Source organism: Tiliqua scincoides, chromosome 3 (genome assembly GCF_035046505.1).
Source record: "Tiliqua scincoides isolate rTilSci1 chromosome 3, rTilSci1.hap2, whole genome shotgun sequence".
NCBI lineage: Eukaryota > Metazoa > Chordata > Lepidosauria > Squamata > Scincidae > Tiliqua > Tiliqua scincoides.
Genome location: NC_089823.1, coordinates 165389501 through 165511396, shown reverse-complemented (window position 1 = coordinate 165511396; position 121896 = coordinate 165389501). Strand labels below are relative to the sequence as shown.

At 42.4% G+C, this 121896-nt stretch overlaps 1 protein-coding gene and 1 pseudogene across 1 annotated transcript; both read right to left on the bottom strand.

The window, feature by feature from the left end:
• Positions 1-644: 644 nt before the first annotated feature.
• CFAP46 (cilia and flagella associated protein 46) lies at positions 645-114598 on the bottom strand. The gene is made up of 60 exons (XM_066621430.1): positions 114550-114598; positions 112249-112373; positions 112026-112157; positions 109602-109666; positions 109258-109422; positions 105732-105855; positions 102841-102935; positions 101679-101780; positions 99754-99853; positions 98755-98853; positions 96311-96501; positions 95345-95573; positions 93279-93399; positions 85940-86063; positions 85707-85837; positions 84292-84443; positions 81911-82044; positions 78018-78230; positions 75143-75362; positions 73326-73475; positions 71228-71335; positions 70514-70695; positions 62641-62772; positions 57639-57807; positions 56991-57075; positions 56762-56900; positions 55254-55437; positions 53976-54135; positions 53599-53759; positions 49736-49858; positions 48891-48959; positions 47516-47680; positions 46255-46403; positions 40406-40504; positions 38978-39107; positions 37498-37644; positions 36159-36359; positions 35841-35947; positions 35108-35290; positions 33170-33305; positions 31462-31650; positions 29672-29860; positions 28532-28666; positions 25101-25280; positions 22332-22502; positions 21974-22071; positions 21044-21177; positions 18237-18418; positions 17495-17607; positions 15862-16043; positions 13670-13834; positions 12957-13030; positions 10913-10973; positions 9276-9305; positions 8261-8360; positions 6215-6327; positions 5141-5222; positions 4467-4603; positions 2255-2338; positions 645-784 (listed from the first exon to the last, which is right to left on the bottom strand). Exons 1-60 carry the CDS (start codon positions 114596-114598, stop codon positions 645-647), a joined length of 8109 nt encoding a protein of 2702 aa, XP_066477527.1.
• On the bottom strand, positions 11386-11502 carry LOC136646149 (5S ribosomal RNA; annotated as a pseudogene).
• Positions 114599-121896: the final 7298 nt, after the last annotated feature.

Here is a 121896-nt window from a genome sequence, read left to right as displayed (position 1 = left end):
TTCAAGACATTGAAAGGAAGCAGGTCTAGCACAAAACTGTTTTTGTCCCGAGACAAAAGGTCCCGAGACGGGTCTTTTCCCCATCCTGCTACCTAAGATCTTTAACTGGAGATACTGAACTTCAAAGTTGAGGCTTTATGCACCCAAAATAAGAATCCTTCCACTGAGCCACAGAATCACCCAGTTGATACAACAGTGCCACAATAATGTGGAAAAGGAAACACAATGTGAATTGTAGACACCTGCTTGCACGATTCTTCTCCTTGAAAATTTTGTGGGAGAAGACCATGGAAATTGAGCCTATGATATAACATGTACAAAGCAATGATGTAATAAATAACTATTCAAATACACCAAAGTTTGTTATTGGGCTACACTTGCAGCCTGAGTTTGTAAGCATGAGAAAGAAGGGGGGAGGGGGAAACCATAAACCTAAATTCTTCATTGAAAACCCCAGAGCAAATCCAAGTAATTAAAATGTTTAATAACAAAACAATTGTGATATTTAGCTTACTGCCAATGTTTCATATTCAAAAGATCCACCGAGTGCTGCTTAAATTCTAACTGTTAACAAAACAAAACAAAAAAAACCAAACCATTATTTTTTCCACATACACATTTTAGACAAAACAATCGGTGGTGAATTATGCAAACATCATGTTGGGCAGCCCATACAAAACAGTATTAACAGCTGATGCGTGAACTGAAGGATGGGTGAGCCTTATGGGGCTTTCTTTCTGGTCTTCTTTCTTGTCTTCAGGAGACTCCATATGATCACAGTCCACTAGAAATGCAGTTCAGGACAAAGGGTCAAAATCTTGTCTAAATAACCGAGGGTACGATTCAGGCGTTTTGAAGTCACAGTGCTTCCAACGGAAGAGATTTACAGCCCAATCCTACCCCCTTCTCTGCCACTGGAACTAGTGTTCCAATGTGTGCTTTTCGGCTGCTGTAAATGGCCTTACAGAAGCACATAGAGCTGTGCACTTCTGTCCTGCTGCTGGAGAGGCTGCAGAGATGCCGCGCAGGGCAGCAGGGTCTGGAGAGGCTGTCGTTGCCAGTAAGTGGTGGGGGCTGGTGTTGGAGTGGGAAGGGGAGAGGAATGGGGGGCAAGTTTGAACTCCAGTTTCTAATGCTGATTTAGTTATGGTTTGTAAGCCACAGTTAAAGCCCTGGGTTTCACCAAGATGTGGAGGTGGGATTTAAATATATCGTAAAAAAAAAAAATGCATGAAGTGGCCCTCATCTAGTTAAACCCTATTGCTAATACTCAATTCAGGATGGAGTTGTCAGTTCACACTTTCATGTGGCTGACTCAACACAATGCTGATATTCAGTAGAACAGTTGCACTTAACCCTGGAACTCTTCTGCAGAGAAGAAAATACTATGCAAATATACGTTCCTTAAAATATATTTGTGGAAAAAGCGTCTCCCCCTGCCCTGATATTTTTTTACAGCATCTGATATGTTTCGGTTGTGTTTTTTTAAAATCATTTTGTTGTGAAGCGTGACTTCATGTTTGCAATATAGGATTAGCAAATTCAGTAAGGGAAAAGAAGTTTCATATTTAGCAGACGCACAGCGATTCAGGCACCTTTGCTACAGAATATGATTATATTTTAATAAAACAAGAAATGGTGAGATGAAAATGATGTAAGATTTTGATCTGCTAATATTTAAGAGATGCAATCCTAACGTCCTCTTTGGCTGGTGCAGTGGCTGCTGTGCTGGCCCAGAGTGTCACATAAGGCACATCTGTGATGATCTGAGGGTCAGCAGCGCTGGCAGGGAGGCCTGTGCTGCCCCACTGGTGCTGCGTCATGACCCCAGGGCCACCAGTGCAAAAAGGCAAGGTTCCAAGCAGAGCAGGGGTATGGGGAGGGTGGCAGGGACGGGGTGCATCTGGGCAGGGGAGGGTAGAATGGGTAGTGGATTGGGCCCAGGAGGGGGGGTGCAATTGGCAGAGGCCTCTTCGGCTGTATCCTAACCCCCTTCCAGCTGTCCTGGCATTACATTAGGTTTCCTGGATTTGCATTAGCTAAATAGCTGACATGGCTCCAAGAAGCCCTATAGGGCAGGCTGGGAATCGACATGGGGCAAAAGGAAATATATCCTCTTATTCCGAGGAGACCCCCAGCTGCCTCCTAACCTGCACTGGATACAGCACAGGCCATGTGGCCTGGCTGTGTCAGTACAGGTTAGGATTAGGCTGTAAATCTGTTTCTGTGCTTCATGAAATGGCATTAATTTTACCTTTAAGTGAGTCTTCCACTGCAGTCTTACTCCTTTGAAGAATACGAATGGCTTGCCCAGTTGTTTTGCCTACTTTTAACAAATCTAAAAAGAAAAAAATGGTGGTTTTATAAAAATAACCACAGAACAAAACACAGGAACATAGCTCAATCTTATTCATTATCAACAGTCTTAGGGGCATGTCAAAGTCCCCATAGCACTGGCTCTTAAGCTCCTACAAAGCATGACGGTTTGTTTTTGAGGAGATAGTGGAAACATCCTTAAGCTTCTTAAATGGTCTAGAACTGTGGTTTTCTAGGAACCATGGTTTATCTAGGATCCCTCGGTGAAGAGATATTGATAGCACGGCCTTGGAGAGGAGGGTAAAGACGGTAATTTGTACCTGGGCCCAGGCTCAGAAAGGGGGCCCAGGAGCCAAAGGAGGGGGCCCAGAAATTTCCTGGGATCTTCCATTTTCCAATCTCACCCACACGGTGGCAACTACAGTCACAAGCCATACACACCAGGCCCAGGAATGCGTACATTCCTTAACAAAGTCACATCTAGGAGGAAATGTACTCTCTTTGGCTTATGAATTCACTTTCATTCTAGGAATTCACAGGACACTTTCCATTCTAGTGTGAGCCTAAATATGATGATGCTAATCTCCTACAATGATTTTCTACATTTGGAAGATTTTAGAGAGACTTAGGAATGTGTTTGGTTTTCTGTACTACTGTATCTAGCTGCCAATGCCGAGCAGGCACACAGACTTGAACTCTGCATTGGAAAGATTGGTAGACCTGGGCTCCAAAGACTATTCTGGCTGTTGCCACTTTTCTCCTGTCTGTTTTGCCCCCATTCTGCCCATCCCCAATGCCACCCTCCACTTTGTTTCACCCCCTCCCTCTTTGGGAAGGGGCCCAAAAGAAACTTTGTACAGCCTGATAAAATTCCTCTCAGAGGCCCAGAGGTTTCCTCATCACTACCAATCATTTCCTAAAATGCATGGTTGCAGGGGAGTACTGGGTGTGCTCTAGACGACACATTCTCAGTTAGTGTGGAATGATGATGAAGCCTGACAAGTCTGGCCAGTGCCCTTCTATCACCGTGCAACAAGAAGATCTCTGAGATCTCTGAGCTCATGAGATCTGAAGGGCTCCAAGATGGGGCCGCCCAGCAGAAGATGGGCGGCCCCAGGGGAGGATAAAAAGGGGTTGGGGAGAGTCAGGTGGGGAGGGTGAATTGGGAGAGACATGGGGAAAAGCAGAGAAGAGAGTAAGAAACCCAGATGCGGGGGCACAGAAGTTAGAACAAGGAGAACCCACAAAGAGAATGAGGGGGGAAGCAGTCTTGGGCGCTGGTGATGGGAGGGTTCACTGATGCAAGCTTTATCAAAGCAGGGAGCCAGGTAGAGGAAGATCCCAGCAGAGGAGGATCACCTGAGATTCAGTGAGAAGGAGGACAACCCGGAGGAAGGAACAGGACAGAGAGAGTAGGAGGAAGGGCAAAGAAAATTAGCCTCCCTGAGTGACATAAGGAAATTGATTCCTGCTGGTAGAGGGATGTGGTGCTGTGATATAACATCACAGTGGTAGGGAAAAGGAGGGGGGGCACAATTGCCAGAATTGTATTGGGATTGACAGAAAGCAGTATAAAAAGCATACAGATTGTGGAATCTCGATTGAATAGTAAGTAAAACTGCTGTTAAACAGCAACCAAGTCTTTCCGTCTCTATTGGGCTGTTAAGGGGAAATAGGCCCCTCAGAATGTCTCAGACAAACTCTTTCAATGCTACTTTCTCCCCCTTGGGATGAGGACACAGGTACTGTGGATGCAACTCCTTCATAAAGTGGGAGGGTAGTGTAACACACTTTCCAGAATCTTCTGCAGCATGCAGGGCTCCAAGATGCAGAGGAAACTATAGCTGTAGGACCTTTTTGAGTTTACAAGCTTTATTTTCTCACACCTAAAAGCAGACCAAGGGCCTAATCCTATCCAACCTGTTCAGCACTGATGCAGCTGTGCCAGTGGGGTGCTCGTTGCATCCTGTGGTGAGGGGGCAGTCACAGAAGCCTCTTCAAGGTAAGAGAACAAATGTTCCCTTACCTCAGGGCTGCATCAGAGCTGAAAAGTTGGATAGATCTGGGCCCTACTACTATTCAGAAGAAAGCATTAAGTATTAAGTACTAGCTGAAGATGTTTTATGCAAAGATTGCTATTAAGTACATACTCTCACAGAAGCTTTCCAGTCTTGCTGTATTCTCTTCTGGGTGAGAGTACCATTGGTTGACTATGATGCAATGCACTCCAATAAGACTTAAAATGATGGCTGTCTCTGTGGGCATTTCCAGAGACAGGCGTAAAGAGCTAAGGAAGGAAATAAGAAACTAATAAATGAAAATCCTAAGTACAAGCATTTGTGAATGTTCTGAAAAAAAAGTTGCAAGAGAAAGTGTTGCAATAAAATGAACTGTTTTCCTTTTCTGTTCCTCATCAGTAAGTCTTTCATCAAAGCAAAATGATTTCAAGCTGTGAAATCACATAGCATACTATGGTTGCCTGTTGGTTATCCCTTACTTTGTTCCATTCCCTTACTTTGGGGTAAGCCTCTGCTGCCCCAATGGGTCTCCTCAGATCTGTGCCATCCATTTTACTGGCAAAGAACCAAAGAGAGTAAAGGAGAGCGAACGTGGTTAGAATACTGGTACAAATTGTTGCTGCCAGACTCCACCCCTCTCTCCCTTCTTCCACCTCCTATATGCCCCCTCCCCCCTAGACACGCTCCCGTTCCTGACCCTTCTGCCCCATTCCACCGCCTGCCCCTTATACCAGCTTACCTGTGTAAATGCCTTTAAAATTATTAGCTTGACAATGTGTTAGAAATGAATAAAAGTCTAATTTTACCTTTTATGTAAATCAAGATTTGCCACACGCACATGACTTAATTTTGAATGCACAAGTTCTGAAAGTATCATCAGCTGACAGTCTGAGGAAAAACACAAACCCGGAAACAATAATGTTATTTCAGTAGAATTTAGAGGAAAGTGGGCATCAATTGCATTCACTAAGTAAAAAAATTCTCTACAAATTCCTTTTCTTGCATTCTCTCTACTGATTATGGAATTAAATAAGAACATGACTTATGTTCTTCTCATTTTTTGTCTTATGACCTATGTTTAACCTATCTACTGCTATCTTTGTTTTACAGAAACAACCAGTAAATGTTTTAAAAACTCTGCAGCATGGGATTAAGTGAAATTAACAATTCTTCATGGGAGTTGTACATTCTCCCACTGTGAACTTTCTTCTGAGTTCACCTCCATGTGGTTAGATTTATGTATTCCTGAAGAAAGGTGAGAAACCTATTCCCTTGAAAGACATGTCACTCCAAGATGTCTTGACATTCCAAAGAAAAACTCACTACCATTTTTCATTAAACATGCCGCAAGGAATGATGGAACTACAGTGGTTACGACATGTTTTACATAATGGCCCATTTTCGTACAACCTGCACAAGACGCAAATTGCTGTAGCATGGCTCCTGCCTGCTCCAAAAAGTTAACATCAAAAGCTTTAGCCCACAGGGGAGGAATCAATGTTGTAACCACAACCCACATCAGAGGTTTTAACAAGGGGCAGAGCTGGCATGGGGATAAATTCGTATTTAGATTCCTCTCACCTTGTCTGGAGCTTCTGATATTATCTTTGCAGTGCAGGACTTTTAAAGACTTAAAATAAGCCACGCTGTATCAGCCTCAATGTCATGAAGGTAACTTGGGAAGGGGCCACAAATCTGTTCACCTGATGCCTCATTCAAATGGCAGGAAAAGGTGATCATCGCATGGCTTTTCTGCTTTTAGTGGCAATTATAGAAATTTACTCTTGTTTTTATGATAAGACAATCAGGCATTTCAATAAAAATATGCAGAATTTTGTAAAATTCCTCAGGGAGAAAAAAGGCACTTTCGGTTTAATCACCTGAAATGTTCAGAGCAACCAGTCTGTCAAGGATTATGTGAGTGAGGAATCGTTCCAGTCCAAAAAACAGAAAGACACTGCAATTATTCAGTAAGTGTTCCCATTCAGTTTGGCTGAAGAAAAAAACAACACCCCAAAACTTTATTTCGATAGTACATCAAATTTATAGCGATACTGTGGAGCAAAACACAATATCAGAAGCAGTGGCATAGCTAGGTCATTTGACACCCGGGGGCCATAAATTTTTGTCACACTATACGAATTATTTAATTGATTGATTGATTTTTATACCACATTTTTATACCACCCTTCCTCTAAGCAGCTCAGGGTGGTGTACATGGTTCCTCCCTTTATTTTGTCCTCCCAACAACAACTGTGAGGTAGGCGAGACTGAGAGATAGTAATAGTCATGACATGAAATGAACAATAATAAAGGCCAGAAAATAAATGCAGCGAATATTTCCCCACAAACAATGGATGAAATTCTGCATCAAATGGTATATAACATGATGGTATTATTCCTAAAAGACAGGATTTCCACTCTATTTTGGTCACTAGGGTGTCACCCCCCCCCCCATATGTCTCATTGGCCTGTTTTGAATTAAGGCAGTAGTTCTCAAACTTTTAACACTGGGACCCACTTTTTAGAATGACAATCTGTCCGGGACCCCTGGAAGTGATGTCATGGCTGGAAGTGACATCATCAAGCAAAATAAAATAATCATAAATAATTAAATTATAGAAAACAAATAATTAAATAAGGGGACGCCAGCCCTGTTTCACCAAGTGAATCTTCTCTGTAGCCTGCCTGCAATAACACCCCCTCCACAAAAATATCCCCAGTGCCCAGTGCCCTCTCCAGTGCCTAGTTCAGTGTAAATTCTTATATTTCAAGCATAGCACTATCAGGACCCACCTGGCTTTACAAGTCCTAAAAACAAATAAGAATTCACCTTATCAGCTCAAGCCTCTGTTTTATTCTTCGGGGGCAGGGGGTGCTGCCTTCTGGAGCATTTGTTGAGCTCCACTTCTATTAGATTGGGACCATGCAGCTAGCCTTGACAAGCAGCCAAGGCACGTTTGTTTACTCATGAGTAAACATGACTGCGTGGCTTACTTTTGCTTTCCATAGGGCTCAATACATTCATCTACTTGGAGGGAGGGACCTCCTTCTTGGGTGTTTTTGGGGGGTTGCTTTCATTGTACAGGAACCATTCTTGTGTCTTTGGATTCCTCTTGGCCTGCCCTTTCCGATGGACTAAGGCAAGTTCACCTACTCACGAGTAAATGTGTGATACGGCTCAGTTTCACTTTCCATAGGGCTCCATGCATTTTTTTGTTTCTGGTTTTTTGCCAATAACTTTTGATGAAAAGGTGATATTTCAGTCTAGTTTTGTTCATTACATTCTGCTGAAAATTCTGCATCCAACGGTATATAGCATGATGGGGTTATTCATAACCTCCGCGATGTTAGCAATGTTGGGTCATTTGTGGTGTCACTCCCCCCAAGGCTGGTATCTGGGGCAGACCACCCCCACCCCTCGCTAGCTACGCCACTGATCAGAAGGTGATACAACAATGCACAATCTATAATATAAAGTATCAAATAGTATATTCAATATATTCAAAGTTTTGCTACTTTGAGCATTACCTGCTCAGGTATAAGAAATGTTACACTGAAAGAAATACAATAGTTTTGTTACTAATTGTTAACCTGAATTTTAGATATACATTCATATATTCATATATATATGAACAGGAAATAATAATTATATTATTTACAGCTTGGTATACCATTACTTTGCATCAGCATTATGGGAATGTCTGTACATGTGTTTTCAAAATTCTGGAACCTGCTTTCCACTGTTTTAGGCTTTGTTTTCTTGAGTTTCATTTAAGTAGTTTTATTACAATAAAGAACCTGAAATATTGGTATAACCTTTGGTGGGATCACATCCTTTGTTTTCACTACTCATTAGTAATATATCAACAAATATATAGGACATTTGTTTAGAACGATCCTAAATTGTGCTCAAACATTCATACCTTGGAAAGTGCGTGCTGCCAATAATTCCATCCCAACGAAGTGCAAATGCTTCGTATTTGTCTAGGATTGCCTTGAATTTTTGTGCAGGACCCTCTGATTCTGAATTAACAAATTAGATATGTCAGGTATTGTTGTGTCTCATTTTCTAGCACTGATGCAAAATTAATGGCCCAATCCTATTGAGGGGATGAGCCAACATAACATGCATTCCGCCAGCATGCACTGTTGCAAAAGCGCTGTAAAGTGCTTTGCAACAGCGCAAGACCCAGGCGCACCAGCGGCGAGACCAGAGCCTTTCTGCTGGCTTTGGCAGTAGTCGTTGGGAGGTCCACTGAAGTAAGGAGGTGCAGTACAAGGGTGGAGGGAGGGAAGAGAGGGGCTAGAATGGGGCAGGGAGGGCAGAATGGGGCAGTGAGAGGATCAGGTGTGGGCAGATTGAGCCCAGAAGGGGGGCAGGATTGGCAGTACCAGTGCATGCCATATCCAGACCACCTTCCGGGGCCAATCTGCTTGCATGTATCAACTCAAACTTGCACCATTGATATCACTGGTGTAGGTCAAAGTTGACCCGTTGTGACTCCAGGCCTACAGCAGCAAAAAATTCCATGCAGAATGCAACACTGCCCTTGCCGGCACAACTCCATCACCACAGGGGGATTGAGGTAGGATTGGGCTGTAATAGCATAATTTATAATAGTTGTCACTTTCAGAAGGTAGCAGGTTAGCTCTAGCTTGCTTTTGTGAGGATCATAACGATTAAGGACAATATTCTCATTTCCTAATGGTACACTTGAAAAGAGAAGATGCATGTTAAAAAGTGACTAATTTTTTTGAGTATATAAAATACCATGAATTCAGCACCTTAGACTTGCAGCCATTTTTAGCCTACAAGTTAGCGACAATCTTTGAAAATGGTTTTAACAAGGTAGCGCAAAAAAAAGTTCTAGTTGATTTCTCATAATCAACTAGTTTAATAACAAACATATGATAGGCTGTAGATTTTATTAACATTACCTGTCATTTCATTATATGGATCCACAACATCTGAGATACACAGTTAAGAACATATTAATGAGCATGCTAATCTGAAAAGTGCTGGAGAGTTAAACACCCCACCCAGCAGCTGCCTAGAAACCATACCATAATTCTGCACTGAACCTCACAGTGGTTTTGATTGTAGTGAACATTAATAGGACTAGAGGTTAGCTTTCATGATCTAATCCCAATGCATCAGCTTTCTACATCTCCTTTCACCAGCACTGTCTCTGCTCCTGGTTACCAGCTTCCGCTTGCTTTTCAGGGTCTGAGTACTGTCTTGCCTTTCAATCAAAGGCACATGTCATAGCTTACCTCCTTCTCATGTAACAAAAGAGTTGCTCCTTCCCATCCTGCCAGTCTAAATATCAGTATCATCCAAACTTCCTTTTTAAAGGCCACTCTCTTCATGCTACACTCCTGACCTCTTGGACTACAAGTGCTGGTAACTTGCAGTTCAAGCGTTCTCCACAGAACTGCTAATCCAAATTGAATGGAAGAGACAGTACTGTTGTTGCATTCAGTTGCAGACATTGGTGGGCAAGACTCAGGGTCAAAACAGAAGTAACATTAAATCCATGTTTGCTTCCTACTTACTTTCTTCTTCTTCTATAACCTCAGTAGCACTGCATTCAGTATCAGGTTCCTTGTTGACTCGCCAATAATGGGTTGACTACCAGTTAAATTAACATTTAACTGAAATGTACTGAAATGCATACAGAGAAACTCGGGAATGCCAGAGCCTTCCCACATGTGCTGGCCAATGTTGGGAGGCTCACTGAAGCAGGTAAGCCCAATGCAGAGAGGTGAATGGGATGGGGCTAGGTGGGAAAGGGGTGAAATGGGGAGAAGATAGGGCAGGAGATGGATTGAGCCTGGGGGGGCAGGTTCAGTGGCGGTGGTGCATGACAAATTCAAACCCCCTTCCCAGGTCTGATCCATCTGCACAGAACAACTGGACTTATACCAGTGATATCTCTGGTGCAGGTCTGAGTTGTCCTCTTGTGGTTGCTGGGGCTTAACCCAGAGCAAGGGAACAAATTTCCTGTTACCCCGTGGAAACCTTGAGCAGCCAAAAATGCCCCACAGCATGCAGCAGAAGCCACACCAGTGCTGCTGCATTGCTGCATGGGTATTTAGGTAGAACTGGGCTGTAAGTAATTAAGGTGAAATGTAGTAGTGACACCCCTCTCAACTGGACAAAGAGGAACTTTTTCAAGTGGTGCTCTTCATATATGCAGTGGGAGAGAGCAACTGAACAGCACAGTGTCTTTTCCAGTGACTTTTTGCTGGTGCATCTTTATGGATTCTGAGCCCTTGAACCATTCCTTGATTTACTTAGCTATATAAATTTCTTTGTGGATTTTCTCTGTTGCAAAGCAATATACCCATATTCAAAATAATGATGCACACATATTACAAAAATATCTATGAATATCCTAAGTGCACCAACATCTGGTCGTCAGCAGCAGCCCCACCACCAGTGGCGCTGCAGGACACACTGGGGACTCTTGGGACCCTTATAAGGCCCCTGGACCCAACTTTTTTGGCCACTCTGATGTAAACGATAAGACACATACATTCTGTTTGGTGAACAGTATTTTTTGAAAGGATACATTTAACATTATTTATATCAATTGCGATGCAGTTGGGTGGCAGGACACGATTAAGAGAAACCTGTTGTAAAATAAGAAATATTTTTGATTTTGCCTCAAAAACATAATATAGCTTAACTCTAAACTTATTTATTCAGAATTAAAACCTTGCAAGTTTTCAAGTCTTGCTGGGAAATAGGTTTAGGATTGTAATTGCCATTAGCAATAGTTGCCATTAGCAATGCATAACACTGTTTTTGTCAAAATAAGAGTAAAAATGCTGCTTTAGGTAATTCCTCAGGTAGATCCAGTAGTTACAAAATGTTAGTCATAGTGAGGACACAGTCCTAACCCCTTAAGTCAGTACTTTCCAGCACTGGCATAGCAGTGCCAATGGAACATGTGCTGCATCCTGCAGCTGGGTGTCACTCACGGAGGCCTCCTCAAAGTAAGGGAATGGTTGGCAACCTTCAGTCTCGAAAGACTATGGTATAAGCCTACAGCACCTGGTATTCCCAAGCGGTCTCCCATCCAAGTACTAATCAGGCCTGACCCTGCTTAGCTTCCGAGATCAGACGAGATCAGGCATGTGCAGGGTAACAGTTGCTAAGTCCTTTACCCCAGAGCTGCATTTCCCTTATGTCAATGCTGGAAAGCACTGAAATAAGGGGTTAGAACTGCGCCTTTAGTGTAATGTGTTGGGCCCTGGGGAATTTGTTCAAATGACTGTCTACCACTTGCCTATTTAGTTCATGTTCATGGGTAATTCAGTGGGTTGTCACATCTGACTGATGGTAGACACTACTGTGACTGAATTCAAAAACAAAAATTACTGGGTTCTGTGCCCTCTTGGGAGGGAAGGTTTTCCCCATGTATTCCGTTCTCTGCCTCGTTTTCTCAGCCTGGGATGATGACAATCTGCCAATTCCTCTCTTCTCCATTCAGTCACTTATAGCCAAATCCTGAATAGGAATGGGCCACCGCATGGAGGGCTTTATGACAGCAGAACAGAACATGGGCACTGGAAGCCATTTTAGTTCTAAAGTGGCTTCCAGTGGCCATTTAGAGCATATGCTGCAACTGGCAGCAGGGTGGGAGTTTTGTCGCCAAGCCAAGAAAAGTGAGTCTGATGGTGGTGAGGATGGAATGGGGCAGGGAGGGAAAGAAATGAGGGCATCCCTGAGCAGGATGGGGAGGGAGGCGAACAGATCAGGGGGCAGGATCACTGGGATCAGTATGCGCCTATGTCCTAGTCCCTTCCCTCTGCCTTTCCACTGCTGTTACATGCCTTGAACTTATATCTGTGAAATAGCAGGCATAGATCTGAGGATTCTCATGGCAGTGGTGGAGGGTTTTCCTCAGGGGACCTCCTCAATTGCTCCCTGCAGGTGCAGGTGCTATGTTGATGGCTATATTGGTGGGGGGGGGGGAGGGATTTAGGTAGGACTGGGTTGCTACCTGCTAAATCAGAAAAATGGAGAAAGAAAGTGGTGCACTAACAGGGGCTTAGTCCCTTGTAATTAAGATTGCAGCCACTGTAACTACACTCACTTTCACAGAGGTAGGTGAAAGAGTAGGATGCTGGAGACCTGGTAGGAAGGGAGTAGGAGGTGGCACATAACTCCCTCAATAGCTCAGACCCTGCTGTTGTCCCTTGAGGGACTTCCCAGTGAGCATTGAACCCCCTGGATTTCTGCCACTCCAGACCGTTGTCTATATTGCTTTATTGGGTTGGGTCAGTCCTACTAATAAATTAGTTTATTTTCTGAAAACTTTTCAAGGAACATGCAACTTAGGTTGTTTTTTCCTGGTATGCATCAGCAATACATAACCAATAGTGAGGTGAATCTTAATCATAAAGTGTTATAGCTATCATTTAGTTTTGAATGTATAATATGGAGAATAAAGGGGCAAGCAAAGCACTATGCAATTGTTTTTCTTCAATATGTATATTAGAACAAAACTAAAGCTATTATAAAGGTACAAAGTTCCGGGATCCTGACAAAGGACACTTATGTGCAGGTCAGAACTTTAGTGGTAATAAAAACTATATATATATACTCACTGGTTTCACACCCTTTTTGTCACCTTTTGATTTGGATTCCTTTGTACCTTTTGCATCCTTCTTTCCTTCATTTTCTGTAAACATTAAAAATATGATCAACCTAAAATTAGATTTGCTAAACTAGGATGTTTTTCCACCAACCAGTGAGATGTGTTTTATGTCTTGGACACTTAACTCTGTACACTCTTCCCCTGCTATCTGTATGTTTGCTATATGGATTTTCATGTGTATTAAGACCATCCCTTTTAAATCTGCATCAAGAGTTTCATTCTACGGTCTGGGAAGCGGCTATGTGAGTTGTATGTCTGATGGGTAGCGCATTCCCATGATTCAAGGCATGTGCATTACATGCACCTTTTACACTGTATCTGTTTTTGTGCTTTTTTTATACAAAGCATTGTGAATAATGGGTCCTATGGCAGAACAGAAAAAGATGAAAAGACTCATGGGAAAAGTGGAAAACTGGTGAAACTTTAGTTGCAAACTATGAGTTGCTCATAGTTTTCAACTAAAGCTTGAGGTGCTAAACACAATTATGCAGTGCTAGAAATTCTGAAACATTTTCATTGTCATCTTTAACACTTCGTTGCTGCTGTATAATATTATTATTGGTATACATTCTGCTTATACATTTTGCAACTATATTGTTTTGTCTGTAGTATTGTAAAACATTGCCTGAAATTCTTTAATTATGTTTTCACATATAGCTATACCTGGTTCTTCTTTATGTAATCGGTTGTAGAATAGCTGAAGAGAAAAATCTCTGGACACAGACGTTATTGCTTCTTCTTGAAAAATATTCAGAGCTTCCAAAGGTAACTCCATGAGAAATTTGTCTGCCAATAGTATCACACATTCTCCCATATCCTCAGTACCAGCTGAATATAGGAAAAACAAGGCAGATCAGTAATTCACATGAAAAACTCTAAATACCCTATTGTATGGATTGAAAGCACTGGTGGAAAGTGTTGTTCCACCAGCACTGGCTGCTGAAAAGCAGCCATAAAGCACTTTCTGTCTGCGAGCTGAGTAGTATGCTACTGTAGTGCTGACAGGAAGGCCAGAGCCTTTCCACACATGTGGCCAGACTGGAAAAGACCCACTGAGGCAGGTAAGATGGTGGAGGCAGGACAGAGTGGAACAGAGCAGGGAGGGGTGAAACTGGGCAGGGAAGGGGGCATAATAGGATGGGGTGTCTGCAAGATAGGGTGAATCCAGTGGTGACAGAGCACCAGATACTATCCCCTCTGGCAGCAGCCTCCTGCCCTTCTTGGACTTGTGCTAGTGAAATGGCTAGCCCAGGTCTGAGGAGACCCACTGTGGAGTGAGAGGCTTATGCAAGGGTAAGGGAATTTGAATCCCTTTCCCTGCTGAAGCCTTCATATCTGCCCCCTTGCTGGATGCCCACTTTTGGGGGGAGGGGGAGGATAGGACTGGGCTGTAACAACAATTACTACTCAAGGGGAGCATTTTTCCTTCTGTTCAAATAAACTGAGCCTCTACTCTCTCTCATTCTAAATAAAACGAAGAGGTAAATGGACTTTCATGTCTTCAAATCTCATTGGGAAGCCTCTGATGATCAACTGAAACATATAAGCTAAAAACTCAGTTTGGAAGGAGATGACAATATGAAGGATTAAGCATGAGTCAATATCTGTGGTGAAGAGGAATCGTTCATCCTAATACAGAAGTCTCTATGTGTGTCTAGCATGGTGCTGGTTTGGCTTAGTCAGTTTGTCTAGCCATGCCATCATGAACTCTGTAACCTGTGCATCCACTGGGAAGGACTAACCTAGGATGTATATTGACATCGTCTCTGCGGCTGATACTGTGAGCCTGACAGAACAATTGTCCAGGAATCACTGGCACCCCACCTGATTTTGTTCATTGGTCAGGTCAAACCACCTCACCATGGCTGAGGGAAGGTGCAGGGGCTGGGTTAAGACCTCCCATTGTTGGAGTAGCCTATAAAAAATAGGATAATCCTGATAGCTTTAAACCCTATAAAAGGAGGTGGCTAGATTGATAGGTGGTGCGTTTTATTCCACCATTTGTGGAGTTAACTGTACATTACTGTCTGCTGTAATAAGATCCAGGAAGTGAATGCCTGTTCAAACAAATCCCTTCAGATCCAAGAAGAAAATAAGGAAAGTACAACTTTGGCTGCAATCCTATACATGCCTACCTGGGAGTCCCATTGACTATAATGGAATAGACATGCATAGGATTGTGCTGTAAGTGATCCTAGCTAAGAACATATCTGGGTAGCTTGTGTTAGGATTTACATTAATTTTTGCCTGTGTGCAAATACCTGGTTTTGCCAAATTGAAGCCTGTTTATAACCTTGAACCTTGTAGGAAGCCTACATCATGGCTTCCTCATGAGGAAGCTGCTTGAACCATTCACTAATGAGGCTATACTATCTCTCCAAAACTAGACATGATAGGGCAAAACGCATGCCATTTTTTGAATCAGCACCCCAAATTCATATCAAACCACCATAAAGTTTGGGAAAAACTTTTCTGACCCTCAGTTTTGTAGGCTTGTGTAATTTGTGGGTTCAGACAAATTGCAAATGATGGTTTGCTGCAAACAAAGAAAGGAAGCTTAGAATTTCCTTCCATCACATGCCAGGGTAGGGAAAAGGGTAGGAAAGAGTGTGCAAGCCTAATGCTAATCATGTTCATAATGGCAAAATACAGTTTGCTATGATATCTGAATGCAACTGCTGACTGTGTGGGTGTTATCAACCATAGAAAGTACATAGCTGTAGAAAATTCTGATATCTTATACAAACCTGAACATACAGAAATTTATCTGAAACTTTGTTGTGAATTATTTAGTAAGTAGGCAATTGTATTAGATAATGTGACACTATAAATACATTTTGACAGTTAAGGCATACCTTGAGTTGTAACATTTTTGTCCTTAATTTTAGTTTTTGATTTCCCTGTCTCAGCTACTTTGGTTTTGCCTGAGTCACCTGCTTTAGCTTTAGCTTTTGGTGAGCTACCTTTTTTGGTTTTTCCTGAGTCACCTGATTTGGTTTTTCCTGAATCAACTGGAGAAACTTCTGGACTTGGAGGCCTGAGGAGATGAAAAGCAGATTTTAAAATAATTTCACTGAATTTCAAATAAGTTTCAAATAAATTATTTCACTTTCAGAAGAACATTAATGGCAATCGCTACCTGCAGCCTGATTGATGCTGGTAGGAACCAGATATCCCATCTAGCTTTACCATGCACAGGGAAACCTCCATCTTAATAATTAATTTAGGATTTGCCAAAACCTTCATTTGCTTACAGCACAATCCTATACATGCTGACTCAGAAGTAAGACTCATTGAGTTGAACAGAACTTACTCTCATGTAAGTGTGTGTAGGATTGCAGCGTTATTTGATAACAATGCTGTATCTTACTGCACTATACCAGTGTTTCCCAAACTACGGGTCATGAGCCCAGTGTAGTGGGGTCATGACTCCATGTGCAGTGGGCCAGATGCGATGCTCCCTGTAGAGAGGCAATGCCTTATTGGGAGGCCTCAGAGGCGGCTTCTGGGTCATGCCAGGCCCACAACACACACTGTTGTCCTCCACAGGCCCCAGAATGCCCTCAGGAGCAGCTGGAAGCATCTTCCTGTTTGTAGATGCAACTTCTGGTATGACCAAGGGAAATTTCCAAGGGAAATTCTGGAGCCCATCAAGGCCAATAGAGTGTGTCACATACCTGGTGTGACACAGAAACAGCCTTAGGGGCCTCCTAATAATGCATTGCGACACTACAGGGAGCACTGAGTCAAGCCCAGTGCACATGGACAGATTGCGGAGGACAAAGTGGGTCATGGTGCTGAAAAGTTTGGGAACTGCTGTACTATACCACTTACTCTTTGCTCTTATGCAGCTAATTTATGGATGGGAATCATAAGGTCTTCTTATAAGGACACATAACATCTTCATTCTCCTTCATTCCAAGCATTCATATATTCATTTTGAGCACTCATGTTAAAAACATAACCAAAGGTTAACTCACAGATCAAAATCTAGTTGAGTAGTGAACTGAAGGTGGGGAAGCATTTATATGATAACTTTTCCACAGGCTACAATCTACACCAGCTGTCTCCAAGCGTGCTCCTAGGAGCACTGGGTCTCCATGAGCATACCATAAGTGGTTACCATCTCCCCCTTGCCCAGTTTGCTCATCCATCCATCCCGCCTTCCCTGTTCATGGCTCTCATTCCCTTCCTGTTCTGGCTCTTCATCAATATTTGGCATTGGGCTTGTTGCTGCCCCACTCCGTGCATGCACCAGCATTCTGGAGTCCCCAAGATTCCATGAGTCTCCAGGGCTTCCCAAGACTCCTTTTAAGAGTGTAAAGGGCTCCAGAGGCTGAAAAATGTGAGAGCCCCTGGTCTACACACCAATCTAGAAGACCAAGATTAGCTTTGAACGTTGTTCTTACTAAGGCAAAGACATAATGATTTATACATATAAAATCTTATTTTAAAGTGATTTGGGAAGATAAGATAAAAAAAAATAACCTGAGCTCAGAGAAATCAAACTGTGACAATACAGGTCTCAGGTATTCTTCCATAGCTTTCAGTATAGCCTGGAATTCTGTTGAAAGATATTGCTCAACTTCATCTTCCATATTCTAGCATATAAAATAAAAAATGAAAAGGTAAGTTAAAAGGCCAAGGATCGATAGAGATCTATAGTCATAAAATATAAACAGAATAACAATGCAAATCAGCAGAATAACAATCTCAAGAAGAAATCACTTTTAACCACTGAATATATGTTTCATTATTTTTTATGCATCACTTAGGGTGCAATCCTAACCAACTTTCCAGCAACTAGAGAAGGACAATGAAGCTCTGAGGTAAGGGAACAAATATTCCCTTACCTTGAGAAGGCTTCTGTGACTGCCCCTCAACTGCAGGATGCAGCACATGCCCCATTGACACAGCTATGCCAGTGCTGGAAAGCACTGACATAAGGGTTTAGGATTGCTCCCTTATTTGGTAACAAGTTCTTTAAAGGACATATTGGCACCATAACTGTAATTGCAATACTTGAATCCTTCTGCAGATGTTAATGAAAAGATTCTGGACAACAGCATACTTTGCATTCATAGTTGTCACAATTTATCCCAAGAGGAAAAAAAAATGTTGACTGAATATCACTTGTCAAAACCAACCAACCAACCAACAAGAATAAAAAGCAGTTCATCTACTTTTCTTCTACGTACAATTAAAAGAAAACTTCTGCTAGTTTTCTTACCGTGTTTAATTTGATGGATGACAGTAGCAAGTTTGGAGACTCATTTTTCTCTTCCGGGTTTTTTTTGAGTGATGCTAGATCCTGAAGATGCTCAGCCTTCTCCTCTTTGTAAAGCTTTATCTTCTCCAATAAATTCATGAATATACCAAAATCCACAGGGGATCGCATAATTTTAGCCTGCACTGATAATTAAAAACACGAGTCTATTAAATACTGCAATTTTTAAAAAGACATATTTGGTTGGATCCAAAAGATAGCATCCTGATTTCAGCAACTTTCTCTGTGAAAGGAAATTTCCTCTGTGCAAGTGGAATGCTTCTTCTGTTTCAAAGGAAACTCCCAATGGAAGAAGTAGAAGTCAGGGTGACATCCAAAGGTAATGACCAAGAGCCATATCCTATCCAACTTTCCAACCCTGGTGTAGCCATCCCAATGGGATGTGCACGGCATCCTGCAGTGGGAGGCTAGTTATGGAGGCCTCCACAAGGTCAGGGAATGTTTGTCCCCTTGCCTCAGGGTTGCATTGCCACTGCACCGGCACTGGAAAGTTGGATAAGATTGGGCCCCAAGGCTCTTTGAAATTAACAATGCAATCCTATCACGCACTGGAACAGGCAGGCCAGGAGGCCTGCGCTGTATCCAGCACAAGATAGGGCCCCAAAGTGGCTCAGCCAGAGTTAAGGGGAAACTCTTTGCCTTACCCCCGGGTAAGCCACTGCAGCTCCAATGGGGCTTCTCAGACTTGAGCCACCTACTAAGGGGGACCTGTGCCGGCCCAAGGGCACCTCAGGACTGCACCCTAATATAACTTAAGTTAGGGCCAAATCCTACCCAGTGCTCAGGGTGTCACAAACAGGCCATTAAACACATTTGTGGCACCCGGGGAGCATCAGTGCTGGGCCAGTGCCAGTCACTGCTGGGCCTCAGTACTAGGAAGAGGATGAAGTCATGCTGCTGGTGGTAAGCAGCACAACGGGGTGGAGCAGCTTTTTGGAATTAGTGGAGGTGTTTCAGGATGGGGGGAGGGCGGGCTGGGGGAGAGACTGGCAGAAGCCTGATTTTAGAAATGGGCTATGTCAGAAGGCCAGATGCAAGGGAGGGCACCAGGATGAGGTCTCTTGTTATCTGGTGTGCTCCCTGGGGCATTTGGTGTGCCGCTGTGAGATACAGGAAGCTGGACTAGATAGGCCTACGGCCTGATCCAGTGGGGCTGTTCTTATGTTCTTATGTTAAGCCTACTCTGCCACATTCTGTCCCCCGCATCAGGCTGCAAAGGCCAACATGGGCCTTATCAAGTCTGTGCTAACCAAACAACTGGTGTAGATTCAAGTAGCCCCAATGCAGGGCCTGGGGCTGAGGAGAGTTCTGGCAGCCTCCCCAGCCCTGATGAATGCAGTGATAGCCATTTTGGCACCACTGTACCTGGTGGTGCCGTGGAGCTTAGGAATGGGCTATTATTACAAACTTGCTTCATTGATTTCAGTGGTGCTTAGTCATGAGTGACTTTCTTGGGAAGCAAACCATGACATCTTCAGTTTTCATACCTTTTTCTGTGTAAAATGTAAGCGTAAAAAGGATCTACACACAAAAGACATTAAGGGCGCAATCCTAACCAAATTTCTAGCACTGGCATAACTGTGCCAGTGGGGCATGTGCTGAATCCTGCAGTTGGGAGGCATTCACGGAGGCCTTGTTTGTTCCTTTACCTTGGAGTTGCATTGCCTTTACCTCAGTGCTGGAAAATTGGTTAGGATTAAGTCCTAAATTATAGTAATGATTTTGGAAATTGAGTGCTAAGTTATGATATTTGTGTACTAAGACCAGCGATTTTCAAGCTTTTCCAGTTTTTTCATGTCACGACACATGGACAAAGCACTAAAATTGTCAAGGCACTTCATCTGTTTTTTGACAACTGACAAGGCACACCATGCTGCTGGTGGGAGGCACACATCCCCCAATGGCCCTCCTAATACACATCATAAGTTTTTGAGCAGTGGGGCTAGGGTGATGCAGTCCCAATGCTCTATCTACTTAAGTTTGCACTGGGCAATCAAAATGATTAATTTCATCAGTAGGGTTGCATTTGTAATAAAGACTGGGCTGGAACTAAAAATACAGGTGCTTTCTGCAGAAACTTTTGGCATGAAAAGCGCTCCCAGTTTCAACGTTGCTCTTGTTCTGACTTGACCTTCTAATGTCGTCACATAGCTAGTGAACTATGTGTAGAGGTGGGTGAAAATTGTTTTTTTCTTGTGGATATCAGTGTTTTCCAAAGTTAGAAGTGCAGAAAGTGGCATTAGGTGTTTTTATTCCAAGGGCACATTTTTATAAATTACAATCACTTTAAAAATGTACTAGGAGGGTGATACAGGTATTACAGTGTCAGCAGTTACAACCAGGTACACGTAGAGGTGTTAGAGAATGGTTTTATTTATTTATTTATGCATGCATGCATACATGCTGATTTTGAGTTTTTGGTTTGTTTGTTTTTTACAAAAGAGAAGTTCAGAAAGTTGTGTTATGTGTTTTTATTTTATTATCACCAAAAAACCTACCTCTAACTATGTGGTGTTTTGATTTCACCACCCTCATGACAAGGTCCCTAACTGTCTGGGAGTGTTATTCCCAGCAAGAAGAATAACGGCATTGAAGCACTCTTCATCAGACAGCAAAGAGCCTATATAAAAGTTGGAGGGGGAGTCAGATAGATGTTTTGGGCCAGACAAAAACAATAGTTCCGTGCCAAAAATTTCAATGCGTGAACTATGAACAACACAGTTACATTTGCATTGCTTAATATTACTTACATGTAGGTTGAACAGGTTTTCCTTTCTGCTGCCCACCCTTTTCCTTCTGCTGCCCACCCTTTTCCTTTTGTTCCTTTTGCTCTTTGGGGTTGGTCAATTTTACTTTCTCCAGTAATGCACCATACAGGAGAGATCTATGGAAGAAAACAAACAAAAGATCTATCCTATTCATTTAGTTTGAACTTGCAGGCCTTTTTCTATAGTACATTTCTTCTTAAATAATTATTGCCTTCTAATCAGCTGATAGACTTGTGGCCCAATACTATCCCTGGCCTACATGCCACGATACAGTGGTGCTGAAACAGCTGCCAGTACATCCTGGGTGGCCAGGGAAGCAGCTGGAAGTCCCTTCAGAGTAAGGAAATGTCAGTTCCCTTACCCTGTTTAGAGCCCTGCTGGCCCTAATGGGTCTACTCAGAGGAGGCCTGTGTCAGGTTTCAGGGCTAAGAAAGGGGAATAAGATCTGGCGGCAGTCTCTGCCACCATCCTTGCCCTCTGTCCTGCCCTCCTTCGCCATGTTTTGCCCCATCCCTGCCTTCTTGCCCTTCCCCCACCCAGAAAGGCTTTGTTGCCAAGCTACAGTTTACTTACTGCCCGGCACTCCTCTTTATCATCCCAATGCCATGGAGGACCAGTATCGTCTAGTGTTGGCTTCCTCACTAGCACCTTCCCCCTCTTGGTCACCACAGTGTACTTTATGGCATGTTTGCCATGGCTATTGCCTGGGCAAGCACGCGAATGAGCAAGGATGAAGCTGAGCGAGGATTAAGTTGCCCCATGCATCACTGAAAATAATGCAAAAACCGAAGTAACCCAACACCCCTAAATTACTAATTTTATATGGTTCATAAAGATATGTACATTATATCTGATCCATGCCAAAGATCTGTCAAACATACATGGTAAAATGTAGAGACACGATATTCATACCTGTCTTCCGAATGTTGGAGAATGATTACATGAAAATTTGGTGGCAATTCATTCATGATATTAAAGTGTTGTGTAGAAATGTAGAGGTTTCCCCAGGCCTATACAAAAAAAAATTATAATAGAGAATTACTTTTCAGAATATTTTAAAATGTATTTTCTATGGTTTTTTTAGCACAAAGTGCAACAGCAGCATTGCTAGAGATATAACAATCTTATTTGTAAAAATACATTTCAGTGGACAATGCATATTCATTTATTTCAAAAGATTTCTAGACCACTTTTCTACAACCCAAAGCAGTGTACAGCAGAACATAAACATACAACAGATAAAAACATCAGAATAAAATATTTCAATTACCTTTGAGATAGCAGCTAATCTCTGCTCCACATTTTTGAGAAGACAACTGGTGGCATCTCCTTTTTGTTCTAGATGGTGCTTCAGGTGCAACATTGCTGCCAGTTGCGAACTGCTGGTGTTTTGTGTTGCTGCTAACAGGATGTTTTTCATCATCATTGATGCTGCACAGCTCTGTAACATTTTAATATGAGACAACTTTGGTAAATGTTTTAAAGCAGAATATTACTCAAAATTCAATCAACAAAAACAAAGTGAAGTAGCACATAGACTGCTGTCATACAGAGGTCAAGGTAACAATCAGATTAAAAAACAAAATATTCTTTAAGAAGTAGGAAAAAAAGCCATTTGTGGCAGTAAGAAGAGAGCATTTTCCATGCCCAGTTAAATACATATCTTGCGAGCTAATGGATCTTCTCTTGTGGTGAAGCCCCACCAGTGATTGGCTGCTGAGATATTTTAACATTGATGGGAACAAGGGGTGGACATGAAAAAGGGTCACTGGTTACAATTGTCTCAGTTGCTCTGGTCATGGGAAGGGAATGGTACAAATAAGTGGCTAGGAAAGACTGTGGAAGAGTCAAGCACTTGAGAAGGCAGCAGGCTAAGGTGACAATCATATCAAATAAAATAAATAGTCCAAGCATATTGTGAGTGGTTCCCAAACTCCTTCCAGGGAGTTGCAAACCATGTAAGTAGTTGCAGGGGCAGAGGGAATGGCAGCAACACAATCCCCAGGATTGCGCCGCTGACAGGGATGGGGGTTCCACTTACCTTAGCTAGCGCCTGTCCCTGGGAGGTGCAGGAAGCCCTGCGGACACCCCTGCAGGGCTCCCCAAGCCTCTGGTAAACTGAAAATCATGATTGGAAACAACTTCCAGTTTCATGATAGAAAAATGGAAGTGGGTTCCGATCATGATTTTCAGCTACTAGAGGCTTGTTGAACCCTGTGGAGGTGTCCCTGGGGCTCGCCGCACCCCTTCCAGAAGCCAGCGCTAGCTAAGTGGAACCCCATCCCCCGTCCCCAGCAGCATCCTGGGGATACTGTCACTGCCATTCCCTCCACCCCTTAAAGGGGCAGACACAGCTGCTTCCCAGGCTAGTGGGTCACGACCCACCAGTTTGGGAATCACTGCTGTAAGAGCTTATTTCAGTTATATAAAGGCCAGGCATTTGGGTACTTCAATTATTGTAATTTATGTTGGAAGAGTTAATCAGTAGAGTGTAGAATTTCCAAAGAGGACTTTTAGGATGACTGGAACAAAACCCTTTTCTCTGAAAAGTTTAAAAGTCAGAGAAACAAAGTTTTGTGTATTAAATCTGAATCTGACCAATATGTAAGAAGCACTGAAAATAATGTGAGAATGCTCCACAGAAATCATAAAATTTCTCAGTCAATAGTAACCATTAATCTCATACACACAAAACACACAAAAACAATGTGTCTACAAGTTGTTATGAAGGCATGATGCATAAGTCACACCGGCAATTTCCCAATCACTGTGAGGAAATCTGTGTCTACACAGATTTGCCCCTCACTCCCTGGTTGATTAGTTAGCTACTTATCCTATTTTCCTCTAAGACAGCATTTTTTTTGTGTGTTCCTCAGAGCCAGGGGAGGGGTAGGGGGTCCACAAGACTATTGTTAGGAGTGGAAAAGACTCCAGAGACTTTTTGAAGTTTGAAAACTGCTGCTCTAAGAAGTTTAGTATGACATACATCGCACTCTGGACTGGATCCTCACAACAACCCTGTGAGGTATCTTAGGCTCAGAGAGAGACTGACTAGTTCAAGCCACCAAGTGGATTTCATGGCTAAGCACTTGGTCTCACCAACCCCAATGCGTTACTACACATTGTTCAGTGCAAATGACAGCACTGCTGGTGATGGTGTAATATTACTAATAATAATATTAGCCATGGTTAACTTTTAAACTAGGGATTGAAACAGAGCAAGAAGCAGTTTACAAATCCTGGTTAAAGTTAATCATAGTTAATAACAACAACAACAATAATAAACTGGGTATTTATATGCCGCCTTTCTGGTCATCGGATTACTCCTCTGACTTTATTCAAGGTGGTTTACATAGGAAGGCTGTTTCTAAATCCCTTGAGGGGATTTTTACAATCATAGAAAGGTTCTGTCTTGCAAGAACTAGAAAACATTTCAGATGGATCTTTCTGGTCTGGTATCACTTCTGTACTCCAGTTGCCTCCCAAGCAGGTTGACAAGCAGCTCACTTCTTCACTCACACCAAAGAGCAGGTGGAATAACTCAGCTCGGCTTGTCAGCTGCTTCAAGGCCTTGCCATTCATGGAGCTGCCGGTGGCCTCGAACTGGCGACCTTCCAATGTTATCTTCGGGCTAACGGAGGCTCTACCCTCTAGACCAGACCTCCTGCCCTATGAACTGTTACTATGAACGACAGTTAGGGTGAATGTAGACAAAAAACTAATCATTGTTAATGCTAACCAGGAAAGAAGTGGGATTTGCGTCAATGAGGATTGAAGGAGCAAATGAACACATGACATTCTCCCAATCATCTAACCATCGTCAGAAGCTTGCTAGCATGGATGATCTAGGCCTTAATGAAGCTTCTTACACATTTACATGTATTACATATTTAGATGCATTAATTCCTAAAATAACAATGGTGATAATAAATAAATGGGAGGGTTTGACCCCAAAGAAAAATGTTGGTTATACATTTTACCTAGAATTAATTCCTAGATTATTATTCTATAGAATTAGTCAAAGCAGGTGTTGTCTTACCTGATGAAGGGCCAAGAACTGGCTTGCTGAAACTGGATCAGTTCGTCCAAAGAACTCCACCATTTCCAAACTAGCAGAAGCGAGGACATCAACCATGTTATTATTAAGTGCAAAGTTAATGCACTGCAGCAAAACCTCGTTTGACTGATATAGGTATTTCTGGGCCCAAGTCTGTCTCCTCTGTATAATAAAAATTACAATCTTTTGTATTCAGTATTGCTTACCAGTGATTCTCAAACTTTTTAGAGCAGTGGTTCCCAAACTGTGAGTTGGGATCCACCAGTGGGTCACTACCCAATTTTTGGTGGGTTGCAAAGCTGATAGCTGACAAGAAAAATGTATTGAGCCCTATGAAAACTGAAATGGGAGCAGCAAATGTGCATTTACTCACAAGTAAGGAAACATGCCTCTGTTCACTTTGCAGGCTGAGGGGAAAACAACATTACCAGAATGGTTCTGATCCTATGAACGCAGCCTCCAACAAACAAGAAGGAAGCCCCTCCCCCAGATGAGAAGGAAAATATATTGAACTTTAGAAAAAGTAAAACTGAGCCACATGTACATTTACATGAGAATCAGTGACTGTGCCTCAGCTCTTATCAAAGGTCAAGTGAAGGGGAATGCAAGACCACCAGAATGGTTCCAATCTGATGAATGTGAAACTCAACAAATGCTCCAGAAGGAGCCACCTCCACCATAGTAAAAAGGATAAAAACAGAGGCTCAAGCAGCTGGTAAAGTAAAACCTAGGTGGGTCCTGATAGAATGCCATTTTTAAAAGTTTGGGAACCACTGCCCAATTTATAAATGTAAGGGGGTGTGATTGGATTGCAGTGCTCCCCCCAGTAGCAGTTTGTTTAACCCTTGATGCACATAGCCTAATCTGCCCTGTCGCAACCCAACAAAAATTGGTCATGACCCACTTGTGGGTCCTGGACACACAGTTTGAGAACCACTGGCTTAAACTACATAATGACACCACCAACATAACATTGAGTATCACTGCCATGGAAGACAGTAATAAGTTAACATTTTTAATGATAAAATTTAATACTTCTTTTTCTATCTCTAACAGCAACTCATTTTTGGAGCCAAATTCATCACACAGATCGAAGCGGGAGTACAGAGCCAGTTTACATTCTCAGGGAGGCTTTATCTGAGTCACCGCTATAGGAATGCCTCCTGATTGGAAGGAGGAAATCTCAGAGAACTGTTTCATGTAGAGATGCAAAGGGCAGCTTCCTTTGAGTGTGGGTAATTCTGTTAAGTCCTCACATTAGGAACACATAAACATGCAAAGCTGCATTATAGTGAGACTATTGGTCCATTTAATCTGCAGCCCGATCCTAACCAATCCTCCCATGATGCAGCAATTTCAAAATAGCTTCCACTGCATCTAGTGTGGAAGGAGAGGCTGTTGGAGATCTCCCTAAGAGAAGGGGACATTGTTCCCCTTCTCCTAGTGTAAGCCTTCCTGCTCCGGCAGGTATTGGTCTCTGACCGGTGCTGGCAGGCCATTGTAGGCTTGTCTGCAGGTGCCACAATCCTCCATGCTGCTGCAACATGCCTTACAGCACATTTGCGACTGTGCACACCAATCCTGCTGGCAGTAGACAACTTAGGACTGGGCCATCAGTATCATCTACATAAATGGGTAGCAACTCTCCAAGGTTTCAAAAGGAGTCTTTCCCTGACAGACCCTGAAATGCCAGGGACGGTATCTGGGAACTTCTGGATGCAAAGTACATGCTCTACTACTGATCTATGGCTCTTCCTACTCTGGACATTATTGAATGATATTATAATATATGATACAGAGGCATGGTAGAATATTACCCCCAGCAAGAGTAGTGAAACAGAACAATGAATTAGGCACAGAATAGTTAGTAACCACCTCTATAGTTACTTTGGGGGGGGGGGTCACAGAAATCTTTTACTATTTTCTTAACAAATGTGCTTCAGTGCCCAGTTACTACTCTCTGTGAACTGGCCCTATGGTTGATTTAGAATTTGATTGTCAAATAGTTTCTTATGCAGCAGCTGTGCTGAAAAGGAGCACACTATATCCAGTGGGGCGATCAGGAGGCTTTGGAGGGGAAAGGAGATTTAAATCTTACACCTCTGCTCTAAAGGTCTCCAGGACCAGTGCCAGCTCTGTAGCTGGTGAAGTCCGAGGAGGAAAAAGAGGTGGGGAGGCTTCCGATGGAGGGAATAGGATCCAGTATGTGCCATCAGTGCCAGATTCATCCCCTCCTGCACCCTCCCTGCCACCATTCCTCCCCACTTCCGCCCAGTTTTGTCCTCTCCTTGTCCCTACTGGCTTTAGCTGCTCTGGTGGCTGTGGCGGGGTCCAGCAATGGATGAGGAGTGCTGCCTTTTCTTGTGAGAGGGCTCCCAAAATGGCCATCAACAGGGCCTTCCGCACACTGTTGCCAGCCATTTTGTGACAGAGGAACTGTACTCTGGCCGGCAGCCCAGTCTGACATAGGATTGGACCACCCATTAATTTTTTGGTGGTAATATTATTTAGACACAGAAAACTCTGAAGCAGAACATTTTGTAAATGCAAAAAGAAACCAATGAACAGCAAAGAATGTGGAGACTGCAAAAACGGTCTTTGAACCTTGCATTCCATTTTTTCAACCAAGTATTTCTTTTTTTTACCTTCAAAAGAAAAAGAAAAGTAAAATAGTAAAGATATGTGCACCCCAAAGTTTTAGCTTTTTCACAACTTTTCTTTCACAGCCTATTTAAGTTCTGCACTATTTCCTTGCTTTTATTAACATTCTCACGTTTCATTAAATATAGGTTGAGTTAGTCGCATGGGTTCTGTTCCTAGAACTGGAATGAATGGCAAAAATCACACTACAGCAAATCAATTTAAAAAACAAAGTCCTATTGCTCAGGTGATTTAAAAACAGCCTTGCTGACCTTTGTGGTGTTAAGATAGAGTCATTAAGAGAACAATCAGCCTCTCCCCAGGCACTTAGAAAGGATCTTTCTTTAACATGTTCAGGAGGAAGGGAGAGGGTAGCTTGGAGAGAATGACTGATGGCTTGTCAGCTGGCTGCCCTATCTCTAACTATTGTAAAGGACTGTTTTCCTTTAATTTAAAGGGCCCTTCTCATTATGTTAAGATAAAAATCTCTACAATGGTAAGAAAAGCATTTTAAAGGGGTACATTTTTCCCCTTCTCCAGGGATCAGCAGATTCCTTCTCATTTGTAGTGGCCATTTGTGTTGAGTCAAATTTGTATAAAATTTCCATGTATAACAAGGTTGGACCTGTAGTTAGCAGACAAAATATACAACAGATTGTGGAACATTGTTCCTCAACACTCATCATCATTGTCCAAATTTACAATAGTAACCTGCTAAGTCTTATCTTAAAAATCACATTTTTAAAAAAGAAAAAGTTTTTATATAAACATACCTTTAATTCACTTGCTTTCCTCTTGAACTCATTAAGCTGTTTTTTAGTAAGTGGTAAACTGTTGGTTGGTACTTTGATTTCCTCACTTTTTTCTTCTGCTTCTGGTGAAGGGGATTTCTCAGTGCAAGGTTTAGCCTGTCAATTTCCAAAATAAAATAAGAATTTGTACAGTCAAAATGTAATTCATTGTTTAAAAACATATATCCTGACCCAAGTTTGCATGCAAGGCTGATTACACATACATATAAGGTGTGTGACCTTATAAAGCCTAGGGCGGATATCATGGGTCAGTCTGAATGGATGGTTTAGGACTGCCTGACCACCTATGTGTCCCTTGAGCTGGTTGGGGGAGATTGGATATCCAACCAGCTGATGCATGCCAATCTTAGCAGAAGGGATGGCCAGGATCTATTATTCTGGGAAAGGCATGATTATATGCAATGCATAAAATGACTTGGAGGCCAGCGGTTGACCTCCAATTCATTTGATGGGGCAAATGTCCCAGGCGCAGAGCCTCGTGCAGCTTTAGGACCCCGTGGAAGCCTCTCTGAGACTCCCAGCAAGGTTGGAAACTGTGCTTCCAGTTTACAGGAAGCACAGTTTAAAGCTTTGGGGAACGTTCCTTCAGGAGGCTTCCCCGATGCATCTTGGAGTCATGTGATGCACCATATGCTCCAGGTAAGTGGGGGCGATTTGTACGCAGGGGGGGGGCAGCATCCTGTAGGGGCACCAGCGCGGGCCTTTGCCCTGGGGTGCGGGGCTGGGGAGGTCTGCCACTGTTGGAGGCTTCTGCCATGTTGCATTTCTGCAACGGAATCTCAGGGAAGCATCTCAGGACAATGGCTACTGTGATGGGAAAGCAACAGGGTTTTTCACCATGCAATGGAAGACCAAGGTGGAGAGGGTAACATAGTCAAGGCAAGAGAGGACAAGGGCATGAACAAGTGTTTTTGGTAAGGATGCAGAGAGGAAGGGCCACCGGTCTGCAATATTGAAAAGAGAAAAGAGGCATGATCACACAGAATCACAAAACACCAAACAAAATCCCACTCAAACACTTGGAAATAAAAAGCAGAAAAAAGCCATTTATCCCTCTCTTCCTTCAGAGGGTTCATTACATCTAGTAAATGTATTCCATACCACTGCACTTTCACTCCAAAGTATTTCTGAAGGAAAGGGACTCATTTGATCAGCAAGTAAAAGCAAACATCTTCCAGTGAGATAGAGATACTTGGCTCTGATATCAGGACAACCTGTATAAAGACTCTGTAGACTTGTTAGCTGGGCCTGGGCATTATGACCGATAGTATGGCCAAGAGTTATCCATGCCTGGTAGAATTCAGAAAACAGAAAATCAAATCAGTGCTTTAAAATGTACTGTAAAATATATTATACACCTGTGCTAATATACACACATCTGTATGCTTTAGAAATTAGGTATTAAGGCTGCAATCCTAATCACACTTTCCTGAGAGTAAGCCCTATTGAACAAAATAGGACTTACTTCTGAGCAGACCTGGTTAGGATTCTGCCCTTAGACTTCAAAGTCCCCTAAGTCCCCAAAGCTTGCATATAGGTCTGAATGTGTCAACTTTAACAGGCTTGGTTAAGTAAAAATGGGGAGAGACTATGTATTTCTCCAATTACACTAAATTCTGATGAGATTATGATCAGAGTAAAAATATGGGAAAGAAAAAAAAACTGAATCAGGACAATGGTGGACTTCAAACAAACCACTCTAGGAAACCACTGTTTAACTGTTCAACCTCGTTATCAATGCACTGCAAATGTTAAAAATTGAGAGTACAGGCTTATTTGTGTGGGTCCTGTTCCGGAACCCTCTGTGAATTCCTGAATCCATGGACACAGGGGATGCACCCGCCCTTTGGAGTCTTCCCCAGCCTTCATAATGCCCTTAAAGGCATAAAAACATCACTTCTGGTTTTGCTAGAAGCTGGAAATGATTTTTTAAAACCTTGTAATTGTCATTCTGAGGCTCACAGAGGCCACAGGCAGATGCGTGTGGTGACTGCAGGGTTCAGAAGAGCCTCCAGAGGGGTCATGGGAGGCCCCATGGATCCATGGATAAGTGAAACTGCAGATAAGAAATTCGTGGATACAGGGGTCCCCTGTACAATCCATCATTATGTGGGAAGCTATCAACAAAGGGCAAAATGATTCCCCATTCTTTCTTTCTCCCCAGTTTGCCCCTGTACTGGCCATTACAGAATGGGAGATCCCATGAACCCATAGTTTACAATTAAAACAAATAAGTCTCTTGCATAAACTCAGCAAAAGATGAACCATATTCAAGTGCACAGTTACATTTTTGGACTAAGTGCAATTTCCTCTGAGAAAGAGATATTCAAAACACACTGAGGGCACAGTCCTAACCCCTTATGTCAGTGCTTTCCACCACTGGCATAGTGGTGCCAATGGGACATGTGCTGCATCCTGCAGTTGGGTGTCACTCACGGAGGCCTCCTCAAAGTAAGGGAATGTTTGTTCCCTTACCTCAGAGCTGCATTGCCCTTATGTCAGGGCTGGAAAACACTGACATAAGGGGGTTAGGATTGCACCCTGAGCTACTAATATACATGATCAGCTTTTTCATAATAGTTACTATCTTGACTCCAACTTCTACAACAGACAAGAAAGGTTTGCCAAAGGTTTGCCATTTGCTAAAACAAGTAAACCACAGGACCACACTTACAGTCCAGTACTATCCTTCTCTTCCACTGGTGCAGTGGCATTGAAAAGGCATGCACTGTATCCAGTTGGGGGGGCAGAGCAGGAAACTTTGGAGGGGAATTCCCCTTCAAAAGCCTTCTGCCCCACAATGGGAGGAGGCATGGAGGCTGATGCCTGAGGGGATAGGATCTGCCCCACCAAGCAGGGCAGTTCAATAGGATTGGCTGTTAAACACATACCTGCTCTACAGAAGCAGCATCAGGTGTAAACCGTACAAATGCCTCAATAATTTGTTCAATATTGTCTGCTCCTGCTTCTTTTGCTTTTTTCTCCGCATTGACAAGAATAAAAATATCCAAAATAATTTCTATGAGAGTCAACTTCATGCTAGCAAGTTTTCTCATCAATGGAATGTTAATATTTCTAGTCTGAAATTTTAAAAAAAGATAGTTATGCTATATTCAGTTTTCCACAATCACAGTTGATCTCAAGCAATTAGAAGAGTGTGGCTATTAGGCACTTACAGAAAGAATGCATAGCATTTAGACTGGTTGAATAGCACTGATGTGTAAATGCAAATGGTGAAGGACATGAGGACTAGAAACAGGGGACTACAGCAGGGGTGACCATAAGGTTTACAGGCCAGGTGCACCCCCTCTCCCCCCCCCCAGGAACTTTTTATCCAGCCCCTGTGATAAGTGGGCTCTTTCAGCAGCTCTGCTTCTGCCAAGGCCCTAAGAGGGAATAGGGGAAGGAGCAGACCAAGAGGGAAGAAAGAGGAAAACACTGCTGAAGAGCTGGGAGAGTCCAATTATTCAGCAGCGATGCTTCTAAATCATCATTTCACAGAGCACCTCTCAGCTGCTGAGTGATACTGTGGTAGAAGTGGCACTTCTCTGAAAGGGCGACCCACGTGATAATTAGTTCTCCCATATCTTGAAAATATGATCAAGATTTGCACATTTTCTCTTCTTTCATTTACAGTTAGTGAGTTCTTGGGTGAGAACAAAGTGCTTATTTCTGGCCATCATCTGCTTAATGACATCACTTCCTGGTTAATGATAATAATAATAATATAATAATATACAGTATTTATATACCGCCTTTATTGGTCTTTATTCAAGACTTTATTCAAGGCGGTTTACATAGGCAGGCTTATTAAATCCACGCAGGGATTTTTACAAATTGAAAGAAGGTTCTCTCTTTCAAGAACCACCACATTCAAGGTGTTACACTCCGATCTGGTTTAACATTCTGGCCTCCATCCTCCCACGCTCCGAGCAGATGGAACAGCTCAGCTGCAGCTTGCCAGCTGCTTCAAGGTCGCACGGTGCCGGTGGCCTCGAACTGGCGACCTTGTGGATGTTAATCTTCAGGCAAATGGAGGCTCTACCCTCTAGACCAGACCTCCTGCCCTGCTAATGATGTCATTTCCGGCCCTCAGGACTGTCATGAATGCCAATTGGTCCACTATAGTAAACCAATTTGACATCCCTGGACTAAAGAATAGAAAAGCCCACACTCTGCTGCCTTTTCAATTGCTGCCTTGCTTGCTCTTGGCCTTGACAAGAGGGATCAGCTACCCTCATGCACTGTGGAATACTCATCTGCTAGAAATAATATTTACGTTGGAATGGGGATGGGGAGAACTCATATGGTGTGCCAGGAAGATGTCTATTTTTACAGAAATACTTATAACATGTGAAGGTACCTTGACAGTTATAAAGAACTGTTCACAAACTCACATGTAACTGATGAATGTTCAGAATGACTAATAGTAGTGGATGATGACAGTGACCATTCTGTGATAGTCCACATTCAGTGGTCTACCTCTATATTTTCATTCATTCACCGAATTTGTGAGGGATTTTCAGCATACCCCTTTGATTGCTAACAATCTCCATATTTGGGACATTCACTGTAACATAAGTGTCACTTGAAACTTACCTCGCTAACTGGAAGTAAGCTATTAATGTGTCGAAAAACCTCTTCCATTTGTGATACTGCTTCTTGAGCTAATCTGTATGCATCTAAGTAATGAGTCTGCGTGTCTACAGCATGTGTTGTATGTTTACCTAGTATTCTGTAAGAAAAGTAACATAAGACTTCACACAAAAAATGGTAGTACTTGATGATGTGATGGATCAGAAGAAAATAAACAAATGGGAAAAAAGTAAAAAACATTTTTTTTTATCTCCGCATACATATGAGTCTCATCAGACCAGTGGTTCTCACTCAATTAGCACCGGGGCCCACTTTTTAGAATGAGAATCTCTCATGACCCACTGGAAGTGATGTCATCACCAGAAGTGACCAAAGATCAAAACAGAGGCTTCAGCTGAGAAGGTGAACATTTTTGAGACTTGCAAAGCCAGGTGGATCCTGACAGTGATCTGGTTTAAACAGAAGTTCTTAAAGTGAACTGGGCACTGGGTAGGGCTGAAAACCTTACTGATTTTGGAGCTAGAGGTGTTATTGCAGGCAGGCTACAGAGGAAATTCACTTGGTGGACCAGGGCTGGCTTCTGCTTATTTACAGTAATTGTTTTACTTTAATTATTTATACTTATTTATTTTAATTTGCCTGATGATGCCACTTCCACCACGACATCACTTATGGTGGGTCTTGGACAGATTGTCATTCTAAAAAGTGGGTCCCAGTGCTAAAAGTTTGATAACTGCTGCAATAAGGTGTTAGTAAGTTGACACCCTGGGAGAGGGGTGACACTACTAGTGACCTAAATCACTAAAATCAGTTTGGAGGAATAATACCATCATGTTATATATCAATCAATGCGTAATTTCATGCAGAATGTGTTCTATCAAAAGGTACAGCCAGAAAAACAGTGGGGGCGGAGTGATGGTACATCACCATGCCCACCATCTGGGGCCCCGCCCACTGCATGGGGGGGTGTCGCGCTGGCATCCCGCACCGGGTGACACGAACCCTAGTGACACCACTGGTTATATACCATGGTAACATCAAGTTTAATATACTAAAATAAAATATTGAAATGAATGGGGACCCACCTGAAATTGGCTCACGACCCACCTAGTGGGTCCTGACCCACAGTTTGAAAAACACTGCCAGACATATGCCAGTCATTTTGGTACAGTATGTCTGAGGAGGTAAAAGGGACAAGGAGGTTTTGGAAAGAGGGGATAATATCTGGTGTGTGTGACTGCCACTGTATCCATCCTCCCTCCCCTGCCCCTGGTTCCTCTCCCATGCTCTGTCCCTCCTCCTCCATGCCCATTTTCTGTGCCACTTCATACATCATTATCAGCTGATTTATGGTAGTAGGACACTGTCCCGGCTCAGGAGGGGGTGGACCAGCAGAGCTCTGCTCTGCTGTATCCTATCCTGCATGACGGGCTGAAAAGTACAATTTGGAATCACTCAGGTCTGCGCCAGTAAATAGCCAGCGCAGACTTGAGAAGCCCCATTGTGGGGCTTGGGGCCTCCCATGAAGAGACCTCCAGTGGCCTCAGCAGTGTCGCTGGATGCAGCAATAGCCATTTTGGCGCCGTTGCACATGGCGGAGCCACCGGCTTCAGGACTGGGCTGCCCGACTCTTAACCACTATTTCTTAAACCATTTCTGCCCAATGTTGCATATACGCAACAGGGACCAAATGTGTACAAATGTGAGCCAGGCAAAAATGAGTTAAACAACATCCTCTCCTTCTGCAATGCAAAAGGATTCTGAAGTTGAAACTGAATGCAGTTGCAAAAGTAGTTTGCGATGTGACATGGGTTTTGCTGAAAAGCGGAAAAGTTTAAAATCCCACTGTTTAACCAAAAGGCCACAGAGGGATCTAAAAAGCAGTCCTTTGGATTCAGGTCTTTACTTATAATACAGGCTCTAGAAATACTGTGAGCTTACCTGTGAATATTTGCACGTGCCATCACAGCCTCAGCACTGCAGTCTTTATATTGGTAGCAAAGGAAGTCCTTCTCTATGTGAATTAATTTATCATACGCCTCTCGAAGCATTTCTGATAACTCAGTAAAATGGTGATAGGTACTGATGAACTCCTTGGCAAAGCGTATCTGTATATATGCTTTCCTGGACAGAAGAGAATACTGATAGCACTAGAGAAACTTCTCAAAAATATATCAAATGCCTGGTTAAGTATGGTGTTTTACTGCATTATTTTCTTCACTTGTTTTAGATTTTCTCTGAAGAATGTGCAATTAATTTAAAAATCCAGAAATTCTTACCAATTGTGATTTTATATTTGACTACAAAACTTTAGCTTTGCATTAATGTGTATGCCTGCAATGTGTATAACTGTGGTGGCTCTCTTATATTAAGCAGGGCAAGAGTAATTGTCCCTAATCTTTTCAGGTATAGCATCCCTGCAAGGAGCTGTTGGTATCTTCCTTGTGACTATTTCCTGACTGAGCCAATTTGGGACAGGGAGCCATTGTTTAATTCTTTTTGCTATGTAAACGGCTTTGAGAACTTTTCTGTTGAGAGTCCCTAAAGAAAATAAATAAATGAATGAATGAATAATGAAACAGGGGAAAGCACAATGCTGCAGTTTATAGAATCAATTATTTAATAAAAATAGATTCTAAAAGTTACAATCATGTTTTATTATGCAGTTTATTACCTGGCTTCAAGACTTGCAATTATAACACGCAGCTCAGATTCTCTGTTAGGCTTTTCCATCATTAATTGTCTCAAGACATTTACTGTTTTTTGAAGAAATTGGCAAGACTGTAGCTATGAAAAAACAGAATTGTTAAAAATATTGCCGCCTGGATATTTATGCTATTTCACAACAGAAATCTGTTATTAGATAGGAAAAGTTTACAAAGATAGCGTCAATGAAAAAAATATCATTACAGATATATTCACTGCATAATCGATACTGACATTATCTTTCTTAAAGATTTCAATGAGGTAAATATCCAGATTACTTTCTTACCATTTTATCCTCTTCTTCCTTGTCTCGCCCCAAAATTGCATCAGTGAGACACAAAGTGCTGCAGTGCCAGAAATGCTCACTTCCTCCTATCAGTTGTGCCTTCTCAATCAGTACCTTAGACTGCCTGTGATTTTTCTCCAAATTAGCTAGCACAGCTAGAAGATAAAGGCATTGTGATACAGCACATGGGTCATTCATTTCCTAAAAGAAAAGAAGAAAAAAAGAAGACATTTTCAAATAAAACAAAAAGATAGCTTTTATATTCTACCATGTTTTAAATTAGTTGAGAATTTAACAGCCCAAGCCTAATCGGCCCTGAAGCAGGCAGGCCGGCAACAGGCAGGGTAGGGGCCAGTTGCAGCTCAGCCTGGGGCAATTCCTTCCCCTTAGCCCAGGTAACAGCAGCAGCAGCCCCAAAAGGGCTACTCAGAGCTGTGCCACCTCAAGAGATGGCACAGATTTGAGTAGCCTGGAGCTGCCCTGGGCTACGTGGGACCAGGAATAGGATCCGGCATAAGGATCCGGCAGGAACTGCCCACCCACAGACCCGTCCACTGCCCACTGTCTCCCTGCCTGGAAATGCCTCCTTTCCGACCCCCCACTGACCCCCACACCAACCCAACTCAGCCAGCAAGGGCTTACCTCTTGTGCTGGCGCGTGGGACTTGCATTGGCCTCTGGAGGCCAGTGCACATCCGTGTGCCAGCTTCCCTGCATGAATAGTGGTATGAAAGTGGTACTTGATGGCACTTTCACGACACCATTAAGCCGGTGCAAAGGATTTGCGCTGGGGGCTGGATTGCACCCTGAGTCTTTTAGTGCCTTTATGTTTTGGAGAATGTAATTTGGAGCTAAAACAAATTGGGGAAAATTTTCACACAAACTCAACTCTTTGCAAACATGCAAAATTTGCATTAACCTAATACAAACCATGGATGCTGATGGACTGAGGAATTTTAGAGAACTACTGAATTTGGCAAGAGCTGTTTCTGTGAGCTAAGCACCCACTTAATTAGAGTGCAATACAATAAACTTTAATAAGACTGAAGGTTTCAACTTTTAACAAAATCTCTTTCAGTGATGGCTTTCAGAAGAAAATTCAATACAATGTTCAAAATAGAAAAGCTTGTAGGTGGGGGGGTGTTCTTTTATTTATGTCAGTACCTAATAGACAGTGTTGTGCCCCTTGTGGAATAGTGTGGCACAGTTTTTGCTCACGTGAGTTAGATGTGAATGTAGGTGGCATGCATAATGGGCTTCCAGGAGTCTCCTGCAGCTGATGGACAATCAAAAAGGGGCTGAATCATGTTATATGGCTAGAAAAGTTCTAATCACATTACCTGCATTGCTTGGTGTGCTTCTGCAAGTAGAAGCCTTGCTGGTTGATACAAACACAGTTGGATTAGGACTTCAGCTTTGTTCATCCACAGGTATGGGAAAGAAATGCCACTTAGTCCTTTACCAGACATGGCATTTACTTCCAGAATCTGTAAAGTAATTCATCTTAGAAATTACTCATCTTAAAAAAAAATGCACTACAATTTGGTAAAGTGTAATTATAATGTTAATGCAGTATATAAAAGCTCTTTCAAACTCTATAACATAGGACAGGGGTGCCCAAACCCTGGCCTGCAGGCCACTTGCGGCCCTCAGGGACTCCCAATCCGGCCCGCGGGGAGCCCCCAGTTTCCAATGAATCTGTGGCCCTCCAGAGACTTGCTGGAGCCTGTGCTGGCCCAAAACTGCTCTTAGCATGAGGATGACTGTTCAACCTCTTGCATGAGCTGTGGGGACAAGGGCTGCCTCCACTTGGTCCTATGCCGGCCCTCCCTCCCTCCCTTCCTTCTTTGCTTCCTTCCTTCTCTGTTGTATAGACAGCATTCAAGGCTGTTTACATGGGCAGGCTAGTCTAAATCGTCATTTTTCAATGGGGTTTTTACAAATCTGTAAATCACAGAACTGTGGTTATCTTCTCTGGCTGTGTGCCATTGAGCTTCAGTAGGCAATCATAAATCAAGCCTGGACAGGTCATCAAGGTTGTTCTCTGTTTTTTGCCGGTTGGCCTTCTCACACACTCCCATTCTTCTTTCACTGCATGGCTAATTAGCTCAATGGCAACTCTGTCCTGCCATGAGTACTGCAGCTAGTCACAGACTGGCATTCTGTCTCCCATCTAAAAAACCACAGATTCTCCTGCTTAGCTCTTCTGGCAGTACCAGCAGCTGAACCATCAGTTCACACCTCCTGGCTCCTTTCTTTCCCTCCAATTTGCCTATTTTTTCTCCCTTCTACCTTCTGTCTCTTCCTCATCTGAGTTCTGTCTCCACCCCTGTTCTGCCCTGTCATTTTCATCCTGCATCCCTACTCACTCTCCCTTTTTTGAGCCACTCAGTCCATCCCAAGCTGCAGGTCTTGTCAGCTGATAGGTGGGTTTGAAGACATCATCGCCAAATGTCTCCACAGAAGTTCCACGTAATCTTCACACTAGCTGGGATTACCCAGACCTGCAGCAGCAGGCGAGCTGCTAAGGGCCACAGCTAGTTTGCAGTAGCATAGCTAGAGGCGGGACACTAGAAGGAGACACCTCTATTTTGCTGTAGCTGCCTGGAATGCTCTAGCTCTAGCTGCCTGGATCAGAGGGGAGGGCACAGCATATTCAGGCACCTGCAAATCTTAGCATTGTGACCCCACCAGCTACACTACTGCTAGTTTGCTGCATGCCTTTCACTTAATTGAATGTTGTCCCTATAAACTTCAGAGAAAAGCAGCAACATTGTTTGAAATGCCTTGTCACTATTAGGCAAAATAAATGTATGTTACCTTATCTTTTGCAGTTAAAACTTTTTTACTTTGATCCATAACTCCTGACTTTGAAGAATCAAGTAATGTATTTTCCTTCTGGTTATCCTGTATGGCATTATCATTTTTAAATGTAATCTCTTGCCTAAACCTGAATCGAATAAAGGAGAGGAAAAAAAATTAACATATTGTTATTAAAGTAATGGGTAAGCATATTCAAAAGGTAGAAGCTAGTTACTTTGCCAGTGTCTTTTGAGCTCGATTATTGGCCCTGTCCTAAGGGGGCACTATGCTGGCAGAACACGCAAGGTATGCTTTCTGGCTGTCACAAACACGACTCAGCCAGAGAGCACAGCCCAATGGCTGCCAGAAACAACATGCAGCCAGCTCCGCGCAGTGAAGGACCACCAGCTGTATATAGGGTCAGAGGGAAGTGGAGGAGGCAGGGGGCAAGGTGGATTAGACCCGGAAATGGGGGGGTCAGTGGCCTGATCGTTCTTGGGTCAATGTGGACTTGTGGCAGTGATATCGAGTTGACCAACTGTGCCCCCACAGTGTCTTACTCCAGGGCAAGGGAACAAATGTTCCCTTCCCCCAAAGAGGCCAAATCCCTATTCTTTAATAAATCCTTTATCCTTTAATGCAGTGGTTCTCACACACTGAGCACCAGGACCCACTTGTTAGAATGAGAATCCCATTTTGAAAACCACTGCCCTATAGGAATAATTAGGCCAGGGTAACGTGACACAGTAGTAGTGCCTACAATCCCACTGAAATCTAGTGGGCCCGCCTCTACCCTGACTATGATGGTCCTCTCAAAGAAAACAATTGTTACTCTTATTACAGAATTATTCAGGTTATTGTTCAGATTCAGCTTGGTGTGCTACCAATTGGGTGGGGACCTATGTAAACAATTGGGCCCTTTATTCATGGGTGCCATTTCCCATACTTCTTTTTTCCTGAAGCTGCTAAATCATGATTGATAGGTCTTGTTCTAATTCATTTTTTTAAGTAAACTGCACCAGAATAAAGATGCTAAAATTTGGTGACTCAGCAGTTCAGGAGGGGAAACAGCAGGCTGGTTTGCTGCATAGCCATAGCTCAATGGTACTGCACATGGTTCACATACAGAAAGCCTTGCTTTCAGTCCCACGTATCTGCAGACAGAGCTGGGAAATGTCCCTGACTGAGATCCTGGAGAGCCACGTAGATGACACTGAACTGAATGGATCAGTAGTTTTATTCCGTATAAGGAAGTTGCATATTATTCAGTCCCTCCCTTGCCCCCCTTCCCTGCTTGACAGCCAATTGGTGGAAATTAAATCTTTTTGCAAGAGCTCAATGCTCTCTGCTGTTTTGTGCATGGTGCTTTGGATTCTGATGTACCATCATTAGCTAAATATGTAAAGCCACATATAGAATAACATACTTTGCTACAAAATAGCATACCTTCCCTGCTCCATTTCATTAATGAATACTTCACCCACTGCTTTCTCATGATAAGATGCTGCTTGACACAATTTTAAATCTAAACATATACAGGAGAGTCTGTGAAAAATAAAAGATATAGTAACAATCTGTACTATTTAAAAAAATACAAATGCTTATTCACAGGAAAAGTTTCCAGATTCCCAAAGCAAGATTGGACCTAGCCATTTGTAAACGAGATTGGTTCCATGCAGTGCACATTCTGGAAATGTATCATGAGATATGTCTGGAATAAAAGGCAACTCATGTTTAGAAGTGAAACTGACAGCCCCTGGAAACACCTCTAAATTCAACAAGAATGGAAATTGCACAATTATGGAAAGAGAAATGGGAAATTATGGAAGCCTGCTTTCAAAGGAGTGACAAGATTGTAAGTACAGGGGGGCAGATCCCATATTCACGGTTTCACTTAACCGTGGATGCAGGAGGGCTCCCTTGCACTCCCTGCACCCTCTAGAGCAGGGGTGTCCAAACATTTTGGCAAGAGGGCCACATCATCTCTCTGACACTGTGTTGGGAGCCGAGAAAAAAAAATTAATTTACATTTCAAATCTGAATAAATTTACATAAATAAAGTTATTATTTATGGACATAAACTTATATAAACTTATAAACTTGTAAGATGGAACTTATATGAATGAATGAAGGTCTTGCAGTAGCTCAAGGCCTATAAAAGGCCTTGCACAAAGCAAGACCAGCCTTTCCTTCGCTGCCACTGCTGCATCACAGACGTGAAACAGCAAGTAGTGGAGGAAGCCCTAGTCCCACAGCTCAGGTGAGAGGTCAAACAGTGGTCCTCATGCTGAGAGCAGTTGCGTCAGGCCAGCACGGGGTCCAGCAAGTCTCTGGAGGGCCAGAGGCTCACTGGAGACTGGGGGCTCCCCATGGGCCAGATTGGGAGCCCCCAAGGCCGCAAGTGGCCCCAAGGCTGCAAATGGCCCCCAGGCCAGGATGTGGGCACCTGTGCTCCAGAGGCAAGCACTCCCTTTGCCTCCAGAGGGTCTTCTAAGCCCTGCAGAAATAATGCATGTCTACCTGTGGCCTTTGCGGGTCTCTGCAGGCTTTTTTTGCCCATTTAGGTCAAAAAAGGTCACTTTTAGTTTTTGCAGAAATGAAATGACATTTTTATGCTTTTAAAAGCCCCCCCCCCCCCCGTGGGGCTTCCCCAACCTTCCTAAAGCCTTTTAAAGGCATAAAAATGTCACTTCCAGTTTTACCAAAAAACTGGAAGTGTCTTTTTTTGGCCTAAACTGCCAATCTGAGCCCCAGAGGCCATGGGCAGAAGTGCACAGCCTCTGTGGGGTTCAGAAGATCCAATGGAGGCAAGGGACATCTCTGGTATCAGCAGGGGGTTCCAGAATGGAACCCCACAGACACCGGAAAACACTTTTATACATGAAATTGCTTTGTTTTGTTTCTTGCTGTTAAAATGATTACACATACAAATGATTGACAGCCCAATCCTATCCACACTTTCCTGGGAGTAAATCCCATTGACTCTAATGGGACTTACTTCTGTGTAGACATGCATAGGATTGGGCTGTGAGGTACTTACCAGGGGCAACAGTTCAGGAGAACATAGGGAACACTTGTTAGTTTCAGACCACATACAATTATTCCTCAGGAACACCAGTTCACTGATTCTATGCAATGAGTGACACTTTTTTTACAAACAATCAAAATGGATCTATATATGAGCTGTTTATACCAAAGGCACAAATTCTTTATATTAAAAAGTGAATGAAAATGGAACAGATAACTGTCCTGTGATGACTGGTGAGATTCATATATACGCCGGTTTGCACAAGACAAGCACTTCCCCTTATGCATGTGGGAGAGGCAAAATTCCTTCCAATAGCAGCCATTTGTACATTATGAGTACCCTCTTCATAACGTAAAAATTGAATTACAGTGAGGCCAAAGCAGACTTGGCCACCTTATCTTCAGATAAGGCTACCTCAGCTACTGCTTTTAGAAGGGTTTGGTAGAGCCACAATTTGGCTAAAATTATTATTATTATTAACAGTATTAACAGTATTAACTGTTGTGGTGTGTGTGTAATGCAGCATTTTTGGATTACATTAAGGGTTCCCTACATCTCCTGCTATCATCTCCCCCTTAGAATTCTCCTATCATTTCCCCCTTTTAAAAGCTCCTGCGTGTGAGTGGAGCAGCTGTCAATCTAGGCCAGGGGTGTTCAAACATTTTGGCAAGAGGGCTACATCATCTCTCTGACACTGTGTTGGGGGCCGGGGAAAAAAGAATTCACATTTTAAATTTGAATAAATTTACATAAATGAATATATTAGAGATGGAATATATGAATGAATCTTGCAGTAGCTCAAGGTCTATAAAAGGCCTTGCACAAAGAAAGGCCAGCCTTTCCTTTGCTGCCACTGCTGCATCACACATGTGAAACAGCAAGTAGTGGAGGGAGCCCTTGTCCCACAGCTCAGGTGAAAGGCTGAACAGTCATCCTCACACTGAGAGCAGTTGCATCGGGCCAGCACAGGCTCCATCAAGTTTCCAGAGGGCCAGAGGCTCACTGGAGACTGGGGGCTCCCCACAGGTCGGATTGGAAGCCCCCGAAGGCCGCAAGTGGCCCCTGGCCTGGGGTCTGGGCACCCCTGATGTAGGCCATGGTTACTCTGCTGTGGTAACTGGTATGGGGGTTTGTTTTTTTTTAAATATACTGTAATCACAAACAAATAATCCAAATGGCTCATGTTAAAATAGATAGCTTCTTGCAATTTCACCTCAAAAATATCCAAGAGTGAGGATCTGGAAAATTATACCCCTTCCCCCTTCTGAAATGGCATTTTTGTGTTTAGAGAATTTAGAGAAACTAGGTGTCCAGCCATACTAGCTCATTATTTTGCATTGAGGTCGCACCTGAAAGAGTCTATAGTTTTGAAGCGGCACCGCTCAAATATGAATCACTGGAAGGCGCTTTAAAATGCAATTCTCTCAAAAAATTCCAAGCAGTTCTGGGGAGTGGTCTCAGGTTTTTTTTGTAAACCTACGGGACCTATGGGGTTTTTTTTTGTAAACCTACGGGACCTTCACAGATCTCTGCATCTTTGTGGGAGTCCTATTTTAAATCAATTTTTTTTATGAGAATATTCAAGAACCAACCATTGATTATGCCTCCTTAGCGGACATTCAAGATTGGCCCCCGGTAACAGCCTCAGATATTAAAAAGCTTATTAGCGGCCTCAGTGCAGGAAAGGCTGCCGGGCCAGACAGTCTACCTTCTGACCTGTTTAAGTTGGATCCAGATTAGTGGGTTCCTCTTCTAGCAGATCTGTTCATTCTGGTGGACAGGTCAGGAATTATGCCTGCCTCCTGGACAAAATTATTTTGGTTCCACTACACAAAAAAAGGTGACAAAAGATTCCAAGAAAATTTTCAACCAATAAGCCTTTTGTCAGTGGTAGCCAAGTTGTACTCCAAACACTTGCTTGACAAGCTTTCAGGTTAGTTATTAGATAATAATGTTATAGGCTCTGAGAGGCTGGGTTTTGAGCAGGGAAGTCAACCTTGAATAACTGTCTGATTCTATTTCATCTTGCAACAAAGTATGCCTCACAGTGAAATTTATACCTATACACAGCTTTTTTGGATCTCAAGGGTGCATTTGATCCAGTGGATTGGGGGATTTTGTGGGGCAAGCTGACTAAAATGGGTCTTGATAGAAGACTGATTTTTTTGATACAGAGACTTCATTCTGGCACCTCTGGTCATACCAAGTTGTCCTCGCGTGGTGATCTGTCTGGGGAGGTTCTCCTGAACAAGGGAGTAAAGCTGGGTTGTGTGCTTGCCCCCACCCTGTTTAATTTGTATGTCAATGACTTCGCTACCCACTTGCACAAAGTTGACACTCACTGCCCTAAACTTGGCTCCATAAAATCCTGTACTGCTCTATGCAGACGATATGGTTCTGCTCTCCTGAACCAGAATCGGTTTATGGCGCCTGGTTCAATCTAGTTTTATCTATTTTGAACAGAATAAGCTCTCTTTAAACTATGAAAAGTCCAAAATCATGGTATTTGGTAGATCATGGAAACCCCAACTTTGAACTTTTAATGGCAAAGTGATCAGGCAAGTCAAGGAATTATTTGGGCATCCTGTTGTATTATAGACTTTCTTGGAGCCCACACAGGCAGGCGAGGATTCAGGCTGCAAAACTGTCTACACAGGCCATTGTACGCTTTTTCTATGCATGGGGCAATTCCTATATCCTTTCTGCCCTGCAAATCTTTAATGCCAAGGTTAAAGCCCAAATTTTGTATGGAATACCTATTTGGATGTCTGCATTTGGTGCCAGAATTGCGAGGATCCAGTCATCGTTTTTATATAAAATATTTGCTGTACCATGCTGTGTTCCATACGCAGCATTATGTTTGGAAGTGGGCCAGTACAAACTAGAAACCATGGCCTGGGTCCATTTCTGCAAATTCTGGTTAAGGGTTTGCTATGCGTCTGAGCAGGACATTCTGCTCAGAGGCTTATTAACTGACCCAACATTCTCCCCAGGCCTGTCATTGTTTCTCAAAAAGGTTCAGGCCATAGGTCTCTCAGCAGATCTGTTAGGAGCCCTCTCTCCAGAGCTAACATTTAAAACATTGAAAACCTGATTGGAGGATATAGAGTGGCAAGAGCTGTTTGCAGCTGCATCCACCACCTGTTCACCCCTCCGGTTTTCGCTTTTTCCAATCCTGGACAAACGGCCGGCTTACTTATACTTCCTACTTAACTCACAGGAACGGAGAGCCTTCTCCCTGGCGCACTGCAATGTTATGCCATCTAATTTTACATGGGGGAGATACAAAGGCCTGAGTGTGCAAGCAAGGGTGTGTAGTTGCAACTCTCTGGACACTGAATCTCTTCCACATATGATCCTAACTTGCAAATGGTTTGACAATCTGCGTTCGCAGTTGCTCAAGCCACTTTTGTCCTCCATGCATGGATCGGAGGACTTTGTGCTACATCACTTGCTATTAGGAAAGGATGAAGAATGTACAAGCCAGGTGGCAAAATTTCTTTAATCTTGAGGAGGTGCAGTACAAGTGAGTAAAGGCGATGTATTGGTTTGATTTATGGGGCTGTTTTAGGTATGATCTAAGTGTACTGTTTTATGTGTTTATGTTGATTTTTATGCCAGTAAAAGGTTTCTGAATCTGAATGTGTTTTACCACTGGATATAATGCTGAAAGCTGGGGTAAAGTGACAGAAGAAAACAGAGGACAACAAATTACATTAACCTAACCCTAAAGATAAACATTTTAAAATCCTATTAATTTCAATGGAAACACATGCTTAACTATGTCCAGTTACAATTAACCAAGTTTACTTAATGGGGGCTACATCACTACCCCATAATCAAAACTATAGGCTATTTTCCACTGTGTTTATGTGTTAAAAAAAAGTGTTACGAGGGAAGTTTGTACATATCTGTTCACAGCAATGCACATCCTTGTTTTGCTATTGGAAATTTACTTATAATGCTTTTCACATATAATTTTAGGCATGGGAGGAACTTGGGGGAATACTATACTGACATTAAATAACAACATGTGGAAGCAGCTTTAACACAAAATACAAAACATGAAGCAGGATGAGGCTGCAATTCTATCCTCACTTTCCTGGGAGTAAGTCCCACTGAACACAACAGGATTTATGTCTGAGTAGACCTACTTAAGGTTGGGCCCTGGGAGTATGCACGGCAACCAACATCAGAGGTACATTTATCTTTGAACAATATAGGAAATTGAAATGTCTCACAATGACTGCGACTATCAAATACAAACCGAAGATGGTAGAGATCTGACAGGCTTTTGCTTTCAACAACATCGAGCGCAATGACTTCAGCCAGCTGAAGAGCCGGAAGAGTTAAATGAGTACATAACATTTTCTGCAGCTCTTTAACTAACAGGTCGAGGTAGTATAAGGTGCGTGTCTAAAAAATTTTGAGAGAGAGAAGGCTGTGAACTTCAATGCTGCTTTCTCAATTTCAGTTTCAACATTGTAAGAAATGATGCTGAAAAATATCTCCAATGGTATATTAAGCTGTCATCAAGGATTTATTACGTAAATTTGTTACGTGGATATAATGCACGTAATATGTAGTTTGTAGTCAAAACCTCCTATTTTGAGCAACAACAAACCAGTCCTATCCTGCCTCCCCCTTGCTGATGCAACTGAACCAAAAAGGCATGTGTTATAGTAATCCAGCAAGGGGTGGAGCAGGAGGCTTTGGAGGGGAAAAGAGGTATTAGATCTGTGCCAGCAATTTTGCTGGCACAAGTCCAAGGAGAGGAATGGGATGGGGAGGCCACTGACCAAAGGGACAGAATCCAGCGCACACCATCATTGCCAGATCCACCCCTTCACACCGTCCCTGTTCCCCTCTCCCCAGTTCTGATCCCTTACTGCCCCATTCCATCTTCCCTTCCCCCTCTCTGCCTCTCCCCTCTCTTACCTGCAGTGGCAGGTCTTTCTGCATTTGCTGATGTAGGTGGGAAGGCTCCGTTCTGCCTTCCCCTCCCCCATTCCTGCCTCCTTCGCTATCTTACCTGCCTTGGCAGGTCCTTCTGGGTCTGTTGATTCAGGTGGGAAGGCTCCGGGCGTCTGCCAGCACTTGGGTAGCACACAGTGCACTTTATGGCTGCATTTCAGCAGCCACAACCAGTGGAATGTGTGTTCCACTGGTGGCTTAGCCCAACAGGATTGGGCTGTTAATAAAGCACCTTCACTGCAAACTGCAAACTGCACTTTGGGCTCCACTTTGCAAGGGATAAAAAGGGAAATAAACTATTCAGCATAGATCTGAAAACCACTACTGACCTGAAAACCAGAAAGACAAAGCAATTTTCATCATTTACATTTTTAAAAAATGGCTTTATCAGTCAAATACAGTCCAAGACGTCTGCCATATCAAATCTGTTCTTTCCCACTCCAACAAGCTCCTCAAACACATACAAAAATATTGTATGTGCTCAATACAATACATACAAGGCTCAACAAAATATTGTCTCTCCTTAAACACAATATTTTGGAAATATTACTCACAGGTGCTAAAATGTTGTCTTTGTTCAAACCACAATTGCTTGGGTCCTGTTTAAAGGCATCTCTAATTTCATCCGGACAGTCATAGCTAGCCCATTCCTCCACATTCGCTGGTAAGGCATCAATTGGGCCTTTCCTCTTAGGCTTCTCTTTAATAAAAGATTGCATCTGCAAATAAGATTTTCTGTAAGGAATTTATTTTTCATAAACTTCCAGTACATTAAACCTGTGGTTTTCAAACTCCCAGGGAGTTTGAAAGCCGCAGTAAGTTCTTGCAGGGGTGGGTGGGTGGAGGCAGTGGGGGTGGGGGGGAAAGCTCAGGGGGGGCTGCAGGGGCTTGGGTGCACTTTCCCGAGCTTCCTGCAGCCTCCCAGGGGTGTGGGGAGCCCTGCGCGGCTGTCCACAGGACTGCCCAATGGTTCACAAGTGAAAGTGGAGTGACTGCACTCCGCTTCCGCAAAACCGGATGGAGAGTACGATCGCTCCACTTTCACTTTTGAAGCTGTGGGGAGTCCAGCAGAAGGTCGCGCAGAGCTCACCTGCACCCCCGGGAGGTTGGGGTGCAGGAGGAGGCTTGGGTAAGTGCACCCAAGCCCCAGCAGCCCCCCCCAGCAGCCTCCTCCCTGTCTCCTGGCTGCCCCCGTCCCTTAAGGGGAAACAGGCCAGAGCCCACAGGCTGGGGCATCGCGACACCCCAGTCTGAAAACCCAAGATGCCACTCTGGAATTCCAAGGTGCCACTCTCCATGCACAAGGTACCATGCACATGGAAGGATGGCTACCTTACACTAGAGCACTGTATGCGAAAGGTGAAGTTAGTCTGCCATCATTAGAAGTTTGATTCGTGGTGACACTTGAGGGAGGTTTTTCTGTGGTGGTGCTCAGTATGTGGAAGTCTCTGCCTCAGGAAATCAGATTGGCTTTCTCATTACCATTCTTCCATAGGTGATTAAGTAGTAATAGTAGTATGTAGCATTTGTATAGCTCTTTTGAGTCTGCAGAGGGCTTCGTTGTATTGTCTTAATGTTAATCTACCTTTTTGGCATCACTCTGATCACTCTGAACATCACTCGTGGTTGTTTCTTTTTGTGTTTGAATTGGGTGCTATTTTTCAACGCTTTTGTAGTTTCATTTTTGTTTCTAATGGACATTTTATTTATTGTTAGCCTGAGTGTTTTCATTTTTGAAGAGGAAAGGTGGGATATAATTTTTAGAATAAACAAATATTCTTCCACTTGCACAGGTTGCAGTGTGTTCATGCAAACAAAACCAACCCATTGTGGAACAGTGTGAGTAGCTATTTTCCTCCCACACACCATTTTTCCTTCCACTGAGACCCTTCTTTGTATCCAACTCATCATATTATAAATAAACTGTACCTGTTTGACAGTTTTTGAGGATTTATCTTTGGAAGATCTATCTTTTGAGGTAGGACTTGTTGGTGAAGCCTGAGCAGCAGCAGTATTCAGAAAAAAAGGAACAGGAAAAAGAGTTAGAAAACTTCTATATTGTTATTGTATACTAAAATAAGATAAAATACCTATTTTCAAATAAATATGTGTAAGATTGCAGCCTTGTACTGTTCCCATCACGTTTTTAGAGGGAGAAAATACTTTATAAATCCTTGCCATAAGAGCAGGCTCTTCTTCACTTTCCCCCCCCCCTCCTTTATTTGATAGAAATGCCATTCAGTTGAAAAAGGAGGAAGAAAAAGAAAAAGGAGGGAGGAGCCAAGCTGACTGATTGGCTTCTGCTCCTCAGCTCACATGCATGGCATGGAGGATAACATCCCCAACTGTTACTCATGTCACCAATGAAGAGAGGTGCAGGGGGCTGATTATCTGTTAAGCAGTTTGAAGGGCAAAGTGAGAGAAGGAATGGACTGAATTTGGTGCCTTCATCTCCTTTTCCAGTCTCACAGGTAATCAACAGTGTCAGGACTGACAGGGCAAGTCTTTTTGTCAGCGCATGCTAGTTTGCACAAACCATGGCAATGAATTCACAGCAGCCTTTTGCATTGCCTATATTTTGCATTGTCTTTCTATGTACACACTTCTCACTGGACTGGGATGCATGTGAGCTTAAAGAGAAGCATTACAGGAATTCACAGAACTCATCCAAGATAGCCTAAATAATTTCCATAATTTATTACTGAAGAACTATCCACTTGTAATGCATTTCTTTGAAGAAAAAGTAAGCTTTTTCGCATAGAGGAGTGCCTTACTTGTTTTGTATCTTTTTTCCCCTGTTTAGGTGAGGTTTTCCCATGCTTGCTGGGAGTAGCTTGCAGAGTTGGTGAGATTTTTGCCAATGCCTTTAAAACAGATCCTGCTGATGACAGTGAAACCTGGACAAAAATAATTACATTTTTAAAGAAAAAAATCTTCAACAATAATAAAATCCTTTAACAGTTGAATACAGAAAATGTAATACAGGTTAAGAAAAGTGCCCTAGGACATTTGAGATTTGTAGTTACCTTCATTATTTTTATAAGGTGCAAACTTATAATTAAATACAAGTTAATGCAATTGCCAGCTTGTACCACTTCAAACAATTTCAGCTGCATCTTGCGTTAACTAAAGTCCATCATTCTTGCATTTGTGAAAGTGCCTTTGGTCCTATTCCTATCCTTCTCCTTCCCTGCTGATGCAACTGCACAAAGGAGGCTTATGCTGTATCGGCTGGGGGGGGGGGAGGAGGAATGATGCAATGGGAGAGGGAAGTAAGATAACATTTTACTTACCCTACTCCACTGTACTATGGTCTCCTATGGATCTACTCAGACCTGTGCCTTTGGCTGGCACCTGTGCAAGTGACCTGACGAGGCATTGTAAGGCCATGCAGAAGGTACAGAATATTGGCAGTACCATTGCTGCTGATTTTCCATCCCCTGCTCACCCTTTACATGCCCCCAGAGCCATCAATCCTCACCCAGTTCTGCCCATCCCCTGTACTGTTCTGCCCAATCCATGCCCCTGCCACCAACCTACCTTTGCAAGTGGACACAGCCTCTGGAACCACTGTGGTTTGCGGAAGTGGTTCTAAAATGGTTGCCCACAGCATGCTATGTACACATCTGGAGATTAGTTTGCAACATTGGAAGAGCTTTCCGCTGTCACTAACCCCTTCATCTGACAGCCCAGTCTGGTTCAGATTCGACTGTGAGTTATAATCTGTCTTATTTTTGTGATGAAATCTAAGACTTTGTTCAAAAATCTTGAGATGAGGTGTAGCAATCATCTCATACTAGTCAATCTTATCTTCAGGGAACCTTTCGTTCTGAGCAAGAACTACCAACAATTTGACACAATAATTTACCTCATTTCTTTCATTCTTTTATATTGGACAAGATTTGCAGAAACCTTTGTGAAAAAACTGGAATGTAGGAATATGATGGACTCTAACAATGTATTCCATATGTCTGAAGGGCACTGACACATTAGGGAGAAGATGGTCTAATGATGACTAAAAATACGTACTCAATAACCATCTGTATTTTTCCCTCATTTTCTCCATAGAGTGCCAGATATATGAATGGCACTAGATTAAGTATCAGCATAATGTGCATTCTTGTCCTATGGCAACAACTTTAAAAAAATACCCAAAGGTTCAAATGTACCATTAGATCATTGGAGTTTAGATTTTGATTTCCAAATTGTTGGCAATGATAGCAATGCCATTTGCACAAGCTGCAACATATTTCCCTGGTTCTTGGTATAGCCTGGTCATATTGGCTACTATCATAATATGAGGAAGTTAGAAGCCATTTTTGGAACAACACATTAAGACCATGTAGATGAAATATCACATTTACAGTAAATGCTGTTCCAAAAGAAGGATTACTGAACTTGCAATACTGCAAAAGTTGATTGAGCCAAGAAATTTAATTTTGCCTCTTCTGTGATTCTACCCAATTACAAGCCAAAAAAGTAAAGCGTTAAATTGCAATTTAGAAAGCAATTTACAAATTTTAGACCCAAAATTAATATACAGCTTTGTGAAGTGGCAAGTCTATGAGGCTGGGATCTTATAAGTATCATTGAAAAGATTTGCCATGAAATTAATACAACTGACATCATTGTTAACAGCTTTTAGGATACAGGCAAAATTAGCACTTCTGAAAATTATCACCCCTTCCGCATCCCCTGCTGGCGTATTTGCAGCTAGAGGTTCAGTTATATGTGCCAGGAAGGCTCCAGCCTTTGTGCTGGTACTCCAGTAGTCTGCTAATTGTGCACTGCTGGAGAGCACTTTAGGGCTGCTTTTCACCACTGGAGGAAAAACTAGTTCCGCCAGCACAAAAAGCACATAGGATTGCGCTGAAATCTGAGTATTTCTGCAAGCCAGTCATACCTTTCTGCCCAAATTATTTATTTATTTGTTTGTTTATTTATTGGATTTATATTCTGCCTTTCTCCCCGAAGGGCATCCAAGGCGGCTAAGAATCAAGATTAAAATACAAATCAAAATAAAATACAAATAAACATTAAAAAAGAACAATTAAAAACAATTAAAGCAAGATAAAATGCAGTCAGCAGATAAAAATACATAGTAAAAGACATAATTTATAAAAGCAGCCCTTATAGGGCCTCAAAGGCTTTCCTACATAAAGAAGTCTTCAGGCCCCGCCAGAATGTCAATAACGAGGAAGCTGTTCTCAACTCAAAGGAGAGGGAATTCCACAGTGCAGGCGCCACCACCAAAAAGGCCCTGTTTCTGACTGCCATCCCTTTCACCACTCTCAATGACGACACAACCAACAGGGACCCTTCTAATGACCTCAGTGAACAGATCGGACTATAAGAAAGAAGGCGGTCTCTCAAATAGGCTGGTCCCAAGCCGTGAAAATTAGTAGCACTGTGAAGCTCTAAGTAGATGTGTTTGAAAACATTTATTTTACTCAGAAGTGAGCACAATGTGTTTAATAAGACTTGCAACCCAATCCTGAGTTGCACAGCGCCCCAAATGGCTGATGCGGCATCCTAACCATACCAGGCAGCTGCCATTGGCTCCCGATTTCTCCCCGGGGGGACATTTATCCCCTTTCCCCGGGTAAGGTAAAAAGCCCTGCAAATGGGGCTACTCAACTCTGTGCTGGTTATTTAGCCAGCACAGAGTAAAGCAGCCCCATGTTGGGCTGGGAGGCCAGACGTGGGATTATGGATTCAGCAGAGCAGAACTGGTCCCACACTGCTCCCTACTCCTGCCCCGCCTACTCCCTGCCCTCCCCCACCTTCTCCCTGCCCTCCGCCACCCTGCCCTGGAATGCCTCCCCCAATGCCCCACTCTCCATGGCCTAGTGCTCACCCGGAGCGCCAGGCAGCGTTAGGCTGGCCTCTGATTGGCACTGGCCTAGCAAGGGCTTGTGCTAGACCAGCTCCACACTCGGCTGGTACTAACTGTCGTGGGTGTGCCTTATGGCATGTTTGCGACAATGTGCAACGGCGGTGGGCCAGTGTGAGGCCATCAGGATCAGGCTCTTGGGCTGAAATCCTATCTTACTCACTGGAAACAAACACCTCTATCAATAAGTATGGAGCTTGTTTGTATGGAAGTACAGAGGTTGAAATGGTAGAAAAGAAACGGTTTAGACAATGTACAGCCTTTTGGAGCAAAATCTATATTAAGAATATAAGAACATAAGAAGAGTCCTGCTGGAACAGGGAGCTCACAAGACATTGAATATATTGGAGTACACTAAGGCAATGTTTCTCAAACTGTGTGTCGGGACCCACTAGGTGGTTAACAGCCAATTTTAGGTGGGTATTCATTCAAAATATTCATTTCAATATTTTGTTTTTAATATATTTAACTTATTGCTACCGTGGTAAGTGACTTCATTTGGGGAAATGTTACAGATCTGTACTTTTAATAGGCTACTATGTACATGCTTTTAACAATGACAGTCAATAGGGCTTATTCGCAGGTAAGTTTGGGTAGTATTGGAGCCAAGGATTGTTAAAAATTTTCCTCTTTGATTATGTCACTTCTGGTGGGTCCTGACAGATTCTCATTCTAAACAGTGGATCCCGGTGCTGAAAGTTTGAGAACCACTGCACTAAGGAATTACTACATGTATTTTCTCACCTGCCAAATGCGAATCACAAAAGCATATGCCATCAGACAGTGTTGCTGATGAGAAGGTGAACCATGGCCAGAAATGACAGCCATCAGAGTATGAGCTCTGACCAAGCCTTCTAATTGCTTTATACTTCTAAAATCTTCAATAGTAATTTGGTGGCTTGAATCTATGGTCAGAAACAACAACAGATGGTATTGCTATTTGTTTCCACTTAAAAGTAACATCAATGCCACAGCATACCAATAGTCTGACAAAGCAGATTTTAAATAATGTCTATTATTCAAATGACAATAAAAAAATAGTTCACAGGACAACTCAAACTGAAGTCTAATACTGAAAATTACTTACTTAAAAGCATACTTGCAAGTACTTAAACACATACCATTCTCATCATGGTTTTTCCTGATAGGTGTCAGATGTATTAAAATATATATTGCCCAGTCCAGGTGTTTAATAGCATCCCTAAGAGGAAACTGATTGCAATACAGCCATTCTGCAAATTCTAATATATTATCGACTTTCTTTAATTCAGATTCTTTTCTCTATAGAAAGACAGGAAATGCATCATTAGGCACATTGTTCTTGAAAAACATTTCAAATTCCTTTTCAGAGCGCCAATAAAGTTCAAATGCAGAGCAAGCAATACACTAATCTTAGGCAGGCAATCTATATCTCCATTATCTTGCAAACTTCAATTATATTTTATCTGTCATAATTACTGAAAAAGATGGAAAAAACATAGAAATTAACACAATGGAAGTTACAGTATAATCTATATATAGATTATACACTATAGTATAGTACAGGGGTGCCCAAACCCCGGCCCTGGGGCCACTTGTGGCCCTCAAGGCCTCTCAATGTAGCCCTCAGGGAGCCCACAGTCTCCAATGAGACTCTGGCCCTCCGGGGATTTGTTGGAGCCCACACTGGACCGATGCAACTGCTCTCAGCGTGAGTGCGACTGTTTGACCTCTCATGTGAGCTGTGAGATGAGGGCTTCCTCCACTATTTCTTATTTAACATCTGTGATGCAGTAGCAGCAGCAAAGGAAAGGCCAGCCTTGCTTTGTGCAAGGCCTTTTATAGGCCTTGAGCTATTGCAAAACCTTCATTCATTCATATAAGTTCATCTTTAATATATTCATTTATGTAAACTTAAGTAAATTTATTCACATTTTAAATGTAAATTAATTCTTTTTTCCCCCGGCCCCCCACACAGTGTCAGAGAGATGATGTGGCCCTCTTTGGAAACTATGGACACCCCTGGTATAGTATAAACAGAAATAATCAAGGCAAGAGTGATGATACCATCAACCTCTGGGCAAAATGCCTTGATTGAGCCAGGCACTAATACATACATTAAGTCTGATTTTTAAAGTCTAACCTGTCTTTCAGATATTTTAAATGGTCAGAGCTTACTGAAAGGAATACTAATAAAAAAAACAAATGTAAAAATGTTAAATATCACAATCCAAAATTGGAAATGTGAGTAGTGAAATGAACTCCCAACTTCAGATGTTGTTCTTAACTCCTAAAATCAGATACTCTAAAGGTGTCTTCAAGTTGGTTTTTTGAAACCTGAAACATAAAAATCACTAGTAACTTCAGAAACTATTTTCAGAAGACTAATCTTATATTTAAAAGTGAAGGTAGATTCAGACCTGTAAAACCTCAATTGCGTTTTGGTAACAGGACAACTTCCCCACAAGATCTGTGGACACAAAAGCCAGACGATGCCACATGCTTGACAAGTAGTCTTCACTTTCATCTTTGAATTTTTGAATTTCCATTATATAGTTTCGTCCAAGTCTCGCTTTCACCATTACCAAATGTTTAAAAATTGGACTGGAAAAAATAATTTTATAAAGTCTACCTTTATCAGTGACAATATAAATTAAAACAAAGTGATTTCTTACAGTTTCTCTTATTACTATGGAAGTCACAAGTCAGGTTCTATAAGCACATCTATCTATGGGTTGCACATACCCATCATGGCTTGTAACCTATGATGGACGTTTCCTTCAGAAATCTGTCCAAACCCTTTTTAAAGGTATCTAGACCAAATGCATCACCACATCCTGTGGCAAGGAGTTCCACAGACTAACTAACATGCTGGGTAAAGAAATATTTTCTTTTGTCTGTCCTAACTCTCCCAATGCTCAACTTAAGTGGATGTCCCCTGGTTCTGGTGTTGGGTGACAGGGAAAAGAGTATCTCTCTATCCACTCTATCCATTCCCTGCATAATTTTGTATGTCTCAGTCATGTCCCCCCTCAGTCAACTTTTTTCTAGACAGAAGAGTCCCAGTCATTGTAGCCTTTCCTTGTAAGGGAGGTGCCCCAGCCCAGTAATCATTTTGGTCACTCTTTTCTGCACCTTTTCTATTTCCACTATATCCTTTTTGAGATGTGGTGACCAAAACTGGCTGCAATACTCTAGGTGTGGCCTTACCATTGAAATATACGTACAATGGCATTATAATATTAGCCATTTTATTCTCAACACCTTTTCTAATGATCCCAAGCATAGAGTTGGCCTTCTTCACCGCCACCGCATATTGGGTTGACACCATCATTGAGCAGTGCACCAGCACCACAAGATTCCTCTCCTGATCTGTCACAGGCAGCTCAGAACCCATTAGCCTATATGTGAAGTTTTGATTTTTGCCCCAATGTGCATTACTTTACACTTATTTACATTGAAACGCATCTGCCATTTTGCTGCTTTGGAGAGATCCTTCTGGAGCTCCTCACAATCCCTTCTGGTCATCTTTCAGAAAAGTTTGGTGTCATCTGCAAACTTGGCCACCTTGCTGCTTAACCCAGTCTCCAGGTCATTTATGAACAGGTTGAAAGTCCCACTGATCCTTGTGGCACACCACTTTTCACCTCTCTCCATTGTGAAAATTGTCCATGACACCCACTCTCTGTTTCCTGGTCCTCAACCAATTCCTAATCCATGAGAGGACATGCTCTTTAATTCCCTGACTGAGGAGTTTTCTCAGCAGCTTTTGGTAAGGAACCATGTCAAACGCCTTCTGAAAATCCAGATATATAATATCCACAGGTTCTCCCGCATCCACATGTCTGTTGACCTTTTTAAAGAATTCTAAAAGGTTCATAGCATTCTGTATTTGAAAATCTTTATAAAACATTCCCAAACAACTTACAGTCTATGCTTAGTTCGAGGGAGCAACTGAATTGCTTCATCTAACACTTTGAGTCCTGTCTCCCAATCATTTTTATCAGCATACACTTGGAACAATAATACATACAGGAATGTCCTTAAGGTCAAGTCCTCATCAGCACCTTTAAAATACATGAAAATAATATTTAATAATACAGAATTGATGCAGTCTACTCACAAACAATCCTTCTTACACAAAGACAGGAACTTACCTGGATAAAAGTTACCATCTGATGAAGTGCTACTTTGAAATTCAGCTGTAGGCCACTGATGCAAATATATCATATGCTCAGAGTCCTAAATAATGAGGAGTGAGAAGTGGAGAAGGCATGTATGAACAATAAGAAAAAACTCAGACAAAGTGAAGCTCTTTGAAGGTAGTGAAAAGACTATAAGGTTGAGATAAAAACAGAGGTGTCACTACGGATTGTGTGTGAGAGCTCATTGCTCTGTACCAGACCATACAGAATAAATTACAATATTATATGCACAGTCTAAATGCAGTGGCATCACTAGGGGTTGCGTAACCTCCATGAACTTTATTTATTTTAATATATAACAGTACAAGTCACCCAACAAATCAGTAACCAGCAAAAACCATTGGCCAACTTGATGGCACTCACACAACTAAAGAAGAGTTCTAGTATTAGCTCTGATACATTGGAATGGCAGCTATACTAACACTGACATATACTATACTGACTTATACTAATACCTTATTGGTTTCCTGCTGTGTCATAACAACACCTCATTGGCTCTCAGAAATAATCAGTCTAATTCAGTGATTACCAATACCAGCTAACTAGCCAACATTTCTAATTGCTGTAGAAGTGCTAGCTGTAAGGTGTTGTATTCATTACCTGTTTATTTTTGGCTTCTGCTGCTTTAATGAGGCTCTTAAGAATGATTTCAGTTGGCTTTTTAAGCTGCTGTCTGTCTGCTGAAGAACCAATGAAAGATAAGCATGCATTCCAGAAGTGTCTAGCTGCTATCATAGCAAGGGCAATATTCCCTGCTTCTCCTGCATACCTTGGAAGGAAAAACACAACAAAACCATGTATTTGCTGTATTAAGTAAACAACACTTACAGACCAATACTATCAACACACACACACACACACACACACACACACACACACACACACACACACACCCATGTAGCTGCACCACTGGTGTGTGCTTACAACAAACAAACAAAAATTGCTCTTCTATAACATAAACTTTTAGACTGGATGAGAACTTAAGGGCTCAATCCTATCCAACTTTCCAGTGCTGATTCAGCTATGCCAACGGGGTGTATGTTGTGACCTGTGGTGGTGGGGCAGTCACAGAAGCCTCCTCAGGGAAAAATAATGCAGCCTTCCCAGCCCTCGGACAGCCTCTAAAAGGCACTTCCAGTTTTTGCTGAAAAGTGGTCTCCAGAAGGCCTTCCATGTATGGTGGCATGGGGCGAGTCAAAAATGTATGTGCTCCTGGGTGCCAGATTCCCTAGCTACACCACTGACCTTGGGGTTCCTTTGGTGCTGGAAAGTTGAATTGGGCCCTTAGTCTCTCACAACCCAATCCTATAAAATCTCTCTGCCAATGTAGCTATGACATCAGAGCATATGTTGCTTCCTGTAAAGGGGGGGGTCCTAGAGGTCTTCTCCAGGTAAGGGAACATAAGGAAATGCAGATCAATGCAGGGACCATGCTGCCTCCTGCCTGTTCTCCATGCTGATTTACCAGCTCCAGGGCTCTTTTGCAGTCTGCTGGTGTTGGCCACTCATTGCTTTGTGGTAGTAACCTGGCTGAACTGAATGATGCACCTTTTGTCACCACCATAAAGCACGCTGCACCGCCCAAGCACTAGTTCCAGCAGCACAGTATGCTTACAGGATTGGGCAGTTAATCTGAATATAATGTAGCCCACTCACAGCCCAATCCTGGGCTCGGTGCCACGGTGTCGTGCCGCTGTGCACTGTTGCAAATGTGTCATAAGGCACGGTTGCGAGCTCACCACTGGGCTGCAATTTTGCATACCAAACAATTTTGATATGTAGTTAAGCATATTCATGTACAAAATTTTGCTGATCAAATCCGTATTGCCAATCTCTTTAACGTTAAATATATGATAAACGTTGAAGTATGTGATTTGTTACTCCAATAAATAATTGCCAGTACTTATTAAAACAATTACGTTTGTTTTCCTTTCTTGAGTTCTGAAAAGTTTTGGTCAACTATAATTGAATATAGGTGTGCCTACTTATCAGCGTGGCTTCTGTTCCGGAACCCCCCTGTGGATAGCCAAAACCATGGATACAGGCAAACAACTGTCCCTGTAGTCTCAACCCTCTGGAGGCAAGAGCTTCCCCAGGCCTCCCAATGCCTTATAAGGCATTTAGAACGTTTTCTGTTGAAACTGGAAGTTGCATTTTTTCACCTTCAGAGCTCAGTTCGAGCCTGGCAGAGGCTACAGATCGACAACCGCTGAGCTCAGAAGCCCCTCCAGAGGCAAGCGGAGCAATGCTCTCCTTGTCTCTGGGGGGGACACATATGGGGGGCCCTGTGGACCAGATTCATAGAGAACTGAATTAGCGGATACAGGATTCATGAATATGGGGGTCCCCCTGTATTAATGACATTTTTCCTTCCAGTCCTAGTTGTGAGTATGTCACTTTCCCTTCAGTACTCAGCTTAATGAATTCTACTTGCTATTTCCATGCAAGAAAACAGCTCTCAACATGTATTATTTACAGGGTTCACATAATAGTAGTATGAAAGTGTCCAAAGATGTATTCATTCCAGTTATCCTTTTGCTCTACTAAAACTAGTTCAATATATCTTAGAGAAAGAAAAATCTACTATAAGTGATAATACGTTCCTATTTTGTCTTCTACATCTCCAGCACAGAGGATCACAGGTGTCCACAATTTCATATAGATTCTGAGGCATTACATACCATCTGGCCATCATTTTATAGCAGTTTTCCCTTATGTTAGTACAATATGAAACATTAATGCAATATTTCCAGACGTTTTCCCAAATGTCAGAACTTAGTGGTTGACCTAGATCTGGAACCCAATTTAAATGTCAAAAAAATACTTTTTAAAATTCTCTGTTTTGCAGTAATTCTCTGTTTTGCAGTAATATTCAGAAAAATATGCAGAAAAAATTCTCTGTTTTGCAGTAATATTCTAAGAACCCAATTCTATGCTTTACAGCAGTCAGCACTAGCAAAAGAGGTGCTGTAACAACAACTGGCCTGGATAGGATTGGGCCATAACAGTACTTTATAGATTTTTTGTATATTAATGCTACAATCCTAAACACATTTACTAAGGTGTCGGCCCCCTAGAATGTGCATTATTTACTTCGGAGTAAAAATGCATAGAATTGCATTGTAAATGCTTCTTATTGCCTAATGTTACAATTGTTATAAATACAGTCAACTCTCTAAAATGTAAATATTTGTCTTGTAACTTTCTTACAGAAATTTTTATATAAAGACATCCACACTAATATGTATTTGTAGCATGACTAACTTCATATGTATTTGGCTCTTATGTACTAGATCTATGGATATATGGCTGAATATACTAGATATGTATATCTATAAAGATTGTTTTCTTTCATTACCTAATGTTCCTTTAAACTCCATTAGGACTGAAATTCAAATCACAGACTACTGCTAATCTTTAACCTTTAACTGGGCTCAACCTACCTTTATATTTATCTCTTATTATTAACTAACTTTCCAAGAGAGAGTTGGTGTTATCCTAGTTTGAATCTTGTTCTCTAATGTATCCATAGTAGAGCCAGCAAACTGACATAATGCTTCTTACATAATAATTCAATTTTTCTGAATTTCTTATATATTCTGGGAACTGCTGGGTAGCGTTTGCATAGTTTTAAAGATTAATAATTGATATTGACAGTCCTTCTTTCTATTTTTAATCCTGGTTTACTTTCTTAATTGCTGCTGCTTTCGTTTCTTTAAAAAAGAAATTTCATAACCAGCTTCCACAAATTTTTAATGAGAATGTTCTAAATATGCTGGAAAAGTCTGAAAATGGACATTTGTTTGTTGTTGGACCATTATTTTCACAACTTCATTACAATGGCAACAACAATAAAATAATTTACAGCATAATCCTATGCATGGTTAGTCAAACGTAAACCCCAATGTGTTCAGTGGGCGTACTCCCAGAAGCCCATGTACAGGATTGTAATCTAAAATCATAGTGTTTGATTGAACCTTCAAGATCATCGAGACTAACCTCCTGCCAATACAGGCTTACACAGTCCAGTGTTTCCTTCAGTAGCTACATTTTAAAATAATTTCTTATGGATTTTTTTATAGAATTTGTTGTTAAAATATGACCGTATAATATACAGGTTCCGTTTGGCCATGGTACACAGTGGTACCATGGGCCCAGGGCAGCTCACTTAAGCAGTGATTAGGCTACTCCCTGAATGGTTTGCTGTGGATCCATGACAGCCGCTGGAGTACCATCACCTGTTGCTTTCTCCTCCCCAGGTCCCTGCTGCCCTTTCCAAAGGCCGGGAAGGCAAGGACGAGAATAATGAAATGGGGAGTGATGCCAGCCTAGGTGGCAAGTCACTATACCTTTTTTGTCTAGACAGATTCACAATTAATAAGATTCACAAAGTACATCCAAGCTATGAATGGTTTGGGGAGGGTAGACACTTGGCTCAGTCCTAACAGCCACAGCACCCAGAGGAACAGTGGTTCCAAAATGGCAACCTCTGTATCTTGCAGGCACCAGGAAGAGGTCTCCTTGGGGGACCCTCCTGTGTAAGGGAGCATGCCCCACAATGGGGTATTTCAAGTCTGTGGCAGCTATTTTGCCAGCAAAGACTTGAGAACCTCCGTGTTGGCTTTTCAGCCTGATTCAGATGATAGGATCTGGTAGAGGAGGCTTCTGTCAGTCTCACCCTCTCCTGGGCCAGTTGCTGCCCCCGCCCCGGAATGGTGCCAGTGCTCCTTACTCTAAAGGTAGCATGCTTTATGGCACATTTATGACACCTAGCGCCGGAGCCCGAGCTCACTGGTTCTTCGAATGGTAGCCATTTGGTAGACAAAAATCACTGTAAGACTAGGTTGCCTGCTCAGACACTTCTCGAGATGTGACACAGATATTTATTTTGATTGAATTTACTATTTGTTTTATGGTTTTAATTTGATTGTGAGCCTCCTTGGTTCCTTATTGTAAGGTGAGACAGAAATGCTTTAAATTTCAATGTCTTACACAAAAGACTAATGGAAGGCAAATATTTTTCATGAGCCAAGAAAAAACACTCATGTCAATTAAGAATTCATGAAACATTTTAAAGATAATTTTTTGCATCGCCACCTACATAATTTCATTAAACTCTTTCAAATATTTTCATTTTCAAATGAATGTTATTGTATTTATAGACAACATGAATATTTTAAACCAGTGTTTCTCAATGTTTGCTCTCCACCATACCACTTCACATGGTCCACCTATTCAAAGTACCACCAGAAGTAACTGAGAATGACACCATTGCCAGTTACTTCTGGGTTGGGACGCTAGATGCGATGCGACAAACCAGCAAGAGGTTCAGGGTGGACAGGAGGGCATTTTAGAGCATGAATGAGCATGTTTTGGAGCTGTTCGTTGTATTGTATTCCTGGTGTCCAGGGGTCCTGTGAGTACCACCTCAAGTACCACTGGTGGTACCGATACCACTGTTTGAGAAATACTGTTCTAAAAGTAAAAAAACTGTAGGCTTGTATCACTGCCTTTCAGTACAAAAGGTGTTGCATATTTCTGGGATTTATACATTTGCTATTTGAAGAGACTATCAAAATTATTTACTAAGCTCCGAACTTACCATGCACCTTTAACAAAGGAATTTGATGCTACTAAACGTAAGTGTTTTTTTCCAGCCAAGTTTTCCATAATACTCTTCCCTTGTGCACAAGAAGCGATGCTTAGCATTTCGTATCTCAACATGCAATCACTTCTGCAATAAATCATAAAGCCATTTACAGTTTTAGTAACATAGACAAAAAAATAGGTTTTTATGCTATTCAGCCAGGGCACAGTATTTGCATAGTTTGTAGTATATATATTGTGTAGGGGAGTTTCTACTAGTGATGTTAACTGAAATAAGATCTCAAATAAATTAAATACGTTTGAATTTATTGGTACAGTTTGAACACTTAAAATTTTCTGAACCAATGACATACCTTGCTGTTATTCAGAAAATCTAAAAAAAAAACAGCAAAACCAGAACCATTCTAAGAGCTGAATATTATTCTGTGTGCCAATTTGTCACTGTACCTATAGTTTTATCTGCCTGTTTCTCAGTACGAAGATAAAGCACTGCAATTTCAAGGTGTAGATTAGGAGCCTGAGTTACACACACACACCCACACCATTTTATAGCAGACAATACCTGGACGCTAAAGTAGGCTAAACTGTTCGTGTTTACTTATCAGCATTTGCAATCACAGGGAAAAGCCCTCCCCATGGACAGCACTGGACTGTGCAGACAAATATTGTCCACAGGGACAGGGAAATGGGGTTAGGGAGCACAATGGTGTTAGGATATGCTGCTCACCATATGTTCCCATTGCACATAGAGAGAATATATGAAGACTCCTGTTTTTAGTTTATGTATAGGTTATGAAATCCATGCAGGGAACCTATAAAGGTCACTTTTGTGGTGCTTGAAAATACCGGAATGCATGAGAATCTGTCACAATGGTTGTATAACAGACGATCACAATGCATTTTTATTTGAAGCTTGAATAGAAAGGAAAATAATTCCTCCCTTTGTAGGACAGAGGGGAACGCACAGGTTCAGAGCTAAACTGCACACCACTAGGATTCAACCTTGGCACCTGTGCAGTGTCTGAACTGAGTCACAGATTCTCACAGGTTACTGCATTTTCAAACATCACAACTGTGGGCTCTAGCTATGTGTAAACACAATCTTTGGGTTAGTGCAGATGCACTATCTCATAACCCAATGCTGTATTGATGCTGCTACCTGGCATATGTTATGGCATATACCTGCAGAAACAGGCACCATGACAGACGCCCCCAGTACAGTACCCAGTCTGCCAGCAGATGGGCCCTGTATACCAGGGTAACAACATGCCAGTGCACATGAGGCAAGTCCTAAGTGTATAGCTCCTGCTGGTAGACAGGTCAGAGATGTGGACGGAACTTGAAAAAGTTGATGCATGTCATATCCCAAGTGTGCACAGGTGACATCACTTTTGTGGGATATGTCTTAGGAAAAAAAAGGGGCAAGAAGCCTTGGAACAGAGGGGATAGATCTATCATGCACCATTGCTGCTGCACCCACTCCTTCCTACCTTTTCCCCGCCCCGGTTTTTCTCCCCTCTCCATCCAGTTGCACCCCCAGTTCACCTGCTTCCTCCCCATCTCCACCCCATAGCCACCTCTTACTTACCAGGTCCAACTACTGCAGCAGGATCAAATGATAGAGCTGCATGCTGCCACCTCTTGACATGCACAAAATGGCCACCGTCAGAGCACTGCCCATGCCATCGGCAGTCAATTTATGACAGTGGAAGTCACTTCTCCTGTCAAAACCTGCTCCACCCGGCAGCCCAATCCTGGATAGGATTGGGTTGTCCATCTACTAACCAAGATTTAAGATCAGAAACACTTCATTCATATTGGTCCAATATATGTAAAGAAGATTAGGGAGTAGAAAATTTCTTCCTTAGCTGCTCTAATATCCAATTTGTTCAATATTTTATGGAAACATTGTTCACACTCTACTGCATAACTCTTGTTCTGATGTTCACTCTCAATACCATCAGACCATTCATGAACTGGTCTCACAACTGTTAAAATGTAGGGTATGAATGTTAGATAAGCCGACTACTGTTTTGTCCATTCAGTTCTGCTTATGGGGGAAGCTAAAGCATACAACTTCACAGTGGGATTTCCTGTCCAATTACATCAATGTCTACAGTAGGCTTTCTCGCAGAAACAGCACATGGTCATTCTGCACACCATCTGCAAAAGCCTGAAGTACCAGCCTAAAGTGTCAGCAGATTTAAGCTCAGCAGCATTTCTGTCCTAGTTTGGATGTTCTCATTTTCAAGAGGGACTTCAAACAGTTTGGAAGGCTGACTTTTGTCACAGCAATCATATTCAGGTGCCATAACTTAAGTCCAGATATTTTTTTCATTCATTCAATTCCAAAGAAAATGAAAGGTTTTCAAAATCAAAAGTCGTATCCTTCAAAAATTAGTCATGACTAACAGCACAATCCAACCTATGTTCATGCCCCCTTGTCACCCAGAAACTCCCCTGTTCTTCCCTGTCCTGTTCCAACCACAGGCACGACCACCAACTCACTGGCACTGGCAGGTGGTAGTCTCTCAGCTGAACGACATATGCAGCTGGCAGCTGTTGAGCTGGCAGCCTTGCTGTACTGACTGATGGACATAACTTCTACCAGCATCCTCTCACTTCTGCTGGTGGAACACATGTTTCGCCAGTGGAAGCCTATGATAGGATTGGGTTGCCTGTCGCATTGAAATTAATAGCACATCAGTTACTCATGATTAATTAATTTCAATAGCGCTTTATCAGAATTCACATTCTTAGTATACAACCCAATTTTGTCCATTTTGTGTCTACAGTCAGTTGTGAAAATTTCATGCAAATTCCTTTTTAATGTTTACCTTACAGAAAATCATAAGAGAATCAAAGACTGTTAAGGGATCATCCCCGGGCCTGCAGGTAATTTGCAGGCTGGATAGCATCAGGCCCTGAAGCCTTGGTCTGACTGTGCACAGCATCATGGGAAGATATGATGCAACATCTGGTGATGCATACCAGGTGACTGTCACCTGGTATGTGACCCCATCTGCCATCAGAGTGACTAAGCACTTTCTAGTTCACTCTGATTGGCTGTGGCAAGTATATACTCCAGCCAGGGCAAGCTGGGTTGTGGGAGATGCAGAGTGGAGTTTGTGCCGAAGGCTACGTCAGTGTGATCCGTGAATTGTGTGCTATCTGGACTGTTGCTATATATATTGTACATAGTAAAGAGATGTTTGGTGGAGGACTTCTGCCATGTGTCGTCTTTGTTCCCGGGAGTGCCTACGCTCTGTCCTTGAGAGATAGGTGGAGAGTGCAGCCGGACAGCTGCTTGCTGCGGAAACTATACCCGCACTGTAACAAAGACAAATTTGTCTCATTCTAAAACAGGTGTCAAACTAATTTAATACAAATGAACCAAATGACACCTGCTGAGGGATGGAAATGATGCCATCAAGCAGGAAGTGACATCACTAACTGACCAGATGACTTTTTTCTTGCTTAGGAACTCATTAGCTGCAAAATACAGAAGAGAAAAATACGCAAATCTTGGTCATATTTTCAAGATATGGGAGAGCCCAATTATCATGTGTGCCGCCCTTCCAGCAGTGACACCTTAGCACAGCCCAGGAGCTGAGAGCAGCTGATGATAGTGGTGTGAAAGCTCATCAAACACCTGGGCTGGATAAAGAGCTTCAGTGGGCCGCATCCAGCCCACAAGCTTTATGTTTGATACCTCTGCTCTAAAGTGTAAATGCTTATTAGAAAAGAGATTTGAATGTATACCTGATGCATGCAACCTAGAATAGCTTCATAAAACTCATTACATTTGAATTTGAATTAGATAAAGATACACAGATACACACAAACATAATATGGCACAGACTACTAAGGTCTATTTTTAAACATTTCTTCTGTATGGTGTGCCACCTTTATCAATGTAACCCTTTAAAAATGACTGCAGGTTGAACATATGAAATCATTTCTTTCTTTAAGTCCCAATCCTTTGCTGCCCTGGAGCTGCTGTATTCTGTGGGGCCAGAACAGTAGCTGGAGGTCTCCTCGAGGTATACTGGTTTATACTGGTCCCTTACCCCGTGTAGAGCTCCAGTGGCCCAATGGGTCTACTTGGAGCTGCACTTGCTATTTATCAGATGCAGAACCAAGGAGATCCATGTCAGACTCTGAGGCTTGGGAGGGGGGATAAGAACCAGTAGCAGCCTCTGCTGCCATCCCTGCCCCCCTCCCAGGCCCAATTCGCACTCCACCCAATTTTGCCCCTCCCCGCTTTCCTCCCATCCAAAGAACATCTCCCTGCCGTTCAAAGAAGAGCTTACCGTGCATCATCTTTGCTGCTCCTGCTACTAGCAGGGCTGCCAAGCACAATAATCCCTGCCAGCGCTGCTCCTCTGGCAGTAACCGCAATATGCCTTACAGCACTTTTGCAACAGTTGTTGCCCACTCAGCACGCAACTGAGGGGCGCTGCCAGGGCACACAATCAGGTTTGATTCTATCTGAAGCATAAAAGTATTTGGATTTCTACATTCACTTCTCATAATAATGATACATTAATGGTTAGTAACACACAAAAACATTACGATAATGAACAGTTCAGATAAATGTGAATATTATCAGAGAGTACAATCCACTAGCTCAGTGTTTCTCAACCAGAGGTACAGGTACCACCAGTGGTTCTTGAGGTGGAGTCTGGTGGTACTCACAGGACCCATGGATACCCACTCCCTAGCAATGAGACCAGGAACACAACCCAACAAACAGCAGTAGGAGGCTTGGCAGGCAGAACTCCAAAGCTTGCTTTCCATGCTCAAAAAAGCCCTCCTGTCCACCCTGAGCCTCTTACTGGTGTTTGTCCTGTTGCATCCTAGGCCTCCCAACCTAGATGCAACTGGCAATAATGTCACCAGTTACTTCCAGTGGTACTTTGAATCAGTGGACCATGTGTAATGGTACAGTGGAGGAAAAATGTTGAGAAACACTGCACTAGATAAATACACAAGCTGCAATGAAATTTACAGAACTGCATAAACTGCCCATAAATTTGCATTGTCCTAACATTGTATGTAAGAAACAATCTAGATCAGGGGTGTCACCCATGGGCTGGATCTGGCTTGCAGAAATTCTTTATCCAGCTCACACAGTAACTGGGCTCTCTCAGCCTTTCCACAGTACTGCTTCTGCTGAGGCTCTGGAAGGGAGAGGTCGAAGGTCTCAGAAAGCAAGGAATGATGGGGGAAAGGGTAGACCAAGAGGGGCAAGAGATGGAGTTGCAGCCGAGGTGCTGGAAGAGCCCAATTATCATGTGGGCCACCCTATCAGCAGCTCCACTTCTTCCAAGGCATTACTTCACAGACAATCTCTCAGCTGCCAAGTTGTTTAGTCATGCCTTGGCAGAAGTGGCGCAGCTGAAAGCACGGCCCATCTGATAACTGGGCTCTTCCAGCATGGTAATTGAGCTCTCTCATATCTTGAAAATATGATCAAAATTCACACATTTTCTCTTCTGTCATTTGCAGTTAATGAATTTCTGCAAGAGAACAAAGTACTCATTTCTGGCCATTATCTGCTTATGGGCACAATCCTTAGCGGGTCTACTCAGAAGTCAGTTCTATTGTGTTCAATGGGACTTACTCCCAGGAAAGTGAGGTTAGGATTGCAGCCTAATTGTATCAGTTCTTGTTTAATTATGTCATTTCCTGCCCTCAGCAGGCACCATGAATGCTATTTGGCCCACTATATGAAACACGTTTGACGCCGCTGGACATTCAAGGAATACAAATAAAGTATAATGTATACCCCCTGCTAATTGGGTAAGAGGCACTTTTTCAAGTGGATGCTCCTTTTTTTAGCAGGGGGAGAGTAACTGGCCCACCTCACCCCAGCACTGTCTGTTCTAGTGGCTGTCTGCTGGTATTCATTTGCATCTTTTTAGACTGTGAGCCCTTTTGGGACAGGGAGCCATTTAGTTATTTGATTTTTCTCTGTAAACCGCTTTGTGAACTTTTAGTTGAAAAGCGGTATATAATAATAACAACAACAACAACAACAACAACAACAACAACAACAACAACAACAACAACAACAACAACAACAACAACAACAACAACAACAACAAATATACATATAAACCATCTTTGGAAAATGAAGAATTCTACATGAAAGTCAACTCTGAAATAGTGTTGTATCTCTTTTCCTATAAGTTTGATTGAAAAGATACATATATGAAATTAAAAGAAAAGTAAATTAATTTTTTAAAAATTGTTATATTTGCAGAGAATCAGACTGCAGGTCCTCTAACTTTCTCCCATGGGGAAAAAAATAGCTGCAGGGGAAGAAAGATGACTATAAAAACAGAGCAGAGAAAGGCTGAGCAACTCCTCTCAACCTGCAAATCTTTCATGAAATATTGCAGTCTCCTGGGGCTGCTTTTCATGAAAAAAAATGTTGGGACAAAGCTTCACATATAGGTATGTAATTTGTAACTTGGCCCTGAGACAGTCGTAACAAAAATCAAAATGATGCAATAATAAGTATGTCCTTTAGAGGTCAGTAAAGTTCTATTTGGAATATTCAGAAAGAAATTATAGAGGGATATTTTTTCCATTTTTTTTTTAATTTTCCCTAATGTGGACTTTTCAGTATAAAGATTCATAATGAATTGTACTTATAAATACCATTAAGAATTCTTGGATCAAAACAATTACAAGAAAGATTTAGGGCACAACACTAACCTGTGCTGGAATTGGCAGGCCAGCAGGCCTGTGCTGTATCTAACACAGGGTAGGAGAAGGCTGTGGCGCAACTCAGAGTAAGGTATTCCCCATACCTGTGTCATGCACCAACCAGACCTATGGGTCTCCTTGGATCTGCACCTACGATTTTGCAGGCGCAAATCCAAATAGACCGTGTAACACTGATTGGGCCGGGGCTAGGAGTTAGGATCCGAACTATGGTATCCAGGCCAGTCCCATCCCCCCTGCTGGGCCCAATCCACCTCTCATACTGTGCTCTACCTTGCTCTGGAATGCTTCTATTCCACTCTCCCACCACCTTCTCCCAACCCCTGTGCCAAACTGCCCAGGACAGCACAAACTCACCATCCAGTGGTGTGGCTCTGGCACTGCTGAGCCAGCTTCCTTCCCAGTATCCACGAAAGTGCTTTACAAAATGTTTGCAACACTCAAGAGCTGGCACAAGGGACTTGTGCCAGTTAGGGGGGGGGATTTAGATTGCACTGCCCATGTTACATCCGTTCATTATTTCATCACAGGTTGGCCCTGGTTCTTTTCACAAGCATTTTCTGAATTTTTAATAATTTTGCTACAGTGTCTGATGTTCGTTGCCTACACTCTTACGGTTTGTTTATTTTATTTTATTATTGCTGGGTTTTTTAAACCTTGGGAGAAAGATTGGGAGAAAGGCAAGATAAAATAGCAAAAAAATTTTTTATAATAGCAATAATAATGCTCATTCCCAACAGCTGCTCCTATTCCTAGAGCAAATTCAACTATCCCACCTTAACCCTGATTAAGGGTGCTCACTAATTACATACATAGTTCAAGCTATCCATGTTTTCTGATTCTGTGTCAGCTTCCAACTTTAGAAAAGAATCCTGGAATCTGAAAGACTTACCAGAAACTTCAGTAAAAATCAATGACAACATATCCCCAAATTACTAAAATGGAATTGATGGATTTGTTCTGGACACGGTCTGTGCAATCCCACAGTCTGTTCCCAGTCTCTTAACTGCAGTTAAGAGACCAATCTCATTAGACATATAATTGTGTGATGAGATGAGCTTGATTTGAACTTAATTTGAAATACATTGAATGTTTCATATAAACCAACATTTGTAAATCACATATGTACTTACATGCCTTTTTTCTTCACATCAGTGTTACACAGTTCTTCATCATCTAATTCCAGAGTCTTTTGGGCACAAGTCATCACTAACTCATGGTCATGGATGGTTTGTGCAAAATGCGTAAGTCTGGTCAGTGTCTGAAGGTGAACCAGAGGGTCTGTCCAGTTGCACTCTGAAGTCAATTTCTCTAACTGCAAAGTTATATACAAAGATTACCCTGAATCAACGATGTTAGCATTTAGCACTTTCACAACCCAGTGTAATCTGCACTGGTGCAAGGCTGCCTAGCCTAGCCAGCGCAGGTTAAGAGGTGGCTGGAGGTGTCCTTGGGATAAGGGGATATTTCCCCCTTACCCTGAGTAACTCCCCAGCCTACCATATGGAGCTACTCAGAGCTACTTCATTCCTCGCCACCCTCCCCCCATCCAGGAAGACTTCCCCCTCCACCCACACTTACCACTCTGCTGCCTGACATTCACCTGGAGCTCCAGGTGGTGGTCCCCTGCCCTCCGCCCAGCTCTGGCTCAGTGCAGGCTCACCCTGAGCCAGCTCTGGCACCAGACCAGTGCAGACTGTCGCAGGCATGCCTTACAGCACAATTGCAACACTGTGCACCGGTGTGAGTCCAACTGGATTGGGCTTTACGAATGTTCAGTTAAGGTATACTGTTAGGAAGCATAATATATTAATAGAGTTTTAAAAAAAAACTAAAAACAAACCTACATGATGTAAGTTGGGAAGTGGAAAGTCCATGAGACCCAGACCATTGCAGGAGTACATTTCCAGGCCAATAAAAACTTTTGTTAAGGGACTGTGCCCCTCATCATGATTCTGAATAAGAAGAAACATTTCTATTTAGGGGTTTTGCACACAACAACACATACTAATTGAATAGATGAATACAGATCCTGCACGTTTTTAGAAATCTGCATGCGTAGCTTTAATCTGGATAAATTACTGCTGAGTATTTCACTTAAATTTCAACATACTTACTGCAATCATATGCTTTAATGGGATTAAAAATTGTGAAAACACTTGTCAATGAAAGGAAAAATGAAAGACCTATTTGTCTTGTGTCTTTTACATAGATTAAAGTTAGTTTCTACAAATTAATTTTCTGTAGGGTGCCATGGTATAATCAGCTTTGGTAAATACATAATTCATCAATATGCTCTTATTATGTATCTTTCAGTTGAGCAAACAGCAATTCATTCAGACCTAGTTCTTGCAAAGTACAGAGGAAGTCATCAATCTGTACTCAACTGCACCATTTCAGAATGCAGGTGGGAACTCATACACAGCTGAATGCTCTGCTACACAAAAAATATTTCCTGAATATAGAAAATAAAATATCATAGAGAAGGGCTCCAGTCTAGCTTCTCCATGAGTATTCATTTGCTATGCACAGATATATTTTGGGGAGGAGGTCATGTGAATCACTACCTGAGGCTGAGGTGGTGCTGTGTGAGAAGAAGGCATCAGATTGACACTACAGAAGATTTTAATCACATGTAGCCTTTCTACTCCCACTATTGGTCCAAACATTATATTTTTTTACCTAAAGCAGCAGTTGCCAATGGGAGACTTAACCCAAGTTGTGATCTGAGGGCAGATGAAGCTACAGCTACCCTGCCAAAGCTAAGCAGGTCCAGGTCTGGTATGGTCAGTGCTAGTGTGGGAACCCCCTATATGTCACCTTAAGTTTCATGATAGAAGATGTGATAAATAACTTCTTCCTCTTCAGTAATTTTTTATCTACTGTGACAAATGCCAAGTTTTCTCCCCCATTTTCTATTTTTCCTTATTTTTGGACACTTCTAATTCCTCAGAAGCTCCTGTGCAGTTTCAGCAGACTATAAATCTGATGACATATCCTTCTACAGCAGTTTTGCCTTAGAAACACCATTTGCAGCCAGTCATGTGAACCAGTGGATTCAAATCACTCTTCTCTGCCTGGAACAGCCAAGCCATATCAACTGGGCAGCCAAACCTATCTGTTTAAATAAAAGGGCGGGAGTGGTCAGGTGGGTTCACCGCCTCCAACCAGGTAACTCAAGGCCCAATCCAATTAGGGCCTTGCGCTGCCATGACTCAAAGTTCCAGCATCACAAGGCCCTCAGTGCTGAAAGCTGGGCTGCTGTTGTGCACTTCAGGCTGCTGCCACAAATGGGCAGAGGTGGGCACACATGCCAGCTGCTCCTGAAACCCACAGGCCACCAGGAGGTCTGGCCTACAGGTACTTATTTCTAGAGACCTCCTGACAGTCTCCTCTATAATTGTATGCCGTGTGCTGCATCACATCGCTGTATCACGGAAGATGGTGGGGGAATAGGACTGGGGGCTTAATAACATTACCAAACCTATGTTACTTCAGTTCAAACATAAGAACGTTAATATGTGTTCCTGTCAGGTCTACCACGAAATCTAATGTTAGTTTGCAGAAGGCACACCCAATTATTGTTAGCAAGTGCAGGGAGCAGAACTTCTTGGACAATGTGAGTAGCTAGTGATCGGGACTATAATCTTACCTAGACGCATCAGGTAATTATTTTATTTTGTTTTGTTGCTCTTTTCCCTCGAAGAAAAGACAGCCAAACCACAGTCAAACCACATTTTCATTTAAAAACAACAGCATATTTAGACCAAAATTCTGGATTCAGCTGGATTTGTTCTGCATAGAGCTCTGGTTAAACACAATACAGGACTGTGGCCTTATTCGACACTGACATTTGGCATTTGTAATCAGGTGTTCAATACTTGACGTTTATTTTTCGATCAAATATTAAAATATATATATATATATATATATATGATTCAATACCTCATCTTCATTTATATGCCTGCTTGCCAACTGTTGTTGAACTAATTGTTTGGCTTTCACCCATGTAGCAATTATCTCTTGACGTAAAGCAATAGGCACTGGCTCTTCAGGAAAATTTCCATCAGGTAAATTCATGGCAAAGTCACACACCTAAAAAGGAATGACAGTGCAGGATATTAACAAATATACTATGTCATTTAGGGCACAATCCTCTCTTGCATTGGAACAGGCAAGCCAGGAGGCTTGTGCTGTGTCCAGTGCAGGATAGGTGCCCAATGCAGCTCAGAAAGTGGTAAGGGGAAACTTTCCCCCTTACCTTTAGGTAAGCCACCCGGCCCCTATGGTTCTCCTCAGACATGCGCCACCTCCTGAGGTTGCACAAATTGGAGGAGAGTGAAGTGACTTGAAGCTGCTCCGAACTCCCTGGGAACAAGGGTTGGGATCTGGCTCCTGCTCCCCACCTGTCCACCCCCAGGGCCACCCACCACCCGCCCTCCCCCTGCCCTGGAATGCCTTCCTCTCACCTCCTCCCCGTCCACCCCAGAGCCTTGCATTGGCCCAGTTAGGCCGACACAAGGCTAACCGCACAATCCACCACGGACACTGTATTCAGCCTCCATGTGCCAGCACACCTTTGTGCACTGGACCAGCTTGCTTGTGAGGAGGCGCAAATGTGCTTTATGGCACGTTTGTGACCCTCCAAGGCTGGCGCAAGGGACTTGTGCCAGCCTAATGTGCAATTAGGATTGCGCTGCACAATGCTACCCTGAGATTTTAACATACTGTATGGTTCCCCTGTCCCTAGAAATTTATGGTGGCAATTATAATTAAAGACGTTGTTCCCTATCCTTTGAGATGAGAAAGTGAACAGGGAATGAATGGTTATGAATTGATCAAAATATTGCTGAATATGTGAAAGGAGATAGTTTAATGCTAAACTACTCAAATTAAGTTTGCCCTGAAGCAAGAAAAAATACTATCATCTCATTTGCCATTTCATTTCTGAATGATGGTCAACTGGCAGCCTGTGGACAATATCTATCTCTAAATGTTTTCTTTCAGCTCTCAAGAATATTTCTTATATACAACTGGGTCTTGTATTCCAAGAATGTAATAGAAGGCAGGATTTCAGCTCCATCATAAACAGTGAAGGAAACACTCTCCCATCTCCACTCTTTTTGCTTCAATGTCCACAGTGACGCTGCTTGCTGTGGTGGAGGATCCAAAGACACACTGAGATTTCTCCAGCCCAGGTTGAACTACAACTATCCACCATATGGAAATCCATAGATCTATCACCTCCCCTTAAGTCATACCTAGCCACTGAGGAAAGGAACAGGACTTTGAAGAACCAATTTCAGTAAAGATTATAAGCAGATTCAGGGAGGATACTAGCCTATTTATGAACAAAATAGGAAAATCAACAGACACAACATTGACCTTTTCAAGCCTGGTCTTTGACCCACAAAAAACATCTCTATTTTCTTGTCTTATGTGCAGTCAAAGTGACAACATGCTGAGCGCTTCTATGTTTCCTTCTTGGCGTGAGTGCTGAGTGTTCATGAAACTAAGACTCTTGCTTTATTTTTTAATAGTTTTAGGTCTCTATGCCTAATAAAGGTTTGTTGAGTTGAGTTGTTTTAGGTGACAGGCCAAAGATTAGCCCCAGGCATCCAATGGATGGTTCCTCTTAAGGTGGGGCTGTACATCTTGTGCATGCTGTCTCTTCAGAGGAGTGGAATACAGAATGCTCTTTGTTTGTCCCTCTTTGTTCTATGCAACCCATACAAAAGACCAATACTATGGAAAAAATGTACCTCTATGGCTGCTTTAATATCTGGAATTCCACCTGGATCCACGAACAGAATTGGTCCAGAGGCTGGTTTTTCATGTACTTTAGGAGCAGCCTTTTTACGTTTGGTAGGTCCTTCTTCTATAATTTTCTTTTCATCAATTTTAAACAGTGGTTTTGGAATCCAAGGAAGAATTAAGCCACGAGCCAAAGCATTACATAAAGCCACCAAAATAGCAGTATTCCTGGGCAAAACAAACAAAACACACAGATGAAAACACCCACAAAATTATAGAATATGAGAACACATTTAATCATTAAATTCTTCTATTAAGATTGGTTTTTATAGGATAGTTAGATGGTACACCAACATAAATACTTGAAAATAGGCAAAAATGAATGGGCAACAAAAATTAAAATGCATATTAAAATACAATAAGAGCTAATATCCTTTTTGGATAGCATCAAAATATATCAAATTTACAGATAATAATGAATGAAAACATGGAGATACAGATTATCTCAAGCGCAAATATGAAATCTAACCTTTCTTGTAAAAGAAGATGCACATTTACTAAGGCATAAAACTCCTCAAGCATGACACTTATCAGAAGTAAAACTTACCTTGCTATCCTCCTCCCACCGTATCATGTCTGACAGCCCAATCCTATCGTCAGTTGGCCCACAGCAGGCAGTGGGGCAGAAATAATCTCCACTGCGAGTTACGGGCCAGCAGGGACTATGATGCAGCAGAGGGACAAGTAAAATAATTTTTCACTTACCTACTCCACTGTGCCATGGTCCCCAATGGGTCTACTTGAATCTGCATCAGCAAATCTGAGTGGACCCAATCCCAGCCCCAATTCCCCTCTGAAACAACCCCCAATGACTTATATATGTTAGTGCAGACTGGGCTTTGAGGCGGGGTTTGGAGTGGCTCCAAATGGCCTGGCAGTGGTGCAATGTCCATGCTTTCACCGGACCTTTTATGAGCATATTGCAAGATATGCTGTTGTAAAAAGGCCCATAGAATTGGGCTGTGAGTGTTAACAGCAACAGATTGTGCTGGGTCAGCAGGCACTTTGCTTTGAGGGGTGCTTGGATAGTAACACAATTGACTGTGGATTGAAGAGGCAACATTTCCTTATTCCCCTGCTGTCTGTATCTGTTCTTTGGGACAAAGGACCCTGTTGAGTAAACAAGCAACACAGAAAAGGGCTACAGTCAAGCAACACTCTTGTGAGCACATTGCTCCACTGGTGCCATATAAAAAAATGGGTGCTAGGGTGCTTCAGGGTTCAGCAAAGCAGATTCAGGGGAGCTCAGTTAAGCTAAGGAAATCCAGTTTTTGATCCATAAGACAGGTATGTTTTCTTATTCTGGTTAATTGGAAATAACATTTGATAGAATACAGATATTCCAATGCAGTTTTGTTTCACTGCATTCTGCATGAATGACATTACCTTTCCAATGACACATAACATGATGGCATTATTTATAAATACAATTTTTCCAATAGGGTTCCAAAATTTTTTACCACTAATGGTGTCACTGCTGCCCCCGAGGGTGGTGACCCTCCGAGGATGTCACCTGGTGTGGTCTGCACCCTTTAGTGACATTGCTGAACTCTTGTATCTTGATCACAGTAGCAGTCAACACTATGCACTGTATCTCTGACTGGGCATAATAAGGGAGGGAAAGAGGGAGGGAGGGTGCGTTAAAGGTGCAGCCCCCACACCACTGTTGCAGGTATGTGCTGGGCCACTACATTCACAATATTACACAAAATAACTGATTTTGTGATTGTTATTTCTATATGGGATCTACACATATAGATGCCACAATCCAACTGACAGAAATTGATGGTGTTACCGTATAGGGCCCTAATGAAGGTACCAGAAGATACAATCAACACCTTCACACAGTGTATGTTGGGTTGTGAACCTGCTAACACACCCATGTGCTCCTGTTGGCTATTATTAGTTAGGAGGGCTATCAAGAGTTTCAAATGGGAAAAGCAATCAATCAACATTTTAAATACAGAAAAATTTAAAACTGTTATCAAATTAGTCGGTCTTTCATAATAGCTTATATGCTAGTTACACGTAAATGAGAAACAACTGACCTGCAACCCATATTAGAGTATTTTTTATTTTTAAAAGTGTATAACTTTAATTATAATGTGCAAGACTGACTTTTGTTACTAAACGTTAGCAAAGATCTGTATTCATTGTCTGCATGCACCAAGAAAACCAAGCTCTATGCCAAAGCAGTCTGTGTGTAACAGCTCAATCCCATCTCCCGCCACTTTTCCTTTAGAGAGCCAATGGAGAATGTGTTGTATGCACATTCACAGAGGGCCTACAGAAGTAAGTAAAAACAGACCTTCTGGTAGGCTGGCCAATTGTCTATAGGTCCTGGACATGCGCCAACCATTTTGCTGCCTTGTGGCAGCAGCCTCAAATGACCCCATAGCAGCATGATCTTCACACTGTTGCAGCACCTTCTATATCATTCGGATGGTAGTCCTGCTGTCGTAAAAGACCCATAAGGACTGGTGCATTAGAAATGGTCTACGTGTGAAACATTTTTTTTCTTTTGATCATGCACCAAACCATTTTTTATGACTACTGGCTAGCCTGCCTGTCTAATCTGATAAAAGTTTTGCTTAGTCACATTTTTACATAGCAAGATTTGAATAAGGAAACCAAACAGAAGCATAGTGAAAGTTTATTAGCGCAATAAAATCTTAACAAATATTATTTCTTGATACTGAGATACTACAGCATTATAAAAATGCAGTTCATAAAATTGGTAAAGAGAAATCAGATTTTCAGTCTGTTCCCATGCACATTAAAAAAGGAACACAAGCCACTCAACTAAACTGTTTCAGAACTTACCCACAGTGTCCAGTATTCCTAATTGTGCTAAAGAGAATCTGCAAGGAATCAACAAGTTCTCTTTGCCTTTTTGAAGCAATCAGATGTTTATTGTGATTTAAGACATACACCACAGCGTTGTGTACAATCCATGCTTCATTTAACTCTTCTCCAATTTTGGCAGCCCGCAGAAAATTTTCCATAGCATACCGAGATAAGTGGGTTATCCAATTACTAAGAAATTAACAATAAGGATTTTTATTTTTAAAACCATCCAAATAAATCCACTATGAAATGCATGCAGTAAGGATTTTTCCTGTGAGAAGCATCATTCTTCAGGTCGATGAAAAGCTATTATTTTCAAACACATCCAATAACTAATCCCATAGTTGAACTCTTGGATGTTCTCTACTGCCTTCAGAGACCCAGATCTTCTACAATATGTTCTTTCTTGCACACATTACATACTTCATAAAATCTGCATGTACATACATTAATTTTACAATCAGTGTACAACCTTCACACTCAGGCATAGGTATTCTGGTTTCTAGGAGTTCAAAAGTGGTCTTATTACAGAATATGGAAGCTATAAATTCATAATTCCCATGACCTGTTTCCATATTGGTAGACACTAATTTTGTAAAGTAGTATTTTAGAGAAACAGTCACATATTAATAGAGTAGCTTATATCAGAGCTTGCACACTGCTCTGCATCTTCAATTAATATTGCACTTTCATTTCTAATGCACCTTGTGCTTCCAGTCTGTGCAAGCTCTTTTGGGGTGGGTAATGGGGGCAATCATACAAAAAGGGAGGCACAACTGGCAAACAATACACTCCAACTGAGAAAAAGGTGAAGGAGACACAAGACATACTGGGAAGGAAGGGTGGGGGCTTTAAAAGAACAGTCAGCCTCCAGACCTCTTACGCATCCAATATAGCATTTCTCAGTGTTTGATCCCAGCTGTGCCACTGCAAGGTCCACCTATTGGAAGTACCACTGGAAGTAACTGGTGATGATGTCATTGCCAGTTACTTCTCGATTAGGAGGCCAGACGCAATGTGACAAACACACTGGAGCTCTGCCTGGCAAGCCAAGCCTCCTCTTGCTACTTGTCATGTTGCATTGCTGGTCTCAGTGCCAGGCAGCAGGGGATCTTGGGATCCCACATGTACCACCAGAGAGTAGCATGAGTACCAAAGCCTCCTCCTCCTCCACCTGCTTTGGAGGCTCAGAACCTGGAAGTAATTGACAGTAATTGACATCATCATGACCAATCAGGACCAATATGTATAAACTCAGGGAAGGGGGTGGTGCCAAGGTCATGCAGCTCCCTTGCTATTAAAAGTTGGACCACTACAGTATGACACAAAACTTTACTGAATCGGCCTGCTCAGGGGATTCTGAGTCCAATCCTGAGCTCAGCGCTCCAGTTTTCCACCGGAGCACACTGTCGCAAATGTGCCATAAGGCACATCTGCAAGGCTTACTGCCGGGCCAGCGCCTGGGCTAGCCCGGCACTGTCCTGCACTGGGCTAGTGTCGGGCAGGTGCCCATCCTCCGCTGTTCGGCATTTTCACAGACCACTGAGCCGCGACACAGTAAGCGGGGGCGGGGAGGAGGCGTTCCGGGGAGGGAGAGGGCAGAGAGAGGGAAAGCGGGAGCCATGCCGGGGAGAGGGAGTGGGAAGGCAGGAGGCGGGGAGGCGGGGAGGCAGGAAGCCCTACACGAATGCCTTTACTTTACCGCCGACCTTTTGGTCAGCAGTAAAGTGAGTAGCCCCATTGTGGGGCTGCTTCCCTTACCGGAGAGAAGGGGACAAAAGTCTCCTTTTCCCAAGGTGCCACCTGCGGTTGGTGTGCAGGATGCGGCAGCAGCTGTTCTGAGTGCCGCTGCAGCCACACGCCCCAGGCAGCTCAGGATTGGGCTGTCTGTCCCCTACTCCAAATCACTTTATGGGTAGAGATTCTGGAGAAGTCTTATCTGAGTTGGTCTATGTCTGGATTATAGCTGTAATGTATAATTAAGATCCCAATCCTATCCCACACAGTGCCGCTGCCAGAGTGTGCGCTACATGTTAATAGTGAGGTAACCAGACAGCCTGTGGGAGATAAGTAAAATTTTTCCTTACTTACCTCCCCATAGGCTGCCAGGCCACCAATTTTGCTGACATAAGTCCTAAGAGACCCTAGGGGAGTTTAAGGATGGGAAAAGGGGTCTAGGACCTTGGTGTGCACTAGTGCTACTGGTATCCTCCTTCTCCCACTCCCTCCTGCCCTCTGCCTGGCCCACTACCCACCATCCACAATCCTCCCCCAGAACCATCCAAGATCAAATTGCCCCTGCTGCCAAACTACCTGCTCCAACAAAGCACTGGGGAGCTGCTGTTATGTGTACAGGCCCTCCAGCCATTTGCACTGGTGTTCCCAGGGCACACGATGGCAGTGTGGCTTTAGCACTGCTGGTCTGGAGTCTATGGTGGAGGATCACAAGATTTGCCATCATAAACCCTGGATACAATTCGGCTGTAAGATTTATTTAGGCAATGAGTTTCTTTTCCACAACTATTCTGATTAAGAGGGGCTATACACTTAAAATTTAGTAATCACTAGTTGTTGCACATGCTTGAACAACCACTTACATTCCTCAAACATGCAGCAGCATTTGGCAGAAAAAAAATACATTGTTTTTAAAAATTTAACATATGCATAACAGTGAAAGAGAATGTACATGGAAAAATAAAGACTTAATTTCCACTACACATTTCTTCAATACAATATTTCATTAAGGAACATACAGATTTCTAATTATTTTAATGCGGTGGTGCTGCTTTCCAGCATATGCAGGATTCTAATTTATCTATGATGACAGGGTTCCTCCAGGACATGAAAGATCAGCGAACCACTCTGCCCTGCTTTGCTGAAAAGCTGAAATATACAGCCATATAGCTCCAAGCAGCCTTTCCAGTGGCAGTGGTTCATGTAGTCATGTTCCATGCATCGTATGTCATTTTTATTTAGCAAATACATGTCTTCTTGCCTCCAAGTTGGTCTGAAATCTTGGCTCCTTTTTAATTTAAAAAGTCAAATTATTGCAAGGTTCTCTATTTCAAGTGTCTATTGGGCAGTGTGTTTAAAAAAAAAGCGGACCTTAATATTTATACAGAGCAAGGTACAGTCAGATATGATTCAGCTGCTCTAATATGACCCATTCTTCACCTGGAGTCATGTTACTTTTTCTATCACTGCAAAGTAGTTTTTGCAATCATCTTGCAGCAAGATTGATATGGAGCAGAGTGAAGAATCCCAACATAGGTCAGAATCGCAAAACATAAATTATGTGCCAACACAAATTCAGACTACCAACATAAACTCAATAATTTGGATTTGTGAAGCTTGTTTATAAACTCATGTTATCTTGTGGTTCCAGAAGTTGCTAGAAGTTCACATCAGAAGTTTACACCAATTCCGAGCAGATGTAATCATCTGTGAACTTTTGTGAATCATTTGTGAACTTTTAGTTGAAAAGCGGTATATAAATATTGTTAATAATAATAATAATAATGAATGAACTAAAAAAAATTATATCATACAAATTTGCCTGTACTAAGCACAAATAGGTGCCCCTATACCCATGGATCCTGTACTCACGGATTCACTTACTTGTGGATCAGGTTCAGGGCCTCCAGCATATGCACCCCCACATGTACCCACTCTGGAGGTGAAGGGAACTCCTCTTCCCTTGCCTCCAGAGGGGCCTCTGAGCTCAGCAGTGGCTGAGGAGCTCAGATGGAGCTCTGAAGCTAAAAAACGTGTGACTTGCAGTTCCACAGAGCAACCGAAAGTGAAGTTTTTAATTTTAAGAACTAATTGCTTCAATCAACCAAAACAGATTTCAATTCTTTAAAGTATACCTGTATGTTATCCAGTCTGAATCACACCAGTGCTGATGTGAAGAATGACTCAAAGGGTGCTGACTTGCCTCTACAGGTATGACTGCATGATCATTGAGCCGGACACCTTCCATTCTTAATAACTGTATAGTAGCCTACAACAAACACAGAGAGGAAAGACAGCAAATAGTGCCCTTTCATCTATTAATAATATTAACAATGCACATGGGCCTTGATAGCAGGCACAGAAACTACCTTCAAAAGTCAAGATGGGCAACTGGGGCATAGGTGCCAAATCTGGGCAGAAATGCTTACCATCAAGTCCCCAACATGGCCTCCAATTTCCAGACCCTCCCTATGCTTATGCTCCTCCTTCCTCTCAGGTGAGGTCACAGGAGAAGAGTGTGCTGCCCCAGGGCAGGCTTTCGCAGCGCCTGCCAACACAGCACGGGGCTTCACCTGCTGCTGGAATGGCTCTGGACTGGGCAGAGGCGGTGGTATCGGTGGTATTGCCCCCACAGCACCCACAGACTCAGCACCTGGAACTTCTGCCCCTGTTCCCCAGGACTGCCACTGTTTACTACACATACCCTGTACAGTATAAACAGAAGTTCTAAGAAGGTTTTCTCTTGTTATTCACTTCTGTTGGTCTCCCCTGTGCATTCAAAATGAGCATTCAAGAAGCTTAAAGAAATGGCTTTGCTAAAGGTTATGTTGTTGTCACACTGGGAGAGATCTCTGCATAAATAATAATAACTATAATAAGCATTTGTATAGCTTGTTGAATATTAATTTATACGCAGTATCTACACACATGGCACTTTTCACAGAGTGAAAGACAGGTCCCTGTACTAAGTGTTTCATGTGTATTTTTAAAGGTATTGTAGGTGAGGAGAGGGGCTTGTCATCTAGTGGGCCATCTAGTGGGTCCATGGCAGAAGGGGGATTTTGATTTGAACTGGGAAAATCCTGATTCACAGCTTAGCTACGATGCTACATAAGTTCCTATCTCATCTACATCTTGTTTGGGAATGTATCCAAAGCCTATGTTGCTGGCCCTTCACCCCTTGCTCAGACTGAGCCCCTGTTAAAATGTGTGGCCATCAGAGTTATAAGTCAAGGTCAAACTCTCCCTTCCTTGAAGTAATGCAATACACATTTTTTCTCTACAGACTGTATTTTGTAAGCAAAACAATCCAAGATCAAATTATCATACTTATCTGTAACAAAAGTTTTAAAATTGTATTTCTATAAGAAATGTACCTATGTACTGGCCAAACTAAATGTGACCAGTCCCTAGTGTGCTTGTTCCTTCTCGTGAAAATAGTATGAGCAGGGGGAACCCAATCCAAATTGGGATTGTGGTGGGAGGTGAGGACTTTTAAGTCTGTTCACCATTTTCCTCAATCTGGATGAGGCCCAGTGTGTGCTATTTACTATGAAGTACTCTATTCCAGCAAGAACAGCATATGTGGCGGGAGGGGGATTTGGACTGGAATCACAGCAGGGGTAGGTTTAAATCCCCCATGCCATGGTCCCACTCTGGATAGGGCACTCTGTGCATGTTATCTGCATAAAAGAAAGTAAGCACCTCATAACTGTTGACAATGAAGTCATGTCCAGCATGTCCCATAGATAAGTATTTTAATTCACAGTAAAACTGATGATGAGCATTCACACTGCTTAGAAGTATCACATGAATCATTCTAGACAGCTCCTCTACCTTTTTTCCCTTCTTCACAAATTAGCACATTTTAAATTGATATTAAACTTGTCAGTTCCCAAATACTAATGTTTTGTAACATTCCACATAGAGTGGGCTAGTAGTTAATCTGCTGGACTTGGACCAGGAAGATCCACATTCAAATCCCTACTTAGCCATGAAGCTCCCTGTGTGAGCTTTGACTAGACATTTCAGCCTAAACTATCAACAGGGTTGCGGTGTGGATAAAGGGCCATATAGGAGTTAGGTGCACTGAACTGAGCTCCTTGGAAGGACAGAAATATGAAAAAAGAAATAAAACTAAAAGTCCCAGAAAAGACAAGCACAGTATTGTGAATATTCCTGCTAAAAAGGATATTTGACGCTGTGTCACCCCTATCAACACTGTGCAATTGCATGTTTTCAAAGAAAGCAGGGATAATTCAAAGAAGCACTGTGATGTTTACAGTGGAAGAAATCCAATTTAAAAGGTTATGGATTTCAAAATGTGCCTGATGTATGGAAGTGATAGTAGAAGCAGTTGCACTAGCCAAAGACGTGTGGAAAATGCTCCACCTGATATATCTAAACATGCATACATAGCAAGCTAGGATAAACAGTAATCAGTCTTATTAGCATTGTATAAACAACCAAGGGCTCAAAAAGGTAAAACATTTTAACAGATGTACAATTGACTAACCTCTGCATTAATGAACCTTACTTCTGCTAACGTTCTGAGTAAATCTCTGTTCAAAGAGAATAATCGAACAGGCGAGGGTGATTCTGGTTGCGTATGTACTTCGTGATCTATTGCGTCTTCTATTGTGATCATACTAGTTTTCTTCTTGGATTCTGAGAGAAAAGTATGTTGCATTTTTTAATGAATTCAACACATGTGTATGTGAATATTTGTGTAAACTTCAAAATAATAAAATATTGCTTTTTCTGCTATAAACAACAGATTTCTTTAACATTGAAGTCTAACAACCCAATCCTGAGCTGCTCGGAGCACCCAGGCTCGATGGCACCTAAAATCCTGCGCCACCCGCGCTACCGCGGGAGGCTTTTCGGGAGAAGGGAACGATCGTCCCCTTCCCCCGAGTAAGGTAAGCAGCCCCACAATGGGGCTACTCACTTTACTGCCAAACAAAAGGTCAGCGGTAGAGTAAAGGCGCTCGTGTAGGGCGCGCAGCCCTCCATGTGTGCCCTGGATCCTCCTCCCGCCCACCCCCGGCACGCCTCCTCCCTGTCCCCGCCAGCCTCCCTCCTCCCCGGAACGCCTCCCCCATGCCCCCGTCCACGCCCCTGCCTCCTGTTCCGCAGCCTGGCAGTCCGGGAGACCGCTGAACTGCGGAACATGGGCCACCGCCTGGCGCTAGACCAGCACCGGTGGGAGCCGTAAAGCACATTTGCAACTGTGGCCAGCGGCACGGAGTCGTGCTGCCGACCACAGGATTGGGCTCTAACTTTCTCATCTGAACATATGCAATTTCCTGATACAGACTCAGACCATTGGCCCATCTAGCTCAGTATTGCCTTCTTTGATTGATAATGACACTCCATGGTCACAGACAAAGGTCTTTCCGAGCTCTACCTGAAGACTGAACCTAGCATGCAAAGCTTGTAATTTACCACTGAACTATGTATGACCTTTCCCTGGATTTGAGTTCTTAGCTGTTAAGAACACCAGGCAGGCATAGTCTATTCTTATGATATAGAATCCAAACTCCAAGATCAAACAATGATCTTTCCCTGGATTTGAGTTCTTAGCTAGCAGGCATATTCTATTCTTATGAAATAGAATCTAAACTCCAAGATCAAACAATCCAGGAACTCATTCTGTAGTTTTTAGAGGAAAATTTCGGTGCAGAGAAAGAGCTCCCAAATCTTGAAATAAAAGACCAGATTGGGGTCTGGAGGCAAAGCCCTTTGGCTCCAAGGCTAAAGCCCATAGTGAGGGTACAGGTAGAGGCAGAGGATTTTTGTAGGTATGACGGTACAATCCAGCATTGTTTTGTGTGTCTGGGGGCAGAGGCAAAACACAGAGGTGGTGGGGAGAGATGTGCATTGCCACTTACTTTTTTTGAGACTTGCCCATATAACAAGTTGACTTACTTTTTGTGTGCTTTGACTCTTTTGGCATATGGCTGTCATCATACAAGAGGCAGAATCTACATGCAGCCCTACAAACATCCCATACACCTTGTTTCCGGGCTGTTTTTGCTATCTCTGACCAGAGTTTAATCCTGTGCAAATGAAAAATTCCAAGGAACAGTAAGTTTCACCCAAGAAATAATAACCTAAACAAAATTCACCTGGATTTCTGGACTTATAATTACAATCATTACCTCTCTTTTTCATTTTCACGTCCAAATCGCTTCACATGTCCATCTGCTTTTTGCACATTTCTGGTATGATGTTCTACTTTTGCACAGAGGTAACTAATTTGACCCTTACTTTTACTCGAGGCAACTGAATGAGAAGGGACAAAAGGGTTTACAATTTTACACTATACTCATGGTTAGTACTGCTATAGTAATTTCACAAGCAGATTTCTAGGATGAACAATTGTAGCTAGATGGACAAAAGACAGATACATTCCTCTGAAAGACATAAAATACCATTAGACCTTTTCATATAATTGTTTAGAACAGTGGTTCTCAAACTTTTAGCATCAGAACCCACTTTTCAGAATGAGAATCTGTCAGGACCCACTGGAAGTGATGTCATAACCGGAAGTGACATCATCAAGCCGGGACATTTTTAACCATCTCAGGCTGCAATCCTCCCCACAATTACCTAGGAAACACTTTATTGGGACCCACTTAACTTTACGAGACTTAAAAAAAAGATGATCTAGAAAGAAATAACATTTTTATGTTTACAAGTAATATTTATTTGCAAAAAAAAAACCCCACTCAATCCATTTCTCATTAGGAGGCAGCTCTAATGTATAGCCTCAAGCCTTGAGGGACTTAGGCCCAAATCCTAATCAACTTTCCAGCACTGACACAGCTGTGCCGATGCAGCATGTGCTACATCCTGCAGCTGGGGGGCAGTCACAGAGGCCTCCTCAAAGTAAGGGAATGTTTGTTCCCTTACCTTGGACCTTCATTGCCATTATCTTGGTGCTGAAAAGTTGGTTAGGATTGCACCATTAGTTATGTGACCCAGCCCTCACCTGCCTCCACTACCTGTCATTGACAGTCTTGGAAAAAAACAAACCAGAAAACAAGACGCTCAAACATTTAGCTCCCTTATACAAGTCTGCAAACTGCAGGAGCTCAGCTGTTTGCAGGGCAGTTAACAGCTATCTGATTTTGGAATAGCCTCAAGGCTTGAGGCAATGAGTTATCTGATCTTTCCATCACCCATGTTTCCACTGGAGGATCTGTGGGACCCACCAGAAATCAGGTCACAACCCACCAAGTGGGTCCTGACCCACAGTTTGAGAGACACTGCTCTAGAACATACAAACGTGGAGTGGAACATTCTGTAACCTATCTTAAGCTGCATAATGTACACTAGAGCAGCATTACTCAAACTGTGAGTTCAGGACCAACAAGGTGAGTTGTGAGCCAAATTCAGGTGGGTCACATAGCACCTAGCTCAGCTGCCATTGAAAATACAGAGCAGAAAATACAGGGTATGGAGCTGCTGGGGAGGGCAGACTCCCAGTAGAAGAGAAGTATGGTTCTTTGCCCTGAATAGGTGAGTAAGGGGGATACTGGGAAGGGGGGGAGCGCTGTGTCGTTACAGAAGGATCCAAGTCTGTGTTCTGCTTTGACTTTTGAGCGTTTGAATTCCAAGCTATGCAAGATAACAGCATGAGTGTGCCATGTAACAGAACCTTTAGATGATCACAGTTTAGGTATGAAGCCTAAACTGATGATGTCACTTCTGGCCATGACATCACTTCCAGTGGGTCCCAACAGACTGTCATTCTAAAAAGCGGGTCCTGGAACTAAAAAGTTTGAGAACCACTGCACTAGAGTAACATTAACATTAGTTTCCTACAGATACTGATATTGCAGTGTGTTTATCGGTCAAACCTCCATTTTTGAGCTAATGAAAGTGAGAGATTAAAAGAGGGAAGAGGCATTAAGAATTATTTACAAGCTCAACAGTATTTGACAGAGAAAGGAACTTACACTGACAGAGAAAAGATACAAGAGGAGAATGAGCTGAGCCCTCAGGTGGAAAATTACTCTAGCAATTCAGAGATGTCAGACATGGATTATTTCAGCAGTATAATGACAAGGCAGTAATGCTGTCTATAAGCATGCTAGATCTGGCTTTCCTCCAAATCTGATGAGGCAAGGCACAGAACAACATCCAGTCATAGTCCTTGACATAAGCATGACTGAATAAGCTTTAATTCGATCCTGAAGCAAACTGCCAAGTAATAAAAGCTTTTAAAAGATAATCATAAACACTTTTGACTTTAAAACTGACATCTTCATATTCTGAAAAAACATTGAGAGCCTAATCCTAATTTGGTGATGGGCCGGCACAGTGGTTCCTGCCCCGGCTGAAGGTGACACATACATGCCATAAAGCATGTTTGCAATACCGCGTGAGTAAGCAGAGTGGCAGGGAGGCCTGCGCCACCCTACCAGTACTGCATTCAGACCCTGGGGTGCTGGTACAGGGGGGCAGAGGCTGGGAGAGGGTGGCAAGAGGAAGTTTTGGAGGCGGGGAGGTTACATTTCTGGGTAGGAAGGGATGGCAGAAAGGGGTGGATCAGGCCCAGGAGGAGGCAGGATTGGTGGAGGCTTCCTCTGTTGTATCCTAACCCATCTTCCAGGCCAGCTGGCATTACACCAGGCTGCCTGGACTATATAGCTGGTGGAGATCTGAGTAGCCCCACAGGGCAGCCTGGGGCTCAACACAGGGTAAGTGGAAAAATACCCAAAGAGACTTCCAGCAGTCTTCTAATCAGAGCTGAGTACAGTATGCATCCTGGCTGTGTCAGTACAGGTTAGGATTGAACTGTAAACTTCATGAATTTAGTATCCACTGAAACAATCAATTATCTTTCAACTTGTAAGGGTGCAATCCAGAGGCCCCCATAGGCCGGCGCAAGCAGGCCTGAGCTGCCTTGGGTCCCTATCCTGTGCTGGATACAGTGCAAGCTTCTTGATTTGCCTGTTCCAGCACAGGGTAGGATGGCACCCTAAGTTTGCTTCCCATTGGTATCCTACATGGCCACACAGGATACATCGTAACGATACACTTATTTTGCCCCATACACTGAAGCAGCTAGTCACTGTAAAAATAGGTACTATCTCATTGAGTGTGTGCTCATAAATCATATTTGTGTTAGTACAATAGATGAAGGCTGAAAAAAATGGAATTCTTACCTGTGAATATCCTATTCTTGGAAGAGGAAAGGAGGGCATAATACTAGTGTATCAGAGCAGTATTATATGTTATGATTGCTAGAAAACCCATAATACACAACTATACTCATACCTTTAAACACCTATTTGTAACTACTTGGGAAATTGTACACTCATATACTACTTCTACAATTTACACAGCAGTGTTAAATTCTGGTGGAGCTCTTGTGATTCCCCCACAATCTTATTGTTTAATGCTCCTCTTAGTATAAAGCAAAACCACTAATTTCTTAATAATTCTTATAAATAACACCATGCTTTTATTTTATATTACTGTGTAAATTCAGATTTTAAACAAGATTAATGGCCTAGTTCTCACATCATGATTTGCCTATGATTGGCAAATCCTCAAAAAAATGCTGTATCAGGTTCACAGGCATGCATGTGAACCTGTGTTAAGAACATAACAATTGCCTTGCCCAGAAATCCAAAGGCTGGGAATGTTTCTGGGGCCAAAATGTAAAAATAGCTTTATATGTGAGAGATCCACAAGTTTAAATTAGGTTAACAGCCCAATCCTATCCTCAAGATACACCAGTATATCTCCTGTAAGCAGGTGCAATGATGGCCCCATTGAACAGGAATCTGCTCACCAGTGGATGAAACCCAGATGCTGGCACAATAATGGAAAACTGATGTGCCTTCATAAATTATACGTTGGCACATTCCGCCGGCAGAGAGGTCCAAATGGGGACAAGACTGGGGCATAATGTGGAAGGGACAAGGAATTGACATACACTCTAACTTCCCTTGACTGACGTGCCCTCGACTTATAGCTGGCATAAGTAGGTTTATAAGGAACAATAGAGAAGGGAACAAAAGAACATAAGAACAGCCCATCAGCCATCAGGCCTGATGGCACCAGGCCATAGGCACATCTAGTCCAGGAAAAAATAGAAAATTGTACTTCCTGCCACCTCCAGCCCCACGAACACTCCTATAATAGAATATAGTACAGCGAATCACAACACACCAATCCCAGTACGTAGGCCTCCACCAGTTAGAATACAGCTCAGATGAGAAGATATGAGGCTATACCTCGCTGGTCTCTCCAACTGTGGTGATGAGAATGATAGTGAAAGGGCAATTGGTGCACAAAGGGAGCACTTCGCACAAACAATCTCTTGTCCTGCACTACATATATGGCAAGATACTTTGTTGACACATCTTCTCATAATTTTTATTGCAGGTATTTTGCCCCAGGAGAACTCCATGCACAAACTCCCAACTGGAACTCCCAACTGGAACATCTACCTCACCACCCCAACTGGGTAAGCAAGGACAGTACATCCCACACAGAAAGGAGGGAAGGAATCGTATGCTGCCATATATTGATGCTGTTTCTCTATCTCATCTATATCCTCCACTTCTAATCCTTCATAAGTATCAGATCTGTCTTTGCTATAAAGTGTGTTGCCTAATCGTCCTTCCATTCTGCAACAGCTAAGATAAGGGAGTGACTCCCCTAGTGAATGCCAGGGACTCTAAACATTGCTATTGCTGGCCAAAGACTCACTTGAATCCCTTTTGTTTTTCAGGACTGCATCCTTGCCACAGGGGACTAAACAGTTATGCTCTCCAGAATTCCATTGCAGCCCCCCCCCCCAAGAGAAAGGTAATGTTCCAAACTACCATACTTTTCCCCCAAAAGGGCACCACTGCATGTTCACTCTGGTGGCACCACTCACAAATATGAAGCATGCATCTCTATCTATAAAACAGGCAGGAATGATGCTGTTGTCAAGTCCTTGTTACTCTCTCTTTGTATCTCCTTTATTACCACAGACAGCTGCCCCACAGGTAAATGTACTATGCATATTTCAAGGGAAAACTACAGCCTGCCTGCAATGACCAGTATGAGCCCAGCTGCTAATTGGCAAGGTTGCTGACCTATTTGTTTCAGTCGGGCCCCTGTGGCTTTGCCAACTACATGACGGATAGTGAACCAACTGGTGCAGCCAACCCTCACTAGCACCTGTTACTTAACTTCTCTGTTCTCAAAGTAAGCAGTACCCTTACTCCATGACTTCTTGAGCTCCAAGTGGGGGGATGCTCCTCTATGGTCTTAAGCTTCCTTGGCAGCAAGAGTTAAGGCTGGGCAGACATGGCAATTGGTTCTTTGGATGTCAGATTGATATCAGATTGATGTTGCACTGTCAGGATGCTGCTCCATGGAAACAGGCTTTGTCTGGGTTCCATGGATGCTAAGAGTGAAACTGGGAAGGGAAGAGGCAGCATACTTAAAAGGGTTTCATTGTTGTGGCATTGGGCTTAGGGTGCAGTGGTCGTTGTGCCAGCATGTTGTTGGTAAAGCATCCAAATATAATAGGGTCACAATACAGGGAAACAGTGCCACAGTAATTCCCTATTGATAAAACTAGCCAATAACCATTCTCTGATTTCAAAAGCCTATAAACTGAATATAAAGAAACAGTAAAAGAATTCAGGCAAATCACCAGAGGTCATTGACCATATCAAACTGCTGGATCAATATTGTCTCTATGTTGTATAAAAAGGAGGCTAGTTATTTTAAGAGGCAGTGAGTGGTTTGCTATGTGGAGTGGAAATTTACATTTAAAGTCACATTATTTCAAGTCTTGAGAACCCACATGTTATGGGCAACAAGTACTTACTTCAATTAAAGTGCATCTCTAATTTATATAAAAAGTCTATTAAATATTAACTGAAAAGCTTTTGATCTCCCAAGAGTATGTATAAGGGATCAAAGTTTTCCATTCACAGTGAATGACCAAAAACAATTTAAGTGGAACATTTTGAAAAGAGACCGCACAATAGTAAACATGGCCAGTAACAATTTTAAGATATTTTCACACTGTAAAGAAAAAGCAAAATGCAATGTCATCTCCCCACTTTAGACTAGCACTGTTTTTGTTCTATAATGACACCAAAAGAAGAAAGGAAATAACATCCTCTCTGGAACCTGCCAACCAAAGCAAACTGCCTCACATTGTTTCGCAGTGAGGTGGCATTATTTCATAGTGAGGTATTCACCAAAGATAATGGAAACACATTGAAAAGATTACTACATTCATATCCCACCCTTCTTCCCAGAAACTCAGGGATGGGCACACAGGCCTTTCCACTTTCTATCATCACACAAATGCTGTGAAGTCACAAGCTGAGAAAGAATGACTGGCCCAGGGTCACCCATGTCTGAGAAGAGATTCTGAACCTGGGTCTCTTCAATCCATGTCTAACTACTACATCACATTGGGAAGCTAGTGGAGATGACATTCATTATTCATATAATATAATCATATTCATATAATATAATTATATCATCTAGGCTATAACCCAAGAAAGTTAACAACCCAATCCTGGCCAGGCCTTACGGTGGCAGATCTTGTGGTCTGCAACTGTAAGGCCAGGAACAACAGTGCAAAGTCACTTTGTCATTCTGCAGGTCAGAGCAAACCGCTGGGTGACAGTGGCCCATTGAACCTCCTCCATCCTGTTATGCTGTTGGTAAGTCAGAGGGGAATAAAATGGGGGGGGGGAATCATGGAGAGTTCAGGGTGGAGAGTGCTCAAGTCAGGGGTAGGAGAACAATCTCAGCAGCAGCAGCACACACCAAGATCCTAATCCCCTTTTTCCAGTTCAACATGCCCCCGATACTCCTTGACCTTGTGCCAGCTAAATTGCTGGCATAAGTCCAAGGAGACAAATTAGAAGCCTGGCAACCAAAGGGGAGGTAAATAAAAAGATTTTTACTTACCTCTCCTGGGCCATCTGGTCACCCCTCCTAACACAGTATGCTGTGTGTACTCTATCAGTGGTACTACATGGCATGGGCTGAGGGGTGGGTGATAGGTGGCCGTAAAGAAAACAACTTTCAAATTAGCCATATGTAGCAGGCTACAAAGACTGGCATCTTATTGTTTCTGCTGTTTATACATTAAATAAGGAAATTATAATGACCGAAACCCTATAAGAGAAGTCACCATTTTCAGTATAACTGGAAACTTTCTCTATATGAGTTTAGTTGAAGCATGAAGAAATTACGGTCTCTGCTCATGAAGCACACCCTGTTTTGCCACAACAAAGGATCATCCACAAGTACAGGACAAGAAAAAAGCCACTGCAAAATGAAGCATTCATCAGCATTGGCTCCCTGACATACACACAGTTCAATTAAATACATTCTGCATATTATTTAAAAAGTTCTATAGTTGATCACTGAACTCAAAACAAACCTTGAGGACAGGAAACAATTGCTAATAGAAACTTTTCAATTTCATCATATGGAAAACTTATACTGTATTACCTTTAGCTTCATTTTCACTATCAAGGACAATCTGAAAGGCCTCAGGAGCTAGTGCAAGACCAGCATTCACCAACAAAGACCGTTTTTTTCTCACACTGTCTTTTGTCGTTCCTTTTTTAGCCTAAACAAAGACAAAGTTTAGTTATTGCACACTGGCAGCTTAATAACTCTTACTTCCCTTCAAAATGGCAACGAACCTCTAGAGAACACTTAAGTGCTGAAATAAGAACTGCAAAATAATAACCATTTGTGGAGATGGGTGTGGTGAGAGGCAAGGCACCTTTCCTAGTGCCACATCTGTAACACTACAGTCCTGTTTGAGCAGCTGCAGACTATATGCAAAAACTTCAACTCACAGAGCCTTGCACAAGCAGGAGATTCGGATACCCCACATTCAGATTAGGGGTAACTCTGTACACATGGATGGGTATTAAAGCACAAAACTTCCTCAGGACTAAAGGAAGTACATGATAACCCCCAAATCTGTTTGCTTACCAAGTTTCTACTCCTATGGCTGCAGATGTTTGCTTGAAAAGGCAATGGGAAGATTCAGAATGCTGAAAATCAGCCTATTTATTACCAACCTAATGATTTCTATGTCTTTCTCAAGATGGTTGAGGGCTCACTTTAGAATGTACATATTTGGGATTACAATTCCTCAACAGCACATAAAAGAAAAAGCAATGTGTCCACCAACTAATGCTGGATATCCAACAAACTCACATAATTTTTAGACTCCCCTAAAAATTATCTAGACTAGGGGTGCTCAAACTCCGGCCCGGGGGCCACTTGCGGCCCTCAGGAACTCCTAATCCGACCAGTGGGGAGCCTCCAGTCTCCAATGAGCCTCTGCTGCCTCCGGAGACTTGCTGCAGTTCACACTGGACCAACGCAACTGTTCTCAACATGCTCTCAACTGTTTGACCGCTCGCATGAGGGCTGCTTGCTGTTTGACATCTGTGATGCAGCAGTGGCAGCGAAGGAAACACCAGGCTTGCTTTGTGCAAGGCCTCTTATAGGCCTTCAGCTATTGCAAGACCTTCATTCATTCATATAAGTTCCATCTCTAATATGTATATTCATTTATGTAAATTTATTCAAATTTGATTTCTGGCCCCTGACACAGCATCAGAGAGATGATGTAGCCTTCCTGCCAAAAAATTTTGACACCCCTGATCTAGACAGATAGTCTTCTTGAAATGTTCTATGGTAGCCACTAGTATGTCATCTTCAATACAGGCAATTTCCAGATAACATTGTAATAAATCAGCAATGACCCTGTATTTCAATATACAATATTTTTAATAATCCAGCACATTCAGAATGTGGGTGCTGCTTGATTACCAGATATGACAGAATATCAGGAGGGGCGTGTGGACGTGTATGTGTGTTGAGAGAAAGAGTACACTTACTATATTACCAAGCCTATGCATATCTACTAAATCCATTGATTTCAATGACACTTACTCCCATGTAAGTGTGCATAGGGCTGCAGCCGGGTAGTCCAATCCTGAGGTTCCCTGCACCCAGGTCTGCAGTGGCTGCCACAGCATTCAAAGTACACTGGGTAGCTGGCGGAAGCTCCTCAGGGGAAGGGGACATTCATCCCCTTCCCCTGGGTAAGGGAAGAGGCCCAGCAAAAGGGCTATTTGTGCTGGCTATTTAGCCCCGGAGGGCTTTCCCGGAGGGCTTTCCCAATGCCTTTTAAGGCATTAAAAACATCACTTCTGGTTTCTCCAAGAAATGCTTTTTTAGCTTTAGAGCTCAATCTGAGTTCGGCTTTTTTTTTTTAAAGCTTTTTTTAGCTTTAGAGCTCAGAGGCCCCTCTGGACGCAAAGGGAACAAAGCTCTCCTTGCCTCCAGAAGGGATGCAGGGGTTCACACACTGGAGGGTCTTGGACCTGATCTGCGAATAAGTGAATCCGCAGACATGGGATCTGTAGATACAGGGCTCCCCTGCATATACGTATTATGAAGACCCATTCTGTTCAAAGAGGATCAACCACTGATACATAATTCAGACTTTATTAAATGTTATATACTTGAATAACTTCTCCAGGACTCACCTGTTCAACCATCAAACTTGCTTGATCTTCTAAACGTTCCATTGGTTTGTATAACATAGTGTTCACACTAAGTCGATGGAAAGCCATTTTAAGGTACTCTTGATATTGTCCATTGTTATCCAGACAGAGAGCCTTCTTGAAATGTTCCATGGCAGGTTCTATTCTTTCTCCCTTTTCTTCAATTCGGGCAATTTCCATATGAACTTGACATCGTAATAAAATCAGCATGCTAGGAAACACAATAAAAGGTCTACACAAAATGTTCTCTTTATGTAGGGGGTGTGTACTACAATTAGGATTTTTCTCTCTCTAAAAGAAATACTTTTCCAAGGTGCACTAGCCTGGCAAAGGCAAGACATACTAATTTGAATAAATAAAATGTGTGTACATTTTTAAAAGATATTCTGTAGTTACTGTAACTATTTCTTGAAGAGCATAATCAAAACAGTTTTCAAATAATAATATACTACAATATAATACAATATAATAAAATATATTCTCTGAACTCACTGAAATCATAGTCACATAGTCAGGCTAGCACACAGGTCATAATGCTAGAGCAGTGGTTCCCAAACATTTTTGACTGGCCGCTTCCTTGACCTACTGGGGCATTGGTTGCAGCTCCTCATTAAGGCTACAATCATATACATTGTATAGGGTGGGTTTTTCATGAGAACTCTGCAGCTCCCCTGGCGGGTTTCTTTGGCTTTGTGGGAAGCCATGGCTCACAGTGTGGGAACCTTACAGGTAAAACCATGTTTTACTTATCTATTATCCAGGGTCAATTCTTGAACTCCCTAATAAAGAGTATCTCAATTATTTAGAGCGGGGGAAACCTCTGCTGAACTGCTTCCACTTGGAATAGGTACTACTGGTCTTAATTAAGTACAATGTGTCTATTCATTTATCACACATCCATATCTAGTTTTAAAAAACAAGTCGGAGGGCATACTTAAACCTAGTTACCTGTCAATTTTTTCTAGGATCTCAGCAATAGCTAGTAATGGCTTTCGTACATGATGCTGCAAGTTGTCTTGCAGCAATGGTAAGCAGAGGTTCCACTGGGTAGTGCATACTGCCTGAATAACATTAGGGTCTTTTAGCCGAATTGCACGATTCAAAATTAGTTCCAGTTTCTGAATTACTTTCAGCTGAGCCTACAAAAATAAAAATATGCATTGCATTAATTGTAAAAGCAAAGTTTTCTGCACCTAGGGCAGAGACCATCAGATAATCTGAACTGTAGGTTCATCAGGTCTGCCAGGTGAAGAGCAATTGCTGCTCCCTTCTAAGATTTGTGCCTTTCATTGGTCACTATGGTAGTGATATCGTACTTAAGGCCCACATTCTCCCACATGAGGCTACCTGAATATGAAAATGATCCTCAGAGGTTTTCACTGAGTTCTTTGGAAGTGAAGCAAATGGTAGCCTGAGACTGGGCCATTTCAGTTGTGGCACTTTGCCTCTGGAATGCTCACCCAGCACTGAGCCCGATGTCTTTTTGGTAGCAACAGAGACCTCATCCATTTACTCAAGGCTTTTAGATTTATTAGCTTTTTTCATTGCTTGCTCAATTTACTTTTGTCTCAGAGGTTCTTTACCTTTTGTGCCTTATGCACAAGAAAATTTTGAACTGCTCAATCATGCCCACCCCAAATATATTTTTGTGTATTTATTTTACTTTAATTATTATTTGCTTCTTTCCCGGAAATGAAAAGAACATATATAGCAAAAATTGGAACTTCAAAAAACACGAACAAAATGTGTTCACCTCTCATAATCTGAAGACATTAAAAAACTCACAAGAAAAACCAATGAGAAAGCAAAAACAATAAATTTTATGACTAATAAGAAAATGTATTGGATTTTGTTGGCCCATCAGTACTCAGGGCCAAATACAAATCACATTCAATTTTTTTAAAAAATTGTACTTGTCTGGTCCAAAAAGGGGAGGTATCAAGGCAATTTTTCTGCCAATTCTGGGAGCACCTCACCCCCCCCCAACCCTCTTCACAAATGCACCAGGGTTGCAGATCTATAGATTAAGACCTATAGGGTTAAGGTCCGTGATGGCGCCACCTTTGGAATGTCGCTGCCCCGCCCACAAATTTCCCTTCCCCCCCCCCAACCTGGAACACACTGTACCTCATGCGACTCCAGGACACATTGGGGAAGCCTCATGAAGTTTTCCCAGTGCTTTAAACTGTGCTTCTAGAAAACCGGAAGCACAGTTTCCAACCCGTCGGGATCCTCAGAGAGTCTTCTGTGGGGTCCTAAAGGTGCTTGAGGCTCCGCAGCTAGGGAATTTGCCCCATAGAATGGATGGGAGGTCTGCCTGCCCCTGCGCTGATGTAGTTGGGCCAGCGCAGCTTGCACTGTATCCAATGGGTGAATTTTTCAGTCTGGAGGTCTCCTTGAGCAAAGAGGACACTTGGGCCCTTGTTTGGGGGAAGTCCCAGCCAGCACAACAGCTCTACTCAGACCTGCACCTGCTAAATCACTGCTGCATGTCCCAATGGATCAGTGTAGGTGAATTGAGCCCTGAAAGGGAGATAGGGACAACTGATCCTGCCCGCATCTGACCACCTCACCCCTCCCTGCCCTCTCCTGCTCTTGCACTGCTCAGAGAAGCTCTTACCTGCCCCGGCGCACACTGAGTCCTGCACTAGCAAGAGAGAACAAGTTTTTCCCCTGGCACTTTGTATAGGCATGCTGTTGCAAAGTGCTTTATGGCACATTTGTCAGTCTGTGCCAGTAGAGCAGTTGCTCCGCTGGCACAGAGGTACAAAAGGATTGTGCCATACTTTTTTTGCAAGATCCAACTCTTGGCTCAAAGAAACTCATTTTGAAACCTTCACGACCCACCTTCATCTATCCAACAGGAATTGGTCCCTGAACCAGCACACACCTTTTCATCAAGCGTTAATTAAGGAAATATTTTCCTATTTTGCTTCTGTAAATTGTTTCAAAAAGAGACAGAAGATTATATGTTATAATAAGCCCACTACTGGCCCTTGCATATTTGTGTTTTTTTCCCCCCTAGCACCTGAGCTGGTCCAATCTGAATTGGGGCTGCAGTGAGAAGAAGAAAAGATTGGATTCTTTGCCCTCGCTGCAGTTTCAATTTGGATCATATTGGCATGAATTGCAGCTTCCTCCCAAGGCAAATAGCAGCAAACTGGGACCACAGCACGGTCAAAGGATTAAATCTTCCTCATCCCCATTGTGATTCCATTCCAGATCACAAAAACACACACCTACCAATGCACCCCTACCTCATGGCTGCCATTAAGAATGTAAGTCCCAGAAACTCCTTTATGTAATACATCATTTGACCTGGAAAGAGGAAACCCAAATCACAGTTGGAGAGAGTAGACTTTTTTACAAGCAGCACTAAGAAATAAACATACCTCAACAACACATTTAGCATATGTTGCAATTTTAGGCCCAAGTTTCTGGACTTCATAATCACATTCCAAGCAGTCTAATTCAATCTCTTTTCCTGGGTCCTATTAATAGAAACAGATTTCTGCTAAGAAATGCAAAGGATTGTGATTTATCTTTAAAGCTTTCAGGTGTTTTATTACAGAATTCTGCATTGTACTATGGTACAACAAACACAATTATTATCATACAGTTAAGTAAAAGTACTGGTTAGATCATGAAATATGGCTGCACATCAAGTTGATGTCATAATACTGCACTCTGACCTGTTTTTACTGTCCAATCCTATCCCTCAGCCACTAGAACTGGCCCTATGGAAGCACACAGAGCAGTATGCTTCTGTCCCTCTACCAGAGAGGCCACTGTGGTGTTGTGTATGGTAGTGGGACCTGAAAAAGCTGCCGGTGGTAAGTAAGCTGTGGGAGTAGGAGGGGAGGGGCAAAACTGGGAAGGAAAGAACAAGGAGACAAGGAGGAAGTAGAAGGGGATAATTCTGGTGGCAATGGTGCATGCGGGATCCTATCCCCTCCTTTTCAAGGCAGCCAGCCCCTTTCTTCTCCTTGAGCTTGTGCCACCTAATGAGCTGGCACAAGTTCAAGGAGACCAATTGGCAGTCAAAGGGCTTATGGATCTACTGATTTCCCCCACCCACATAGGATACAGCACATGCCTTTCTGGTGTGGCTGCAGGACCCAGCCTGAAGGCCCTGGCCTCTGCCCCCTTAAGGGGCGGGAGCAACAAGGAGGCTAAGCAGGCTGCAGGGGCTTGGCTGGACTTACCAGAGCCTCCTGCAGCCTTCCTGGGGTGCGGGGAGACCTGCGCGAGAGTCTGCAGGGCTCCCCAGGTCTTCAAAAATGAAAGCGGAGCGATTGCACTCCACCTCCGCAAAACTGGAAGTGGAGCACGATTGCTACACTTTTCCAGAACGGAACCCTAGTGGATAACAAAGGACAACCTGTACTCACATGAATCTTATAGTTCTTTAAGTCATTTATACAAGATGCTGCAATAGGGATGCAACTTAATGCTAAAGAAAGACGAGCCAGTTCCAGCAGCAATGAAATTCTGTGCAAATAGAAAACAAAACCAATTTGAAAAGTCCAAGAAGTGAACTTTACACACAATTATAATAATATCCCATTGTGTGCTTAATTATTGTTAACATGAAATGTAAATACCACAGATAGTAATAAAATAAAATCTGGAATTTTAAAAGGTCTATAGGGTTGAATAATTCTAATAGTAGGCTTACCGGATACAAACTGGGACAGAGAACCTATACCTTTAACCATTGTATAGGAATTTTGGCAGGTGCAGCTTTTTAAACCCTTCCATGTTGAGCTCCACCTGCCAAAATTCTCCCATCTACACAATAATTACAGGTATATGCCCTCTGTCCCAGTCCGTAGCTGGTAACCCTCTACTATGTTATCTGTTAGACTGTTTATTTTAAAAAAAAAATTAGGATTACTACCTTGCACCACTGACACTGTACACATCCTTTCTATGGGAGAAATGACGGCCATGGCTCCTCCCATTAATTCTCTCTCAGTGCTGTTGTCCAATGTCCACCCTGTCTAACTTGCTGTGACAAAGAGAATTCCAGATTTGCTTCTCAACTGGTGATGGAGAAGGGTGGATTACAGGACTGGGTAGGGAATGAGTGGGAGGAGCGACTATCCATGATTACCTTTTTTTCTTTTGAATTGGTAAATTATTATTATTAACATTTAAAATATTTTTACAAAGCTTTTCAGCAAAAAAAAAGAAGTGGAAAAACACTGTACTGTAATCAATGGGGACGGTTGCTCTTCCCCTGTTAAATACAAGAAAATCAGCAGTTTAGGAGATTCTTTATACCCAGTTAGAAAAGGATCTAAAAGAATGTATCCATTCTCCAGGCTGTAAGCTGGCAACCCCAAAAAGAACTGAAAAAAACGTGCTCCAATAACTTGTGAGTTTACTCCCTCCCTCCACCCTGAGTTTGAAAAGAACTGATAGCCCTGTAAATTGAAACCGAAAAGAAACTATCTGCAGATTCAGATGTTCCAATAAACCAGGGATTCATTGAACCAGTTCATCTTCCCCATCCCTTATTTTATGCACTGCCAACATCACCCTCCATCTGTCATTGGAACCCAGAGCTGTTAACTAACCATAGTAAACCACAGTTACACAACAGCTCTAACTTCTAAGGGCACACAGAGTTGTTTAAACTAATCAGGATGTTGACATCAGAGCCCTGACTAAGAGAAAAGAAGGTTTGTGGATTGAGACTAAGGAAGCAGGCAGGCTTCAATAACTTCAAGTCATGTGAACTGTCCCTATTTGACTGAAAGCACAAGCAGAATATATCATATAATTATTATTATGGTAGAAGTATATAAAATGAGAATAGTTTGGAGAGATAATTATCAAAATCTCACATTTTTTTAAAATAAGACAAATCAATTTATCGTTATACACAAAAAGCATAATTACAAATTAATATAAAAGAAAACATTATTTAGCACTAAGGACACAATCCTGTCAAGCACAATTAAAACCATGTGCACATGGAAGGATCACAACAGGGTCCAGTGAAGGATCTGTTCTCCAACCAGACTAGCGCAAATCTGGTTTCCATATCCAACCCCTCTGCAATCCAAAGATTCCACTACGAAAAATTCCAAGGTGGATCCTGGGTTGGACAAGGATGACTGGATGACAATAGAGGAAACTTTAAGGAATTTCATTTTGAGCAATGGTGGGCACCGCTAAGGAGGGGAAGGAAAAGAGGCAGACACCATTATATCCTGCAACTGCTTGTCCTGAGGGTAATATAAATAACACATACTGACATTCCAAAAATAGAGATGAGAAGATCAAAGGGTTAACAAGTTAGACTTACTTTTCATTACGGTTTAATTTCAATCTGCGGTTTTTCAAGAGACCATACATATCATTTAGCTCTGTTGCAGCATCTTGTGGAATCTCATTAGCATCCAAGTGCCTGAAATTATGTTACAAATAATTAATAAATCTTTAATCTGTTGAACATAAAATCTGTCCACCAATCTACATCTTCCTTTCTGTCCCAAGGTGACTTATGAATACTTGTGTGTATAGCATCATTCAAAATAAAAGCACCTCAAATGAATCAAAAGTTTATTTCACTTGCCTTTCTTTGGCAGTGAAAACATCGAGCCCTGGCTAGAAAAAAGTTACACATAGCAAGCAGGAAAACAGGTTTCAGTTTCAGCTTGACAAATTAAACTTGGAAAATGGAAGAAAGTAGGAAGCATGTCTCTTGAGTAAACAACTTTGCTCTTGGTGAGCTTTAGCATTATCACTCCAGTTAAATCACTGCACATTATGTAATTCAAGGATAAGTATCTTCTTCAAGATAAGACTGCAGTGTGTCATTCACCTGCTTATCTTTGATGAGCAAACTACCCAGGTCACAATGACTAGACACTAGATATGCATGCAATTCAAAAGAATGAGGGGCTGATCCTGTAAGACAATTCTTCTGATATTTTCACTGCTTGGAACTAAAAACTATATTAATAGTTCCCCCCCCCTATTTATTGCCCTTAGCATCCCAGCATACATGGGCAGCCGAATCCTATTACAGATTGGGCAGTCACACAGATGCATTTATAACTGTGGAACAGAGTTCCACTGCTGTAAAGTAGCTGCCAATGGAGCACACAGTGCTTTGTCATCAGACATTTTCTGATGACAATGACAGACCGCGCTGGAGAATAAAAGTCAATGGCGGGGGCAGGGAGAGGGGAGAAATGTGGGTGGGGAGGCTGCAAGAGGGAATCAATCAGGTTGTGACAGCACATGCCAGATCCTATGCCCAGGAACAAACTTACGAAGGGGTAAGAAGAAATAATCCCCCCTCCGCTTCCCCCTCCAAAGTCTCCCACTTCCTCCCCCCCCCCCCCCGCTGGATACAGCATGCCCATTTTCAGCACTGGAGGGTGGGGAAGAGAATAGTATTGGGCTTCTAAACATAAAATTCTGGAGACCCATATCTGAGATACTGATAGTCAAATACTTACAGTTTAATTGTTTGGATTTTATGAATAATTTGCAAGCTGGGGCAGTTTTCTAGTTCCTCTTCTATCTGTGACTCACCCATTAGTTTATGACGCACCTATGAACAAGTTAATAAATATACTAGTACTTTAAATACAGAAGTTACAGCAACAGGAGTTAGAAGAAGCTGAGAAAGATTCAATCCTTCAGAGAACGTTCATAGATATTTGTGTCACAAAAACAGATAGATGCCTGACATACTCATAGCAAGATCTGTAGATTACATACAACTGAAATTTTTCCCATTTAAAGGGGCTGATTTGAACATTAAGCAAAACAGCACCAATAGACACTCCAATAAGCAAATGAAACTACTTCTTACAGTTTGTTACAGTGAACCCTCAATGTAATGGACCTCAGTTTAACAGACTTCAGAAACAACAGACGTTTTCTGCTCCATTAAAAGTTAGCAATAGACCTTTTGTGCATGCACATCTCCATTAAATTAAATGCATTCAGATTTAAGGCACTTTTGGCATTAATGGTCACCCTTTCCTCCATTACTCTGTTAAATCAAGGGTTCAATGTATTTAAAAAAAGTTTCTTTTACTAGGTGAACAGGAAGTTTGCCCTCAGACCTGAATTGTGACTCTGGAAAACAAATGTTAAAGAACTGATACAAATATGAATTATTAAACGTATCATACAATCTGTTATGCTAAACTGCTATGCTGCCCTGGCTGCCAGACTAGGCCACTGCCAGAAAGTTGGCACAGGGGACATTTTGTGGATGGGGAATGGGATGGTAGGGGAAGTTTGACGAGACCCATAGGCCATCAGAAGGGCTACCTGGAAGTAAGGGAACAAAAGTTCCTTTACCTTGAGAAGGCCTCCTGATCACTCCATCACTACTGGATGCAAATAGCAGGGGATAGGATTAGGGCACCAATCTCTCTCTCTCTCTCTCTCTCTCTCTCTCTCTCTTACTTATTTTCTCCATCCCAAACGTAGCCTAACATCAAAATGTTAAAAAGAAACCTTCCAAAACTCCCTGAATGTTTCTGTTTGTCTATAATGTTTTTTCAGCTTTCCTATCCTATGACCAGAAGAAGACTCATATATTATGAGGTTATTAAAGGAATGAATGGTAGCACACTGGAGAGTTTCAACCCAACAGTAAATATTTAATTGCTACGATAGTTTAAGACCTCAGACAGGCTGCTGCGCTCAGAGGTATGCTAGAGTAACAAACAAGACCTAGTTTGCTTTCATCTTACAGCTTTATTAATATTACAGCTGTGGGAAGTCCAATACATTTTTATTACCTGACAAATTATGAAAGGTATATTCCCCATTACCCTAAGGGTGCAATCCAAAAGCACCCTTGGGCAGATGCAAATGCTTTGTGCCAGCTCAGGAGGGTCGCAAATGTGCTGTAAGGCACGTTTGCGCCTCCTTGAGAGGAAGCCGGGCCAGCACTCCGAAGCGCCAGCCTGTGGAGGCTGACACAAGCCTCCCCACTGGCTTCCTCCTTGTGGACTGCGTTGGCATGGCTGGGCCAATGCAAAGAAGAAAGGTAGGTGGGGGGGAGGTGGGGAGGAAGCAGGGGGGGCGTTCCAGGGCAGGGGAAGGGTGGGCAGTGCGCAGCCCCGGGGGCAGGCAGGCAGACGGGGAGCGGGAGGCAGGACTGGGATCCGGCAGTTATGCCGGATCCCAACCCCCATTCCCAGGGAGAATGGAGCGGTTTCAAGCCGCTCCATTCTCCTCAGACGTGCGCCACCTCAAGAGGTGGCGCAAGTCCGAAGAGACCCATGAGGCCAGCGGCCCTTACCCAGGGTAAGGGGAAAAGTTTCCTTTTGCTTCTGGCTGAGCCGCTTATGTCCCCTATCCTGCACTGGATACAGCGCAGGGTAGGATTGCACCGTAAGACTGAGTACATAGAAGGAAACAAAAAGAAAGAAAATAAGAGAGCTATAAAGCAGGTGGAAATATCTATGACTTTAGTAGGTATCATACATATACATATTTGATACTTTTGTAATAATTCTTCTGTGATTACATCACCAATCAGCCTTCAATTTTTTTTTTTTACTGAACTGTCACTGAAGCAGGATTAAGGGCTCAATCCTGTGGCATGCTTCATCACCAGAACTTGAGTTCCAGTGGTGCAGTGCACTTTACAGTGGTTGCAAAAGATGATATGCCATTTTGCATAGCCAGGCTGCCACAAGAGATACAAGTCAGTATGGAAGAGGGATTGACAGAGCATGGCGGGGGAGGAATGGGGCAGAGACCGAGGCAGAGATGGTTGAGTGTCAAAGGAAGAGGGTGGTATCAACGGCAGTGCGCCAATACCCTCGTCCCCTTTCTAACCTCAATCCAGCTTACCAGGTCCACTCGGAATTGTGCCAGCGATATTGCTTATGCAGGTCCACACAGACCCATTTGAACAGCAGAAGCTTAACCCCAAGCAAGCAAACAAATGTTCCCCTCCCCAGGGGAGACTTCTGGGGCTGCCTTCCCCCACCCCTCCCACAGGATGCAGCATGTGACATAGCTACATCAATGGGAGTTGGTACAGATAGAACTGGGCTGTCAGTGGGTATTACTACCTGCATCTCAGTATGTAATATGCAACACAAATACAGGATAAACTATTATAAATAAATTCTAAAATACTGGTTTACTTTCAGCTGTATAGTTCTGCTAAGTTTTCTAGTTCAGGTGGTTGCTTTTGTTCACTCCACTGAGTTTAAAAAAATGGGAGGGAGAGGGAGAGCACGAGGAATAAAGAATGCTTATATCAGAACACATTGGGAATACCAGTAAAGGGAATACCAATCCAAGCACTTGTTCTATTGGAATGTTTGTGAAAATGGAAGTCTAACTTTTTTTCCTAAACTTCAAAAATTACCATGAGGGAAAATAGCCTTTTATATTTCTTTGGAACATTTTCCTGAATGAATACTGATGCAGTAGATGCAAATTGTTTAGCTTCTTCTGTTCTGGAAGCATCTAAGAAACATTCAAGCAGCTCTCTGAAAGGCAAACCAAAAATGTTATAAAAAACACCCTTGTGCAAAGTATGCATAAATTACATAGACTACTAAACTATAATGGTCTTCATTTGAAAGCTATATAAAAGACATTAAAATACTTGCATTAAAGGTATTTGCATAAATACAGTTGCTTTTCCTTCATCAGCTGAAGTATACAGCCCCTAACTTCTATTTCAGGCTCCTTTGCAGGATGAAAAATGAAAGTTGTCACACCTTTGAAGAAACGTTAGTCAATTTATCATACACATTTTGAGCAATTAATTACTTGATTATGTATGCATAATATACATGCATATTAAGAAGTTCTGAAGAAAAAAGTATCCTTTGTTTTCTAGACAACACACCATAGTGCATTGTGTAGGCCCCATGCATTGTGGTAGGGTCCCATCTTTGAAGAGGCTACCATGTGGTAGACTACCATCTATCATGGTAGACCCCATCTTTGAAGAGGTGTTCCCTTCTAAAATACCTCATCTAAAGTAGTGCCCGCTACCCACAATTCCTATAAGTACTTACATTAAAAATGAGTATATATTCTAAATATGTATTTTACAGCCCAATCCTATACAGGTAAGCCCTTTTGTGTTCAATGGGGCTTACTCCCAGGAAAGTGTGCATAGGATTGTAGTTTTAGCTAATTAATCAGGGGCATCTTTAAGGGTACAATCCTAACCAGGTCTACTCAGAAGTAAGTCTTATTTTGTTCAGTGGGGCTTACTCTCAGGAAAGTGTGGTTAGGATTGCAGTTTAGTTGATCAAATGGTTTCTAAACAAGAACTCTAACCAATTCATTAATGAAATATTTCAGCACTACTAGCAATAGGCTGTATGCTAGCAACCACCAGGGGAAGCAAACTTTCCCATTCCCTTCTTCCCAAAGCAGTGTCTCCAAGCAACCTAAAAATCCAGCACCAAGGGTCAGAGAATGATCATGGAAGGTACCTGCATTCAACTGAAGAGAAGGTCTTCTGTTATATATGTTTGACTGAGATAGTACAGTCTTGTAAAAGGGATTATACCACTGAGTTTTCACATAGAGGTTTTTTTTGCACCCCACACATGAAAATCATGTCCTATGTGAAAAAACTAGTGCACCACTACAACCAACAACAAACTTCTTCTCTCTGACCTACAAGTTTTAAGTGAATTGCATGATGACTGTATGTCAGTTGAATTAAGGTGCTTATGGAGTCTTGTCCAAAAGCCATCTAGGTCTACACCACATTATATAATCATTGTCAGGATGAAAACAAATCATGAAAGCATCTCTCCTTCTTTAGACTGATCTGTAGTTGGACCATCAAATCTGTGACTAGACCATTCAATAAAGAAACTATATGCACTGCACTCCTCATGTCACCTCAAATGCCCTCAGCTGGCTTCCCAATTCTATTTCTTGGAGTCATTTCAGCACAGTGTTGTATTAACAAACAATTGTAAGTCCTAGCCATTTGTCAATCAATGTTGATAGTAGGGTGAAGAGTCAAATGAACACAACCAGAATTAATCTAGAAAATCTGAGCCAGCAACTGATTGACTGGAACTTCTTAGCCAGTTCCATTTTTTTTTTCCTTCCACTCCAGCGGAAATGAAGAGCCATCATTATATGGAGAGAACAAAACAACATCATCTTGATTTTCCTGTCAACACTGTGCTCTCCCGTTGCTTTATTTGAAAGAGATAGTAATCTGACTGGCAATAAAAGAGCAACATGTCTGATCTGTTTAGTTCAATGAAAGCTGACAAGGACAAAGTACTCAGTGTGCAGTTGGCATTTCTGTGTAGAGCAGGTGTGTATAAAAGGAAAAACCAAGTAATGCTATGATTAGGCATATGGAAGAAAGGAAAGCTAGCCAGAAATCAATTTCCAGTTTGAAAATATCATCTGCAATATAATGGACTCCTGGGATTGCCTAACCAAAAGAAGTAAGAATAATTGACATGGGAAGGAAGTCAGAGGGGAGGCAATTCTGTCATTAGACAGATAAACCAACTCTGGATTATAACCAAAAAGAGTTTCAAACAGTTTGTAGTCCTTGGGCAGAGAAAAGGAAAATGCATTAAAGTGGCCTAATACAATAAATAACAATGTTCATTCTTAAAAATTTATGCGTAGACCCTCAAAACTACAAATAAATAACCAGGCCACTTAAGCATACAACAACACATTTTCTAACGTAATTTTTCCCAGTTCCACCACATGCAGCTCATTTTATGACTGCAGCAGAAAACTACACAACTGAATCCATATACCCAGCAAAGTTTTGGATTTATCAAAGCATTGAACTTGTATTGAGGCTCCAGGATGCTACCATCATCCCTTTGCTCCTATATCTGTGTGAATTTACCACTCAATGAAGGCTATCAACATAACAGTCTAATTCCCATAACTGCCCAAGAACGAGCAAGCTTTATCTCTGTTTAAGGTCTCCAAGAAAAACAACCTTTGAGAATGTGAATGAAGATGTAGCCCAGAGGACCTGAACACTCAGCCCCCCCCCCAACCATACAGCCCCAAAGGATTGTAATCCAACTCTCTAATCACGCTGAATACTGGGTGATAAGTAATCCTGTCTCACTGTCTCTGACCCACAGGACTCCTGCCTATTGTAACCAAATTTCCCTATTAAGCCAGCAGTGTCAGGGAGTGAAAAATCTACCCTGCCCCAAACAGTCAGGTTGAATGATAAACTGGGAGCATGGTTGTTGCATCTTTTCCTTACATGACCAAAGTGGGCAGAAAAGTCTTCCAGGTAAGCTCTGTCCCACCCGCTAACTAGTCAGCTTTAGCTGGATCCAACCACTCCCAAAGAGCCTTGGGCCTTTGCCCATAGGGTGGTGCAAAACTGGGTGGTTTGGGTGGGACACATTTGCAGTGATTCTCTGCCTTTATTGTGTCTCATGAGCACCAGCTCTGATATTTGCAGTTCAAATGTGATTATCATCTGAGATTGCTTAACTATTTCCAGAGTGAGCTTTTTAAGTCTTGAAAAACAGATGAAACCCATGAATACTAACTGTAGTATATGTTTGTTCTATACCTCAGCAATCAAAATTCTTTGACCATTCCCATAATTATTCTGCTGAAGAAGAACTGAGTCTGATCAATATTTACTTGATCAAGGAGTTCATTAAGTAGTTAATTTATTCGCCAAGATAAATCACACTAATGAGCCACTAAAGACTCATGCCAGCTTATCTGCATTATTATTTTTATAGAAACCTGTGCAAAAACTATAAACGTTCTCCCTTCCCTTCATAAATGGTACTCCAACTAGAGCGTATTTGAGAATGTACAGACATGTCTCAATGTCCAATAGTGTTCACATGACAAATACATGTCTCAGAACAACCTTTGCCAAAGACAGCAACTCAGCTTACATCATGAGGTCTGCTGTCCAATCCTCGTCCTGCTCAGCTGGGTGATTCAGTGCAGGTACAATCTGAGAGAGGCTTGGAATAAGAAAACGGAGGAACCCAGGCTTAAAAAATGGCCTTACAATCTTCCAGTAAATAACTGAAGCATTATATATCAAAAAGTAGTATCTGCAAAAAGAGAGTACATATTAAGATTGCATTTAAACAGAAAGAGACAGACATGTTCAAAAAGAAAGTTTAGAATGAATATTAAACATTCTGATAAAATGACCATGTATTTCCTTAATGTGGACATAATGCCAGGAATTTGACACTCAAACGATGACCAAGTTATGAAAAGGTCGTACCTTGAATCACCTAATGCAAAGTCTATTGCTTTCAGCAGGTTCCCTGTGAATTTTTCAAATTGTTCCTAAAATATAATCAAACATTTCACTTAAGAATGCATTTATTTTAACATTACCTGCTATCTTCATATACTCAAATTCCAAATAGTAAAACATATACTGTACCTGTACACACATTGTTACAATTATTTTGAAAGTTTATTTTGTAAACTGTAATTACTAGCATCATGAAAGTGTTTCAGAGTGCATGGATATCAGTGGCATTAGGAGTAATCTATGTCAGGCATTTGTTAAGGACTCACACTCATGAGAGGCCTACCTGGCCAAGTCAACCCCTGAACAATCAGTACTGATAACAGTGGGAGCATCCAATACATCATCAGGAAGTGGACACAGAACACCCACAGTGTGATCCAGTGCAAGGTATGTCCCAAGGTCCCCAACAACCTGGACCTAGCATTGATCATGGAAGTAGTAAACTTGTTCAACTATCACATATAGGCATATCAGACTTTAAACCAGTTCAATCCCCTTGCCAATAATAATGCACACTATTATATATTTAATTAATTTATTTAAATTATTTATATCCCACGTTTTCTCAATGAACAAAATGGTTATTTAAGGCAAAGATTAAAGAACCATGCAATTACTTTCATTGGTGTAGCTTGAGTTCCTTGAGCAGCAGTTCCCCATTTCACACAGAATGCCACTTTTGAAAGTCAGGGATTTCAAAAGCAGCTTGAGTTATTGCAAGGGGGGGTTGCTATTCAAAGGGGGAGTCAAAAATTACACTGAGCATGCCCAAGCCCTTGGGTGCTGCACATAATTTCAGATAGCTCTTTGGATCCTGGCCCACTGAAAACATGCATAATTGAGCAAGACTACAACCAAAGGATACAGTACAGAGTAGACTAGGTATCCATAAGCACTAAATTATGTTCTTCACTCTATTGTTTTCAGTAGGGTTAAGGAATACCTAACTTATCAATATGGTGCACACTGATTGAGGATCATATTTGGTTTTGTAATGCTAAAGTATAATGTAGTAATCTGAATTTATTATTGACAAACATTTAGGAGCACAATCCTTTGCAATTACATGCATGCAAACTAAACTTATCAGGCAGGAGGTCTGGTCTAGAGGGTAGAGCCTCCGTTTGCCTGAAGATAACAGCTGAAGGTCACCAGTTTGAGGCCACCGGCACCGTGAATGGCGAGACCTTGAAGCAGCTGACAAGCCGAGCCGAGTTTTTCCAATTGCTCTTTGGCCGCCCATCAAGTGAGATATGAAAGATTGTCAGCTTGCGTGGAAGGAAACTGGAGGCCAGAATGTAATACCAGATCATAAAAAGATCCATCTGAAATGTTGTGGTTCTTGAAAGACAGAACCTTCTTCAATTGTAAAAATCCCTATAGGGATTTAGCATACATAGCCTGCCTATGTAAACCGCCTTGAAATAAAGTCTGAGGAGAAATCTGACTACCATGAAAGGTGGTATATAAATACCTGTATTATTATTATTATTATTAAACTTAATTCAATCGTAATCATATGTGGGCATAAATTAACATCATCAGATTAAGGAGGCCTAACTTAGGGCCAGAACTACATGTTACCTTAGCAAATTTGTTTCCCAAACACATTTGTTGAATAAACAGGGGAGGACATTTGCAGAGAAGATCAGTAGGAGAGTGGGTTGTGATCTGTTCATTCTCCTTCACAATCTCTCCCCCAAGTTATTTTTACCCAGCTAGACTTAACTCCATTCTTAGAGGTTGTTTGGGAGAAAATGGAGGGGGAAAAACCAAAATAGAAGGTGTGGTCTAGAGGGTAGAGCTGTCATTAAGCTCAAAGACAACATCTGAAGGTCACCAGTTCAAGAACACTGGAAGTTTCCGTGTGCGGCAAGACTTCGAAGCTGACGAGCTGAGCTTTCTTGATTGGGAGACAAGAAGCTAGCTGCAGCTGTTTCTCAGTATGGGAGACAACATGGAGACCATTCAGAAAAAGATCCACCTGGAAAGTAGTATGTTCTTGAAAGATACAACTTCTTTATTTATTGTAAAAAAAACCCTCGGGGGTTTAGAAAAAGCCTGTCCATGTAAACCGCCTTAAATGAAGTCAAAGGAGCAATCTAATGACCAGAAAGGAGGTATATAAATATCAGTGTTTATATAATAAAAATAATTATAAAAATAGCTGTGGAGAAGATTGGGTAATTGGCTCCCCATGCCTACCAAATCTCTCCTACTAAACCAAACGCCTCTTCTCTTCACATTTGGTTTACATATTTGGCAAACACAGGTTTGGGAAACTTGCGTGTAGTACATAACACATAATTTTGTATTTAATTCATCATTAATTTATTCCAATTAAAAAGAACAAACAAAGATTACAAGAAAATCACAGTATGTGCTCACCAAATTTTCAGTAGACACAGGAGTATATAATTGGCTCTGGCACAAGTATGCCCTACCCAAAAACTGGTTAGCAGGAGGTTTTCCATTAAAATACATTTGTAAGCAATCTCTGCTCATCTCTGGAAAATCCATCTAAAACAAAACATATTTCAATGGTTAATTGGAATGAAGAAGAATCCAATATAGAAAACACTACTTACCATCAAAATGGATGCATTGTTACCTTATATGCTTGTTCTGCACACAAAACATACAAGTCAGAAGAAAAGCTCTCCGACGAATCAAGAATTGATTTTCCTTCATCAGCTGATTTGATCAACTTGTAAGATTGCTTCAAAGCTTCAGTGTCTTTAAAAGAATGATATTTAAATTAGGTAAAAAATAGTTTGCTTCAACCCATATTACAAGAGTAAGAACTTTTTAAGTTTTGTCATATTGTACAGATTCAAGGCCAACTTGCATGACCAAAAATAGGGTTTATTTTCTTGGATTATGTTTTCTGTCAGGTACAGCAAACTAGACATATGATATAAAGCAGGTTTTTAAGCAGTTCACCACAAGCTCTGACCAGTAAGGAAGAACTACAGCTTAGTAGTGGACCCTGTGGCTTGCATGTAAAAGTCCAAGTTTCAGTCACTGGCATATCCTGTTCAAAGATCCTTGCCTGTGGGAGTCATTGCCAGTTGGAGTAGGCAGTAGTGTGCAAATGAGCAGTATACAGCATCTTCATATTGCACTAGTCAGTTGCACTAATATTGATTGCATCTTCATATTGCACTAATATTGCACTAATTGCACTAATATTGCATCTTCAGTTGCACTAGTCAGGTATAACTTTTAAACACATAAACCAAAATGGGGAAGGGTCCTGTGATGGTTGAGAGGTTGGGGCCCTGCATCCTCCCTCCCATCACCCCGTTTCTTGAATAAAATGGTGGTAATCACTGTCAACACAAAAGCAGAGGGTGACTGAAATTCCCTAAACTTAGTCCTTGACATTAGTTACTTCAGCCTATTAACCAAAGCATACCTTTCTCCTTAAAAAGTGGGTTGGATCCTGACAGTGCACTGGTCATTAAGTAAGAGTCAGGGTCAAGAGACAAGGACATCCTTTTGCCTCCTTATATATTGTTGGATGATGTTACCAGTCCACCTTATTGGTTAAGGCAGAGTTACCTGGACAACCTTACCTGTCTTTGGTAAGAAAGGGTGCATGTAGGAAGGGTACACTAAATTGAGGTCTTCTAGGATTAAGCAGTTTACAACCCAATCTTATGCAACTCCCCGTGCAGCAATGCAGCTGAGCCAACAGGACATGCGCTGTATCCTATGGGGGGAGTTTCAGGCCCTGAAGGTCTCCTCCAAGTATGGGAATGTTTGTTCCCTTGTCCAAGGAAGGGAACAAACATTTGCTGCCTAAATAGGTCTACTCAGATCTACACCAGTTATATAGCTGGCACAAGTCCGAATGGATCCGGGAAGGTAAAGTGAACTGGGAAGGAGGATAGAATATCAGCAGCACCACTGATACTGCCCCATTCCTAGCCTAATCAACACCCAATTCTTTCCCCTCCCTACCTCTCTCTAGCCCCTTGAGCTAACATACCTGAGTTGGGGGACGTGGACAACCCACTGGTGACTAGACCCAGCTGCTTGCCACTCGCAGTGGCAGCTAGAAGCATGGAATTGTGTGTTGAACTGCAACAGCTGCAAAGGGTTTTATGCTGCCAGAAATAGCATTAAGCAAGGCCCTATTAGCATTGGGCCTTCAATCCCTTAATAATACAGCATGTGCTGACCGCTAATGGCTGCGATATTAAAGCATCACTATTCCATTTTGGGACACAGTAGGGAGAAACCTAGGAATTTTCACCAGAAGCACCAACAGAATCACAAGAAAATAACAACCCCACCCCCAAAAAAACATACCAAACACAAAGGGTTACACACCACTGGTAACACCTGAACGCTGACAGAACATTCATTCCACCAGCAGCAACTGCCTTATGGCAATCACACAACAACCTCCAACAGTTCGTAGAGACACGCACTGCCAGCAGGGGGGCCACAGTGGCCCTGGACATGGCAGCAGCTCTGTTGGGACCCACCAATCCAGATAAGCCAGTAGAAGGAAGTCAGGACAGAGCAGTGATGGGGCAGGGGCAGGTGGATCAGCTCCTGAGAGAGGGCGTGTTTGACAGCAGTAGCATCTGCAAATTCTAGCCCCTTTCCTACATCTGATCCTGCAGCCTGGCTCCATGTAGACCTGCACCAACTATTTTGCTACCGCAGGTACAAGCAGAGCCCTCCATACTCAAAGGGCTTACAAATGTTCCCTTTCCCAAACCTTCATGACTGCTCTATCAGAGGATGCAGTGTGAGCCATTTTGACACAGCTGAAACAGTGGGTGAGGAAAGGACAGGATTGGGCTCTTATAGCGATTTTGTCAGAAATCTGGGTTTGTGCCTAACTACTGTATTCGGATTAAATCTCACATTCATACTGAATTCAGAAAGCATCTACCTTGGTTCCTCTCTGCATCCGACAGTTGCTGCCTGATCAGCAACTCCATGTCTTCTTAAGTGTAGATCTTTTTGCTGACAGGGAAGTAATAAATGCAACTCATCTAAATAAAAGCTATTTTAAAAAGTAAAGTTAGAACTGATCAATACGTTTTACAGCTTTGCATTTTGGATCCCTGTTTCATAGTACTGCAGCATTCAGCCACCACTCCTTCACAATCCTTTATAGATTGCTCTGTAAAAGTGAACACACACAAACAAAAATACTAAGGTTACAATCTATACAGATTTATTCAAGGCTAGGTTACAAGATGATGAAATACCCAGTTTTAGGTTTAAAGTTTTAAACATCATGATTTATGTAAATACATTTCTACACCACTTTTCTCAAATTCAAAGCTCTTTACATTATGTACTGAAATGTTTAAAGTCAGATAAAATTATAAAACCACAATGGGTTCCATCCGTTAAAAGTTAGAATTCTTAGGTCCTATTGAAAGTATCACAACTAACTTGATTCACAGCACAAGGCTTATGGGGATGTGAATTCCATTACATAGTACATTGTGGCTTACTCCCAGGTAAATGCTTTTAGGATTGCAGCTTCAGTGATTTAAATGGAGCATTGTCATGATCAACTGTATTAGAAGACAACCCAGTGATTAATAACATTTTAATCCAACATAACCCCCCCCCCCCCCACACACACACACACAGAGACTCAAATAACAAACACATTTCATGGTCACTGTATTCAATGTACCTGCCAAAGGCCATACAAAACACATGAATATTGTTCACCCTCCTGAATGAAAGACACACAGTTGGGGTGGGGGGCAGCAAAATATCCCTACAATGCAATCCACTGCATACCTATTCAAAAGTAACATCACTGAGTTCAACAAGACATATTCCCAGGTGAACAATATAGGTGTGTTTTTGTTTTAGATTTGTTTTTGAACAATATGGGTTTGTGTTTGTTTCTGGTGAGTAAGGGCCCAATCCTATCCAATTTTCCAGCACAGGTGCAGCTGCAATTAAGCCCCAAGGTAAGGGAACAAATGTTCCCATATCTCAAGGAAGCCTCTGTGATTACTGCCCCACCCCAAGATGCAGTGCATGCCCCATTGGGACAGATGCACCGGCACTAGAATATTGGATAGGATTGGGCCCTAAAACAGGATTACAGCCTAAGACTTACTGAACACAGTGGGCTTACTTCTGAGTAAAACAAATAACACTGTTTTCAAACACATCTAATTAGAGGGCTGAAGCTTGACTGATTACTGTACCTGCTTTGTGACTTTCACTTATTCCAGAACCTTGTCTTGACACAGCTCTGAAAACCAACCAAAGGGGCCACTTAGCATATAAAAAGTACAGCCAGGAAAACAGTCATGGGGCAGGCTCAACCCCTTGCTTTGGGCCATAGGCTGAAGTGAGGTGAGAGGCTGGCAGCTGGTCACCACAAACTCTACCTAGCTGCTCCATTATCTACCTGCATGCTTTCCTTGGAGGACAGCATGCAAGAGAAGGATGCGTGGGTGGGGAGAATGACTTAAATCTTCATTTTCTGTCGCCACTGGGACAGCATGCCCATACCATTGTATAAAAGAGAGAAATTCTGGCAGGTGCAGTTTTTAAACTCTTCCAGGCTGCCAAAATTCTCTCTTCTATACCAGTGTTTCTCAACACTTGTTCTCTGCTGTTCCAGTTCACATGATCCACCCATTCAAAGTACCACTGGAAGTAACTGGTGATGACCTCGTTACCAGTTAATAATAATAATAATAATAACTTTATTTCTACCCCGCCTTTCTCCCCGAAGGGACTCAAGGCGGCTTACAACATAATTAAAAACAATTTAAAAACAAATAAAAACATATTAACACATACTAAAAAACAGCAATCAGAGTAAAAAAAAATAGGTAAAAAGAGCATAGAGCAGCAGCAAGTCATAAAAGAATCAGGCCTGTAAAAAATATTAAAAGATGTTAAAAAGATGTTAAAAGGCCAAGAACTCAGAAGGCCTGTTTAAACAGAAGGGTCTTCAGGCCTTGCCGAAAGGTCTCAAGAGAGGGAGCCATTCTTAAGTCAAGGGGAAGGGAGTTCCATAGCGTTGGTTACTTCTGGTTACTTCTGGTTGGGAGGCCAGATGCAATGCGAAAAACACCAGTAAGAGGCTCAGGGTGGGTGGCAGGGCTTTTACAAGCGCAGAAAAGTGTGCTTTGGAGCCTCCTTTGCTGTGTCGCATTCCTGGCCTGGCTGCTGGGCGGCAGGAGTCCAGGGGTCCCATGAGTACCACCAGACACCACCTCAAGTACCACTGGGAGTTCCCGTACCACTGGTTGACCAACACTATTCTATAAGATGGTTAAAGGTCTAGGCACTCTGCTGCCCCCCCTTTGACTCTGGTCACCCTGCACTGGGAGCTTCTTCTGGGTGCTCTGAGGAGGGTGCTCAGGAAGCGCATGGGGGGGGTCCCCTCTTTTCCTCCCCACTCCCTTCTAGTCAAGGGGCCGCGATGGCGCACCACTATCCAGTGGCTTACTGGCAGGGGTGCTCAGCTCTACTTCTCTCTACTGGGTATCTCTCCCCCTCCCTTAACAGCTCATGGTTCAGTCCACCCACCGCTCGCGCCTCTGATGGAACCCCTGTCAGGAGCCTAGTCTTATCAGAGCATCTTCAAGCCGGCCGCTCTTCCGCGTGCTCCCGTCTCCTAGCAACGCAGCATCACCAACACACGCTTCTCTTCCCCGCCCCGCTCACTGCTCTACGGGTTCCTGTTCAGCCCGAAATGCATCTGAAAGCGCAATGCTTCTGCGCAGCGGGCGGTGGCGGAAGATGGGACGTTGCGGCTGGAGCTGGCACTGGCACGTGCCTGGGTTCTTGGAATCTTTGCATTGTGTGGACCGTCTGCTGCTGCTGCTGCTGGTTTCTTGCCATAGAAGCATGGGAACAGGGACGTGCGGTGGGTGGGGAGACAGGTGAGGCAGTGCCTCCCCACTGGAGACCTTTGAAAAGCACCGCCGCCGTGTGAGGCGCCCAAGCACCCACAAGCCACATGCTCTGCGCGCTGCATTCCCTCCCTCCTCGCTCCATGCATGAGTTGTGGTTGCTTGGGCTCCTCATACAACGGTGGCACTTCTCAAAGGACTCCAGTGGGGAGGCACTGCCTCACCTGCCTCCCCACCCACCGCACATCCCTGCATCTTTACTAACTACATCGTTTCAGTTGTACCATAGTAGCACTTTGTCCTTTCTCACGACAAGCCTGATTCTTTCATGCGGCAGAATTCTGCATTGCATCAGTGCAATTGCACATCAGTGCACCACATCGGACTGTATGCGGAGGATCGCATTTTGTAATGTGGCCCACGCATTAATAAGCTCCCTGCAATTAAAAAAAAAAGCATTGCACATGGAGGGGGGGGTAGGCTGCATGATAACGTTCTCCCTGATGTGCCAGATTACCGCATGCAGGGAGCTCTATGTGGAGGGCAGCATTCAAAATTTCTGATCACCTGAAACAGTTTATTCATTCTGCCACCTCCTTCTGATGCATGCGTAGATCAGGCCTTAGTGAAACATGCACAGCAACTGGGGTTCCCACATGTTGCCAAATGTGCTTTTGGATTGGTGAACTTCAGCATAAAAGGAAGGAAGAGCATTAATTTCAGATGTTCCATAACTAGGACTGCCAACATTGGTGAACTTCAGCACAAAAGGAGGGTAGAGCATTGATTTCAGATGTTCCATAACTAGGACTGCCAACCATGGGTATTTTAGTAGAACACAGTATTTTTGCCTTGGTTTCTGTGACAGTTGTTGAACAAACCTGGTATCCTGTACCTGAAAGCCATTGGGTTTTTGTTTCTGCTTTTTCAGTTTAGCCCAGCCCCTGATCTGCTGCTGTCACAGCCCACCCATTAGCACACTAAGGGCCCAATCCTATCCAACTTTACAGAGCTGATGCAGCCACAATGCAATCCAGAGGAAACAGGAACAAACAGCCGCCATGACTGCCCCCCCACCACAGGATGCAATGCGCATCCCGTTGGCAGGGCTGCATCAGCCCTGGAAAGTTAGATTGGGCCCCAAAACTTTCAGTAATACCCACTCAGCTGAGCTCTGAAAGGGATTGTGGATTGCCTATTGGAAATGAGAGATGATATACACTTTCCAATTTGTCTATTTATTAAGTATTTGAATAATGTGCAAATTCATGCACCTGCCAAAACAAGCCAAGGCCCAACGCTGAATCATCAAAAACAGACTTCATCCCCAACCTACAAAAAATTGCCAATATCCACCTTCCTGACTAGTCAAAACCTGTCCTTGGCCCTACCCACTGACATTCAAATGCAGGAATTGGCTGAGGAATATAGAGAGAAAATTCTTAGAACCACGTTACATTTTCATGCCCCTTAATACTGACAAATCAAATGGAATAGAATTTGCAAAACCCAGCAGATTCCAGGGTTATACATGAATAACATGATAGTATGGTGACCAAGCTGTGTGCTGTTCAAGTGGGGGCTGATTGTTGATAGCAGAGAGTCTCAGGGTCCAGTCCAATCCAACTTTCCAGCACTGATGCAGCTGTGCCACTGGGGTGTGTGCTGTGTCCTGCAGTGGGGGAGGGGGGCAATCATAGGGGCTTCCTTAAGGTAAGGGAATGTTTGTTCCCTTACCTCAGGGCTGAATTGCATCTGCATCAGTGCTGGAATGTTGGTTAGGACTGGGCCTTAACACCTTTCCTTTCCCTCATTCTTTCCCTCCCTTGGTGATGCAGCTCCATCAGGGTTTAGAGAAAACCCTGCATCCTGTGGGAGAAGGGTTCCAGGTAGGGATAAGGGAACATTTGTTCTCTTACATGGTGGTAAGCCTTCAGCACTGGAATTGGTCTACTTAGACCTGTGCCAATAATTTTACTGATACAAGGCTGAATGGATCTGAGAAATTAGATCAAGGCCTGGAAGGGGGATAGGATATTTGTGGCCCCACTGCCTCTGACACTGCCACCTTCCAGCCCTCATTCTGCTCCCCATTCTGCCCTGTCTCCTCCTTGTTCCTCCCTCGCTCCATTCCACCCCTTCCCACCCCCCTCCCACCCCCTGCACTGCCTTACCAGCATTGGGGGGCATGGAGGATCCACTGATGAGCTGCTGCGGTGGTTGCCTGGCTGCTCCAGATGCTGTGTTGTGTTTTGTGACAGCTGTCAAGGACCTTACAGCACCAGAAAGCTAGTCCCAACAAAAAAAAGGCCTACACAGGATTGGGCCCCAATCCTTACCTTTCCCTTTGTCCTTTGTTCCCTTATCTTGGGGCTGCACTGCAGCTGCAGCGGTGCTGGAAAGTTGGGTAGGATTAATCCCTGGGACTGTTAATGTGTAGGAGCCTGCTTCCAGGAGGCGTACACCACATTAACACAACCATGGTTGTCTTTTGCTGGAGGATCTGCTTTCCTAAGCTGGTTTTTGCTGTCATATGAGTAGAATTGTTACACTTGCAAGCTAAAGCTTTCCAACATATACCTTTAGGATGTAATTATATCATAGCTAAAAAATAAAAAGATGTGTTTATCATGGAAGCAGATTCTCTTGCAGCAGAAGAACTATTTTCCTTCTTAAAGAATATAATAATGATAGTTGATGGGATCCTGGGTTGTTCAATCATTATAAACCATGACAGTGAAAGAGCCTGAGTTTTTCAAGATATTCTCTTTATAATCCAAGTAATTCAGCCACTGTCCAAAGCATTCTTTTTATGATATAGTGTGCAGACTTGTGATCTTTCCTAAAATAAGTGTCTCAGTAAAGCATGTTGTATTAACAACCACATGATATATACATAGCCGTCTTTCGGAGAGTTATTTGTTTTCAACAAGTTGTGATCAATAGCTTCATATTAATGGGAGAATCATGATGGGATGTGATTGGCATTGACATGCATCCAAGCCTTCAGCACTTTCTTTATGGAAAAAAACATGGGGGATGAAAGCAGTGCCACCAGTGACTGCAGCTCTGGGCTGAGATCACTTGTAATTGCAAAAGACGTCTGGATCATGTCTAGCAATGGAGACAACAGCCCTTGGGTATGACTGATCATCTGAAATGTAAGAATCGTTGTATCTAGACTCCTTTCACAGTGTATCAACCAAGCATGTTTCAGAGATGGAGAAAATTTCACAGAAGAGTGGTACTGAACACAGATACTGTCAGAGATAGATTGGATACTGCAGAACTCTTTTGACACTGATTACTTCAAAAGGGATGTGGGGGGAAAATGTATGTATTTATGAGATCCTGTAGCCAAAATAAGGCATAGCTTCCAGGGATTTATAGAACAAAAATTAAAAGGATAATATAAATTTCAAAGCAAAGAAAAGCTGAACACATTCATTGTCTAAGCACATAAATCTCTCAAATTTGGGGATTCCACAAAGGCATATACTACTACTGTTATTTATTAATACATAACCAAATAATATATCACATCATCAGTGTAAATGGTATTTTACAAAGTTTAACAAGCAAAAAAAGATAATTCTCTGCCTCCAAGGAGCTTGCAGTAAAATGTTTCACAGTGGGAAAAATCAAAGTGATATAAAGAAGAGAAGCAAGGAGTAATGTGAGCAAATGACCTGGAGTTTGGTTGCATTTGGGGGTGAAAATTAAAGGTAAACTGATTTTTGAGGAGAGAGCTAAGGAGAAGAGTGAGGGTATAATGTACATCCCTAAGGGAGGGACCTACATTATTATTATTATTATTATGAAGAATAAGAAGAAGACCTATATACTACTTTCTGACAAAAAGTTAACAAAGCAGTTTATATAGCAAAATTTTTAAAAAATTGTTTACTGTCTCAGAAGTTCTTACAATCTAGAAAATATTTAGAAGAAATGGCAGCAAACAGCCACTAAAAAGATGCTGTGCCAAGATACTTGGAACAGGTGCTCTGTCCCTGCTAAACATAAGAGGGCCAGAAGGTGCCAGTTTGCCCATTTAGCAGGTGACATCAAAAAGAGCAACAAGAAAGAATGAGTGAAATCATTTAAGAAAGCTGAAGGTAGTACAATTGCATGAGCAAGGATTGCTTGTCACGTTATGGTTTTTTTAAAGGGTTGTCTTGCCCAGAAATTTGTTCTCAAATGAAATGACAAGTGACCGGATCAGTCTATATATAAATACTCAACTTGTAAGATATTTGTCAGGAAACACCTATGCACACCAAACATACACAGCTGGATTCATAAATAGGCATTCTGCTGAGTAACAATTCTTGGGTATTTCCTGTGGGTATATCAGGTAATATGTATGAGAAGAACAAGCTGGGGGAAAAAAC

Coding starts and splice junctions, on each gene's coding strand:
- CFAP46 (XM_066621430.1), bottom strand. CDS start 114,598: ATGGAGTTGCTGATCAGGCAGCAACTGTCGGATGCAGAGAGGAACCAA. Junction 86,064..93,278: donor TAGTGAAAATGAAGCTAAAG/GTAATACAGTAT, acceptor CTTCTCATTCAG/TTGCCTCGAGTAAAAGTAAG. Junction 48,960..49,735: donor GGAAAAAAGATACAAAACAA/GTAAGGCACTCC, acceptor GCTGCTGCTCAG/GCTTCACCAACAAGTCCTAC.